Here is a 144179-nt window from a genome sequence, read left to right on the forward strand (position 1 = left end):
AGAATCGTATGTTAAGGCTAGGAGTTTAAAGCCATGCTAAGCGCTAACAGAAGCATGCTAACGCGCTCACAACGGCAATGCTAACATTCAGATGCATATACAGCAACAGTGTTTGCTGGATGAAAGCTCTGAGGGTCATCAAAGGTCAAGTAATTGATCCAAAAATCAACATGATTCATCCTCTGGGCACCGCGTCAACGTCCCTACAAACAATCATGTTAAGAAATTTCTCTCTCTACCAAAATGGCGGAATAAGGGACATCGCAGTACTGCTAGCCGGCGAGCAAAATAACCATAAATCAACTCTTGATTCAGCTTAAAAGCATGTTTTATTATTACTTGTTTTAAACAGCGTTAGTATAGTAGCAAGACATACACATTACACAGTATAGGTACGATTAGAAGACATAGCACCAGCATCAATCATTGATGTCTTTAGCACAGGCTACATACATACTGTGGGTACGTATGATTCTTAAAAATATCTTTGGATAAAGCATGACTGCACACAGTTTCTTTATTCACTACCAATCATTCCCAATATAGCACACTGTTTACAATTCAAGTATGAATATTAAGAAATACACTATATATCATAAGTTATCTTAACGGTTATTACAAAAAAGGATTACATTTCTACAACATGTGTGGCACATAGTGCATCAAGTATTCTTTAAATTTCTGATACAGACCTCATAGAACAATTGACCATCACAAAAACAAATGATGGCCAAAGGTTTTCTAGCTGCTCATTGACTTATTTCTGTCATTTCTTAATCAGCCGGTCTAAAGATCAAAAAGGGGCGGCATTGTCTGAGAAAAGAAAAAATGATACTATATTCTAACTTTGGTTAAAGCTTAACATCGGAGTACAAGCATGTTAGGTCGATAGCTGTGGTGGTCATTGTTAAAGCCATTTCTAATGAGTTGATTACTACCGGAGGACAAACGTCCTCATGCAGTGGTTCATCTGAACCACCCTACAACCTTGAAGCCATTTTTTTTCAGCTACACTAATAAGAGGACCGTTACATGCATTATAGGCCAGTGTCACATTTGCTGAAATGTCAAAATCTCAAGGTGAGAAGCAATTCCAGTAGTTCAACAGCACCATTCAGAAGATTGACACTTAACGTTAGTGGTTCAACACTACATGTAGTAGTAGACTAATACTTTTTTTTTTTTTTGCAAAGCAGACAAAAAGGCTTCTCTGTTGGTAGTAGTCATTGTACCGTAAAACATTGAACATATCTACAGTCATTACAGAATAAATATGGTCAACATAAATATATCACAACACATATCTCAGTAGAGTATGGGTGTTTGTAAGAGGTAGGGGTTGCAGGCACCTACAGTAGGCCCGATGGAGGATACCGTGTCCCGGCGTAACAGATTTGTTTTTGTGGCTTCACTAAAGAAAAACTATCCAAAGATAACAGAATCCTCTTAGTTTGAAAAAGCCAAAGAAGACTTTTATACTCACTACTACACCAGCAAATATTTCAGCTATTTACTCCTCACGTCGCTCGGGTTTAGTCTGTCTCTATGTGTCCGTAATAATAACCGCAGTAGTGTTGTGAAATACCCGACGACTGACTTTAGAACTACACAACAATAAAAAGTAAAAGCATCTGTAGTTGTTCTAAAGGCTTCTCGCGCCCTCCTAAGGTTTGACCTCGTAAGGCAGGTCGTATCAGTAGTTAGTTGCAAGCTTACTCTCTCTTCAAGTCTGGCGCCTCAAAGATAAAGATTCACATTTATCGTAAACACTGAGCGATATCTTTCCATCTGACTCCCGACAAAAAAATCAGGATGTACCAACATGTCAAACTAAACTTCTGTAAGGCCAAGACGGTCAGCAGTGTAGCTCCTTTAGAGGTTTTCATATTAAAATAATACATCCATCCCTTGGATACTATTTCTATGTGAGTTTGTAGCACTTCTTCTTACCACAGGATTAAAATGATTAATACAAACAAACAGTATATTAATCGCTATACTTTCTTATTGATTGCGAGATCATTCTTGAAAAAAAGTAATTTATCTTTCATAGAATGAGCTTCACTTTCTCCAGGTAACGCATTGCCTTCCCAGTGTCTTGAACTATCCCTTTGTATAATGCTAAAAATAACGCACAACAGTGTTAAGATAAAACATCGCAGGTTCCAACGCACGGACCTGTTTGATAGTGATTGCAACGCAGTTGACATGCAGATGCAGCTGGCTCTTCTTCAGAGTCCGCAGTTAGGATGAAGGTCCAGAAAGGGGCCTTGTAGCGCTGCACAGAACTGTGAATAGTCTCTTGAATGCTTTAGCTGCCATTTGGGAAGTGGGTATGTTACAGTGGGAAGATTACTGCTAAATGCTCCTCCGCCACACTTACACGTGGCAACGGGGTCCAACTAATCCCTGCTACTGCGTGTTTCTGCGCCAGTCTTCAGCGTGGTTTCCGGGTTGGGTCCTTGCGTGGCCCTCAGTGGACTTGGAGGAGTAGGCCGTTGTTAGCCTGGGGAATGCACTTCCCACAGAAACCCCCACAGCGGCCGTAGATTCTTGTTCCGTCCTACAGACAAATGCAAATTAGAGGGGAAAGAATGGGCAAAGGGCAAAAGATCATATGGAATAATCAGACGGTGACACAACGTCCACTTTCAGCAGAGCAGCATCTCACAACATGAAGAACAATTACAACAAGGTGTGTATTGCATAATCCATTTCTTAGGAGTTAACTAGTCAACTCTTACCTCAGATCTGTGAACTTTGATGGACACGTAGTTGCCTTGTGAAGTCCATTTGGTTTCCTCGGCCACTTTCAGACCAGTGCCAATCAGATTGATGCTGAACTGGCCCTGAAAACACACATCAAAGTTCTTCTTCTTAACAGGGAAGAGGAAGCTTATTGATGTTTGCAGAACAAGGTATGAACTGCAGAAGAACACACAACTATGTGGGGACCCCACACAAGTTATTGTGTTTTCCCCCCACAGTTAGGGAATAATTGCAGGAAACATTTGGTAAAGAAGTTCCTTCTTTATCTTCTTGGCCACTAACAGACACATGTGATAAAACGGACACACGGAACATTTCTATGAGGTTATCATGTATTTCACCAACCTGGGGACACTTGGCTGCACTGTAACAATCTCCCGCCGTACCAAAGGGCACAGGTCGACCGAGAAGAGTCTGGGAAAACTGCAGGTCTGTGACTGGTAAACAGCAAAGATACAAATCTGGAGTCACAATGTGCAACAGTAAGTAAACAGAGAGGTTGCTCTAAGTAAACAGCCACAGAGAGCATCAGCAGCTGCAGTTTACGCACATCGCTCTCATTGCAGGGTTGATGTTACTTCGCTGTCACACCGCCAGATGTTTCTCTCTTTGTGAGAAATCACTCTACAATAAACAGTTCTTCTTAGGAGATTTTCAATATTTAAATGTTGTAATCCATCTCCCTAAAAACTCCCCAAGAAGATCTATATAAATTTGAACAATTTGACATTGGATCTGATTATCATTAAATTCAACACAAACTTAATTTAATTTAATGTCAAATGTCTGCTTTACCTTTGAAATCAGGGGACTCAATCTGAACCTTGTTTCCCCAACTCTCCTGTTCATTACCATAGTCACACATGACCAGTGCCGGTTCCTGCCCCCCCCCCCCCTTCACGTTGGCCTGTATGCAATGATAAAAAGTTCACCAGAGGCTTCCCTTCACCTTGAACTCATTATCCACACCACCCCCACCCCTCCACAGCTCGCTTCAAGCTGCCTGAAATCCAAATGAGTACCATACAGGCGCTGGGAACATGTGCTGTCAACCCCCCCCCACCCCCCCACCCCACCCACACACACACACACACACACACACACACACACACACACTGTTGTACGGCCTGAATGTGAGGCTATATTCTCGTGTCAGTCTGACATTGACGCGACTGCGTAGAATGTGGGTTTGTGCGCTTGCGTCTCCAGTTCTTCTTGTGTGCCCTCGACAAAGAAGGAGTGTGCGAGGCCGCGTCCCATATCGTCCGTCCGTGCGTCTGAGCATCGGTTTGACTTCAGCAGAGAGCGAGAGCGAGCGCGAGCGCACAAACTGCACTCGCACGCGGTGCTATTAAGCACCAGAGGACGAGGCGTCTGAGGGTTGAAACCACACTGATGCGAGTGTGATTGCAGTAGACGGAGTAAGGCAATCCCACTGTAATTACTCACTCATTATCCTCAGGGAGCTTAGGTCCACACGGACTTTGTGGAAGAGTGTGTATCCAGCCGCTGAGTAGTCGTTCCTGCAGTCGCAGTCCTGCCTTCGGCTGCCGTTGAACGGACATTCAAAGGGGTTCAGCAGCCTGTGTTTAAACGACAAGAAGCATCGGGGTTTATTGAAGGAAAACGCTGTCTCTATGTACATCGCTGCATTATACACACCTGTTGCCATACACCTCAGAGTAGTTGTCCGTCTGCCCGCTGCGTAAGGTCACATACTCCTTGGGGAAATCAGTCTGCATCTCAGCACAGTAAATCTGAAGCCAAACACATCGAGACAATGAAGGAGAGGCTGTGGGGGAAACGGAAAGGTCGCCCCATGGGGGGGGGTGGAGGGTCATGTCTTGACAGAACAGGCACACCTGTAGTATCCGGGACTTCACTTTCAGATGGTATTCCCCATCTATCTTCACCCCGAGCCTCATCTGGACGTCTCGACATGAAGCGAACAACTGGCCTGTTTGAAGAAATATGAAGGGAGGGAGGAGAGCGTTCATCTCAACTCTAAGGAAACCACAAACCTCACTTTGTCCCAAAAAAAGGTAAACAAGTCTGCAAGACTGCACAAGGTGATACATTAAACACCTCCATATCAGAAGCGACCCCCTTGCTCTCGAGCTTCTGTACCCGTCTCATTGTCTGTATTGCCTCGTGCTGTGGAGCTCATATCGAGCTGATTAGCATTAATACTTGACCGCAGAACTGGCTGTCACCCGAGCATATCATTTTAATTTCGGCTGTGCATGACTTGGCAGAAGCCAAGTCGGGAATGAACAGCCCAGTGCGCAAGTACTGAAAAATCTGAAGTGTGGGGGGGGGCAAATGTACAACCTTTGGCCTGCTGCCGGCTTTTGCGGAGCTTGCATGTTCACAATGAAGGCTGCTCCAGCCACAACACGCACCTCCCCAGAGGCTTTTGATAGACTCGCCATTTCACAATAAGTTGTAAACTGTCTGTTCAATGTTCCACTACGCAATCACTCCGGGAAGCTTCAAGGGGAAGTTGCTGCTCGGCAAAAATGTGTTAAAACAAAGCAAAATGTCGAGTTTCTGTAGACACGATTAGATATGGTGTTGGCTGCCATGTGCCGCACAGTCCATTTAAGAGCATCGGCCCGCAAACTCCCGGCTGCCAGCAAGCACGACGTGGATCAGATGGTAGACATTTAGAGTTATGTACTTAACAGCCAAGAAGAAAACAAGGCGAGGAGGTGGGGGTTGGGGGGGGGGGGGGGGGGGAGAAGTGGGGGGGATGACTTTCACTCACACTCTGTGTCCTGACACGCAGCTTGGGACTCGGGCCTTCCTGAAGGACGGCAGTGTTTGGACGGTTGGCCTTTGGGGGTCACACACTCCACCCTGCGCTCCATCACTCCGGCCCCGCAGGTCTGTGAACACTGGTATGCAGAGACAAAGCTTTCGATCCCACAGCAACAAAACCAACTTTCAAATGAGCCGCAGCCGCGGATAACATCACAACGCACAAGTCATCAAAATGTTGTGTGGAAATGGTTGACTCGCTTTAAAAAGCACTTTCTGTTTTCACCTTGCTCCAAGGCCCAACCTTCCAGTAGGTTGTGTGCGGGCAGTCCCTGAGGAGGCACGGCCTGGAGCCCGGGGGCTGGGGCTCGGGGCAGCGGGTGCTGGAAGACGCGGCGGCGGCGGCGTACGGGCGGCGGGCCTGAGAGGAGGGCATCACGGAGCAGGAGGCTGCACGCTGCTGGTATCCCACCCCACAGCTGGCAGAGCACTGAGCCACACGCAGACACCAGGACAATGACAGACAACAAAGACGGGCATCGGTACATGTTTGCACAGAGCGGTGCTGTCAAATACAACGACGCATCAGCGACATCAATATGATACTTTTGAGAATCTATTGTTTCATTGCTTTCTTTCCTTTAATGAGCCAAAGTCTGTTGAAATATAGACTGTCTCCTTTTAATGTTTGAATCCAATATGTCAACTTTTGCCTCCCCTAATCTAGTCAGGTTTTATTAATCATGCATCCTATGGAATACATTTTCCTTTCCTATAAAGTAACGTTTGCGTTTGGCTCAGATTCACAGCAACTAAGTAGCTCAGTCTTTATTACTTCTCTACCTGAGACCATTGCCCTGTGGTCCACGTGTGGTGGCAGGGAGCTCCTTGGCAGGGCTGGTGGGATGGCGGCTGGGACGAGGGCTCACAATAATCAACCTGGACGGGTGTGATTCCTGGGCCCATGCAGCCCACCTTCCTGCTTCTTCTGCCTTCTCCACATGTCGCGTTGCACTAAAAGGACAATGTAGCACGGGAAGAAATCAGTAGGAGGGAAGGAGAGTCAGCAGAGGGGGGGCAGTGTTGTACTTTCCGCACCACCTTCGACTCCTCGGGACTCCTGCACGCCTCTTGAGCTCTCCAAATAAGACACGTCCCATAACGGAGAAGTTTACACAAGACCAGAATGGTCAATGGAGCACAATCCCAAACATGTGCGCTGGTTGAAAATGTTTCCATAAAACACAAAACGTTAAGCTGGTCTCCCTCGGGCGCAGTAAGGGTTTATTAGGAGCATTTTAAAGTAATGATATGGCCCAGAACCTTAAAGTTTATTTATGTAAAAAGGCGGGGCCCAACGGTGACAGAAATAAGGCTGCGAGGGCTCGAGGTAACACACACACAGGAATCTGAACACTGCAAACATTCTGCAGCAGAAGGACACAGCTCCATGTCCCTACATGGTGCCCCGAGTCAGGGACAAAGAGCGGGACATTAGAGAAGGATGAGCAAGGAAGAAAGCACACAGCTGGCGTGACAGAGAACAGCGATACTCAGCAGGACAAAAGGGAAGATGGGATGATTTGCCGACTGATGGCTATCAGCAAGGCCCTCAGGGTTGACGTGGGGGAGGGGGGGGGGCGGGGGTGTACCTGCAGGTCGTCCATTTAACGGTGCAGAGACAGGGAGAGAGAGCGGAGATCTCAGCCAGTAAAAACCTTAATGAGATGGTTAAACATCTGTCCGTGGGGGACTGTTAAAGAGGCAGAGAGCGAGAAGTCGGTACTCACTTCTTCCCATTCACCGGCAACCCAAGAGTAGTGTGTGCATTCTGCAGTTTGGCAAGGCCGGACAGCGGCGAGACGCAGGTGGGCTCCACAGAGGTCCTCCCGAACCTGTCCGGTGCCTTTTAGTCTGCAGTAAACACGTCGGTTCTGAACTCCCACTCCACAGGTAACAGAACACTAATCGAACAGAAACACACACACACACACACACACACACACACACATAAAGGCTTAGTTCACAGTGAACATATGCCACTGCTGCTGTGAGTTATGTCTGCACTAATGGTTAACCACCATACTGGAACCACAACATTTTTAATGCAATTCTCTGTTTGGTCTGCAGTGTCTTAATAAATCCAAAGGCCAGTTTGTGGCTTCTTTGTGCGACGCATATCTGGGGTCACGCGGAGGCCTCTCCCAAACGTCTCTTTGATGTGCTTTGAGAAGCATACCTGCATACTAAGGAAGCTCTTTGTGCGGCTCGAGCTGATCGGCCTGATTTCTGAAGTCTCCTGCAGACCTCAAAGAACGGTGCCAGCCAGGCCTCAGCCATTACACAGAGTCAGGAGAAATCAACGCGTTATTCAGCAATCATCAGATCTCTCCAAAACCTCCAGATGTTTTTATCTTGTTCAGTTCCAGCTGCAGGTGTGTGGTTGAAAACGAAGGGTCAAGGACTTGAGATGGGAATGAGAGCAAAAAGCACAAGCGGAAATCTGACCAAAAATGTTTTTCTTTATCTCACAAAGCATGACAACAGTTTACTGTGAAACCTGATTCTTTACTCCTGCAAAAAACGTAGAGTCCTTCTATCGGGTGGCTGTATTTCATGTTTAGAGACTTATGATTTCAAAATGGTGCCGATTGCATCCCAGCAGACTATTTTATTAGGTGGTAAGACACTTACTTTTTAAAACAATTCATTTGTATTGTATTAGTGATGCTCACAGCATTTGAAAACACTGAAACAAACTACTTCACACTGAAGAAATATCTTTATATTTGATCTATTTGAAAATACAAACTATATCCCATTCAGCTCTATTGTAATAGGGTGGAGGCAGATGTTTCAGCCCCTCTAACATGTCCATTACACCCCCAGATAGAGGTGACTATGTAGCTGTAATAACTAACAGTGGGCACTGAGGTTTTAAAGTTGTCACATAAATGGATATTAAAATATAAAACATGTCTTTATGCCTCAGTTGAAGATTTCATGGTGGCTGGTGGTATGCGGGGGAAGATGATTGCTTCCAGACACCACAGAGAGAGACAGAGAGGGAGAGAGAGAGGGAGGGAGGGAGGGGAGGAAGAAACACTCAAAGAGTGCTAGGAGTTACGTGGAAGATGGGCCCTTCGGGGATTCAGTATTTAGCAGGGAGCAGATTTTTAAACAAGAGATGGAACATTTTTTAAAGATTTTTTGGAATAAAAAAAATAAAAAAAAACATTGTTCAGTCAACGGGCAACAGTAAATAGTCTGTGGTACAATATCAAAGGTTTCACATCTTAAAGTAGCTACAAACAATTCATTTTTTGCCTCTCTTTATACTTTTTCTACGACTTTATTTGGTCAACTCTGTAGTACATTCGATTTGACCGAGATTAATAGTCAGATAGCGGCCACATGACGGCTCTCACTGCCATGCAAATGGGGCTATGGCATGTGTATTATTGCAATATATCACATGACTTGTATGTGTTAGGGGTCCCTAATAGTTTGTATTTATTGTGTGTATGCTTGTCAGAGATAAGATGCATTTGTCTCTAAATATTTTACCATCCGGAGGAATCTTTATGGGACTTTAAGCCCAAACTGGGTTGCATGTTTCTTATTTTTTGTTGGTGAGTGTGTGGTTCGCTTCAAGTTGACAGTGAGCTCACTCGTCAGCGTACAATGGTACCGAGACCTGCTGTGCTTCGCCACATGTGTCACTCTTAACATCATCTGCGTCAGCTGCTACTTTGGATCTCCATGTTTCTGTGTTTCAATAACACATTATTTTGAGCTGCGGTGTGATTATCACGACCTGGAATGTAACCTGCATAAAGTAGCCTTTGTATGTGTCATGCAATGCTTTTGGAACAGTTCGTGGTCTGATGAGAGGTTGCAATTACATTACGGGTCATCTAGCTGACACTTGATCCAAAGCGACTTACATTTAGGGGTGAGGGTGTCTTGCTCAGGGACACTCTGACATGGGACATGGAGCAGACGGGGCTCAAACCTCCAACCTTGCGATTCCCGCAAGTGCAGAAAGTGCAACAATTTTGCAAAGCTAGCCTGCAGTGTTCAGCTCACACTAGAAAAGACACGTTACTCTTGACCCTAAATAACCGGAGTGGGGATTGCTGTGTGTACATGTCCTACATCTGCAGCCTTGGACAACCCTTCTGCTGTGCCGGCGCTTGGGTGTCAGCTGCTAGCTACTGCTGGTTCGGTCCCCGAGAGGGAGCCGGGGCTGACGGAGAGAAGAGCAAACATACCTCCGTCCATCTGTTGGCCTTCCAGCTCGGGCATCCTCGAGCCCGACAGGACTTCTGCGTCCGCGGCCGAGGAAGATGACCGCAGTGTTCCTCCGCTATTTGGCTTTGGTTCTGATACACACAGGCTATCTGCCGCTGCTTGGTGCCTCGACCGCAACTCACTGAACACTGGAGAGGGAAGGAGAGAGAAGGGGGGTGTTGAGTGGAAAGGAGAGGCTCCCAGAACGAGGCTGTCATTCTCAGAATGGTTGCAAGAAGGTATTAAAAACTGCACGAATAAAAAGGAAATGGATTTCACCCAAAGCCTTTGTCAATCGCTCACACAGACACAAAATAAGGACGATCATGTGGTACGCATAACCCAGAGAGACGACGACAACGAATAAAAGCCCTCAGATTGTAGATGGTAATATTCTGGAGTATTCGGTCCTCATGAGGCCAGACGGCAAGTAGGATGCCGGCCATTTCTGCTGGAGCGGCCCCATTCAAAGCAGCTCTCAAAGTGAGGTGCTGGAATCGGATCGTCGAAGACGAGGAGAGTTGCATTTTGTCTTTTCCAGTCCAGATAATAAACATAATATTGCATTGTCCTCTAATTATGATATCAGAATGTTGTATAACACCAAACACACACACACACACACGCTGTTTCTATGAGTATCCATTTGAACCCCTCAAACAAAGCAACCGGCCTTTGCTTTGCTTGAGTGTAGTGGTTGACACTGCACGCACACACACGCATCATGCACATTGCAAATTACAGAGACATTTTAAAGACGGGGTCGGCTCAGCTGACGGAGAACATCAAAGCCGAGTGACTGTCCGCGTGCATTGTGGGATTCACACAGAACTCCACCTCAGACAAGAGCAGAGACCGACAAACATGCCAGAGGGTGGCCAAGCACAGGGCTGGCCCCTCCTCACGGCTGTAAAAAACCAGGAGGGGGGGGGGGGGGGGGGGAAGGAGAAAAAAAAGGGAGGAAGAAAGAAAATCGCAGCCATACGGGCTGTGCTCCCCCAGCTGAACTCTATTCCTGACGCTGGGAGAAAAGACGCCGTGTGGCGACGTGCTCCTCCCTCCAACCCCGCCAACCTCATCTGTCAGCCATTAGTTAATCAGGGCCGGTAACGCGCGGCACGGAGGGCTGGCACAGCTCGTGGGACCAGAGGACAGCTTCGCCTCTGAGACCTGAGGGACCTCTGCCTCCGGATCCACGGCTGGGCCGCTTCACTCAGCGGCACCCACTCAGGTAAGAGCATTCCACTCATCGGTCCCGCTCCGCCGCTACGAGTGGGACCGCTCACCATCCAGCCGCTTCGCTGTCTTTACAAACAAATGGTGTCGCCTGTGTTAGGAGACTTTAAAATGGATTGTTTGCATGTGTGTTTGTGCATGTGCTCTGAACTATGTGCAGGTTGAAATGTTGTGTTGGTGCTCTGAAAACGTCGCTGAGGCATGAGAGTGAATATATGGGATTCTCCCTTTAACATGAGAAGAATCAATGAAACTCTCTCCCTGTGATCTGACCGCCCACGCTGTCCCAGTAAAGTTCGATCTGTTATAATCCGGTGAGGTTCATCTAGAAGGAGTGGGGATTACTGTAAAATGGGAGGAATCGTCCGCTTTTGTGAAATGACTTTCTTCCAAGCAGAGCAGGAATTATGCAGAGGAAGTTTTAATTGATATTTAAAGCTAATGAACAAGCAGCTCCAAATGATTCTACGCTTCGTTGCTCAAAGAGGATCACGTAATTAAGTGCTAAAGCAGAGCCTGCTAATTCATGCTTGGGGGAGTTTTTAACACAACGAAAGGTGCTTACATACTCACACATGTCTTCCAGATTACTTCTAACTGAGTGATATGAGATACCTTTCTTTTGAGCAGAAATGGCGTCAACTTCGAGATGACCCCAGCCAAAGCATGTCTGTGAGCAGGTAAGCCAATAGGACACATGGAAGCTGTTAGGGATCCAAGAGGAACCTGACCAGAGCTTACATATCTGTCACTCAGCCAACGTGGCTTTCAAAGCAGTTTATACTGCGCAATACCTCACACAGAGAAGGTAAATTCCCCAAGAGCCAACAGAGATCAGCACTGCCTTGCGTGTGTAAATGTCGAGCAGCAGACTCTGACTGGGCTTTCTTTCGCCGATTAAAGGCGAATTGAGTTTGGAAAACAAGGTCCGGCCGTAGAGACGATACAAATTGTATGATGGAACACATTTTTTTGTTTGTTTGTTTTTTTGTATTCCCGAAACTTGTCTTAAAATGTGGGAGCCAATCACATTGCGGCACGCTCGCAATGCAACACCACGGTAATACCAGGCGTACGGTTACCATAGTTACGCACGCTCTTCAAAGGAGATCGGCGTGGACCCGGAGCAAGAACCAACTTGCCAGAGTAGACTGAAGGGAGTGCAGAATTATACCCGGAGCTACACGTTGTCAGCGGTGTGAGGAACAGTCATACTCTAAACTACGCTTTTTCTATTCCGATTGTTATTCCATCAGAAGTACGCATAATCACGCTGGGAGCCAGCAGCCATCGGTGTGAACTGTATTGCCTTGGGAGACATTGCCATGTTTGTGGCGTTTGTTTTAGCTTAATCAGTATCACAATGTCCTTCGGCGCAAAGATTAAAGCACAAATCCGAGAGAGAAGGAGACCAGAGATGTAGGGTCACAGAGACCTCAGGCTGCTTTTCTGTCTGTGCTCTTGTTTTGCAGGGAGGTCTCAAAGAGTCCAAACAACACATGTTGTCAACATGGGAACAGCCGGTAAGAGCGGCGTCACGGGGCACAGGAATGTCAAGAGTCATAGATCTTTTATCCATCCGGCCTCGTTTGAAACCACGCACAGGAGCACTGTGACATTTTTTGAATCCAACCCATGTCACGTTTAGCTTTGCTAACTTCCGCGTGACCAACCTGACGGCGTGCGACGAACCATAGAACCCAGAAAATGGCCGGAGATATTCTACAGGCACTAACGTACAAATTCAGTTCAGACAAGTTTAGCAGTTGATGTCAACTGCTAAATGGAAATAGTTCCCAGACTCCATCAGTGCGGTTCTTGTATTTTGTCACGCTTTTAAGAGTTAAATAAACAATTGGTTGAGTAAGCATATACAGTTTCTCCAACGCAGTTTCCTCTTTAAGTCAACACCACTCGAGAAAGATACACCAAGAAACTATAAGTCAAAATGAAACGACAAAGTTTTTCCGCCAGTCTAAACATTTCACAGAGTACTTTTTCCATCACTATGTAGTCGGCCTGCTCATATGTGCACTCTACTGCACATGGAATGATGAATACATTGGAATAAAGCTAATTCTTGAGGACAGAACTTTAAAAATATAGGAGACCAATTAGAGAGTTAAAATAGTTACAATTGATGTTGAGCATTTAACTCTAGGTCTCTCTTCCCACTAAAGAAAGAATAAAAACATAAAGAACGCTGCATGAAGAGGAGAATATCCCAGTTATGAAGACAGAAGAAATCCACACCTGGTGTTACCACATATCCACTATTAAAACACGAATTGTTTGCCAACTCATTAGTCTGATTTGAGTCAAGTCCGTGGGTTTTACCATTGGACAAAAAACACCCAAAACAGCATTTTTTCCTGGCGTGCCCTGGCTGGTCAACACATTTCCAGAACAATGGCGAAGGATTTAGATCCGAACAGCAGAAATAAACATGAGGTTTTGGTTTCATTCGTCTCAGTAAACCCAGATAAATATTGCAGCGATGCGTGAGGCAAAGTAGAGCCAGTCCTTGACAGCTTATGTCATTTTAACAAAGTACTAAAACGTCAATATGAACGTGTACTTAATAATAACTGCTATACTGTACATAGAGCTGGACCAATGAGTTATTACATTACTGTGGCAAACAGTTTAATAGAGTAAAACTTCCAGGCAAAAATAGCCAATATGGTTCACTTTGTAAAATATTTCTTTGGCTAAGTCGGGCTTTGAACAGCTGATAAAGAAACTAGGGACATTTATTACTATTTTCAATACCTTACAGTTCAAAAAATGAAAGCACTCGGGAATAATAATAATGACGGGCAGATGCTTAATAAATAAAAAATGGTCGCTAGCTGCAGCCCTAGAAATACACAATGCGTGAACGGTGGATTTTCCCTCTGAATGAAAATATCTTCAGTGAATAGTGCATCAAAGACGACCTGACAGGTAGCTAACGTGCATAGAAAGTACAGCACACACAGTCCGACAGTAAGGTACACATACAGCTAAATGTCTGACTCCTAGAGTGTAGTCAAAACAGCACAAAATCAGCCCTCTGTTACTGGGCGGGTGGGCTCCAACATCCAAGCTATCGCCGTCCCCCCAATCAGAAGGGAAAAAGCTCTTGGATATGGATGCCAAAACAAAACAGAAAAATAACTCAATTTCAGCTTGATAGCATCGACAGGCCCAAACAGGACCAGGCCCCGTCAAGTCTGACGCGTTAACCTCATGGGAGAAGAATTTGCATTTAAGTGGAGTCTAAGAAGTGACTCCAAGAGGCCCTAAACCACTTTAGAATCCTTGACAGAGGAGTTGAGGAAAAGCAGGCGCACTCTACCTGTGTCAAAGTGAGGCCGTGTTCCCTATCATTCAATGAGCCTGAGCTAAACCCCACTAAATGTTTCCACACTTTCACAACTTGTCTCGTCTCATTGCATCTCACCACATCTGCTCACACCTTGGATTACCTAAAAATATAGCCTGACCTTTACTGGATGGACTCCTCTGTTAATCTACTCCAATGCACAACCACGTTAAGTTAACGTTAAGTTAAGTCAAGCTTCCAGATGGGACTTGACTTTGACAGCGCCAAAATCCTGGTTTTCTGCTGGCAAACCAAATTACAGCAGGTAATATACTCAACTTATCGTCATGTTTTTCAACTGCTGGACCCATAAAAGCAGTCCAAATATTAAGATAATTCAGATTACATCTTGAAAGCATTTGGTTCCAGCCTCCATAGTCTTAATGGTTTGCAAATATCTGTAGGCCATAGTGCTTGACTTTTAACCAGCAAATCATCAACTAAACTATTTTGCTTTCTCTCAAAGGCCAAATTGAAACAATAGCTCCCTCGACTCAGATTTAAATCAAAGCCATAACAAGCGCTGCGCTCTGGAGGACCGCAGGGGGCCCTTCAGCCACCGCTTCAATTGATCCCACTCGACTGGCATATGCACATGATCAGAAACACAAGAGCATGTCATGGCCAACTGACCCCACGGATGACAGGTTTGCAGAGAGTTCTTGCCCGCTGCCCTCGGGCCAAAGTATGTCAACGGTGTGCATGTGGATTTAATTTAAAGCAGCATTATTAGGTCACAGACGCTCAGCTGCACGGGGAAGCAACTCGTGACAGGAAATGCTATGTTTTCGTTTGCAACAAAAAGGCATAAATGGCTGAAATTGTGCCCTGGTTGCCAATTTACCACACACAGTCTTATTGTAGCCGATTGCACACGTTGGACATGGCTTTAAAGGCACGTCATTAGTTTGTGGAATTTACATTTCGGATTGTTTAGGCTTAACTCTGTCTGAAACTATACACTGCTGCAATAAATGTGATAATTGTTGTGTGTCTTTTCTTCTTTATACGTGACAAATGTGTTTTGAAAATGAATACAGCTTTTACAATCATTCAGTCATTTTAAAGACGTCACTTTAAGACAATTAGAAACAATTGGAGTTCCAGGACGAAAAATGGCAGCGGAATATTTTCGAGGGATTAACTAAAGTAAATTGAACACATACGTTTTTGGACATTATTGTCCTTACTCTTGATGACTAAAGGTTATTAAGAAGCAATACACATCTTTGAGTAGTGCAAGACACAAGTTTATAATTGAAGATGGTAGTTTACCATAATTATCCAAGTCATTTTCTTATTAACAAGTATTTGGGTTTATTTCCACTAATGTAAAAATGAAATAAAATGCAGAGGCTCGGCTGAAGCGCTTCACAAGTAATTAGCATTTTGTGATAGTCAACCACTTTCCCAATAGATAATTAACAGTATACATTTATATAATAGAATATAAAGCTGAGAGTTTCTTTTAAGCATTGCAAAATAGTTTGAGGGTAAAAGAGACCATTACATAAGGTAAGCAATCTAAAGCCATGACAGATATTTGGAAAAAGTTAAGCAAGAGCTTCCAGAGAATTTGAACGCCCTCTGGCCTGTGAAAGACCACCAAGTCCTAAACAGGACCATCTATTAATAGAATAGAGGCTTTTTGCACTATAAGACATACATGTGTAAAGTTCCTTTTAGAAGGGTTTTTATTCTCTGACTTAGTTTCATCGATGTCGGCTTTGTGCAGAGTTATATGGAGCAATAATCTGACGTCGTCTCTTTTGAGTTGCTCAGTCTATGTAAAAAGTATAAGTGAAAAGTGAATTGCAATTATTTGAATAAACTGCTCGGTATTACTACTCACATATGTGCGTTACTTCAAAGAATGACCTGAGGGAAATACATGACTGAAATCAGCAGTTCTCTAAATACTGGCTTTCCAAAGCTTGCTTTTGGTCTCCTCAACTAAATAAACCTTGCCATGCATGCATTAATACCAATTATTGTAGAAGTAAAAGTAATACCATGCAGGTCTCCTGCCAAATACATTACAGAGCGCTCGATTACTGCAATGATGAACAGATGTGCCACCCAGCGCCAAAGTTTGATTTGGGCCGTGTTCTGTTCTCTCCAGGGACACAACAAAATAAAATGTTAAAGTGCATAAAAGGAAAAGGCTTAGAAGCGTGCTTACACTACATTCCGCAGAGGTATGAGAAGTACTACAGATACAACAAAACGTGAGTGTAACTCAGTCCCCAAAGACTGCATTATTATAGGAGGGTTAAAGCAAAAGGGGGTAAACTAAATGAAGTGAGTTGGGGGTCAAATAGCAGAACACCTTATAATGACCTTCAAGTCAAGTTGTTTATAGTAACTCAGATACGCACTATAAACTGAAAAAAAAATATATTGCATACCCATGGTTTAAAAGAGAGTATTAGTACTATAAAAACATACCTGCTGTCAACTGTTCCACTGTGAAGATAATAAAATATATTTGAATTGTTACACTTTTGTAGTGAATTGTCTTATTTGGTTTACCCATCTTGTTCCCTAGAGGGACGTCTGGAGGATTTACATGTGCTCAGAAGCTCGTGTCACTCAGGTGACACTTGGGAATTGTGTCAAGGGGGACGAGCGCATGTAATTGGGAGAGAATCCGGTCGTTTCTCAAAATAAAAAAGACCGGTACCGGTCCGCATCCCTGTGGTTGGGGACCTCTGCTTTAGACTACAGAGCTACAACTAACGTTAAAGGCACAGACCTGCGTCTGGTTATTGCTAGAAAATTATCGCATTTAGAAACAACACAAGTTCACAGTTATGTTTCTTTAATAATCTTTACATTGAGAAAAAGCTAATTCAACATGTTTATGTAGTTTTGCATGTGAATGAAATAAATAATATGAAGAACAACAACCAAAATATGAAAAATAAAGTAGAATTGCCGATTTAAGTTCGGCAATTCTGCACCACAGGTTTAAAGGTGTGAAGGAGTGAAACTGCCTTGGCTGAGGAGTCTTGGTTGCAGTGGAAGTCTTGGTTGAGAAGGATACACAGTGACAGAAGAAAAGGTAACAAAGAAGGAGACTGCACACATCCTAACTGCAGACATGAATACAGAGCCAGCTGCAACACTTCACCGAAAATATATGTCATGATAATGTCATGTTGCTTCAACTAAAATCAAATTCAGGGCGCTAACTTGTTATATTTGGAAGAGCCTCGACACTTCCTCAGGCTTTATACGGCGAGGTACCGCGGCCCCTGCATTGAGGGAGATTTGGTTAATACCTGACTGAACAGTTGTTACCGTGTACTGGAGCATGGAAACAAAACTGGCCCTAAATCCTGAAAAGGTGTGTTGCTCAATATGCACGTTGCTAATCAGGTCACATGACTGCAGACAGTGGCGGAAATGACCCCACGGTTATTTCTCTTTGCCGGGTGTGAAAAGCCCCAAGCAGCAAAGTAACATGTGTGTATAATGACAAATAATTCAAGCAAAGTGTCGCATCAATCCAAACTGTAACAAAACATTAAAGCTGCGAAAATGAATAATCTATTGTAAACGAATAAATTAGTTTCATTAAAAAAAATCCTTCTGAAATGCAAAAACTGGCCAAAGTGAAAAGAAACAGCAAGAAATGATTCAAAATGATAAAAGGAGGTATCCATGTTCTTTAGTTGCTTTGATGGACAATGAGCTTAAAAATAACAGCTCAATGATCACTCCCTGTACTCCCTGTATTGTACTACTGTATATTCAATGAGCTGCAGTGACACTGCCTACCATTAACAGAATCAAATCATCAAATCCTTCCTAGTCTGGACATATGGTACAACCCTATTTTCATAATACTAATAATGTTCCACTATAATACATTGGATAAAGTTTAATAGCATCTTATCATGAGTAATAGCAAAATGACTATACATGAAGCGTACGTAGAAGTTGAAGTTGTCTTGTTCACTGGACTGACTTCCTTTCACGGATAAGATATTAGGACTTTATTTTGGCAAACCGCTGTTTTTGTGACATATGACAAACAGTTTTTATGCCTGTTTATGTTATGTGATAAACGCATCATATATTATAAAATATACTTTATTAGTACTAGAAAAATGATTTCCTATTATGGTTATTTTTTAACCAATTTAGGAATCGTAAATTACATTTTTGGGATATTGTATTTTTAAGATTAATTTTCTTTTTAAAGTTTATTTGCTTTTCTGATAATGAAGAACCTTTTTAAATGATTTAAACTGACAAAGATGAAGGAGAGAAGAAGCCATTCTAAATTGCATTTCAACTTGAGTAAAAAAGAAAATGATCAGAAATACAAAAGAAAATATTTTCCTCTGTACAAACTGTATTTACTCATAGAGATATACGAGAGGTCTGACCAAGAGCACCAGCAAAATATTAAATACAATACTCAGTAATTCAATAAAATCATACTGTACAAAGATACACATACAAAATACACCGACAGTCATTTGTTGCCGTTCCATAAAGGTCATAATAACTCTTATACACAAATATACACTTGTGTACTTCGGATACAAGGACAAGACAGCAAAAACAACAAAGAACATTTACTCCACGCCTCATGAATGAAATAAATATGTTCTAGAGTTACGCCTATACAAATATATGGCATTGTTGGACAACACTGTCCCGATCTGTAGGTCTTATTTTGGAGCCTCGGATCAAAATGGCATCCGTGTGTTTTTAATGTTCCCCTGAGTGGAGCAGCATTGTGTTTTTTCATGATTCTAATCAGCACCATGCCACTGCAGGGCCCGTTTGGGTTCACCACCAGTGCCTCTCGATACTCTTTAGGCTAAAAACACACTTGGATCACACGTGACTGACGTCATTCTCAGCACACACCAAATCTACTCACAGTGACGCCCCCCAGAGAGGAAAACGGGGTTAGGACTATCGTACCGGCTTCCATGGTCGGCGCAGCCAGGAGGCGGAGCCTGGGCAGGGCTGCAGGTTGCATTGCTCCATGTCGGGCGGCTTGTCCAGGATGTCGCAGTTGTAGTTGTTTAGCATCTGACCGTTGGGCCTCTGACAAACCACCAGGCGAGTCCTCCTTCCGCCACCGCAGGTCTGCGTGCACTGAGAGGTGGCAAAGCAAAAAGATGCATTTATTATATAATACAATAACAATATGATGATGTTTCCTGTTTCAGTTCAGACTTTATAACAAAAGACAGAGGAGACCGAACAGAAGATGAGGATGAAACTCAAAACCTGTGTCGCGTTCACAATGAGTGAGTGGAAGACTACGACGTGTCTCAGACTGTCCAGAAATACAAGCTCACCTCTCCCCAGACACCGAAGTTCCACACGGGACAAGGTCCCGAGTCGCAACCTTTGGACTCGTCAGGTTTGACCCTCTCATCGCAGTAGCTGTTGCTGCGTCCATCGGCATCCTGACACACCACCACTCGCCTCTGGAAACCTCCCGCACAGGTACTGGAACACTGCAGAGCACACAGACAGATCAGTGGGGGGGGGGGGACACATGCACACAGAGAGGTACGGCACACACCCAATGCATTAAAGGCCTATCATGAGTCCAGTGTCAATTATTATTTCTTATCCGTGTTAAAACGTTTACACTCAAGCTTCTTTTACTGAATACTGGTCATCATTTGTGTGTTTCTGGTCAACATGGATGTGTAAAATAACACAAAAAGACAATTCATTTGGAAACAATCCATCCCTAATAAAGAACTCATCTTTCATCCAACATAATACAGCCAGGTCAAGGATTTCACATTTCACAAATATGCCGATTTAAGTAGCAAAGATCAAAATTGAACTGTTGAAAAGATGGAAAACCTCGGCCTGCATCCAATAAAGATGACACATGGGAGCACATTCAATGCTCTCTGCCGCGTGTGGGGGAGGACAGCGCAGAGTGAGCCTGAACAGCATGACTTCAAGTCAAGTTCATCACGTGAGACTAAACAGGTCACTGGGACGAAAGCCTCTGCTGCTCTGCGCGTAGAGAACACTGCATCATTTTTTTATGGCTGTCAGAAAATGTCAAATCTATCTCCGAACATTTTAAGAGTAAAATGTTCAGGTAGTTTGATGGATGTACTAGACATCTAATAGCTAAAACAAAAAATGTTAATATTAAACCAATATTAAGTGCAACTTTTTATCAACTATCCTCTAACATGGAGCAGATTTTCTCTTGGATACAACACGCTTTGCTCATTTTTTAACAGGATCAGGCACAAAATCCGGCTGAAAAAGGGAATTACATATAATTGTGAAAGAGATTTAACCAACTAAAATGGATTAACTAAGTGATTTCTAGTAAGAACTACATTGACTCATGCACTACAATTTGGAATTTCATTTCAAAACCAGTCTGCTTCGGGACACCACCTGGTACATACGTGAATGTCTTTCATTCACATTCACTTCTCCGTCTCATGAAACCTAAATCGCGTGTGACGATAAAGAATATTTATCCGTTAAAGATTTCGAACAACGAATTCTACCGCCCAAATGATTGTCCCTTTTCCCTAAAGACCATGTGCCGGACGTACTGCGCCCCAGGGTCCCGTCCTCCACTGGTTGTCTGCCGAAGGCACATTCCAGCTGCTGTGGCCAGGATGGCGTCCGGGGTCCTGCGGGTACCCGTAGGGCTGGTCATTGATGCGCTGACGGTGGTGGACGGAGGGGCAGGGTGCGGCCGTGCACTCTTGCTCCGTCACGGTCTGCTCCTCCGGGTCACAGAAGGACCGGTCCACGGGCTGGTGGTAGTTGGAGCAGACCACCTGCCTCGTGGTCCTTCCAACGCCACAAGTCACCGAGCACTGGGGGGACAACGGAGAACCACGGTGGTACCGATTACGGTGTGTACTGATGTTCGATGACAACGTAACTGGAGTGACACGTTCACGAATCAAATCTTGACCTGGTCACTTTTGACCATTGAACGTCTCCGGAGTGGAAAACATCTGCATTGATTGGACACACTGTTTTTTTTAACTTACAGGAGACCACTCCCCGGCACGCCATTGGCCGCAGGGGCTGAAGCAGGCCGAGGACTCCGGGGGCCGGGGCAGGTGGGTGCAGTGCGACTCGTCAGCGACTCCTCCCCGGGCATCTCGGCAGCTGACGTAACGCTCCCGCTTCCCTTTTCCACAGGACACGGAGCACTGCAGGACACGGAGATCACACGGAGCCCACATCAATACTTGTCTTGTGTTTCTCTACTATGCGGTTCCTAAATTAATTTAACGTCTACTTTTAGTGTTCGACGGAGACGAAGAGTTGAGTTGAGTTTTTTTTTTTTTACAAACGGCAACCCACATTGGTAATGGCTTGTCTTACTCTGGAACAGATAACCCCTCATTTTGGGGGATTCTTTACCTTGTGTCACAAATAAAGACATTTATGGGACTCCCTGATCCCATTGGGGACATCACAGAAAACATCTGTGAGGGGGTGAATACCGAATGCAATCAAATGGCTCCAGCAGGCATGTTTGTACCCCTCTCATATCAATCTAGAGGATCGCTGTTCCGCTGCTCGGGGGGGAATTGCATGGATGTGTGTGTGTGCGCGCACGTGGAGTGTGTGCGATCTGTGTGTGCACGTGTGTCTGCGAGACCACACTGGCGCTGGCCTCTTTGACATGTGAGCTCACGCCGACTTACGGATTGACAGACGAGGTTCAGTCTCAGAAACCGAAGACTCGTGTTTACATGAAATCTGGTTTTCATCTGCGACGGGTAACAATGCAAAGTATCAGAGAGACAGAGGGGCCTCTCAGCCCAGACAGTGGAGCCTGTGTGTGTAGGTGTATGTGTGTGTGTGTGTGCAGATGCAGCAGGGGGGTAGAGGAGACAATGCCAAAGAGGATCATGGTCCTGTACAGTAGGTGCTATCAGAAAGAAAAAGTTGAACTTGTCAATCTGGTGCATGTAGCAGAGGCAACGCTATTGGAGTGTGTTTTCCTTAAATTACGCACACACAGACATAAGAACAAACGTTTTCTGGTATTCTCATTTTTCCCTCTTCGAGTGTTAAAGTCGGATTCCAAAGCCCAGTGGACCATTTCTCTCAAGCTACACGCAGAAAGAACAAGACAGAACAGGAATGTCTTTGCCACAGACTCTGTTAGGCCCGAATAAAACCAATTTGTTTCCCTACCGCAGTCCAGGAGCCGTATCTCCACTGGGTCAGGATCCGAGCAAAGTTATCAGGGCGAGCTGTGCTGTGAACCGGAGAGGCCCAGGGACACGGCTGCGTCTCGCAGTCCTACAACAAAAAACACGCAAATACAGTCAGATGATGCATCGCTACATTTTAACTAAAGGGAGTAAATACACAATAAAGAAATATTTCATTCCTTCCCTGGATATCTCCAGTTAAAGAATAAAAACAAAGTGAAAGTTGAATTTCTTAGTTTGTAGAGCTATCTGGAGCATGTGGGCTCTTCAGTTCAATATCTTTAATGTCTTTGCCTGCAGACAAAATGACAAATAAAAGTGACACTTTAATTGTTTGAGTCGTGAGCAACAGTTTGTTTTACCTGCGTGTCTCTGGGCCGCGCTGCAGCATTGCACTCTCTGTCGTCTACTGTGGCCCCGTATTCCCCCGACACGCACCTAACCGCTCTCATCTGGTAGCCATGGCCGCAGGTCACTGCACACTGAAAGACACACACACACACACATATAAAGCTATGTCAGGGTTCATTTCCTAGGCAGGGCCTCATTCAGGTCAGCATAGTCTTGGTAAGACACGCGCACACACACACACACACACACACACACTCATATGCATTAATGGGCACATCCGTCCCCGTACACGTCCTCGCAATCGACCCTTTAACTCACTCACTCACATCCAGGTACAACATGGGAGCAGAGGAAGTGCCCCACGGTGGGTTTATTTGAGCAGCACATTATAATTACACAGGCATTAACAACCTGATATATTCCAGCTCTGTAAATATCCCCATCTGCCTTCATACAAACAGGGAGGGGGGAGGCGGGAAGGGGGGGGGGGGGGGGGGGCATTAGACGTATAAGACGTCTATCAACTAGACTAGACGTGGCCATTCATACACGTTTTACTCAATTTGTTCTTTACCCTAACAGAGGTGATTCCATACAGACATATTTGGAAACTTTGATTGAAGATTGAATGCATAGGAAGGTGTGTGTGTGTGTGTGTGTGTGTGTGTGTGTGTGTGTGTGTGTGTGTGTGTGTGCGCATTGTGTGTCAGATTTAGTCTTTAGGACGTGAGGGGAAAAACGAAAGCGCCATGGAAGCTGGAGTCAGAGCACGTTCCTTCGTAACTTGCCGATGTATAAGGTTACACACACACACACACACACACACGTACTTGAAATATACACCGTCAATGATAGGTAACATATTTTCTCTCCGTGGCAGCACACACACACACACACACATTCAGAGTAACGGATTCGAGTCAGGATTGGAGACAGCTGCCTGTGAGGCCCCTCTCCTCAGGCACTCTGCATCCAGCCTCTTCGCCCCAGTGTGTGGACATCTGATCCCTGTGTGTGTGTGTGTGTGTGTGTGTGTGTGTGTGTCGGCGGGACTCACCCCTCCCCAGACGCCGACCTGCCAGGACGCACAGTCGGGCAGCTCGCAGCCGCCCACAGAAGCAGGTTTGCTGGATGGGTCGCAGAGGTGCTCGCCTAGCTCTTCCTGCCCGGCTCCTATGCTGCAGGACACTTGTCTGTGTCTCGTCCCCTTCCCACAAGTCACCGGGCACTGCGGGGCATCGGATGACGGTGGAAAAAGGTAGAGGAGGAGTCATTAATATCACAGCACGCATTAGTGCGGGACATTCCACTTTTATGAGGACATATGAGGTTTGTTAATCTACCTAAAATACCTTTAACAACCTTTAAATCGGTGATATAAAAGGGATCATTGTACGCTGTACGATACAGAATATTGCCGCCGATCCGTGCCGGATGTTTTGTCGTGAGTTCCCCACCTCGCTCCACTCGCTCTCCGTCCACTCGGGGCACGGCTGCTCACTGCAGGTTTCAGTGACCAGCCTCTGGTATTCGCCGCACTCTCGGTCCACCAGCCGCCTGCCCCGGTTGTTCATACAGTAAGACTCGCGGCTACGGCTCCCGCGTCCGCAGGTCTTAGAGCACTGTGTACGAGAACACAAGCTCAGCCCACTTAATCATGCGTTGGTCTAGCAGATGTTGCCGATTTGCCACCGCTCTGCACGGGCCGGCGTATTAGCGACGACTCTTCCCCTGCGTGTACCTGTGACCAGGCGCTGTACTGCCAGCTCGTGAGCAGACAGTCCCCATGGCACGGCTCCCTGGTCTGAGGCTTGGCGGCGTCTCCGCAGGTGCTGGCCTCCACCCGGTCGCTCTGTCTCTTCCTCAGGCTGTACTTCATGCACTGAACGTCCAAGCTGCGGTAACCGGGGCCACACTTGGCAGAACATTCGCTCTTCCCGGCGACGTGCCACCTGCGCCGGAGGAGGTGCAGGGAACAGGTTGTGAACAGGGAGTTGTTTCGTGTGCGGTTTTTTTTTTGTGCATTAATGCGCACCTGACTTCACAGTCCGGGTTGCAGGGCTCGGCAACAGCAACGGGACGAGGTAGATGTTCACAGCGTTGGTCAGACACCTCGAGGTGATCGCTCCTACGCACACATACAGCCGTTCGTCTTCGCTCACCTGCACACACGCAGGGTTGGAGTCCGATACCATGTTGCATCAGCTTTACAAATACATCTCCTTACTGGATCCCACTGCTCCCACTGACACGCTGGGAGCCTGACCGGCTTGCTTTTAAGGGAGATATGTGAGGGGCTTAGTCGGGTTGAGGGCCGGGCGAAGGGGGAGTTTTATGGGATTTATGGAAGAATGAATGAAAATCCATCTTTTGTTTACATCATGAGTGTGTGTAACATTGTATCAGAGACATATTGTACTGCCGTTTCCAAATTGTCAAGTAACGTTGGGCCTAAAAGTACATAGAATAAGTACTCAAGTGTCTAACGGAGCATCTTTGTGCAATTATTAACCTTTATTAAGATCCACTAGGGCCAAAGACAAGCAATCTTATTCCTTTACCCTGACAGATGCGGTTGCAATCGAGCCAGGAGCCTGAGGGCTCCCACACAAACTGCTCCGCGTGCTCCTCGATGGGTATGTTGAAGGAGTAACGGACATCTGGGTTGTGGAGGTTTCCCACACACAAGACCTGCAGGAACAATGGTGGGAAAGGCAAGGTCAAAAGACTTAACATGGCAGTCCTTATTTTGTCTAAGTCGACAAAGAGATATGACGCTTCTAGGCCGAGCCCCAGCTTAGTATTTTGGGAGGTTAGAAGACAGTAAACTGTTATCAGGCAGAGGTGTAGAGATGAAGTGGGAGGAGAAATACAGGATTTGGCTGTTAAAAAACCTGCAGCACGAGCTCGTCCTGGATGCGGTCCGTGCAGTTTATGCGCTCCACTGGTGTGTCCGAGCCGCTGTAGTCAATGACGGTTCCTTTGAAGGTGATTTCCCTTTTGAACATGGCCACCACAAAGTTCCCATTCAGGACCGAGTTGGACTGGTTGTCAGATAACGCTGCAAGAAGAAATGGACACAAACCATAAAAAACGCAGAGCTCTCGATGTAAACGAAGGAATGTTTGCTTTTTGGCAGATTGGGGAATGTTTATGAGATGTGGCACTTATTATTTCAGCGTATGAACGAAGTAAACTGCCCTTGAGCTACTAGACTATTGTTTTGCAAAGCCAGTGTTTCAGGCGAGGTACGTTGAAACCTTGGCGGCACTAAATTGCAGTTATTTGGAGTTACTTTACTTAAGTACTCTTAATGAGTGACATTGTGAGGCAAACAACACACTGACTGCAAATACCTAGTACATACAAATACACACTCTACGTTGGCAAACTACCACATGAATCCTGAATGAACACTGACCACCATCTCTCTCTCTCTTGAACATCTGAACCTCTCTGAACGAGCATGCTGAAACAATGTATGCGATTAAACGCAAATTGTTGGATGCCAGCTTATTTTCATTTTCCATGAGACCACTGTGGGGTCGGTGGGGTTTGGAAATGATCTAAAGACTTTGGTTGTCATCACAGACTTTTCGGTTAATCCTCGCTGCGACTAGTCGTAGAGGAACCTATTGTATTTTAAGGATTTATTGTGATTATTATTATTTTCTCTAAGGAATCTCGCCATTTTGGGGGCTCTATCATCCAATCGGCTAAAAGTTGGTAAATTTGCCCTGCGTATCCGGATTGGTGAAAAATATGTTGGGGGTCTCGCATTTGGGTATAAAGAAAGGTCTCTATAGCGCCCCCTTTAGGACCACAGTCGGACATTTTTTTTACCTTGGGCTCTAAAAATTGCATTTTGCCAGAAGAAATATTAAACTATGCGCGTGCATATTTAAAAAAAAAAAACACCAATCGCCATGAATATTGAAGTTGTTTTAACTCGACCATACTTCATCTAATCTGCTCCATATTTCTCACACAGCTTGACCTCCCTATCCTGTAGACATCCATATGATCATTTTCAACCTTAGTCATAGCGCCACCTGGTGGCAACAGGAAGTTACATGTTTTTTGTTCTATTCCCTGCTCAGATCCCTCTCAAATGCTGTCAGAAAAGCCCTAAGACCTTCATAATGTTAAAGATGAAGTCTGCAAAGCGGCATCCCCCATCCCATCCTTTTGGTTAACGATGACTGACTCCAGCCAGCCCCCCCGACATGCAGCGTAGCGAGGACCCGTCCATCGCTGCTTGCAGCTTTCATTTTGTCTTGTAATACTGTGCTTTACACCCAACGCGAGTCTTCATGCACCAAGTAGGTTTCTACTAAAGCAGACTTTAGTAGAAACAAAAGACAAGATTTATTATATAAAACGTTATAGAGATGAATATCAGAGGGAAATCAGCTGAGCATTGAGTGGCTTCCCAAAAGTGTCCACAGTTTCAACAGGAGAGAGATCCACAGTCAAGGAGCTTCACAATCTCGCTTTTTTAAATCATGAGTGCGGTGGTCTTCTTAAAAAACGTGTCTTCTTACTGCACGCGCCCGGCTGAGGAGGATACCGACCACGTGCAGCACAGGAACCACTCGCGCATCGTGTGCTTGTGGCACTCGGCAGCAGAGCGAGTGAAGCTTTTCACAGCGGCATGGCAACGAGTTCCTGCCAGATGTGTTTTCTGACAATTTGACTTGAAACATCTTGAACCTGACTTGAACCATGAGAAAATGGGCGCCCACCCCGACAACATTGGCAAAACTCCCTTTCTCTGTTTTTTTTCCCCCCTCTCTGTCTACCTCCCTCTTTCACGTGCAAGCACATACGCAGACAGAAACACACACTCACACACACACACACACACACACACTCTGAGCCCGTTGGGTCCATCTGACCCTACACCCCTATATCCACTTTCATGCGGCCTGGGCTCCACATGCCTCTAATTAGCACCTATTGCTGCCTCATTTATCTTTCTCGGGGGCTGACACTCCATTTGCTTTCCCAACCAACACGCTTCGCCATGACCAGATGGACCAACGCCGCTCCTCCTTTCCACCATATACACTCGGAACAAATGACAGTTTTCTTTGCCTTATGAAAACAGTTTTGCCCTCCTTCACTAACAGCCTGCCTCTACAGCTCCGGGTCACTCGGTCTGGGGGGGGGGGGGGGGGGTTCATGGTCATGCCGGCGGATAAGGGCATTGACCTATGAGATAAGAACCCAAGAACCCAATTCTCCCAAGAAAAACCTGGAATTCGCTAGCGTTGAAGCTTAAAAGCGCGCTGTTACGCTGACACAGACACACAAACAGCCACACTCACCGAGGTAGTTGTCGTCCTCCGGCTTCCCAGAGTAGCTGACCTGTTTGATGTCGATGTTGGTGGCTCCGGCTGGGATCCGCACCACTGTGTTGTAACCTAAAGAGGAAAAGTAGGGAAGTTAAACAAATTGTATTGAGCTTCAAAAGGGAACCGAGTAGACACAATAAGAGCAGCGAGTGGTCCCCCCCCCCCCTCACCCCTCCCATTGATATCCATAACATAACTATGCTACAGCAAAACTCAGTCACCAGGGATTTAAATGTCACACTTGGAAAAACACACAAGAAAGTTCTACTCCTCTCGAATAACTCGTTTTAGTCTCTGGGGCCCGAAGGTGGAAGGATATGTAATCATTCCCCGGACTTACCTTTGGCCTGTAATTACTACACTGGCCATACGCAACGTACAGGGACAGTATTTGAAAGCCGTGGCATGAAAATAAAAATGCAAATGTTGAGCGTGAACCGGGGGCTGAGTATGAAATACGGTATGTAATCTTTTTTAGATTTTTAACATCATTCAACATTGGGAAAATTCAGCCTTTTTCATTTAGAAAATAACGATTTCGCAAGGAAAAAATACATTTGGGTTCAAAGTAAGTGCACGTATCCCAATTCCAACGATACCAGTTCTTCTCGTCCGAAAAGGTCATATACATTCTGCTCAATATAATAACTTCAAACTAAATAAAAAATGTAACTTTTTAAGGTTAAAATGTATGCAGCTGGCAGATGAGACACAACTTAATGGAAATGTTTACTTTTCAAAAACTATTTAATGATTAGAAAAAATATTAGTATGGATTACAGGGGGAGAAAGTTTCATGCATAATGTACTGTACTCATTATGAGCAGCTGTTTCTTATATCCGTGGTAAAAATGATAAAATGATAATATGAGATGACATAACACACGTTAGATAGAGTTGAAGACAGTCAATTTCTGCTTGGTTCTCTTAATATAAAATATATATATATATATAAATATATATATATATATATATATATATATAAATATATATATATACTGTATATCTGAATTTGTCCGTCTAACTGCTTACTGCTGCCTTTAAAGAAGAGACCAAACTGGATGGAGGAGAGAAACGCCGTCGGTTGGTGTGATATGATAGTTAGCCTGACACCTTGAGCCACTCGGGGGCAGCACTTGGTTTACATATCTACCTCTCATCAGCCGTGTAAATCTTCTCTCACACACACATACTGACGCAGTCACCGCACACTCACTCGTCACGTAAACCATGACTGAGAAACGTTTCCATTTGAGGCCACGCTGTAGCTCACGCAGCTCACTGTTTTGCGTGTCATGTCAAACACTGGGGACAGGATACGCTCATTAAAAAAAAGAAATGAACGATGTATAAACTTCAGAAACACGCGCCGCTCCTCGAGGAAACACGAGACACGCGAGGCCTCTGAGATGCCACAGCTTCACGAGCGACCGGACGCACAATCCTCTGCCACAGAACACAAAGCACAACCATGCTGAGCTTCACCTCAAATATGCTGCCCTCTGTCACTAGCCAGAGAGATCATGTGTTAAGGGCCTGCGGTGGGGGGGGGGGGGCTTAGACCAAGTTGTCCGACAATATTGACTGGATTGATGACAAACATCTGCTTGCTTTGCATTTATTATTTGCAACCAGTATTTATGTGTATTATAATGGGGAAAGGACAGGACGGCAAAAGACCAAATGAACAAAATGTACAAAGTCGGTGTCAATTCAAAGGTCAACGTCCACAAACTTTACTCATGAAGATGTGACTTGATTTAGAATCCGCAAATAACGCTGTGGTTTGAAGTGAATAGAGAGACAAAGAAAAAGACATTAAGCAAGACGAGGACCAAAGGGTGAAAGACAGAAAGACGAGCCTCGACCCAGGAGCAGAGGAATATGCTGCCTGGGCTCCAGTTCTCTTTCTTAAGGTCGAGCCAAATGAACAGGGCCGAGCCCAGTGCCGGGTTCGCTTCAATCCAATCCTCAAAGCCGGTTCCCCCAACGGATAACAGAGTGCAGACAGAAAGCAGATGGATAGAGACGCTCCAGCCCGGTGCCAAACTAATGCGGAGTACACATGATGGATGCCACACCCAGGGCCTTTATGCTAATGCAAAAGTTGTTTCGCTGCCCAGACCTGAAAAAGCTTTGGATGCAATCAAGCCGTTGGCCCTCACAGAGGCCCCCGCATTATGCAGGTCAAATCAAAGGGGTGTTGTCAGGGTTGCGTCGGAAGAGCTGGGAGGGTGACAGCGCCGCGTTAATCAGTTTTCAAAAGCCTTGCGGAACATTTGTGTGTCTGCAGTTCTTCCGATTCTGGCAGGAGCTCGAATCGTTTCTGAAAATCAAGCTTAATGTGTTTAAACATAAGCAGAGATGACATCAGAACCCTGACGTGCGAAAGTCTTTCCCAGCCCCTCTGTGTTTCCTGCGTATCGGAGAGTCGCTCTCCAGAAGCTGCTGACATACAGTGTGTTTAATGGAGAAAGGTCAGCTGTTAGTTTACCGCCGTGGTAATCCGAGCTGCGTGACTCACCGTACTGAGCATCGTTGAAGGTCCCCGAGAGGGTTTTGCACGACGAGTTGTCCCCGCCGCACACGCCGCACTTGTCGTTCCTGGCCTTGGAGTTGAGAACGTGATCGCAGCCGGCTTGCTGCAGAAGCACAGAGGAAGGTGAGATGATTTGTGATTTGACATAAAGCGACCTTTAAATCGTGATGACGTGAACATGTGAACATGTCGTGACAGCATGAGAACAAAGTGCAGAGGAACAGCGTGTGTTTGTGTGTGTGTACGTAGGTTGATTATACCCTGCAGAGGCCTTGAACACAGATGTCATAAGTATCTGTTCCACATGGCGTGCCGTCGGTGACGCGGTCCTTCAGCTGATAGTACGCCATGGTGCCAGCGACCCGGCAGAAGAGCTTACAGCGATCCTTCATCAGTACTGCATGGAGAGAGAAGACAAACTGTGGAAAAAGTTGGACTATAGCTAATGATATTAGTAGGATACAAATCCCGGACCATAATGAGATGAAATACCTCGGGATTACTTACACGTGTTGCTGAATCAACATTTTTGATCCTACATTGTTTTCATATGACATTTGCTATAATTGCCAAACTCGTAGCCATTGTTTGGGAGAATCACCGTGTGTGACAGCTCACCGGCTCTGGGGGCTTGGCCTGTTTGCTTGTGTAGCATCAATCAATCAATAAATGAGTCCCATGCAGTCATTTAGACATGGTGGTCTTTGCCAGATGGTAATCTCTTGTAGCTGAGCAAGCCATCGTGGAAAATAATGGGATTCTGTCGGGGGAGGGTAACGCTCATATGGAAGGACTAAGACGAAGAACGCACACACCCAAAGATGCACTCTAACGTCCACTTTTTCCGTCTCCTTCTCCTGTATTGAAGCTTATGTTTCAAAGCAGTAGCTACATAGATTTCTCATGCATTGGCCTCCCCCCCCCCCACACACACACACAGTGCGGCGTGCAACCTTTTAGTTAAATGCACCAAACAGGCCGCTGTAAATAGTATCTGCCTTTAATGTTGCACGTCGGTGTACTCACTGCCGCTGTACTTGGGCACCCAGCGGACGGTGGGAGGCAGACCGTTGATGTTGAAGTGCTTGCCGTCGAAGTGAGAGCACTGCTCTTCGCGGAAGTCCTTCTGTCCTCGCGGACACGGCTCAGTGTTGCAAGAGCGGAACTTCATCCTGCGACCGACGCAGAACTTCCCACCGTTTCTGGGCCTGGAGCAAGGCGAGACTGATCACGGGAGCACTGCACTTATTTCACACTTAGAACCCACACAGGGAACATTTAAATTCTCATTTAAGAAAGAAAGTTCTCTGTGACGGTCGTAGTTGACATGCAGGTTTACAACTCTTAGTTAGACAAGACCTCTCTCTCTTTTACGGTTTCTCTTCCTGGTCCAGAATCGGACACATATTAACAATCTATGATGGCTTGGATTGTCATAAAAAGCCCGATCCTTTCTTACATAGGCTTGTTGCAGTCTCTGGCGGTGCTGCGGGTTCCTCCACCACAGGACCTGGAACAAACGCTGTAAGGCCCCCAGGGACCCCACTCCCCGTGGACCGGCTGCAGGTCGAACTCCTTGTTCACGCACATCCCGTGTTTGCAGTACTGTAAGTGAACAGACGCAAACAAAAATGACCACAGCTGCTTCAGGCCCGAAGACAAACACAGACTGCAGCGGCAGCGGAGGCCCAGCTGGGAGCGGCGCTCAACGGTTCCTTCCTAATCCTCTGTTTAGACCTCAGGCTATATTCTTGAAAGAAATCCTAATTCAGCTATTGTTTACCCTCAAGTGAGGCGTCCAACTCCTCCAGCTGTCCAAAGAGAAATTGGAGAAGGAAGGAGCGGTCGGGATACAGACAAAAATAGACAGGAAATGTACAGTATGAGAGAACGTCCAACTGATGTGTACAGTATGAGAGAACCCTCCAACTGAAGTGCACACCTTCATGTCAGCCAAATCTATCTTTTATTTGGGGGTATTTCTTTTAAACATCATCTGATGATCTGATGGGTGCAGGTACACTATCTTCCACATGGGCTCTCTGCTCTGAAAAATTGAAATTCTATCAACAGAAAAAAGTTAAGACCATTCGCTGTGCCAGTTGTTCTGTTAGGCTCGGCGCGTAAAGACAGAATGACATGACATATTTCCTACGGTAGAGTAGACCCACTTTGACATAGAAAATAAGAAAATAAGGAGCGTACCCTCTAACCAACCTTTGCTAAGTGCTAACACTGCTTTGATAAGCAAAGCATGGCAGGCCCATTTCCCATTGCGTGTAACCAAATCCCCGTCTCATTGGCTGAGATATCGGAGGGTCCTGTTCACTGAAAGAATGCAGGACAAGACGCCGTCTGTCTGGGTACGTGGCACCATGATAAGGAAACTCTAGAGTTGTGATAACGAGAGGAACAAAGTTCATTACTGGCTTAGAATCAGGAACTCGGGCTGACTGTCTCCTCGTATACAAAGGAGGACGCTTCTTGGGGACGCCTGCGTCTCCCTGTGTCCCCTCACAGACTGTACACACGTTGTTACTTCAATTGATAGTTCAGTCCGGATGAGAAAGGCAACTATGATTCAAACTGGCCATACGGCCGCTGCACTACAACATGTTCAATGCGCTCCCTCCAGATGACACCTGAGAACAGAAACGCGTGAGATCGGCTTCAGTGGATTTGAATAATTACGCTAATAAACTAAGTTCTTCTTCTTTAACACGAATACACAACTCGCAGCCGTTAGCTTCAGTGAACACCTGCAAAAGAGTAAAGTCGTGCAGACGAGTACGTGTAAAAACACGGAGGATTCTGCCCCCCCTGCCTCTGCCGGTCTAGTCTGCAAGTGCGCTTTACACACTTGCAGATGGTGTGTGAAGTCTGTGCGCAATGACAGACAGGCGTTAACAGCTTGGGGGTTTGGACTGTGGCGACCTGGCTTGAGATTCTTCCGGTCCTGTTCCACTGTAAATGCAAAATCAGGGCGCTGATCATTTTGCCTCAGAAAGCACTTCAAATAAAAGTGACTGAAAGGAATGTGAGAAAACATCCACGTTACAAACAGGCAAACAGGTGCGTGTCCTCGTTGGTTGAGTAACCTCCTCCGGGGCAACAGAGCTAAATAATCAGGGCTCATGCAATCGTCGAAAGAACGCAGATTTTCTCTCCCCTCGTAGCTCTCGGACCCCCCCCCCCAACTCACTTTCTGTCAACCGGGACCCGGGCCTCTCTAATAGACCTCAGCCACCCATCCCCCCTTATCCCCAAACGGTAAGGGACCACCACAGTGCACCCAGCCGGCAGAGAGCGAGGAGCCGTCCAACACAAGGCCGACCAAAGCCTGTGTAAGCCACTGAGGCATTCCACCCCCCCCCCCCCCGCTGGCACCCTGTGTTTACAACCGTTTTGTTTGGCTTGAAAAGGTGAAAAGAAGAAAGAAGCAAAAAGGGGAGTGGAAGGGGGGGGGTGGGGGGGGGGACATCTGTGTGAGATGATGTATGTGTGCGAACGTGAGCATGCACATGACGGTGTGTGTGTGTGTGTGCCTGTGAATGTGCATTAAGTGTGAGAGTGATTGCTGTCTGAAGGCATCTGGGGGCCACGCTCAGTTCCAATTAGCCTCTCTTTCCGAAGTGCATAAACAGCCCCTTGGAGAATGTCGGGGTGAAAGGCAAAGCTCACGCAAGGCGTGAGGACACTGGCAGACTCTCTCCCAGGAGGTTGTGGTGAGACATTTAAAGGCCTCATGAGAGAAGCCTTGTCCGGCTGGGACTAGCACATGTTTGAAATCGGGGATTTCACAAAGACACGTGCTGACTTAGCGACTTCTGCGTGTCTCACCTCGGCCGGCCGGGCCACAGAGAGAAGTCCCCGACAGCGGGAACATTATCTAAGCACAGCAGCATCTGCTCCGCGCTCCTAAACTGGCTGGTTTGGAGGTTAGTGCCCTGTAATTGCCTCATTTCTGAACACAAGCCGTACATCATGGAAGGAATGAGAAGGCAGAGGGCTGATTTGAAAAGGCCTCCGCTCTCTCATTTTAACACGGCCATTTACAACAGGCTTCACCTCTTGGTGTTGCGGTGTCTCTCTCGTGGCTCCGGTTCACAGGTCACTTTGTAGGGGGGGGGGGGGGGGGGGGGTTTGGGTTGTGTCTGTGTTAGTCCACTCGACTATGCTTAATTAAGACGGACTGCGGAAAAAAAAAAAAAAAAACCTGAGACATCGGAGGTCACCTGTGGCGCAACATGGACCACCGCCGTTGAATTTCAATTTCAAAGTCATGACGCACTGTAACTAATGGAGTAACTTGACCTGGAGGCCAGAGGCGGCAGAGACGCATGAAGCTTGTGAAGTCAGTCGTTCAGGATCCTTTGTGTTGCTCACAATAAGTCAATCGGCATCTGTTATAATAGACTGGATTTATATAGGCTCATTTTTCAGCCAGGAGGAAAACGGACAAGAGGGAAATAAAGATGAGCGAGAGAGACAGCCTGATGCAACCGTGACCCCAAACAGCCTCTTCTTGCTATAATTTGTTCCTTCTTCCCCCTCCCACCATTCCATTCACGCGCACAACCAACAGCGGCGTAAAACAGACAATATCGCTCTACTAGACTCAGTCTCATTCTATATTATTTTGACATTTACAGTGGATCAAATCATTCCACAGCGTTCATCCAGCTCGGTTCCTCAACAGAGATTGTTTTGTTTTTAAAGCGAGCAAAACAAGCTGTAAACACAGCACCAAAATATAATACAATAAATATTACAAAATACAAAAAATGACTTAAGAAAAGACTAGATGTGTCCAATATTTATTAATATAAGTATTTAACCTTCTGCCAATTTGCAATGAATAAACCTTGCGTACAATATTTGGATTTCAATAACTATGTGTACATTTTGGACACCACACTATAGTTGTATGAATATTTCTTGTTTCAGCGATGAGAGCTTCACTCGCTGGCTGCTGGACTCATCAAACCACAATCCTCTTTTTAGCTCAACATCCACATCGATGTCCGCGATGACGGCAGGTCAACGTGACCACGTCCTGCAAAGACGCAGAGATTCGCAGCACCGATTCCAGTGTCGCACAATCCCAAACTCCAGCACAGAAACACACACACACACACACACACACACACACACACACACACACCCCGTCCCCGCATCATAAGACGGGTCTGTTAGGCTGCCAGGGAGTTCCAGCCATAACTCGCCGCCTGCGCCAACAAACTCCATTCTGCCCTGGCGTCACTTTGCAGGACCTCACTATCTCGCTCTAATTGGGTGAAACCAGAGCAGGTCGTCACTCTACTCACCAGGAATGCTTTGGAAATCAAAAGCAACTTCCCATTTGTTCACTTACACCAACCACTCAATTAAGCCCCCCCACTAAGAGAATCTGGAAAGCTTTTGGGGGTTTTACACAAGAAGAAATTGAATTAAATCTAAAACACTTGAGTATGTTGTTTGTCGTTTTGCAACCAATTCCCTCTGAATAGTCAGCGGGGAGCTTTGAGCCGCGGCCACATTCAAACGGACAATCAAATGGACACACGTGAGAACAATAAGAACTATGGTAACAAAACACTTCATTCAAGCTCTGCCGGCGGGTTTTTTTCTCTCCCTCCGCCACCCACTGAGCAGCGAGGTGGTGAGAGGCAGCGCGGGGACCTTCTCATGGCGGGGACGTGGATACGGGGCCAAGCGGCCCCCGGCTTTGGCTTGACAGGCACTTATTGACCACGCTGGCTGGCCCCTAATCTACACACACACAAACACACACACTCCCGCGGACAAAATCACACCGACGCAACTGACAACTCACAGCGAATGTGCACAATTCTGCAGAAATACAAATGCAACACAACACAGACAACTACTACTACACATGCATGTATGCACACACAAACAGCAAACACACAAAGACACACAGACGCAGGATCCGTTTGAAGAGTGAGAGGGACCAAAAGGGGGGGGCGGGTGGGTAAGGAAGAAAGAGAGGATGGAGGGGAAGGGAGGGTGGTGGCGGTATTTATAGACAACAAGTGATGGGACGCCCTCGTTAGCGCACGGCCCACTGAGCCAGATGACAGATGCACCGCCGAGGGCCATGTGACCGCATTACTCACTCCGGCGCCCTGTGAGAGGGCTTGTTGAGCCACAGGGAGGGAAGCGGGGAGGAGAGAGAGCAGGAGGGAGGCACAGGCAGAGAAGGGATCGCGGAGGGGGGAGAAAACTGCCCATGAACCCTGCAGGGCCCGTTCTCAGCTAAGCTGTATACAAACAAATTGAGAGGACGTGCCTCTGTCCCACTGCGGCGCGCGGCGGGCGGCGCAGCCACGACGGGTGACAGCTTCTTCACGAGAGATGGCGTTTTCCCGTGTAATCGATAGTAAGATCAGACCCTCGGCGTTCTAGGACAATACCCGCTGCTAGATTCCCCCCTAGAGACCCTGCATGGTAATCCTCCAGATCTGACACACCTCCAAACACACACTCCGCCCTCGGGGATCCTCCAGATCACCTCAGAGCCAGAAGCTCGTGCCCAAGACCCTGTGAAGCCTATTACACCTGATCCTCATGACTTCTTTGAAGAAGGACCGAGTAAGGAGGAAATGCAAGAACGCGAGAGCCGCATTGTTCGTTCTTTGTATCTGTTGGTGCCAAGAGGCACAAAGAACGAACAACGCGTCGCTGATGCAAGAGAGTCGGCAGAGTCATGTGGGTTTGTAGATTATCAGAGGTACGCTCACATACTCACACACGCAGACACCCCATAACAAAGTACCACATAAGGGAGCTCTGGCATGGGCAGCTGAGAGTCGGCGCGGGGTCTCAATCTCTTTCAACTCGCACTACTTCAAACAGGCCCCTGCATGAGGATAAAACGGGGCCCTGAGCAGTAGAAACAAAGGCGGGGCCTCCCCTCGGACACACAAAGAAAAACAGTTTGCGCTCTTAGAAAAATACAAAAGTCCTTAAAGGGTCTCATTTGATTTGTGTTGATTTTACGCCGATAGGGACATCCAGGTCGGCTTGTTGGTTGGTGATGAGATGGAGTAACAGAAGAAGTCGGAGGTTGGACGTTGATTTGGGTTGGGGTTCTATTTGCTACAATCATGTACTCCAGAGGATGATTCCTGTATTCTTTCAATTTAATTAGATGTTCAATGAAGGTTTTAATGGCAGGATAACGTGTAATCTAAATGTGCTTAACGCGTAAAAACAATGTGTTGGTGCAGCTTTTGCTTAACTACATTTTTAGACTTTTCAAACATTTGAAACATGTGACTGCTTTTAACTGGATGTAAAGGCCTCTCTGGACCTGCAAAGGACCAAATCAATGTTTACAGGGCTCCAATAACGCCAAGGCATCTATTCCAATCCAGCTAAGTCAGCTCAAATTGGGTTAAGGGTTTGCAGCTTATTAAAGCAAAGCACTCAGTGTGATTAAACCAACACCAAGTGTTCCTCCCACGCACGGGCTGAGAGCAGCGTGGGCGCTGCGATCCCAGGGCCATTATGTTTCAGGCTGGATGTTGTAGTTGGATTAAGATGTTAGCTATCCCCCGTTAACCTCCTCTCACTGGACAGGACTTAACATGGTGAGGAAGGAGATGGAGCCAGATGAAAGGAAATGCGGGATACAAGACTTGCGTGGGCCCACATCGCTAAGGACTCCTGTCGGGCAGAAGGTTAAGGAGAGTAGAGAACCCTTCCTTTTTTCTTCTCCTTCTCTCATGCATGCTCCAAATGCTAAACACCAGCGCAACAGATTCTCATCCCCCTGTACGCCCTCCTCACTCTCCTCCTCCCTCCTGCACTACAGAATCACTGATGTGAGCTCTTTTGTGGGAGCGCTGGCTGGCCTCAGCCTGGGCTCCGTTACGGCCTGACCACTGACCCACTCACTCGCCTTTTTAAGAGGTTTTAGGGTCATGGGTTCACAACAAGGTGACTCAACTGTGAACGGCGGGAGGCACCCTCTTTCAAAGGACCCATGTCTTCACCTTTCCCTCTTTCTTGCTGCCCCGTCTCTCTCTCTCTCTCTCTCTCTCTCTCTTTCCTTTCTTTTTTCTCTCTTTCTCTTTCCGCCCCCTCCCCTGCAGACTGTCTTTCCATGTATCCTCACTGGCTGACCCGCCGTCTCAGCTCTAATTAGCATAGCATCCCAGAGCGAGGAGAACATGAAGGCTAATGGGGGTTGGGGCCCCGTAACAACACGGAGGGTTAAGCTTCAAGTTTCTAACTAGGGCCATCACCTGACCGCATTTACATGGGTTCCTGCAACCGCAATTCAAGCAGGAAAGTAATGCATTATAAACTATTCCTCGGTGTGCTGGAGGAAGGGAACTAGAGAGTAATGGCGTGAGAATTCAAAGCAGCCCTGCATGGAAGGCATAATTCCTTTTTCAGGACGTGAAGAAAACATTTAAGTGAGAGTCAAGGAGACTTTGGAGTTGCTTCCAAAAACGTACGTATAGGAAATGGAACACCTACAATGTGTTGATTAAGCAACATACATCCACATGTGGACCGACTTACCATTCCATGTCCACAGTCAGTCCCATCAGCCAGTGGCATATGCTGTGTGCGACATCCTTTATGGTCCCCCTCTGCGCTGGTACACCACAGCCTCTTGCACTGTTTCTGTGAGGGCCGAACATATGTTTTAGCAATTTATCTTTATGCTTGAATAAGAGTGAGAAAATGCATTCCATACATTCACAGATTACATTTATTACATGACATTTTATTTTAAGATTGAAAGAACCTAGTTTCAGATCTGTCAGCCGTTATGGACAACTGCTCTGATCACATGTCATGTATCTCTGAGTAGACAACAACTACTGGTTTTGTGTTGTTTTGCTCGCTTTGATAACAAGCCAGCGTACCATGTAAGGGCATATTTGGGAACCGGGTCCAAACATCAGCTCACACTGTCTGTTGGCATTGTAGGTCTGCCCCGGGAGGAGGGTGGGCAGCTCGTACGTCCTGCCTCCGGGCTCATCGAGGAGGCACTCTCCATAGCCAGTGCTAAAACACAAAAGCATGTTTATGTGGACAGCTGATAATGTACACGCACACACGTGCACGAGGCAAACATCGTGGTACATCCTTCAGGCCAACCCAGTGTTTTCTGACCCCAGAAAGCGTCAACACGTGTCGCCTCTTTCACAAGAGCAAAGTAAACATTTCTCCGTCTTTGTCGGCGATCACCCTCAGACGTTTTTACCCTGTGGGTGGTCTGTAAAGTCGCCCAACCCGGAGGCTGATATCACTTCCCCCGTCACTGGCCTGTTAGTAAATGCTGTCACTGTGAAACTTGAGTGAGGCGCCACAGACTCCGTAAAACTGCATTGTGATAAAGACCGAAAAGGTTCCGCGCGGTGACCACGTTTCTATCCGTAAGCATCGATCTGTGCCGAACGAGGACAAAAAACAAGAATTTGGAAGCCCACAGCAGCTGATTGAGTTACATACATGTGGGGCCAGCGGCGGCATTGCAGCGTAATGACAGACTGCGGTGCGCCACGCCCTGAGCCACGGCACAGGAGACAAGGAGAGCACAGCTGGGCCGAGCGTACGCAACAACGCGCACAAAAATCACCGCTTGTGAAAAAGGCACAAGTCAAAGATGTTGGCAGAGCGAGCCGGGGCTCAAAGGATCTCTTGTTTACTCTTGAGAAAGGAAATTGTCCGATGAGACATGTATAGATGTGTAATTACACAACATGTCTGCACCGCTCTGACAAATTTTAATCCGGGATCCAGCTTCTAAAACACCTGCTGCATACAACGCCAGCTGATAGGACTGGCCAATAATTACGCAGGATTACCCCCAGTTACAGTCACTTGTTTCTCTCCCCTTTTATTTTCCAGCCGTGAGTCAGAAACTGCAGCAAACAGCGTCGTGGGGGGGGGGGGGGGGGGGGGTGGGGGGCGCTGCATGAGAAGGATAAAACCACAGTGGAGTGAATGGAAACTATGAAGCAGCCTGTCAAGGACTCAGACTGTCAGACGTTCCCATATTACAGCATCTTTCAGCAGGTGGTCATCTGTCTAATCACGGAATGATTATGAGGACCGGGTGAGACAGACAGACAGAAGGACACGGGGTCAAAGCGGTCACTTTTTCAATGAAACGTCTACTTTCAATAAAGCAAGAGGAGATTCCACGCCTATCAGTCATTGCGGACGCTGGAGTTTATTTAAGATCATTTACAGTTTGTTGTAAGAAACTAGTTTCCGTGGTTTCCCTTTGCAAACAGTGCAAGGCGCATCCTCGTGTTTCAGATGGAGAGGAAATGACACAGAGCATCACTATAGAGTGCTTGTCTCTGACAGAGTGCACCCATTATAGTACAGGGAGCTGTAGGAAAAGATACTCTAATGAATGAGGTTTAGTTCAATACCAAAATTAATCTCCATCTAGATTTTATTCCTTCCGGAATTTTCCATTTTTAGATGCAGTTCTTTTTCTTTTGTAAAATGTTGAAAGAAAATATACACACTCAGGTGTTTTATTTCACTTCAACATAATCTACGATAATATTAAGAATATAAGTATAATATAATCTATAATTTACTACTGATATGTGTAGATTTATCGTACATTTACTAAAAGTTATAATTGGATAATGCCTCGTTTCCATATTTAGACATAACATTTAACAACTTACATCCAAAAACATGATGGGCTTGAACTGGGGACGTGTAATGGGATTACCTCGGTGTCTACCTAGAGACATTAATTACCTTGAAATCTCCACTTACGGAAAATAAGTCTGTATTGCTAAGGACTTAATTGAGGGTTTTGTTGGTGTAGTCCTCCTATGATTTATATAACATTTTATTCACGAAAACATGCCATTATATTTTGATGGTATATTACAATTTATATAATAATAATAATAACATTAGCTCTGTCAAAACCTGCATTTTCAAACATGTAATTTAATTGCATTAATGTATCTATTAGTTATTTGTTTTTACCTGTGATGAACTCCTGAACATAACGACTCAGTAAGTAGTTAAAATGACATCACATTGAAGTTCTTGCGAGTTGCTAGAGCAGTTAGGCTAATTCTTGAGGTGTGCCATGGAAAATAATAGACTACTGATTATGTGGTTTCAACAGCCAGCCGACACAACAATTAGTGGGTGCTAAGATTTGCATTTGGGTTCTGTATTTGGATTCTTGGGCTCACATCAAACGGCTGCGTGACATCGAGGGGATGAGTGGCTGCCTCATGCAGAAGCTGACGCGTAATAACGCTGCGCAACAGCAGGATGCTGTTCATCGGCGCCCGGCAGCCGGAGTTCGGTGCACGTTATTAAGGAAACAGTGGGACGAGGAGGAGGAGGGGGAGGAGGAGGGGGATCCTTTGGAACAGGGACGTTGGAGAGGTGGCGAGGCGTTCTTTTTTTCCGAACTGGTAGCAGAGTGTGGGTGCCGGTTGGATTTGCTCTTCGGGGACAATGGGCAGTCAAAACACTGATGTACTTGACCAGGGCGGCCCACTGAGCGGGAGCAGCGCCGCGGCAGCGCTACTTCAACCCAATGCTCCTCAATGTCGGCTTGGGACGGATTTCAAAAGCACTTGGACGAAGCTCTCACGGGCGTTTCCCACCGCACTTGAAAGGCTCTCTTCGTACTCAAATCCCACACGGTTAACAAACGTTAGAGTTCATATTAACAATCACACTCGATCCCGTTTTGTGTGCAGTATTGCGCCGCACATAAAACAACACACCCATTGACCGGAGGAAATAATAAAGAGCTTCATCTTCACTGAACGTTCCAGCCACTCGATGTCGCTTGCTGGAAACTATGCGAAACGCCACCTTAAAAGCCCATAGGAGGCGTGGCCTAACGCTGCATCTGGTCAACAAGGCCTTCCTTTGTGGAGGCCTCCACAATTAACGGAGGAAAGGAGGCAAAGATTGAGGGGTCATGTCCTGGGAAGATATAATTAGAAGTGACATTTCCCCATCTTAAAGGGAAGCCTTTCACCGGGGTCAGTGAGCACAGAACCACCGAATGAGCCGCCGCCCCGCGTTACGGAAAGCCGGCCGGTGACTATCACCTTACCGTTTGCCTAAGACAGCCGGGGGGGCTGCGAGAGATCCATCGCTCGGGTCAGCCGATGGAAGACCCCCGGATTCAAACAGGAAATACTCCTTCGGCACCAGGCAATAACAAGCCCACACAGTTTACATTGCACTGACCTGTCTACACAGCACCGAGAGAGACGCTGCAGCCGTTTGTTTAACCGGCCACGTCACAACAAGTGAAAGTTAATGGAGAATGAGAAATGTGGTAGTGAGAATGTGAGATTGGAGGAGAAAGCCTTTTCAATTTGCCTCGACGATGAATCCGGGTTCAAGCCGAGGAGAGCTGGTACCTACTCTAGAAACTCGGTGATGTACTTGCGGCTGCACTTGGACCACGACCAGGGGTTGGTGTCATAGTTGAGGGTGGGAGCCATAACATGATACTGGTGCTTCAGGCCCGCCTCCCGGCACTTTGGGTTGTCATCGTGAGGCATGTTGAACCTGGTGTGGAGCAGGAACGGGGGAGGGGGGGGTACAGGGAACACACACAAAGTGATTATCAGATGCTTAATGGAACAGCTGTAACAAAGAGGATAAATGTCACAGGATTTACATTCAGGCCTGTTGGGCCGCCGCGCACACACACACACACGCACACACGCACACCAGCTTTATCCGTCAGCTCCACCATCTTGGCGAGGATGCGAGTGAGAACTCCTTCAGCTCACTGAGAGGTCAAAGGTCTCACATTCTCAAAGAGCTTACCTCTTTAAGGCCACCCCTCTTCCTCACTGAGGCAGTGTTGTATTTTTTTTTTTGACATGCAGCTCAGCACTGTGTAATAAGTCTGCTTTGTTTGTGTGCATAGGGTTAAGGTTGGGGTTAGGGACAACAGATAAATGAAGTACACAGCACGGCATCAGTCTCATAAAGCAACCTGATCATGTCCAGAATAGTCCTGCAGATTTTTCAGCCATGAATACATGCATATGTACACACACAGGAAGCCATGCAGCTGTATGATGTCTGAGATGTGTATAACAGGATACGGGCCTGTCTGTGGCTCTGGGCTGTCGCCGAAGGGGGTCAATCAATACCGCCGCACAAACAAGACCTAGCAATTCTGGCATGCGGCCCACCCTACAGGGGCCGAGGGCCCGAAGGCAAACAACCAGGGAATAATTAAGCCTGTGGCACAGTAATGAGCTGTGCATGTACAAACCGAGCTGATGCTGACACCATCAAATCAGGCTCAAATAGCATTTGCACCGTTAACTACAAATTATTATTCTTATTATTATTACGAAAGGGATTTGTGACACGGGACTCTCTCGAGGCCTTACGATGACTTTCCTGAGAATTATCTGAAGGGCAAACATTTGCTCACAGTCTTGAAATCCTGAGACGAGTTCCTTTTCGAGTAATTAGGCAGTAAATCATGATGTTTCTTGCAACCTCAAGGTACAGACCAATAGAGGAGTCAATTCCAGTTTCCAAGCAGCCAGACGAAAATTTGATAAATTAGGAGCTCCCAACAAAACAAGCTGCTTTGTTTTTCTGTACATGTCATCCTTCAGGCCATGCTGTCATGCAACTAGATTTAAAAAGACATGCTCCTTTGCTGAAATGCCCACGGATAACTGCGGGGGCGAGACATGAGATGGAGCAAACAGCGCAGTCTGCAGAACAGCAATCATCGGCACTTTAGGGGAGACAGGACTCAGTGACACAAGTGGGGGAAATGAATTGCTTTCAGACGATGACACGTTTTAGCTCACCCATGTGTGGTGCGGTGCAAAGCAAACCGTCTTTGACGTTCTCAGTAATCTCATCCTGTAGGTTATGTGGGATCGGGATAATGCAGAGGTTTTTATGGGCTTTCATTTGTCCTGAGGTGTTGAAGATGAAAGCCGATAGACTTCTAATGTGATATAACAATGTCAAGAATTGACACACATATACATATGCATCTATATATTATATATATACATTGGCGAGTTCCGCCTTTGAACGCCTATCCAATGAAAGTCCCAGTAATGGCTATTAGCAATCACACGTCTTTGCAGTCATCTGAGAAAGGCCTCCTACCCGTTGGTCTAAAGCTGTCTTTAATGTGCCACGCTCTTGAAAGGGCTCGCACTCCCTGACACTGGCTTTCCCAAAGCACTAAACACTGCGGAGAGCTCACGCCCTGTGAACGCAGCGATTGCGCACGCCAACAGGCTGCCTTAAGTCGAGCGTAGGGGTCGGCTGCTCGGGTCCGATCGCTCCACTGGAAGAATGTGTGTGAGACATATGAGACAGAGGAGGATATTTTTAACGTTATAGGGAATAAAATGCATTCTTCGCCAATGGCTCATGGGACAGGAACACAGCACATCGGAAAGGAAATCAAACAGAATCTCAACGTCATACCCAGCAAGGGAGCTGGGCGGGATGAAAGACAAATAGTCGTACTTAGGAGCCCCGATGTACACTTGTGCGTGGATGTGTTAGCTCGGGGTGAAAACACTCTCTGGCACACATGCGTACTGTGATAACGCACAAGAGACATATGACGCCACTGTCACATCTCCCGGGTGTTTTATCAGCCTCTACGGCTGATACGAGGAAACAAGCGTGCTGCTGAATGCTAAACAGAACATTGCGCCTTGCCCTGTCTGATAAAGTTCTATGTGCCACTTTCAGTGGTGATTTGTTTTGTACCAATCCACACCGAATTTCATCCGAGGTGTCGTTCATGCAAAACAAAAGCTCTGACACACTAAGGGTTAACTTCTTGAGCTGTATAGTAAGGTATTAAAGGCTGGCATGTTATTAAAAGTCAAGTTTTCACTTCATTATATTTTGCACCTGTGACTGCTGCGCCCTGTGTCGCTTGATAAGAGGTCTTTTGTTTGTCAAAGCTGGCTGCGGGGGGAGTTCGTGTGTGTGTGTGTGTGTGTGTGTGTTGGGTGCTGTGCTGTAACTTACACATGGCCCAGCTCATGAGCGATGGTGAAGGAGGCACTGATTCCATTTTCCTCGCTGATGGAGCAGCTCCGGTACGGGTCGCACATGGTCCCCAGCTCTGCAAGGCCTGCAGGGCCACGTGGACACATGGAAACGTGAACGCTTACAGAATAAAAAAAAATCCTGCTGCTGCTTGATTAAACCATCAGAACTTCTGCTCCGTAAGAGAGATTAGCACCCGGTACACACTTCCTCCATCGTCCCGCTCTCACTATAATGTTATCAGCTGACTACTGCAGTATATGAGCTGTGCTTGCCGGTGTGACAAGTCGATTGAAAAGGACTCACGTTTGTAGAAGAGAAATGCAAAAGTTTACCTAACGTGTCACATTTGTCTTTTGCACGGCAGATGTCCTCCCTGGAACAAATACAAACACAACACTTTCAGCCGTTTTTTTCAAATTGCCGTTCAAAGTGGGATCGGCGATGACCGCGTACCTGGTGATGAGGAGTGCCGTGTCGTGGTGAGAGGGATGGCTGTCGTCCTGGAAGTTTTGGCTTTGCTGCCAGACACAGAAGTTGTGGAGCGTCGTGGCGGCATTGAAGCTCACAGTGGGTCCTTCCTGTTTTTGGCGAAACCCCACGGCGGATGTGACCAAAAGGACGGGTGCACATGTTGAGATGCGGCGGGCGTGAGCGCACCTTAGAATCTCAGGTAACTCAACGCCTCTCTAGATCATATGTGTGTCAACTAACTTTTATTTACTTCATTGGTAACATGGCCAAAGATCAGGAGGCACCGGCGGCGATCCAAACAACTTCAGTGCCCTTGAATTTAGCTATTTAAGAATCGGTTACAGTTACTGAACAAACCGCAGTGTCCAGCAACCTCTCATCTGCAGGTGGCCCGCCGGCTCACTATAGTATCGTTTGTGCTCCATGGAGACCTCTCTTGAGACTCGGCGACTGACAAGGCAGGCAGTGTCCTTTCAAACGAGCCCGGCAGAGAAAAGGCCAGGCGGGGGGGGACACCTGCGCTGACGTCAGCCATATTGATACAGGTAGCGCTCAAGACGCTGCGCTCACCTGTTCATTGTGGACGATGACCAGCTTGACAATCATGATGTTGATGAGGTTTCCCACGCTAGGGTCCTTGTACACTGCTGCTACCTGTAACAAAGACAAAACACACAGACAAAAAAATGCAAACCTCCACAGACCGGATCCAAGAGCACCGATAGGGATGGCATTCAATTAATATGTGGAATGAGGATTTACACATCGCTTTTTTACGTTGAGCATCGTTGGGTTTATTCACGTCAACAGGGTAGTAAAATCAATTAGGATTCCAGAACAGACCATGGCAGAGATAGAATAAACTTAAATCTGGACCCGGCAACAAATGTGAAACCTTAGCTGGAGCTCAGAGCCGCTCTGTGAGGACAGCAAAACATTTCCTCTGTAGCTTCGCTGGCTCTTCTCGTGCCACCCCGCCCCGGGCGGCCGGCAGTCTCCTGAGGCCTCCTGGCACAAACTCGTTAGCCACCATAAACATTTAGCCTGTCTTAGTGCAGGCCTGTCCAGAGTGGGCCAAGGGGGTCTGCCTCTGGAAGCTTTAACGCCAGCCGTTAAGTTGTTCTGTGTCATTTCATGGGTCTGCAGCCTCTACTGGACCATCACTACAGTATCTCACGCCGCCGATTATCTAAAAACAAGCTGTAGAGGTACAAGTAATGTCAGGCATTACCATACCATCAAGTATAACAGCAGTTATATTATAAGGACTACTAAAACCTCACTTAAATCGACCACATTGGATCAAACTGTGGTTGAGAAAGTTGACTTAGAGAGATTTAGACAGAAGACTAACAAATTGTAGCACTTAAATTGTACTTATAACGCCACTCATCTATAGCAAATTGTAAATTGTCTTATTCTTGTTTCTTGCTCTTCGGAGTTTGTACCCTAAGGTTGAATGCACTTACTGTAAGTCGCTTTGGATAAAAGCGTCAGCTAAATGACACGTAATGTAATGTAATAAAGTGCGTCCACACCACTGGTCTGCAGACATGAGCGTAGCTGAATGAACTTTTTGACTTCAGACCTGCACCAAAAACTGGGCCAGCACATTCAACACGGACTGTACCCTTACAACCTTAACACGCCACTGACAATCATTACCGTGTAGTATGTTAATGAGTGTTTTGTCCGGTCTGTCGGTCTGTCATACTAGAGCGAGACACACATTTCAGTGCAATTGATAACCTATCCAGCCTTTACACTTCTATTCTAATATATGCAGAGACACTCGGGCCCAGCGTTACTGACTTGATTACCAGGCAGCTCTCCCAGTCATATATATATATATATATATATGTATATAAAGAGGTCAAGGTGCTGAGTCTGGATTTTACCAATTAACTCTCTAACGCTGTAGTTGAAGCGGCAGCGTGCGAGGGTCACATCAGGGTTCACGGTCAACATGTCAAACAGTAACATCTAAGGCTAGAACAACATGGACACGTTCCACTTTTTTCCACCAAATTTGAAAAGAAAATATGTCTTGCCATGTTACGCCATGAAGACATTTTGGGCAACTACTCCAATAGAAAGAAAAATGTCTTGTGCACGATGAATAAACAGAAAAACAAACACTGTTGTGTCAGGATGGCACAGCAGTGTGCCATAATACACATGATAATACAGGGGGATAAAATCCAGCGTTGTGATTGGTTGAGAGCATTGTGCCTAACACCCCCGAACTCTCGTACCTTACTGCTTAATTAATCGACATCCACCTACAACAACGACGTATCCCCAAACTCACACCAATCATCTATAATCCCAAATGTTAAAAATAACTAAATATTTTTTAGAAACATTGTTTTACTTACTACTGACATGATTGTTAGGATGTAGTGCTCTAGGTTGCGTCCGTGGTGCCGCGCCATTTTGGCATCGGCTGTCACCATCAGTTCCACGTAGCGAGGGTAGGAGAGGAAGCGCTTGCGTCGGCGCGGCGCTTCGGTGGAGTTGTCGTCGCGGATGTGTCCGTCGGCTGCGACGGATCGGAGAGCGTCCAGCTCCTCTCCCATGCTCCACCTGCTCTGCAGAGCAGCCGGCCTCTTGGACCTCTCTGTTTCAAGAGAGAGAAAAATGAGACGCGACGTTATGATCAAAAGCGCGAATTGGACTATGAGAGACTGAGGTGCTTCCAACGCTGGACGCCCCCCTGCTGTATGTTGTGAAGGCCTTCCAGGAGATCGCGTGGAACATGGCTGAAAGCCGAGGGTTTAGCTTAGCTGAATTCCGATGACATAACAGAAGCAGGCTGGACTTCTTTGGCCAAAAAAACTCACCATAAATGAAATCATTCCAGTGCTCTGGAAAGCGTTTGCAGCGAGAGACACAAGGTCAGTGGTGAGCTTTGAGAACACGGGTATCCCGGGTCGGGCAGCGTGCACGCCCTCTGTCTGCGTGTAGGCCACACCAAAAGGAAAAACTAAACTCTACCGACTCACGTAGGGACTGACCCACCTTTCTGACCTGTGACACATTATCATCTGGCAATAACCAATATGAAATAATCCCCTTACAAAGCGTCGCAGTGAACAACACTGGCCTCACCTGAGAAAACAAACGGGACATCAGCAATATTCTGTGGATACACAACGGGCATTTCTCTCAGCTGAGCTGCACGTGTTGAACTGGCCATGAGCGATAGATTCCTGCACCATGACAGAGTGAAGTTGGGAGACAGAGGAAGAGACGCACAAAGCGTTAAAAGCATTTTTTATTGAGAAGAGCCAGGGAACTATAGAGAGAAGCTCCAAATTGACTCAATAACAAAGCAATAAAATTGGGTCATTTTGTTTGGCGCAAATAGCAGCTTTATATTCTCTTGCTGACCAGCGAATCGTCCCATGCTGGAAAAATTAGCCATGTGTGTTTTCTTTCTTCTTTCTGTCAGCATATTTGGAACATATTTCAACCGCAATCGATAATGTACTCCCACTGGAAGGATTTCAATAACAATTTTGTGTCGTAACAGGCATCTCGGGAACGGGCATTTGCACACAGGCTGTTGCGCTGTTCAGATTTGCAGCAAAGCCATATGTGTGTAAAAAAGACTACTTGCAGCTGCTATCTCCACGCAGGGGCCGAAGGATTTAAGCGAAGTGATGGGTAAAGGTAAAGGAGAGTAAATCCTGCATTGCTGCAATGTTTGTCCAAAATGGCTGGGCAGATTTATTTTTTTCCCATCATATATGGGACATATGGAAACTTTTATGTTACATATTAAATATGTACGTGGCCCAAATCAACACTGTTATGTCGACGGTCCTGGCGCTCCGCAGGGTTTTCTGTTGCTTATAAGGAAACGTGCATACTTATGATAATCAACCACTTTGAGAAAGGAATGAAACATCAAATGACATTTAGTAAAAATCAATGACTCTCAGTCATTTTGTGAATGTCAGTGTTCACGAACCGAGCATAGTTCTGAGTCCGTCATCCTAAACCACCTCCTCAACTTTGGGAAACCCGGTCAAAGTGAAGACTTCTATTGTGTTCCGTGTACTCGATCTTTCCAGGCGGTAACACAGGGGGACATTGTGTCCAACTGAGCGCACCCAGATCCTCCGAGTGATGCCCCCAGCGGGCACGCGAGGCGGAGCGTGACTCCCTGGCACAAAGGCGCAGGGCTCTTGCTGCCGTGAGGCCCGAGCCCACGTCAGCGCCAGCATCCAAGTCGGCGCCAAGACTGTCAGCACACGCGGCCCGGGCCGCTGGGCCAGGACGGAGCTTTGTGTTTTCCAGGAAAAAAAAATCTCTCCTGGGCCAAACCTGTTATAATAGCCTTTGAATCAGTGCAGATTAGCCATACGCAACTTTTCCCAAATCGCCTTAGGTTCAAATCCTCTCGCTGGGTAGTGAGCTGCTACTTACACCACGAGAAGACAGGGGGGGACTGCCCTGACCTGCCGGACACAAAGAGACACCACGTCTCCCTCAGGGCATCGCGCCCCCAGTCCCCACCCACATGTTTGTATTTGATTACCGAACATCAAAACGTGAGATGTTCGATTTATTTTTTACGCAGCAAAAGGCCCACAAACGGGAGCTCATTAAACAGAGCTGCAGCCGTTCTTAATAACAGACAACAATGAAAAAAAATCTGAGATGAGTCGAAGCAGTTTTCAGCTGAACAAGAACAACGCCACGCTCACTTTTCTGCTCTACTTGAGTTGTAAACTTTGTAAACGCTTTGAATCACACAGATAATCACATGCAAATTACATCATTGACAATGTTTATCGCTCTATCTATCTAATAACATGTTTCGTTGGTACGCAGGTACCACACACATGTGGACTGAACAGTTGAACATACTAGGAGATTCCTGCCTGTTTACTCCCATTCATAAACATTCAATAGAGTACGGAAGCATTTTAACGGTTGTATTTGCACTTAGAGTTTGAGCCCATTCGGTTAAATCCAGCCTGTCCTAAAGGATCCCATTGAGATCTCCATCCAGATCAAAGACTTGCTCTTTGACTCTCCTTCAGCTCCCTGTCAAAAATATCAATGCCAAGAACCCGACAATGGGGAGCACACATTTCATTGTCGAACTAATTAACATTCTTATACGACGGCCCGCTGGGAGTTAAAGCGCCCTTTACCCCGGGTGCCAATTAAATGTACAGTATAGCTTACATTGAGTATTGGCACTACGCTGGTTCTATACCAGGTCAGACAATACGGTTACTGACAGACACAAAGGGGGGGCCGGGGGGGGACGAAACATGTTGAAACTCCTGTAGACTGAAGCACAATTAAGAGCAATTCCGTGGCGAGACAGAGAGAAGCGAAGGCAGTTAATTGTTGTTGCCTAAGAAGGCTTTTAAAGTGAAGTGGCGTGACTTTTGACCTCACCGGGAGACGGCGGGCTTTGCACACTAACAGTTTTCTCTCAGAGTCCAGTTGTTATTTTCAGTTCAGAGACATGCTTAAGGTTGTGAGCTGAAGAATGTGTTTGGAGTAGCAGGCCTCCTCTGAGGAGACAAAACACTACTTATGGATGAGGAACCCCAATGATGGGCAGGGGCCTGGACTCTTTCTATTTAGCACGCTCAAACTGAGGCGAGAATCACGGCCGATGGATGACAGAGAGATCGGGGGTCTACCAACTTCCAGCTTTGAGAACTGCCGTTTCAAACACAGTACAAACATACAAACAAACAGGGCTGGAGGTTTACCTCCTAAGTAACATCATCATTTATTTTTAAAGGACACTAGATGTGATTTCAGAGTACCTTGATCTTGATTCTGCTTTGGGATGAGTTCGTGGCTCACCGTGTAACGTTAAGGCGAGACCTTAACCACAGCACCGTAGACCTAACAATTAACATAGCACCTGACTTTGGCGTCTAACGAGAACACAAAGAGGGGCACTTAGGGAATACTTCTTTTCTTACGTTTGGCCGTCACTCATGTCAGTAATGATAGCATTGCACCCATTGACTCCCGGGAACAGGGTTACTCAGCCAGACGAGTGAACTTGGCATGAACGTGTACGCTACCGAAGAAGGAGTTGACATCGCTGCAAAAACAAGCCTCCAGATCGAGTATCAAGTCCCAAGATTGTGAATAGAGTTTCAGAGAAAAGAGTAAACCATCTATGACCAATCGCCGCGTTTCTCCAACGCAGTCCGTGTCATTTCATATGCACAATACCCTGAAACTAAAAGTTTGGCTTTGACAAAAACAAGGCATGTCTGTGGTTTTCAGTGACTTCTGGCTTCTCGGATGATAAACAGCGAGAGACGGGCGGCGGGCCAGCGCTGCTCCTCCCCCGTCCACCTCGGTGGGAAGCTGTCGCTCATCCGTCGCCCCCTCTCACCTCTGGACGTCCCCCATGCCACCGGGGCAGTCAGTCACTGTCACTCAAGTTGCTCACACCATCCCAATCCCCCCCCCCCCCCCCCCGCCTCGTCTTTTAAGAATGGCCAGACAGTGGACAGCTGCAGAAAATAGCCTCAGCTGGAATCTGTCACAGGAACTCCGGAGACAACAAAACGCATTGGGTTCAATGGGTTTGGAGGCCTCTGGCCAGGCAGACACATGGCCCCTATTAATGGTAGAGACTGTCTGGAGTTGTCCAGCCATGTGCAGAGTCTGTGTTATCTTAAAATATGATGCTATTATCATCGTGCAATGTAATGACATTTGAAATGGGACAAAGGATCATGCCTGAAGACAAAACTTGGACATTACTCAAAAATAACACACACGTCAGCTCAAGATGCCCAATCAGCGTCTGCCAAAACTCATTTCTCAGCTCGTTTGACAACTAGGAGTAACGTTATCAACTCAGCGTTGCAAAACTGTTTCAACTTCCACTCCAAAGGACCATCAAAAGACAGAAAATCTGATTTTTGTTTCCATGCAGGCCAAGAGAAAAGCAGTGGGTGACAAAGCTACTGTAGAGGAACAGGTGTGGAAGAAGAAACGCAGGCAGTGGGAGTTGAGGAAAGGGCCGGGGCCTCTGCCAAGCTCTGCAGCAAAATCGTACATTTATCGCTGAAACACACAAGGAAAGAAAGCTTCTTCCTCCATATCTCTGGGCTGCTGTCCTCCCAGTACTCAGTGGGTCGCTTCGTCCAAAAGCAGATAAAATGCACCCCTGACACACATGCAAACCTTTTCTTTTATTCATGAAAGCAACGGTCACATCCTGGAATGGGGGGAGTGCAGTGTGTCCAGAGGGCATGGGGGGGGGGCACAAAGCAAGCCTAAGCCTTCTGGAGCCATTTGACATTCAGATGCTCGGCCCCATCTAAAGCCGGACCCTAAAGGGGCGAGGGTTTGTCTGGATGCTCGGCAGCCGTGCACCACTCCCCTGACCCCTGCCGAGCAAACAGCAGCTCAACGCACACATAGCTGCCAGCGAGGCGCAGCAAAGTCCAGTAACCGTGCACCTCCACGAGGAAAAAAAAAAACCCCTCAAGGTCACATCCACCCGTCCAGTGAGTGACTCCAAACAAAGAGGGAAGTGAGGTCACAATCAACAAGTGCCTCCATTCACATACATGAAAGCGCAAAGGGAGAGCGGGCAGCGATTCAAGTCGGCTAGTTCAAACAGCAGGCGGTGGAGGGGGGGGGGCATTTTCCATGTAAATGAACCCATTGACCAAAAACCTGATGCTGCCATTTGAACTACCATGTATACACAGTGGGCACCGAGGTGGGGGGGGGGGGATCCTATACAACGATTGTGTTGAGGGTCAGGGGGGCACGGATGCCGTGTGTGCCAAGTATCGCCGCATCAAAGCCAATCACTCTGCTGTCGCAGCTGGCCCCCAGTCAGCCATTAAGGAACCGGGACACCGGGACACTGGGACACTGGTGTTTGGGTTTAGAGCTGGCAGCGTCGGCCGTCGAGCTGTCTGTACTCAATTCACTATCTCTAATTCAGACAAAATATGACACCCCGCGACTTTAGACACGCAGCCAACAGAGAGAGAGAGATACCTCGCTCTCTTGCTTGTCTTCAAATGGGTTTTGGAGAGCAAAGGGAAAGAGACGTGGGAAGAATCTGCCCCTATCTGTGGCCACCCTCATCCCCCGTGGCTATCTATATCGAAGGACGACGCAGGGACTCTCATGCGAGCTCGGAGACAGATACCCCGTAGAACGTGTCACTAAAGGTCGGAGGCGTGTTGTGATTTGAGCCCAGTGAGCTTCTTCCCCGGGGGGCTTTTAAAAGCCAGAAACAGGCACAACAAGGCACTCTGTAGACTTTAAAACATGAATACCCACCCACCCGACAGCTATCTCGTACAAGACCAATTCCAAACAGCAGGGATGCCACCCAGGTTGGCTAACACGGACGGAAGGGAGGCCGATACAGTTGCTAGAAACGTCCGTCAGCTGGATTCAAACTACATGCTGATGTTGTCCAGGTCCTTTGATTTGCTCTCACGTTTCCTTCGAGACGTTGCACTTAAATCCTATATTACACGAATGAATGAGCGCACGCAAGTCGCAGTGATGACTGCTGGGATAACAGAACCACATTTTCCTTTACGGTGACACTTTGAAAGCTCTTATCGTTGCACTTCTGCTTCCGACACTTCACAGGCAGTGACGGCACATGTACCGAAAAGTCAAGTATTTGTACGTGTCAGAGATGACAAGCGCGGGGGATGGGGGCGGGGGGTTAGCAAAACAAAAAGTTCCTAGTTTTCAAATGCATGTGGAAACACGGCCTTCTCCTCCTTTCAACGCGAGGTGTGAAGGGACAAACTGTGGAAAGTCGTGTTGCCTCAAGAGACACACAAGTCCCGGTCGTTGTCCTGCCGCTGTCTGCAGCGCGTTGAGGCGGAATCATGATCCACAATCTGTTTACTAACGGGATGCTTGATAATGCACGGCTTGTTTCGTCATCGCCTTGTTCACCAAGGTGTTTTCGTTCGCATCCAGAAAGACGGACGAGGAATAATAATCAACACAGCGGCTAAATAGACGAAACAATGTCTTTACGGAGGGGAAATCGCTGCCTGGAAGGCAGATTAGCAGGCATTGTCTAACATTCGGCACATCCATGTGTTTGCATGCTTCAGAAATGCAAGGCCCATAAAGCGTCAAACCTCTTCAAAGCCTCAACCCTGCCAAACTCCTCAGCACTCAAACTTCAAGTGCCAATTTTGATTTAAGGCTGGAGTCCCCTTCACGGGAACATAAAGTGGAGAAGGAGAGAGAGGAAGAGAAAAAGAGAGCGGCCATAAGATGACTGACCCTGACAAAGAGTGCTTTTACAGCTCCTCAAAAAGAGGAGATACTGGGAAAGGAATTCACCCTCCCGGTAACACCACAAGCCCTGCAGTCTGTCATCTACGTGATGAGATAGAGGCTTTCTTAACTTGCTGTAATTGCTTTGCGTGGTTATACTGAAGACAGAAATGCACTATACTGAAATAAAAACGCATCTTCCTTTTTTGACCCCTGAGTTGACACCTTCACCTTAAACCAATCATTCGTAAAAAAACATTTCCTGTAATCTACAGAAAGGTACAAAATCCTGTTTCAAAGGCAGTTAAACACCTCCACTTGTTTGTTCGTAGCTTCTGAAGTCTTCTTTCTCTCTCAGCAATTGGCCGCTGGGTAGGAGGCCCATACTTGGACACTGATTTATTCTGACGCATAAAATAAGGAGCAGAAAAAAACTGTATAGACATGATGCAGATTGGAGACAAGAGAAAGGAAGAGCCACCGAGAAGATACCGGAGCCCCCAGAGTTGAGTGTGTGCTACATTTGACCTCAAACTCATTTGACATGAACACAATTTAAAGTCCAAAGCCAAGAGGCAATGTTCCAAATCAAAGACCAGGAGCGTCCACTACGAGTGTTTTGCAAGCAGAGCAACACGTGCCAAGCCAGTGTTTACATCCCGCCGGCTAGTAGCAGCGTGTACTGCACTCCTTCTCATAAAAGGACAGGACAGGCCTGTTAGTATTGGCTTAGCACGGCCTTCAAAGAGCACATTTATCACCGCATCTGGAGAGGGGCCTATCTGATAAAGCTGAGGAGCCGGAGCCTGGGACACCTCACAGTACTACCCCGGGCCCAACTGGATCTTTTAATCCTGCTGCTTTTTGTTTACCTGCAGCCCTTTGATCTGGCTCCACAGGTGTCTGCTCCATGTATGCATCATCCTCTCCACTATGTCCAACTGCACACAAAATACCCCTTCCGAGATCCCCGCTTCACGGTTGAGGTTCTGCATTGAAAAGTCGGGATGCGTCTCATTTACGATTCAGTAGATATGAAACGGATAACTGGCAGAGACATTAACTCCCTGGATGACGAATGTGGATTTCTTTTTAAGACATTCAGTCGGGGTCATTCACCGCGCCTCCACTCTGGGTTCTAAAGGGAGAGTGTATTTAAAAAAGGGCCCAGAGGGCTCGAGAGACCCTCTGGGTTTCTCAGCCTCTGTTTACCACACACAGACTGGGAGAGTGAAAGGGCCGAAGCATATTAAGCTGCTATTGACCTCGCCCATCGAGTTCTTTAACCCACCGCCACACACAATAAGCCACCGCCAGGCGACAATGGCTGGGTTCAGACAACAAGCAAATCAAGTGGGCTGCACATAACAAGATTTATTGCATCGCACCACAAAGGCCGCCCATGGAGTTTCCCGCGAAGGCAACTCGAAAGGCCTTCCGTCGTGGTGAGCGCCAAACCCGGGCAGCAAGCAGGAGAAACTCATAGCAAATGCAAGCTGAAATGTGATGATTTCTTCCCTCAGAGCTGCTCCAGCAGAACTTGAGTGGAAACACAATGCTGGAGCGCATTTTTAATAACCCTCCTTAATCAAAGCTGGAACCTCCTGGGTAATTGGCGAGCCAAAGATCGTGACTGGGCGTGTTTATTCCTCCGGCTCATTAAAGTGAACGCAGGTCATCACCAGGTGAAGTAAGTGTCTGCGGGTGAAAGTCAGACAGCGTTTAGCGGCGGTGTGGTTTGCCAGTGGTCTGTCGTCTGTTACCTGGGGCAGCACAGGGCTCCGTGTGGTTGTCGGGATGCGAGACGTTCCTCTTCCTCTCGTGCCGATAGACCAGATGAGGTTTGTTGTGCTCTTCGTCATATTCCTCCCCTGCAGCGTTTAAAAGAGGCTCCAAGAAGTATTCACCGTGTTGAGTTGTAAATGTTCCAATCTAGAGCAGAAAAAAAAGGGATGTCATTGACGGCTTTGGGATGAAATATCGTGTGTAGGTTTCACTTACAGATCAGGGCCTCGTTTCATTCAGAGGTTGTGGTTTTATTGCTGTTCCGCTGTGTATAATTTCCATGCTCGTATTTTCAAAAGGTGCGCTTGACTCACAAAAGGTCAGAAACTATGAGAGCAACCTTTCAGAAGTTCATCAACGCAAAAGTAAAGCCATCATGGTTCAGCAAATCAATTGACACCTTTATGCTCGGGCTATTAAGAATGCTTGTCCTCACTGTGAAAATCAGTACCTGATACTGAGTGACATCATCGCACACGGACAGAGCTGCTGACAGAGGAATGCTAATATTGATTTGGCAGCTCAGTCCCTCGCAAAGCTTCTTAGCTCACTCCACCATGAGACACAATGGTGTTAGTATGGTAATTTCATGCGCACACTTAAACAGGATATTGGAGACTGGAATGTTATCTTTAAGGCAGCGCCATTCCATAACCGTCCCTGTGAGTGATGGACGTCTCACAATGGAAAAACACATCGGATATGGAAAACATGTACCAACCGTGTGTGTACCTTTCAAAGGCTGACGGATTAGCTGGCACCTATGCGCTTCCTCGAAGGCGCTACGGGGCCTGAGTGTGACCTGTGCTCGGTGCTGCAGTGTGCTGAGCTTGTGAAAACAAGACACGGGATGGAAACAACCTCACCCGTTGCCTCGATGTTTCTTAAACAGTCCGACTTCCCTGCGATATTATTATTCCTTCAGTTCTGAGCCGCGTCGATAAGCTGCTTCTGCGACGCATGAATCAAACTACGCATCGACGGAATCCAGCTCGGCCGTGCGTTAATGGGAATGGCGGCAAAAGGTAAGTACTTTGTCATTGAATAACATGGAATGTTGCATATCAATGGTACAAAGTAGCATTTGCAGTATTCTGAATGTAACAAGATGTTTACCTGTATCTCGGGTTAGGGTTAGGGTTAGGGTTATCCCTCAGTGGGCTTAACATTAATTAGACAATCAGCAGCCCCTCTAAAGTTCTCCTGTGGTGTTAATGGGAGGCTGAACAGACAAATGCTCTGTTTGGTCAATAAAGGCCGCAGAGTTTGCGGGTTTCCCAGCATTAGCTCAGCAACAAATCTGGCCAAAGGTCTGGACAGAAACAATGGTTGCTGTTCAGTAGCGGGTGCTGAACTGGACCTTACCACTGAGCTGACTCCTATTTGAAGTGAGGTCACCGCCGCGGCACGGACGAAATGATGTTGGCACACATCTGTTGGTAACAGATCCCACAGAGACCCTTTCAGACGCCGCGGGTGCTGACTCAACCAAAATGGACGAACAGTAGCATTTACTCCGGACGGGCTGACTCAACACAAACCTCTAATACGGGAGTGAACTGCGAGGGTGAGTTCCTTCGGGGGCATTTCCCACGGTGTGAGCGGCCCTTAAGTTCTTCGCGATCTTCGTTGGCAAGTTCTCTCCTCCTCACAGCATTTCTCCCCGTTTCTGCCCATCACAGCTTACTTTGAAAAGGCCAAAAGCCCCCTCAACCAGGCCTCCCTCTGAGACCCCCCCCCCCCGGGGACCGCTTTGAGCAACTCTGGACAAAAGGGGAACCTGCTTTTTCTAGAATGCCCCCTTTGTTTTTAGGGCATACTTATTCCTTAATGACCTCATCCCAAACAAATGTACACGGCCATCAAGCCCCAGCGATCAGATACGGACACATTTATGACCCTATAGCCTCGGGTGCTGTCTCCATTGTCCTGTCGTTCTCAATGAGTGATGAAGCGGATAAGCAACAAAGATTTGCTTGAAAAAGGATGCAAACATGTTTGGATAAGCGAGTCATACATCAAAGTTGGGCAGAGGGGCAATTAAAGTATTATTACCCTGACTGTTCCAGCCATCCTCGTGCCTTGAATTGTTCTACAAACATGAAAAAACACTTTATCTGGTTGTGCGGTCTCCGTTGTACGAGGGGGTTAACCCCACTGCAACACTTTTATTCTGCCAAGTGTTAACAGGAGTACAATCGCTGCATTGAGTATGACTTAGATCAACGGGCTATCCTGGTACTGTGCACGGGGCAACTATCTAAAATAAGGATTATGTCACTGATAGGGGTTGTGACAGGGAGGGTGACTACAAGATCGGTGTTGCCAGTCCAGCCAAACCCCCCCTAACCACGCAGAGTCCACGGCAGGATCCGGCTGAGGTCAACCCCCTGCCCCTGGACCGGTAACCTTACGTGACCCACGAAGGCATCCCCTTCGACACCAACTCAACGACTCCAAATGGGATAATGGGGCTGTAAAGTCATTACGACAAAACAACTCTATTACAGCCCCGTGAGATCGAAAAGATGCGACCCACGTGTGTGGGGTTTGATTTGATTCTACCCGTAAATCAATGACTCCTGTAGCTCCGACAAGTGAAACAAAACTATGTCAAAATTCCAACTACAAGTTCCAGAAAACATGCGACATGTTCAATTAGCTCACACAATATCCGACCAACAGGCTGTAATACAAAAGGCTTTTAAACTTAAACTTTAAAAATGAGAAAAGCGCTTAGTCAGCACATTTGCAAAGCCCATGTTTTGCGTTTCCGAATTTCGACAATCAATTACCAATAGTTTTATTATGTTTCTTGCAGAAGCAAATAGGTGGTTGAGGAAGTAAAAGCAACACCAAACCTCTATTTGGAGCAAAATCCTGTTTAAATTATAGCGCCCCATATCTCAGAGCAAGCGACACAGCAGGGTCATTCACGTGTGTCATGCTCAAGGGCGCCTCGGTAGAGTGGAAAACCATCGGGACCAGTGCTCGACCCTGCTGCACGCACACACACACACACGCACGCACACACAACACACACACGGCACTGTTTCCCTTCAGCAGCATCACGCACAGCTGAGCCACCTACTCGTCGGTGACATGTGTTCTATCACACTTGCTCCAGTTACACACGCACTTCACTTTTTGCTGCGGGGTTCGGGGGGGGGGAGTGGGGGGCTCATACTCACGAGGCCAGTGCACAGGCTGAAGACGGCCGGGTACGCGCCCTCGCCGTTGACTTGTCCGCGGAAGAAGCAGTGGCGCATATCGCTCCGGTGGTCACCGAGGTGCGGGTCCGCGGCCGCGCCGCCGCTGCGTTCCGCTCCCAAATGGGTGACCGTGTAAGACGGGGCGATGAAGCCGGACTCCGCGGTCAGATTGAGGTGAAAGCGGTCCCCGAACGCGTCGATCCGGTAGTGAACCCGTAGACCCGACAGGTCCTCATTCAAACTTCTGCGTCTCCTCCTGTAGTGCAACTTGTGGGGGAACGACTCCCCGAAGTCATTCACGCGGACCGGGGTGATGATTTCATACGATGACAGCTGCTTGATGAAGCTTTCTGCAAAACCAGCAGAGAGACAGAGAAGTGGGGGCATCAGCGCCAACGCAGCTTGTGCACCGTGCATCATTCTCAGCCACCACAGATTACTCCTAAAACACCTCCAAAGCCCCCAAACTCCACCGCGTCCCACCGAACCAACCAACACACGTTACCTTGTTTCGGATGCAATGGGTGCTGCAAAGTGTCCCGCACGAGCGCTGACATATGACACATTAGTCCGACCAGCCAGATTGCAAACTGCATGATTTCCTCCGCGAAGACCCCCCCCCCCCACCACCCCACCACCCCCCCCCCGGCTGTCTCCAAGGTAAGTACCCTCTGCCTCTCCGGAGCGGCTACCCCCCAGCCCCCCCTTTCCCCCACCCCCCACCCTCCCTACCCCTCCACCACCACCACCCCCTCTGCTTTTCCCCCCGGCTTGTCAGCAGCAGCAGGTCGTGGGATCCGCGGAGGCTTTCTGCAGCGCGAGTGTTGCAAAGTGCACTGGCCTCATCGCATTTGCTACACGTGCACCCACTGTTACATCCGCTCACTATTTATGACACGTTCACCCCCCCCCACCCCACCCCCCCCGACGGAGAACAAAGTGCTGCCTGGTGTCAAACGCAGCCTACACTGCACGCACGGATCGGTGCCAAGTCAGCTTTCGCTCGGCCATCCTCCTGAACACCCCGTGCACCCGCGCTCTCTCTCTCTCTCTCTCTCTCTCTCTCTCTCTCTCTCTCTCTCTCTCTCTCTCTCTCTCGAACCGCGAAGCACCGCCCCTTCAGGCTGGCGAGCCAATGGGGAGTGCGCCTCGACCCCCACACATGGGGCCAGCCGGACCGCTGCAATGTTGACAGAATCCTGGAAATGAAACGGACCGGTCATTGGCTCGAGTTCCAGGTTTTCAGTCCTATTTGTGGAGTATTATTACACACTATCCAAGCAGGGAGGTTGTTTTGAATACTGCTTATTGCTGAATATCGCTTTTTATAGCTAATATTATAAAAACGTCATAAAGGAAACGTTAACTGGAGGGTTGATGAATTGAATTGCACAAGTGAATCTATTAAACTGTTTAGAAGCTTCTCACATCAGCATCTCTTCTGACTGCCTCAATACCACTAATATAAAGGTGTGATGTGTCAGTAGTGTTAATATAATGCATAATGACCATGTCAATTTAGCCAATTAACTTTTGGGTTTAAGTTTCAACTGTGTCGTACATTAATATAGTGTTTTATCTACTATGATCGATGTTGTTAGAACTGTGAGCGACACACAAAACCATTAAGTGCACCGTGAGCCGTCGATTGGCCGCGATGTGGTCAGCTTCTCGTTAATCATTTGGGAACGCAACCCTTCCACGAAGTTGATGGACATGTGAAAGGGGACATGTTTTTCATGTCCTTTGAAGACTAATGTCACAGCATTGTGAGTAATTAGACCCGGCGGGTTCACCGGAAGCACTTCTGGATCCGGTAAGCTCTTTCTTTGACACAGAACATCAAGTCTCCTGGTCATGGCTATTACTTTTTAACAGTCTCTCTCTCATCTGTTTCCTGCCCCTTTTATTTCCCCCTTTATGTTTTCTCTCTGAGCTGAAATAATAGTCAGTTTCACAAACACTGGGCCGCCACATCAACTTCATTGTGCTTTTGCTAAACATTACATATGACCGTGTCATCACTGCACATACGCTAGAGTGACAGTTAAAATATATGAGACTAACCTTAAAACAGAGTGACGTTGTACCATTCTATCACATTGGAGAGATAAATTCAGGTCGGGATGTCCTCATTGTTACCCATTCAGGGTCCTATCTAAATGTGTCAACATCTGCCATAAAAAAAAAGAACGCAATCAGTGAGCAGCACTGACAGACATCTGGAAACGGTTCAAACTTTCTTTTAAAACTGTGAGATTCCCACGTTCCACTTTCCTCTAGTCTCAAACTTAACGGACAGACGAGTCATTTCAAATGTTCAGTGTTGAACCTGCATCTGTATTTCAGGGCTCCAGAGAGGAAGTTCTGCATTCGGTCTCCAGTCCTCCGGTGAGGGTATCCTCTCCACTTACACTGTCGCTGTTCTTTTATCATTAAGCCATTGTTGAATTTCAGAAACATAAAGCAGTTAAGACAAAAAGGCAGCAATATTCTGTATGTAGCATATACAATACATCTTTCTGTGGATCTTTCTATGATAATGATCACAACCTTTAATGAAAGAGATCCAAGTCTGAGAAGTTTATAGTTAAACCTTTTTGGGGTTGAAAATAATAATAAGCCCCAGATGTGCGGTCAGACTGTAACAAGCACCTATTGGATCTCGCTCTGCATGGCACGCAGGTGCCATGGCCTCCAGCTATCACTTTAAATTAATTTCACTCAGCCAGCCACCAACTGTCTTTTATCACCTACGTTCATTTTTGAAGTTATCCATGTGACTGCTCTCGATTGCTGACTTAGGGGTTAGTGTAGCTACCCAGATACTCATTAATTCTCCACAGATGGCAAAGTTAATGCACTAAACTTCCCCAATTTCTGCCAGATGTACAGCCGGGCCTCTCCGCTTGAGTCACTATCTGCTTCGGGCCATTTCACACCGTGAAGTCCTTGAATTTGGAGCGTGATTGTAGATCAGTGAGTCCCCTTATAGGGATTAACCGCTGTGAAGAGCACCAATATCAACGAGTCACCAGTGAGGCTTTCACTGCTTCAGCCTTTAGTTGTGCATACATTGATGCCATTGCGTTACGGATCAAATTGTTTTAATAAAAAAAGGCTGATTGGGGGACTGGTTAGTTTTCACATTTAAAACATCCCTCAAATGCCTGAAACCTGCAATGATGTCATCTGGACTCTTCCCTGCTCGTTCCGCGGCCACCGTTGAGCCTACGGGGTCAAGAGAAAGGGAAGGTTGAGGTTTGGTGAATGGGGGTCAAACCTTAATGTTCTTTCCCAGTGAAGCAAGCAATTGATGTACAACGACAATAGGGTTTAAAGAGTGCATTCGGAAGACAACTCAAAGAAAACAAAGAAGGGGCCAAAGGCTTGTGATCATGCATCAATAGAAATCATGCCAAGTACGGCACTTTTTATTTGATGGCGTTTAAGGGTCACGGTCCTGACCACAAAACATTTCAGGATAGTTCAAGTCTTATCCTTCGTTAATACTGTTGGAATCTGTGTAATTTCCAATATGCACAACATTGCTCTTTGCAATTTGTGTGAGGGAGATACATGGAGGAACTGAACTTAAGATAATGTCATTACACTGAGAAAGTTCCCATTGCAAAGTCAACACCAGAGGTTCCCGCCACATATGTTCAGAGCTCTCCATGAATCACTGCACGAAGCCCCACTCAGTTATTCCTACTGTACGCTCTAACTGAAGGCAGCAGTGGAAGCCTGCGACTAACATGTCAGGGGATTTATCATATAAGCCCCCCCCCCCATTCTACTTTACCCCAAACCGTAGCGACGTGCAGGCCCTAAAGCACACTCCCTCTCGTGGTTCACTGGGTTTGAACTTCCCAGTCATAACAGCGATCTATACCAAGGGCCTCGCCTTCAGCAGCGACTCCTCCGCTTGGCTTTCATCGCCGCATATCCGCATGTGCAAGAGGCGACCTCTGCAGAGGTCGTAAACATGAACGCAGAGAGCGGTCCCTCGCAGGAGCATGACCCGATCGCAGCACAGCGTCGCAGGTGACAACGCAGGCGGCATTTCACGGTAGGTGCCGTGTGGAAACAAACTTGTATTAAACTCTTCCCGCGGTTGTATAATCTGCACGGCGCAGTGACTTTTAATCTTCGGAGGGAAGTGACGAAAATCATTGGGGTGTAAAAAAGCAGGTTACTGTGTCACCGAAGGAGTTATCATAACATACTGACCCCCCCTGCCCTCCCCTCTCCTTTCTATCCCATCTCTGCTCCCGCCCTCCCCCTTCTCTGACCGTTCAGGTGCTTCTCATGGTGCAGTGATCAAGGAGCCCGGCCACCTGAGACTTGTGTTGGCTTGCACAGCAGATTAAGAAAAATAGGCTTCCGCCCCCCCGTCGCCGCAACGAGGCTTCATAAGCCGCTGAATTCCTAGTGCCCTTTAAACACAGTGGTCCGTCAACCTCTTTCCTGCTCCCATTGAGTGAGGCATTGTGGGCCTCAGCCCTGCAGACAGCCGTAAAACAATGCGAAAGCAGCGCTCTCTCACCACTCCGCCGAGTACGGTCTCATTGATGAATCACCGTATTGTGGCAAAACAACCAAAAGAGGTTGACAGAAAACAAAAAGATTCCTGTTTGCCAGAAGAAACAAAACAACGAGGGTGTTAATTGTACATCGCGATGACTGTAGCATATAATTGATGTGGTGTTGATGCTGTCGCAAATGGAGCTCTTGTATTTTGACATCGTCTTTTCATGGCGGGCTTAGTGCTTATTATTGTAATGCTGATGTCATTACATCACAAGCAAATGCCTGATGAGTGACCTGAGTAGTGAGGCTGGTACGATTATCACGTGCACTACATAGGACAAAGAATTACATACATACATACATACAACAAGAGAGGAACAAAAGGATGAATAAACGATTATTTCATATCGTGGTAAAAATGACCATACTTCTATACAAATTCTGTAAAAATTACAGTATATATTTATAAAAACATTTATATATACACAAACATTTACGTCTGTATAATATATAGATATTTTCCAAGAATGCATTGTAAACCCTCAGTAATGCACTGTACACAGGTTGAGAATACAGTATTATACAGTGAAAATAGCCTTTTACATTACAGTTATACGAACGCAAGAAACAGTAGTAAGAGAAAGTTCATTGGTCACATGATTGTATCAATTACTCTAAAACAGGGGGGGCACATATTACATTTTAGTAATAAGTGAGATCATTAGCAGGGAGGCAGAGGTGTAAAAAACCCAAATAAGACATCACACTCATAAATGCAGCGTCTCACAGACGGGATCTATCCACCTCCACTCCCGACGCCTCGTGGCTTCTCTCTCGGCGATTAGATTTTACACAGAAGTGTATTACCTTTCTGCAGTTGTCTGCAGACAACTGTGCATCTATCCTCACGATAGAAATAGTGGGTGCTGACATTTCTCGCACATTCTTCCCCACCGAGTGTTTTCATCGTGGAATTCCTAAGTTAATACAGTTGATGAAAGCCGACGGATAGACCTCCTCTATATCAAATCAATCAGCTTTCCAATTTCACTTGTCCAGTTTACAGGACCAAAAATTTCTGATGACAAACCCTCCAAATACGTTGAACGCAACTTAACCGATTGCAATGATCGTGATTTTACTCAAAGCACAAACAGGAAGCCAAATGGTGACCAGGTCGCTTTGCAGGCTGCTGCCTTTCCCCCTGGTCACGTAGTGGTGGACTAATCTGGCGGCACTGATAAGCGGCACAGGCCAAGCCAGAGACAGCTGCCCAGTATTTGGGATATTAACAGCTGTGTGCTTTAAGCGAGCAGTGACTCATGTGATTTAATGACAGTCCAGTAGGGGGTCCTTGGATCTTTCTGCGGGTCCACTTATAGTTTATTATACACATAGGATTCTGGAGATGGAGCCATGCATGTGAGGTCATAGGCAGAGAAGCCCCTGGTGTGAGCACTTGTGTTCAATTTGGTTTATAAAAAATCTTTATGGCCAGTGTTGAGTTTTACTGGATAACCCATGACTATTTTATTTCTGTACACAGCAAATACAGATGTGTGACAAGAGACATCCCTCCTCTCTTAGCTTAGCCATAATTAGCTTCTTTTTTTCTGACTCTTGTGCTGAAGTTACTTTTCACGTCTCCTGTTTGGTAGCTTTGGAGGTCGGATGTAAACGTGTCCTGGTTTAGGACTGTGCGAGTTGTTGTCGCTTGGGAATATCCACTATTTTCTTTGTTTTTTCTGTTTTACTATAACATTTGTGGCTAATTTTTTGCCCCATACATTGTGCTGCTGTAAATCCTGTAAATGTCCCGCTGACGTAAACTAGTCTGTTTGATGGTAAGAGCTACTAATTCCTTATTGTATGATGGCTATATGCTAAATCTTTATTGTAAATGTGTCTATATGGTCAGTTTGTAAGGCCACATTTTCTTTTATGTTTCTATAGTTTTACAAAAAAAAGGAAAGAAAGTTTAGCAGTAAAAGCCCACCGCCCTAGAGCGGATTCTTGGGTCTTTATTTCATAAATAAATATATATTATTAAATATCTGCTACGCTTTCCTGCACAAAGCGAGAGAAGTATATGGGCTTTGGCATCAACTATGGCGAGACAGCACTTGACAAGTGATATCTTTTTGGATCGAAATCAAGCTTTGCCTTCATCTCCAAGTGACCAGACACATTATGTAATTTCATCATTGATATGAACCTGTTTGTAAGGAAGAGGAGAAGTGATAAGATCATCGGAGTCTCCAAACGCAGTAGGCTGGACAACTGCTGCACTATTTGTGACCAGCAACCAAAAATAACAGTGAGGTCCCAAAGGGGAGAAAAATAGATAACACCCCCCAATGAGAGTTTGGCGGGAGGGTTCACTTCCATCACAGATGCCTAGAAAAAGACAAGCTTGACAGGAGAAAATGTGGGATTGCATTCTGGGTTATGTCAGGGTGTGAGGTTGGAAGGCAGGACTCAAACGCAGACTTGCGGCAAACAAAAGACTTTAATAGTCACAAGGATCAAAAAACACCGGAACTGGGGGCAAACGCACACAGGCAAGAGACTACGACGATCCAAGACGAAAGACAATGACGCGACAAGTGACACAAGAGACACATGGCTTAAATACACAAGGGAGGTGCAGGTGATTGGACACAGGTGGAAACTATTAGACGAACACAGGGGATGACGAGACTAGGCAGGAAGTGAAGTTACCCGGGGACACGAGTGGCAGAAAACTACAAAATAAGACAGGAAGTGAACCACACCGTGACAGTACCCCCCCCTTAAGGGCCGAATTCCAGACGGCCAACACTAGAGCGAACAAGGGGTGGGTGGGGAGGGAAACCAGAGACGTTGGTCGGACCACCCTGGAAACTCTGGGGGTCGGCCCGGCGGGCGGCCAGACGAGCGGGGAGCCTCTGGGGGTCGGCCCGGCGGGCGGTCAACAATCCGGCTCCGGAGCGGCGACTGCAGGGCACGGAACGTCTCTAGAATGGCAGACTCGGAGACACGGGAAACGTCTGGGGTAGTCGTCGTCGGCAGCTCGGGGACACGGGAAACGTCCGGGGTAGTAGTCGTCGTCGGCAGCTCGGGGACACGGGAAACGTCCGGGGTAGTAGTCGTCGTCGGCAGCTCGGGGACACGGGAAACGTCCGGGGTAGTAGTCGTCGTCGGCAGCTCGGGGACACGGGAAACGTCCGGGGTAGTAGTCGTCGTCGGCAGCTCGGGGACACGGGAAACGTCCGGGGTTGTAGTCGTCGTCGGCAGCTCGGGGACACGGGAAACGTCCGGGGTTGTAGTCGTCGTCGGCAGCTCGGGGACACGGAACACCTCCGTAGTGAGGTCCAGCTCGGGGACACGGAACACCTCCGTAGTGAGGTCCAGCTCGGGGACACGGAACACCTCCGTAGTGAGGTCCAGCTCGGGGACACGGAACACCTCCGTAGTGAGGTCCAGCTCGGGGACACGGAACACCTCCGTAGTGAGGTCCAGCTCGGGGACACGGAACACCTCCGTAGTGAGGTCCAGCTCGGGGACACGGAACACCTCCGCAGTCTGCTCCAGCTCGGGGACACGGAACACCTCCGCAGTCTGCTCCAGCTCGGGGACACGGAACACCTCCGCAGTCTGCTCCAGCTCGGGGACACGGAACACCTCCGCAGTCTGCTCCAGCTCGGGGACACGGAACACCTCCGCAGTCTGCTCCAGCTCGGGGACACGGAACACCTCCGCAGTCTGCTCCAGCTCGGGGACACGGAACACCTCCGCAGTCTGCTCCAGCTCGGGGACACGGAACACCTCCGCAGTCTGCTCCAGCTCGGGGACACGGAACACCTCCGCAGTCTGCTCCAGCTCGGGGACACGGAACACCTCCGCAGTCTGCTCCAGCTCGGGGACACGGAACACCTCCGCAGTCTGCTCCAGCTCGGGGACACGGAACACCTCCGCAGTCTGCTCCAGCTCGGGGACACGGAACACCTCCGCAGTCTGCTCCAGCTCGGGGACACGGAACACCTCCGCAGTCTGCTCCAGCTCGGGGACACGGAACACCTCCGCAGTCTGCTCCAGCTCGGGGACACGGAACACCTCCGCAGTCTGCTCCAGCTCGGGGACACGGAACACCTCCGCAGTCTGCTCCAGCTCGGGGACACGGAACACCTCCGCAGTCTGCTCCAGCTCGGGGACACGGAACACCTCCGCAGTCTGCTCCAGCTCGGGGACACGGAACACCTCCGCAGTCTGCTCCAGCTCGGGGACACGGAACACCTCCGCAGTCTGCTCCAGCTCGGGGACATGGAACAACTCCGCAGTCTGCGGCGGCTCAGCCCCCCCCATAACCCACCCCGTAGCCCCCCCCTCAAGGGCCGGATCCCAGACGGCCCTCAAATCACCAACGGGAGGGTGGGAGAGGACCATGGGATGGGAGGGAGGGAGCCTGAGTCTCGGAGCGGGGACTGGGGGCGTCGGGGGCATGGAGCGTGGGGCCGGTACTGGTCGGGTCGGGGGCATGGAGCGTGGGGCCGGTACTGGTCGGGGGCATGGAGCGTGGGGCCGGTACTGGTCGGGTCGGGGGCATGGAGCGTGGGGCCGGTACTGGTCGGGTCGGGGGCATGGAGCGTGGGGCCGGTACTGGTCGGGTCGGGGGCATGGAGCGTGGGGCCGGTACTGGTCGGGTCGGGGGCATGGAGCGTGGGGCCGGTACTGGTCGGGTCGGGGGCATGGAGCGTGGGGCCGGTACTGGTCGGGTCGGGGGCATGGAGCGTGGGGCCGGAACTGGTCGGGTCGGGGGCATGGAGCGTGGGGCCGGAACTGGTCGGGTCGGGGGCATGGAGCGTGGGGCCGGAACTGGTCGGGTCGGGGGCATGGAGCGTGGGGCCGGAACTGGTCGGGTCGGGGGCATGGAGCGTGGGGCCGGGGGCATGGGTGAGAGTCGGGGCGGCCCAGCGGGAACGGGAGATCGCTGCGGCGGCCCAGCGGGAACGGGAGATCGCTGCGGCGGCCCAGCGGGAACGGGAGATCGCTGCGGCGGCCCAGCGGGAACGGGAGATCGCTGCGGCGGCCCAGCGGGAACGGGAGATCGCTGCGGCGGCCCAGCGGGAACGGGAGATCGCTGCGGCGGCCCAGCGGGAACGGGAGATCGCTTCTTCCGCTTGCTCCTCTTAGGGTTAAGGAGGTCCCGGAGCTCGAGGCAGGCGAGCTGATAGCTCCTGGGACCAAAAACACAGTTTGTTTTCCGCTGCCAGAAGGGACTCCTTACGTCCAGGTAGTCCGGACCGTAGTCTGGCAGCGGGTCTGCTGAGCCCTTCTTTGGTCGCGTCATTCTGTCAGGGTGTGAGGTTGGAAGGCAGGACTCAAACGCAGACTTGCGGCAAACAAAAGACTTTAATAGTCACAAGGATCAAAAAACACCGGAACTGGGGGCAAACGCACACAGGCAAGAGACTACGACGATCCAAGACGAAAGACAATGACGCGACAAGTGACACAAGAGACACATGGCTTAAATACACAAGGGAGGTGCAGGTGATTGGACACAGGTGGAAACTATTAGACGAACACAGGGGATGACGAGACTAGGCAGGAAGTGAAGTTACCCGGGGACACGAGTGGCAGAAAACTACAAAATAAGACAGGAAGTGAACCACACCGTGACAGGTTACTCCACTTACAGTACGTTACACATAGTTTTCAAGACACAAATGAAATTAAACTCCTACATTAAACTGGATTTTATAATTGACAATCATTTTTCAACTGCAAGACCAGAAATCCGGGCTTCTCCCATGACTGGTGAGATGTACGGCTGACATACTGTGCAGGGAAAGACCAAAAATCCACCTGGACAAAAGCAGAACGATTCTTTTATTGATTCACATCTCACTACTATCACAGATGGCTGATTGTGGTCACAATGTATAATCTAATATCTATGTGTCTATACTTTCTCTCTTCCAGGTCCTCCTCTACCCAGAGTGCTCTCCCCCCGTGCGTGGTTACAGGAAGGCCTGCGGTCTGTGTGAGCGTCGCTCGGGGGAATCCGGTGCCACTAATCAGCTGGCTTTGGGCCGCTTTCCCACTTCTCAGTCAGCAGCTGCGGCAGAATCCTGAGTGCTCACAGCTCCATCGCTGTGCTTGCTGCCGAGTATAAGAACAGCCAAAGCAGCGGCAGCGATGGACTGAGATTGAACTTCTGCTCAGGAACTACACGGAGAACTGTGAGTGGTCCTTGTGCAAATGTATTTCTCTCTTTATTGCCATTGTGCAGGACGTATCCCTTTAGAACACTTGTCTTTATATTTCTTTGACTTACACACAGAAGCGACTGTACGTATAATCATCATCCGAGGCCCCCAGTTGAGCACTGCGCATGGCAGATGTGGTGTCGTTCTGTGTAAAGCAGGGCTCATCCTTTTACACGCCCACTGAGCTCACTGCTATTCTACGCGCTCATGAACAGCTTTTCGCCTCATTTCATTCCCTTACAGCAGGATTAGGGCCGTGTAGCACAAAGGCCTTTGGCGCACACACACGCACAATGTACTTTATGTCTAAGAATGCATCTTACAACCATATTCTGTGTGTTTAACTCAAAGCCCTGAAGCATTAGAATAACATTTTGATAAATACACATTGCCTTTATTGTTAGATGACAAGTATCTATACAACAAAGAGACAAACACGACACCACCTGCTGGAAACTACTCTTTCAAAGGACGTTTTAGTGTGCCAAGGTGTCTCTTGATAAAGTCCTGGATCTCCCAGACTGAGAGATGGCGGCTACCAGAAGACCCATAGAACTTTCAGCCACTGATAACTCGGCCTCAGAGATACTAGGACTTCTATAATTAGTGTTCTCGGGAGGTTCCTCGATAAGGAACTTTGAGATTTCACACAGCACGCTATGGGTCACTTTGTTCAAGTCCCACTGGTGTCGTGTGAGTAATAGTAGCAGTAGTGGTGTGCTTGTATCTGTGACGGAGCCGGAGAGAAAGACACACAACAGAATCCAGTGGATGAAAAGAGAGCAATTGTGTTTCCATGAGCGTCTGTCATGCATGTGTTCATAGTGTGTTAATGGCATCACGGTTTGTGCACTTGAGTGTGCAAACGAAGCTCTTTGCACAACCATAGTGCATAATTCAAACTTTTAACACACACACACACACACAAATCAAACTGTGCACAGGGTATCATGCACGCATTTGAAAACATCCGTCTAACTGCAATCACAAAATCACAATGAAGATATATTCGTTTTTAGCTCAAAGTGTGATGCAATGGTGTAAAATTGCACTTCTCTGGTTGCTGTGTCCTCATTTGGGAAGTTTTCTTGGGGTTCTGTGGCATTTGTGTTAATGCCCTTGTGTTTGTATTGTTTCTGTTCTGTTCAAGACCCCGATGCCGTCATGTCATTGGTTTATTTTTCTAGAAAGCCGATAAATAAATGACTGGTACTAAAGCACTTTTAGTTATGGTCTGTTATTCTTACACCTCTTGACCACAGATAAGTTAGTGGAGGTCTGTGTTACGGTCACATCCCGAGGCATTCAAAAGGCTGTGACGGCCTTTATTGGGGATGATGATACTGCCGTGTTTTAAGTCATTGAACAAAACGTTTAAAATCTCTAACTCATGGTAACTTCACATCTAAATTCAGACCTCTAAACAAAAAAAGGGAAGGACCCAATTCAACGCGACAGCCTCAAGGCTTATTACAACAATGCAAGTCAAGTTTCTACTTTGAATCAGGAACAGCGAACATACATGCTGCCAACGGGAAATCAGCTGTCCACTTTGACCTTATCTTGAGATATATGTAGACAACCAGTCTCTGTAGCCGATTTAATCATTTTATCGGCATGGGTTTGTCTGTGTGTGTGCATGTTTGTTTCTGTGCGTGCTGTACCCGTGCAATACAGATTTGGGTGATAGAGATTTGGTGCAGCAAAGACGGCTCTGACGCAAGATTAGCGTTTGAGGGAACAATCTTATACACACCTTCAAAGGAACTGCTATCCACAAATCTAATCTTGGTTCCGCAAGTCTCTACCAAGTCGTGTTGGAGTTGAATTGTATCCAGTAGTCCAAAGATTTGATAACATTTTTGATTTGGCAAAAAAAAACAAAAAAAATCTGTGAATATGAAACTTGTGAAATTGTACAAGAGCGAGTGGATGAAGTTTGAACAAGAACCACTTTTACTTTTCCAGATGACAAACACTCAATCCATAACAGACACTGGCCATTGAACATTGGTGAAGAAATACATTTAATGATGATCCATCACTCATAAGAACCTCCAATACCGTGCATGAGCTATAACCTCTGGCAGGTTCATGACATTGGAGACTCACAACAAAAGGTCCACCGCCTCCTTCCACCCACTTCCAGCCAAAAGGGGGGGAAGTCATGCCTGTTTCGAATCCCAAACTGCGTAAATCCTGTGGCATGACTCCATGAAGCAGTGCTGGGTAAAGAGGACAGTGTTTTGGGGATTAGCCCCAGACCAGGTGGTCTTCATTTAACCCCTTACCCCCACGAGGGGGCTTGGAGCTGCTGTAAGACCTCGGCACATGGTTTATCGCAGCTTCCACCCGGTTTTGATCTTCCATCCATCTACCTCGACTCGGTTTGTGTTTTTGTATATGTTTCAGAGGTTTCCACTTGGCCCACAAAACAGAGTTGAATCTTTATTAGGCTTGATAGGGTCAATGATGGACTGCATGTCTTCTGCCTCTGCTTTGCAGTAGTGGTATCATTACTACTGCAAAATTAGAACGATTGATGTAGAAGAGCAAAGCAGACGTAGATAGGACTTTTCGTTGTCACGTGAACTGACATGATTGTGTCTTTTTTCAAAACGTCTTCATCTTTGGTTCTTTTTAGAACATGAGTGTAAAAATAAGACAAATTAGAAATTAAGGAGAAGTCAAGCTATGAAAAGATTACGGCAACAATAAAGATAAACTGAACTGCAGGTCAAAGTTTTTCAAATATGTCCTCCACTATACATCTTTCTCAGCTCCTTCAATGGGCGTTCGGGGTATTGTCCCTCTGCTAGTTGGAGTTTGAAGTTGTGTAAACAGGACTAAATGGCAGGGAAGTGCTAAAGATCTGAGAGAAACTCTGATCAAAGGTACCTTTACATGCAGCCGGTGTCAGCCCTGTATATGTGTGTGTGTGTGTGTGTGTGTCCCACGAGATGACAGGCATAGATCTCTCTGGTGTGGTTCCTTCAGAGGCCCTGTTGCATTTTGACAGCCTCTGTTTGCACAACACCTCACACGGACTCCTCTCGCTGGACCGAGGCCTCCTTATTCCTCCATGGAATAAGTGTAAAAAAAAAGCTGACATTTTAAAGAAACACTAGAAACACATCAATGGGGACGGTGAATGGACAAATTACTCTGCTTCACCTAACTGGACAAGTGGTATGTGAGTGATGGACATATTCCCAGGTAAAAGCTTTGTGAGTTAAAGACACCTTTATCCTTGACACCTCTTGAGCAAACAAAGAAAGGGAGAGAGAAGAAAGAGGAAGGGTGAAAGAGAGGAAGGCTGAGGGGGTTGAGTTCAAGACAGCTTGCCTTCTCAGCGAGAGCCTTTGAAAATCCCTTTGACAAAAAGAAACGGGGCAAAGTAAATGTCTGTCCAGGAAGTCCCAACTCTGGAGCGTTTTTGCAGATTATTGTTCGAGGTGACATTGCATGAGAGCTCTTTTTTTGGCTGGGATGCTTCCATGCAGTCCAATCCCGTGGTAGAAGGACCACCCATTAGCCTTGCCTGAAGAAATGCCCATTCAGTCTATTCACAGACCTGCCTGTCTCTCTGGGCTTTTTCCTAACCGGGATTGTGGCTTGGGTGTGGGGAGGGTGGAAGGGTTCCTAAAAGCAGGGATCTGGGGAATGGAGTCTGGTTGCCGTGGGCTGCCGAGCGGACTGGACCAAGCCAATTCCGAGGGGGGGGGGTCTCCTGCAGCGGGAGAGCAGAGCTTCGATTCGCCACTCAGCTCCACGTTTGTGTCCCAGAACAATCAAACAGCTAAAACCTCAGGGGCCAGGCTTGGTGAGAGGAAGGGTTAGCTGTAGGGTGGGAGCATGTTGTGCATGGTGGTGACAGTGACATTGACAATGATGGGGGGGGGGCAATGTGGCAGCAAGCAGCTGTGTGGGAGGTGACAGTGTGGTGAGGAGAGAGGTTGAGTCTCGAGAGCCTCTGCCTGGACTCAAGCGTTGGAGTCATTTGTAGCCAGCATTCATTTGCGTTAAGAACGGGGTAAGCGTGGAACGTTTGTAGTGAAGTTTGCAAATTGTTTTAAGCATTGTTCTTCAAATCTTTATTCAACTTATTATATTTCTTCAGTGGAACATTTCAACTCCTTCACACTTTCAGCTATTAAAACCGTTAAAAACAAACATTCAGCTTCTTTAGAGCTCTCCGGCTATGACTTTTCAGCTTTCTAGCTCCTATAATGTAACATATATAAACCTAATTAGTAGTTTTTCAAATCCTCTTAAACTTTCAAATCAGTCTGCTTTGCAATCTTTCAGCTACAGACACCAAACTTTAACATTTTGACAAAATTAACAGAACAACTGTTTTATTTTCAAAAAAAAAGCTTGTTGATATCTGTTTTACTTTTTCCATAATCACTGATTATGTTTGATTAGTTTTTTGTCTCTCTCGGCCCTCTGATCAGCTCGTTAATGATCGCAGATGCGCCGTTACCGTGGTAACTCAGACGCACTGCAGTCTCTCTCTGTCTGTGCCTCACAGTTGTTCCGTATTAGCTGACACTGCAGTCTGACAGCACCTGGTCTGAACAGTAGTCTCTTTTTATTGACTCGTTTGAAGAGTTTAGTCTCAGCCTTCAGTTTATTCTGACTCTTGTGCGTAGAATATCACCGGGTCACACTACTATGACAAAAAGTACTAGTATACATGCTGCTATTGCTACTACAACTACCACTCATTTTATTACACATACTATTATGACTAATAGTATCATGTCTGTATTTTCAGCAATTTTTTAAAATGAATTTAAATGAATTTCAATGCATTTTCTGTAGGACATGCATTGTCTAGTTGTATATGTCCTCTCCTTGGTTATTAGGCAATTAGAAGGGAATGTTTGCATCTCACTCATTGTCAATGTCGGTCATATAAGTGCTGTGGGGTTGAATGGCAGCCTTGGCAGAGCCCTCATGTCTGCAGCAGGTAGATCAGGCCCACCTGAATTCAGACTCAGCGTCTGCTTCATATTGTTGCTCCCAGCATCTGACAATGTGGCTCACATTAGAGTAAAACTGCACAGCGGTGGCATGGGAAATTGATTCAGATAGTGTGCATTGAAGGGAATGAACTAATTACGTAGCAGTTTATCAGTTGCTGACGCACAAACAGACTGACCATATTATTGGGTGTCCTAAAATAAAGAACATCCGCTGACATATTAGAGAGTTTTAATAGCGGCCACAGGGCTGAATGACCTTCCAGGTTTGTGTTACGGCCTTTGCAGCTGAGAGCGAAATGGGTCGAGCAAATTTAAACTCACTTTGGTGATGATGATATGCGGCAATTATCAGCTGTTTAAATGCAATGATGGCAGAAAAAAGCTTTCTAAGGATGCGGACAGAATCTTTACATAAATGATAAAGATTTCATCAGGTCTAACCAACAAGAAGCATCCAACTCCTGCAGACAGGGCTAACGGTTACCTTGAGATTAGACATGTTGTAACACGTAACATGGAGAGTGGCACCGTGAACGCTACATGCTAACACAGCAGAAATATGTCGCTTTAAAATAGCCCGTCTCATCCCAGAAGAGTCTTAACAACACAGAACACCTCCCTTCTCCTCGTGCTGGACGGGGCCCAGGGAAGGAGCCCCCAGAATGCTTCGAACTCCCCCGCGCCATTCAACGACACTCTGGTTCATATTTTTGTGGAGGTCCATTGACTTTCTCCTTTTCAGTCTCCCTTTAATCCCTGGGTCTGTGTCCTCAGTGGCTCTCCACAGAGGGGCTATTATTCAGGGCCTTATTACTGCGCCCCTCGCGGCTTATCTCCTTCCTGGTGACAGTCTTTTCAAGCCTCTCCCTAATGACCTGGGGAAGCTCACATGCTCAACTTCCCAGGGCTACGGGGGCCCGCTGATGTCAGAGGGGGTGGCCCCCACGTAGCGTCTCCTGGTCCTGCCAAAAAAAAAAAAAGCGCGAGGCACGGTAAGGTCGTGCAACTGAAGCGCATTCACAGCTGCCATGCTTCTGCCACCTCCTTCTCCTCGTGCAGGTGACGAAGCCAAGCCCAGGGTGCTGCAGGACTCCTCCGAGAAACCAGCGTTCAGAGGAACTCGGCCAGCTCCAATGAATTAGAGGCTCAGTTTCTCAAGAGGTGTTCTTCGGGCCAACACGGTACCGTTGTCATTTAGTTTGCCAGTTCGATAGAATGAAATCTGAGCTTGTGCCGCACCAGGGAAATGTCGTAGGTGTAAAGCATGCTAACTTTAAGTCAAGTGAGTGCAGTTTCATTAATTAAAAGCCCCCAACGTCTTGTTGATATTCCAAAGCGGTCTGCTGGCACTTGCTGTAATGCATTCGGTTTTCTAAGCCCCGGTTAAAAGTCTGCCATAGCAAACCATTTGTCTTTGTCAAGGCAAGTGAGGGATAGAATGACATTGGAGTGGATGCTTTTCCTTTTAGTTACATGGAATTTATTGTCCCGGTAAGTCACAAGAATGGACCCCCAGACAGGGACCTCTGCGTCTATTCAATCCTACTAGATGGCCTCCTACTTTCTTTAACTTTGCATTACAAATATCATGCATGGAGGCTACTGAAGCACAGAAAAATCCTGCTGTCTGCAGCCCAGCCTGCTCATTCACATGTGCTTTTAAATGACATGAAGACTGAATTACTGAGGAGGAATGCGCTCTCCTTTAGGTGCTTGTCAGTGGACACCGTGTCCTACTGGTGGACCTTCTAATTAACACCCCCATCTCCCTGCGTAACCCTGTGGTGTCTTTGGACAGGTTGGAAAGGGACATGTCTGTCCATTCTACTTTCATCACAGATTGGATTACATTTTGGTGGATCAGTGCAGGCGCACTGCTGTCGGCTGTGTACAGAGATCCCGGTAAATGTGACACAGGTGTCTTCCCGCCTCTTCACACGGCATGCGGGCCCGTCGCCCCGAGGCCCCCGAGGAAACAACAGCTCTTAGTTATTGTGTCTCTTTGCATCATAAACTACTTAGGACGTCCAGAAAACATGTTAAGGAGGTCCAATTAAGAAAGTAATGACTTTAGAGAGGCTATTCAGAGCACACAAGCTGGAGCCATGCAGGGCAGCGCCCCGGAGGAGGTGAATGTTTTGCTACGCCTGCCCTCGCCTCCCTTTGCTCTCTCTCTCTCTCTACGTCCACATCTGGTCCATTTTTACAGCAAAAAAAAGGAAGTTAGTTGATTGTGGTATTTCAGCACTATTTCTGGGGCTTCTTTTAAACACCCATGACCATTACAGCCTGAATTCCTGTTTACTTATAACGGATATATGTGCACACTTTAACTCTTTCTGGGGGCGCCAACCCTCGGCCTCCGAGTCAAGTGGTGCACATATTCTTAGTGATGTTCTTTTTACAAACCGTCTGACTTCACTTGTTCCCCGACTTCAATGCATCAATGTTGCTACACCTCAGGTACTTTGGTACACTACTCCCGGAAATGACCTAAATCAGACCTATGATGCAGGTCACCTCCAAAATATCCGCCTACAAATGATCTCTTCATCTGCTGAAAGGTTCCTGCCGGCATCTAGAAAAGCTTCTTGGAGCGGAGCTGCTGATCGCTGATGCCCTTTAACCCTTTGCTTTGTTGTTCGTTTATGGTTTCAGCCGCGCCTACGCCTTCTTCTAATTACCGAAGCACTCATCCCTTATCTCTCATGAATACACTTCAAGACTAAATGTTGTTTATTTTGTTACTCCGTATCGTTCCTCAGCTTTCTACTTACTCTTGGTGAGATGAGGGCCTCCTCAGCACATAGCTTGGTTATCAATGAAAGTTAGATGTTTTATTGTGTGGTCTTCATTCAGACGAGTCAGCACAACATCCTCAGATCAGACAATTGTTCTGTATTTTGGGAGGCACTTAACTCCTCGTGGATCCTGACTTGGTGGAGCTAAAAAAGAGCCAGGGACTGTGTTACTGCAGGGTAACAACTGGCAACAAGGCAAAGGAGGCTGTTTTAATAATGGAAAGTGTTTTGACATCCAGGTTTAAGTAATTATTGGATTTAGATAAGAGGGGAATTCCATCCGATGGGAAGTAAAACCAACAAAACAGAAGATTGCAAATGATTCTACCAAAAGCAGCTCGGGGCTCGCATTACGTCATGGATGTAATCACACATGGAACAATGGAAAAATGCATGTTGGTACAGTACTGTAGAGGCTCGAAACCTCCCTCGGGGTCAACATCAGGGCAGGAGGATTTTATTGCACAGGATAAACGTATGTAGCAGTAGTTTGATACATTTATTTTATTCAATTAAGAACTTTGAGCCTAAACTAAAAAGTAAGCAATGTGAAGAAACCAATGTAAGTGAATGACTCTAAAGCCATGAAATGCCCCTTTTCTGACACCAAAACCAACTGTGACTCAACTTGTTCCACATCCTCTGCGTCTGTGTGTTCTCTAATTAGAAACGTTACAACAAAATGTAACATGTAATCATGGCCTGAAAGGCACTTGTCTTTTTTTCCAGATGCAAGTGGGGACAAATACAAATTCTTATCATGGTAAACTCTGGGTTTGAACAAGCAGAACTGCAGCATGTGTTACGTTCAACAGAAAAAACCTAGATGTAGCAAATAGATAAATCTCCAAGCTGCTGATATAAGACTGTCTGCAGTGTGTTCGGATGTGCATGTACTCATTATTTTGGCCAGTATTGTTTCTCATTGAGGGGGTAACCGGTGGTAGGGGTCTCCCTCCCTCAGCAATTACAACTATTTTGGAGAAGTACTCCTGAAAAAAACATGTCTGTTTAATGTTTGACTTGCGCCGGAGCTTCTTGTAGTTTTTTTCCACACAAATACTTTGTCTCGTCTTGAGGAATTCACCTGCCATGACATGGTGTTAACTTTCCCAACAGGTGACAAGTTATTCTGTTTCTTGACCAAGGGACTATTTTGCAACATTGTTGTACAGCTACATTTACCTGATATTGGGCAATAATAATATTAAGTCAAATGCAATAATATTATTTGAGTACATTGTGCTGAGATTGCCTGCCTTTCACTTATAGTTTTACTATCGGAAACCAAATACAAATTTAAGTCAACCCCAGTTGCTGATCCATTCTTTTCTTCTCCTCTATATACGACACACTCTTCCAGTCCTGGTCAGAGGGCAACAAAGTGCACTTCCTGCCCTTTGACCCGGTCTAACAGGACATGGGAGGTAATCTCTTCAGACTGGTACACACATGTGATGACGAATGGCCACCTTCCATCACATCGAGAAATCTTTTGACATGTGTCTCAAACAATTGGTCTCCCTTATGCCCGAGGTCCTGTCCGGTGTTTATGGCGAGAACAATTTCCGGTGAGCATTAGCAGGTTTAGGGATGCGCATCAATCACTTAAAATGTTCGGTTTGAGCCTGTTGCTGTATACTTGACGGCCCTGAACAGTATTATTTAGTCTTTATATTTCAAGTTTTATAGGCAGGTCACAATCAATCGTGCCGTTGGCCCAGCAGGTCTACTTGAAAAAAGTTATCTGGAGGCCGATCAGCCTCTCCCTCCCTCTCCTACTCCTCTTTAGGCGGTAATGGACGCCGAGGTAAGTAGGTGACTGGTGCTCTACAGAGTGCAAATAGTGTTATTCAGCCTCTTGCAGACTTGGCGGCACGTGTCCGATAGCATCTGTACTCCATCTGTAATCAATGACAGACAAGGTGTGGCTACGACAAGGGCTACGGTGTGTGCACATGTGTGTATCTTGATGGATGTGGGGCATGTAGGGGGGCCTGCTGGACAAACGTTTAACGCGGTCGGTCAGGTATGGAAGTGGCACGGAATTAACATTAGTTCCCCTATACTTTGGGTTGTTTGTGAATGGGGGCGTTGACGCAATCTAATGTCTGCAAATAACTGCGAAACGTCCTACATTAACTCTGCTTTAAGGAGCGTTCAGTGCGTTTATCTACATCATTACTTTTCTATAATAGTTTGTAGATATTGTACTTATTCCATTGCGTATATAAATCCCCAGAAAAAAAACTTTGTTTTTTAACAATAACATAAATTAAAGGACATTTGGCTGCAATTCAAATTTTATATGAAAAGAAAAAAACAGATTGAGGGGGAAATTGCAACACAAAACTTTGAATTCATACATACAGACAAGTTGTCTTGAAGAAAATGAGAGATTATTTGTTGCCTCCATGCAGCTCACAACGTTGACATCTTGACACTGTTACTTTTCCCAGTGACCTCGACCTTCCAACACCCAACTGTGATCATTTCATTCATACTCCAATCAGATTGGACGTACGGTGCAGACAGACAACCGGAACACTTCATCACACTGCTGTCGCTGGCGAAGGGGATTAAGGAAAATACAAGATCGGAATCTGATTTCTGACAATTGTTCTTACTGTACAAAATGAACAATATAACACCTATTGACTCTACCCTCATACATCCTAAATATATAATCCGTGCAGTATTAGTATGCGCCCCAATAACCCAAATGATCTCCCTCAGCGAGTCTCATAGCGATAATCCCAAAGCTGTAATCTGTAGGATCGTTTCCCAACAGTGTGACGGTCTGTACTTGCAGCTTGTTCCGTGGACTGTGACAGACTGACACTCGTCTCCAGTAAAGCCTTCTGCCTTGGCTTTTCATCTACTCTTCAATTACACCATGTAGCAATCATCTCCACATCCCAAACATGGTGATTGAAGTTAAAAGGATACCAACACACTCGGCTGTGTCAGGCAGACGCGTTTCAGAAAGCTGAATTTTAAGGGAGATAACACAACTTTGTCATTTTTGATCCTTTAAACTATAATTGTAGATATTTACTTTTCCGGTTCATTTCCATGCCCCGCAGAAGAAGCTGCATACGGTTGCAGTGCAGAGACAAAATGGTGTTTTGGATTCTGACGGCAGCCTCAGATTTACAGCCAAGTGCTCGGAAAAGGGGCCCCTGTTCCGAACGTGCACGAGCCCTGCGTTACGTGACAGGTGGGGAAGCATGAGCGACTTGAAATCTGTTGAAAAATGTTCCACCTCTTACACCGGGAAACACTGGGGGGGGGGGTTAACATAGAGAATCACATGCAACACGTGACAGGATTAGAAAGTGTGTAGGTATTGAGTGAGGATTAGGAAATGTTTGACTCTGCCATTATTGCTAGTGTTTAACTTTAACTTTAAAGGACACTTTTTTTTACACTCAATACACAGGGCGACCAACAGCAACAGTGGTGGCAGAGCTAACTGCGTTTACAGGAAGGTGGGCACCACTGTCGTTGGTCCGGAGCGAAAGGTAGACATTACATTACGCCAAAGGCCCAAAGAAACGTGGCTTCTTTTGACATGGTTGTCAATGGCTCCTAAAGAAGTTCTGAGGACTGACAAGTACACCCTAAATTCAGAATGTTGGAAACTTTATTCTGCTTCTGCAGTTTCAGTTAAGAACAAGAATAGACCCTTAACGTGCTGGTGGTGGGAAGCTGCCTCAACAAAAGAGGCATTTATTTCCATACCGCTCACGTCACCATCCCATCCACCATTGTTGTGCCGTTTAATCCAAAAACTAAGTCTGTGCTCAATCCTCCACATCATCCACAGCCCCCTTTTATTCTCACTTACAGTCCACTAAACATTGCCACCAACAGTTTTCATTATGGATACAGGATAAATCCGTGGGATTAAGATCATTCAGCATTTTAAGAGTTTACCAAGACTTTTCGGGCGTTAAGTGTAATCAATTTACAAGAAAAAACGGCTTTAGTTTTGAAGATTAGGAAGGAAAAAATGGCATGATAAACACTCACAATCGTTAATATAGTGAAAGGAAACTAACTAACTGTGGAGTGATTATGAGACTTATGATTGGACCACAAAGAGCGGTTTGACTACAGTACAATTATTTTCTTTTGTATACCCGTTATTTATTACGGATAATGGATTAAGCAAGTTTTAACAGAGAATGTTGTTGAAGGAAATTATACAGTGTGGGTCTAATTCAATTGATTCACTGATTAAGAATAAAGCTAAAAAGATTAGGACCCCTAGAAATAATTATCATTTCTACACGCGCATGCTCTAACCAATTGACACGGACTCCGCACCAAACTGATATTTCTGTCATGTTTAAATGAATTCTTTAAAAGTATTCCCACCTGCATTTGTGTGATCTATTATTTCAACTAGCAAACAAAAAGTTAGTGTTTGGCCATGTGGCAGTCCCTTTATTTCTCTCCTTTACTCTTTCACTGGCGTGGACCCTTAACCTCATCCATCAACGTGTCCTAACAGGTCTCCAAGGAAAAGTGAGGAACAAATAAGGTGTAGCGTTGTTTTATAGCTTAAAGAATAAACCACCTGTGGCGGCCTTTTGTCGTCGCTCGGGAGCTGAGAATATTCTCAAGACCTCAAAGCTGCGGTCTAGACCTGCTTTGAAGTCTCAGAGGAGCTCATTGTGAGAGACCACTCCAATCCGCCTTGGCTTGTTTATCCAACTAAAGACCGGCATTTTAAAGAGTATTATACAATGACAATACGAGGGGAAAACCAAGAAAAGAGAGATCAGAAAACCTTCAACAAATTAGGAACTTGTAACCCATTACGAAAAAAACGCTTTTGTGTGCAGAGGCTCCAACAGATTAGTGCAGCGGCCCACCTGGGGTTGGAACCCTCTCCACATCTTTAGACGTCTCAAAGAAAGCTCCTCTCCAGTGTTTAGGGAATTCTCATGAAAACTGAAAAGGGGGAGAAACCAACTGAGATGTCACCGACTTGACCCTTGACCCCTGGCTGGCCGTGATTCGGCCACAGTCAAAGCCTGTGAAAATCCTCTCAGAATCAAAACGATAATTCAACAAGCCTGTTTGTTTTTCGTCCACTCGGGTTCCAAGTTGGTCATTAATGTCGGGGGGGGGGGGGGTCTGGGGCCCACACGCATCTTCCTATTGAAATCTGGATGCCAACAACGGAGGCTCAACGACAACTTAAATAGTTCATTTAAATCAATAAGGAATTTGACACTAATCTTCTCAAATGTGGTTTTCACTGAACTGGGATGCTACAAAAAGAGAAAATTGGAGTTCACAGAAGTATACAATTGATTAATAGGGAAAGGTTACTCAAATTTGGTATTCAAGTACAGTACCTGAGTTACCGTATTAAGTTCAGCGTTCAGATCAACCCACTGACTGTGCCATCATGGACTGACGTGACCACACTAAATGCAAACCAGACAAACTGACTCCACATTTACTATGACAAGCAAAAGAAATGATCGCCTAAAAGCCTAACAGCCTAAAAGCAAGACCACTTGATAAATAGTAACCTTAGTGAGGCAGGTTCACCAGAAGAAATGGAGGTCAGGGCCTTGGCATTAAACATCGCCTCATCCATCATCAGAGCCCTTCGTCTCAGTGAACCGGCCGGCCTTTGATTTTTTTTTTTTTATCATGCGACGGGTGAATGTGTCCTTATGCAGGACGGCCTCCAAGTCGCCGCCATTGAAATGTTTATTTCAAACTTGCATAGCCTTTTCATGACAACACGCGCCATCCAGGAGCAGCGTGGCTTTGAGGAACTTGGAGTCAGAATGAGGCTTTGTTTGTCCATTTTGATCCACACTGGTTTACGGCACACGTACACACGACCACACGCTCCTCCAGCCTGGACTCTGGCTGTGGATTTGCTGTTTTTTTTTATCAGATCCAGCCTCTTTCTTCTCTAAAGACCAGTTAGAGTGAATGTTCATTTTGGATTCTTTTTCCCATCACCTCTGTAAAACACAATAACTACATCTTGCCTGTGTCCATGTGTCTGGCCCTGTTACATTCAGGCGCTTACGTGCGTGTCTTTGCATCGCACGACTCGTGGCTTTCGGCCAGATGTCCCAGAATACACCACGACTAACAAGAAGCCTTGAAGCCGTGGAGATGCCAGGGGAGGCTTCTTTTTGTTTTTTCCCCTTCATGCTGGTACGCTCGGCTGGACAGATCATTTTGGGATTGTGGCCAGAGATTTTTTGAGAGAATATGAGAGGGCAACCTCCTGCAATCAGGCAGTGTCGGTGACCACTCGAGTGCATCGCAACCGCGGGCTGCCACTCAGAACGCCGCCAGATCGGCCTCCTGATGAGCCGTTGGCGTATGTGCGAGTTTCAGGCCATAAGAAAAGAACCGGACGAGCGAACATCTGCCGCTGCAGAGAAACCGACTGAAGACAAATGACAAGTTGCTGAGCTCAAGCCTTTTCAAACACAACAAATGGCTTTAACTCTGACTTTGGTCACATTGCCTCACATTGTGTGAACCCCGGTCAATCACATTGGTTTCGGAAGAATGTTGCCATTCCTTTCTTTTTATGTGATTTATGTTTGGTCCACATGCAGTTTTCAGCAAGTCTAAGCATATGTTGTGTGTTGATCACAATGGTCAATTAGAAGAAGGGGCAAGCCACTACTGCCCCCTACGTGTGACACGAGTGACTACACTCTTTTAATTGGAACAAAAGCGGCTGACTAAACGTTCAACAGTGCGGTCTGGCTCTTATTGAAGTGTAAACGCAGCTGTGAATGCTCTGATGTAGTGATAAAACTCATCCAAAACAAAATCTAATAAAGTGCGCTAGACTCCCGGGGGGTTCCCCTCAAAAAAGTGTGTCTCACAAGTGTTCCAGTTTGGGAGGGAGACGGTCCACCAGTGGCAGGGTGCTAGAAGCCTCGTGGGGCGCTGGGCCTATCACACATACATTCAGGCTCCTCTATTGGGCCCTCCGGCTGTGCCCGGACCCCCCGTTGGCTCTTCTCTGTCTGCCCGGGCGAGTCCTCCCATTCATTTGGCTCATTCGAATTCCGACGTGAGAGACCTCCGATGAGCCGGGTGAACCGTCACACTGCACGACAAGACTGCTAATTAATGGCAGCCACTGTACACGTTGACTCGCGAACGCGATGAATCTGTCGCTTTTCGTCTAATGAGTTGGGGAGCGCCTGTCCAAAGTCGGTAATTACTCAGTGAGATTCATCACAGGGTGTCTTATTCTAGGTGTTAAGCTGTTAATTACTTAGTCCGGAGAGCAGTACTAGTGGAGATTTAATATATACATCCTTCCAAAATGCTGCAAAATAAAATGCAGGCGGAATTGTATGATGAAACACCATTTATAGGGTTTAATATTAAATCTGCATTTATATTAATGTTCTTCTCTGATTTCATACACAACACAGTGTGTTAATTAAATAAGATTTGTCACACCCAGCAACAATGTTTGAATTACCTTCTTAGTTCCAACTCCTTGACTGTGTGCAAACTAAATACTTAAGCAGCGTCTTTTTGGGGGATCTGGGTCATACCTTTAAAAAGTGTAAGGACACGAGGCTCAAACCTGGCCCGTCTCTCGTCTCTGTCCTCGTTTACCCTGCTTTCCTGGACATCACATGACTTCCTCTGATCACTTCCTCCACCTGCAGAGTTTCTCCCCGGTGATTTAAGCCACTCTGGCATTTCTCCTGCCTCTGCTCTTGTTCCTAAACCGTGGGGGGGCTCCCTCTCTCACTTTCTCCTGCAACCATTCCTCCCTCCTTCCCATCTTTCCTCAGATCCTCGCGCCCTCCTTCTTTCCTCCTCTCTCATATTGTTTGACCCCCCCCCTCCATCTCCCAGCTCACCACAGGAGGAGCCCAGACTTTGGCCTTGCTCCCCATCTCTGCGTGTGAACTGTGTGGAGTTGGGATGCTGCCACTGAGGTCAGAGGAGGCACGCAGGAGATTATTAGGCACTTCAAAGAATCTCCTCTGCACAGGTGTGAGGGCAATCCCACACAAAGTGATGCAATGGCGCTAACACACACTCTCACACACACATACAGCATTAATCTGAGTGCTCAGTGGCTTGTGGTCACATGTCGTCTCCTTTGAAGGGGATAGCTTTACATTACAAGATGTTACACCCAACTGCTCCCCCCCCCCCCTCCTCTGTCTGTCTGTTGTGTTCACACCCCAATGCAGTGCGCACACATTGCACACACACACACACTTTTTTGTGAGGCCTTTTGCTTGCGATAAACATCAGGAGTAAAGACAACACACACTGTTGGCGGCCACGACCGCAGCGATGGCTCTCATTACAAAATCACTTCATTTCAGTTTGTTTGCACCTGTGGAGGAGTCTTCATCTGACGTAATTCAGGCCACGTGCATGCACGTATAACCGGAATGTATAAAAAGGGGGGGAAGAGAAAAAACAGTCATGCACTTTGCCTAAAAACATAATAAACAGGCCCGTCAGGCGCGTGAAGGTGGACCCTCCGGTTAGATCTCCTGGCTGTTTGCCTGAGGATAAAAGGAAGTAATGCTCAGCTATGAAAAACATTATAAAAGTCGCCCGTCCGATTTGACACAAAAGCCAATGTGACATTAAAAAAGATTAGTTTTGCGTGTATTAGCCATATGCTTTTGGTCAGTGTTTGAATCGGTATTATTAAAATACGGTGGGTTTACGTGTAGCTTCACATCATTTCTCAGTTTTATTTCATGTGGTCTCACACGCACAGTTTGTAAATATGACATTCTTCACACACACACTTCACAACTCATTCCCCCTCCCATCCAGTATCAGCCGAGCCTCTAGTCCACGTGGAATGGATCATAATTCAACAAACACCACGTGAATAGCAACAAGTGCCATGAACAGCTGAACGATTGCTGCTGCACAATAAGAGGAAATGTTCTCAATGCACTTTAAGCCAAATGATTTCATTCGTTTGCAAATTTATAGATGGTGTTTGGCACGAGTTGGGTTTGATTAGGTCTTTTATTCCCCGCAGTCCAAAAGGCCTTTCTGCTGGTAATTAGTTTGGTGTCCTTTGCCAAGCATGGTCTGTGGTTTTGGTTTAACTAAGTGACCTACTCAGGAAGTAAATACACAGTGTTGCACATGAACCGTTGCTTCTAATCAGCCAGTAAAACCACTCATAAATCCACACACACACACGGGTACAACAGGTCCGGTACTGCCAACATAAGGCAGTATCAAAGCGGAATCGGCTGTGGATCCAAATGACATCTTAAGTGAAAGGACTGACACAAATGTTCTTAGGTGTTTGTGTAGTAAGATTCTTTAAATCAGTTTCTTTTTAATGTTTTAAATGTCCACTTGCCTTTCCAAATGTTTAAATTACCCCCCGTAATATTCAGGCACATTTTGTTGCCAATCCTTAATCCATTTAAAACAATTTACAGGAGTGGTGGACCAAATATAGTATGAGCCCCCCTCTGGATGTGTTAAATGTTTTTATTTTAAATAAATGCTGACACTTTTCACATTATTCCATTTGGCATAACAACTTAAAACATGAATAGGTAAAATAAGTTAAATTCAACCTCAAACCGGTAGAAGAAGTACCTGCTATTGACCACCAGAGGGCGCTGTCACGCCTCGAGCACATCGGAAGACACAGAATCTGTCTGTGTATCGGTTTCATGTTGTTATATTGAATATATTATTATACATTCACACCGTGTGCGCGTAATGCTGACGTCGCGGTTCGGCGTGCACGTTTTTCTACCGTGGACGCGCGTGGTTCCGCGTGTCGGGGGCGGAGACCAAAGCGACGGCGCCGCTGTTACGTTTGGGGAAGTTGCTCAATATGGGAAATGCACAAGTTGCAGAGTCTGCGGGCGACACGTCCGTTCTGCCTTCACGGGTCCTCGGCGGATAAACAAGACGCGTAACGGCGCTGTGAGATGTGCGCCAAGTCAGCTTGAGTCCGCGTCTTTCCTTTCCGCCCCAAAATGAATAACTCGGTCACTTCCGCTTCTTACATCCGCAACCTTAGTTACAGTTTACGTCGCAGGTTGTCCGACTTTTTGGACCCTCAAGACAGGTGGATGGAAGTTCTCACCTCGATACGGAAGCCGAGTGGGGAGCCGAGGTACTCTCAGCTGCACGTTAGGTAAGGGTAAAGGTCACGTGAATCCAGCCAGGGCTTGTTTAAGCTTAGTTTAGCTGGAGCATCTATGTGTATGTATATATCTATATAATCTGTCATACATTCATCTGCTGTATTCTTCCAGGAGGTTTGAGGGCCTCGCCGCTCAGGGTAAAAGCCCCACGGTGGAGCTGCTGGTGGACTGGGGCACCACTAACAGCACAGTGGGGGAACTGGTCTGCATCCTGAAGAGTTGCAAGTTGTTGGCTGCTGCTAGTCTGCTGCTCCCTGGTAGGGTGTTTGAAAAAGGACAATATGGAAATGCTCATCCCCATAACAGCAGACATCATTTTTGTCATTTTAGTTAAGCTGGATACTTTAAGTGAATACGTACAGAAATGATCTTATTATCCATTCATTGATTCCATTTTTATTCCATTTATTTGAAAATAATTTCACCAGGTTTGGCTTCTTATGGCAGGTAGGGACAAAAACTACAATAACAAGGACCTTTTAGTAACAATGTATTGGAAGACTATCATGAAAATGTAATGGGAAAACATACATGCTGATACTGAATATAAGGGGGAACTGATCAAAAAACCAAAAGGGGTTATATTCACTGAACATGTAGACAGAAAGGCCTCCTGCAATACGTTACTTCTTGATATTTATGTTGACTATATGATGATGAATAAATGTCCATCTCACTAAGTGGTCACAACCACTTTACTGTATGGAGACCGCTCTTATCAACGAACATAAGTCTTTCCTTCTGCCCACACGCAGAGCAAGGGGCCGTCTCACAGGAGACACAGGAGACACAAAGGGCGTCTCCAGCTGTGGACACAAAGAGCAGGCTCCCCACCAGACTACTGGAGGAGACGAAGACGAGGGCCCCACCTGAAGTCTCCGTTCTGCCATCACACATTCCTCAGGAGCTCAGCGGGCCGAGCCGCGCAGGTGTTGATCTCTGTCATTCAAACTCACTCCCGCCATATTTTAAGAGGATGTTTATGATGTATGTTTACACGATCAGAAAGAGGCCAGTAAGAACATACATGTTGTATTCATGTTATGGTGGTAATATGTAGATGAGAGGAGGTTGTGACGCATATGGCCTTATTAATCACACTTTTTTTACCTTGGTTTTTAATACCATATGTGCAAGTTTGGACTTTTACTGAAATATACTCCCTTTGTGTAAGGTAATACACATTGTACACAATAGTAAAAGGATAGTATGGTAGCATAGTTATAATACATAACGTTATATATGACGTCATAACTGTACGTGGTGGAATCAGGAAACAACAAGTCAAACTAAATCCGACAACTACAAACATCATAAAATACTCAACAATAATAATAAAACAGATAAGTATAAAACAATTTGCGAGCACTTAGAGCAAACGTTTACTTCCAAACAAGTAGTGGAGGACAAAACATTTTCACATGTCAATACCATTTTAAAAAGGTTTACATTGTAGTTCAGTGAGGTATAAATAAACGGAAATACACAACAATACTAAAGTACGTGTTTTACTTTTCGTCACAATGATGAAGGCTGATTCATCTGCTTAACAACATCTTCATCGTCTCCTCAGCGGCAACATTGTAAACGATGCTGCTGCTGCTGCTTTGAAAACAAACAGATTTGAGGGAATTGACCAGCAGGTGGCGCCACTGAGTCCGTAAACCACAGCAGGCCATTGGATGCCTGTTTTCCGCGTGTCTCTAAGCAGGCTTCTCCAGTTTCTTGTACAATGAGCTGATGGAGATCACTGGCAACTTCGACGACCGTCCCATATCAGACGGCGGCAGCCGGCTGGGGGAGGGAGGTTTTGGCACCGTGTACAAAGGGCTCCTTCATGACCGACCCGTTGCAGTGAAAAAGCTCAATCCAGTAAGTGAAAATATCCTTAAACCCGTCTCAATACTTTGTTAATTAAACAAATCACAACGTGAAATATGATCTCATTTAGATGGACGACATCTCCCTGGACGAGCTGCAAGTGCAGTTCAACCAAGAGATCCAGGCGCTGAGAGTGTACGTGTTGTGCTCCGTCCCTGGTAATCGGGTTGGGTTTGAGCGATTCACAGCCGCCTCGTAACCATTACGTTTTATCAGCAATCAAAGTAATGGTAGAGTGCTGAAAAGCTTTACAACAGCACTTGGAAAGACAGTCTGTATCAAGCCCGGGACGAGCAAATGCCCTCGGTTTTTAACGCGCAGCATTTACAATGACTAATTGCACACCAGCACATGAGGATATTTCCAAAATGCGATCGTTTATTCCACAGGTTGAAACATGAAAACTTGGTTGACATGGTTGGGTTTTCCTGCGATGGACAGCACCCATGCTTGGTGTACGCCCTTATGGTCAACGGCTCTCTGCTGGACCGACTGGCTTGCCTGGTGAGCGCGACACCACAGACTCCCGCTTCTAGTACTTGTGCACTCCCGCAGGTCATTTCAGAACATTCCTTTTGTCCTCTTCAGGAAGGAAGTCCCCCGCTGTCCTGGCGACAGAGATCGCTGATTGCTGAAGGGACAGCGAGAGGCCTGGAGTATCTGCACGGCAACCATCATGTTCACAGGGATGTTAAAAGGTACGTGAAAGACCAAAAGACGCATCTGGCTTTCGTCTTTTGTGGGAAAAGGTTGCAATCGACATGCAATCGCCCACAGTATTTATCTCCTGTGTTGCTCCACGATCGTGACATTAAACGTGACACCTCGCCCTTTCACATGATCTTTTCTTGAGGGAATACGTGTATTTGAACTCACCCACAATGCCTTTCTTCCCCCCCGATCAGCGCGAACATCTTGTTAGATGAAAACCTTGTGGCGAAGATCTCCGACTTCGGGCTGACGAGAGCGTCGGCCAAGCGGACGTCGACCACCATGATGACGGAGAGGATTGTGGGTACCCGTGCATACATGGCCCCCGAGGCGCTCCGAGGAGAGATCACCCCAAGGTCGGACGTCTTCAGCTTCGGAGTGGTAGGCTTTCCACTGACGCGCGCACAAACGCACGCACGGACACTCAGGGGGCCGGTTTTGTGTCAGGAAAAGCAGAAACTGCAACCGGCATGGAAATCCGAGACTAGCGGTCTACTCAGGTTTGTCCAAACTACTGACGTGCACAATTGCACGACCTGAACGTGAAAACGCAGCTTTTTCTTATGCATCGTCCGTCCTTTTGTTATTTTTTTTTTAATTCCACAGCTGCACTGTAGTATTTGCTGTACATATCGCATGAAATGAAGCATTTCTGGGCTCAGCAGCGTATGAAGGTGCCTGACCTTCCGGATCATGCAGTATATCCAGCTTGTGTGTCTTACTGGGGCAGCTGTGGAAACACTACGGTGCCTGTGGGGAGGTAACAAAGGTTTCCTGTTGTCCGGAGCCGTGACATTGACCCAGCCTCTCCGCCGTCCACAGGTGTTGTTAGAAATATTGTCTGGACAGCGGCCAGCCGATGAAGAGCGGGAGCCGCAGTTCTTGGTGAGCAGCACACAAGAGGCTTTTCACCGCGTGTCCGTCAAGCTGCCGTTTACATTCCCAGTTTAATTAAGGGAAGGGAACATTATCAGATCGTTAAAGACTGCAGCCAGTTCCATCTGTTCCGTCAACTGCCTTCAGTCACCTGTGTCGCCATTTAACCCCCCCCCCCTCACTGTCCCAGATGGAAATGAGGCACGATATAGACGATGAAGACGAGGAGCTGACTTTTGAGGACTTCCTGGACAAAAAGATGAGCGACTGGGAGCCGAGCCAGGTAGAGAGCGTCTACTCTTTGGCCGGCAGCTGCCTCCACGACAGGAAGAACAGACGGCCGGTCATCGAGCAGGTGGATACTCAGATATTATTATTAAACCTCTGCAACACTTTCTGTGTGGCACCTTGAGGGGAAAAGAGGAATTTCAGACAGAGTCCCAAATAATCCAGTGAAGACCAGAACCACCAGCGTCTTTACTAAAGATGAGATCTTATGAACACAAATATGAAGTTGCCTTTTTCTAAAAGGTTCAGTATTCCATAGCAGAGCATACTACTCGATTAGGAGTAGATTAAGTTTCGAACTGTGATTTCGTAATGAGGGATCAACTTAAAGCAAACACAAAATCACGTTCTATCATTTTGTTTAAGTATTTATTTAACAAATATCATTTAGGCTGTGCCATGATCTTGTTGCAAGAATGTTTTTGCTATCATTTGGTAGAGGGCAGAGGTCTTATTTGATATTATACTTATACTTTTCTGTATCTGATGCACTGATACTGACTGAAGTGTGTTGTGTGCGTTAACAGGTCCTGATGGAGCTTAAAGGAGTTGTCAAAAGCATCTCGCTGAACTCTTAACGCACAGGACTGAAGCACCGTCCACCATCCTTCATATTACCGTTTTCTTTTGACTGACCAAGAAGTATGTTTGCATTGATATTGCTTCAACTAGGATCCTTTTTTTGGGGGGGGGGTGTTACATTTCGTGATGCCATTGTGAAGCCGGTTTAAAAAAAACTGCATACAATTTTGTTACGTATTTATTGCCAAAGAATAAAATGAATGAAGCAGAAAGTGTGATTTAAATATTTTATTTTTCTTCTTTTAAAAGAGATTTGTAAGAAAACAAATAAGACTAAACATGATTTTTTTTAGAATGAGACAATATGAATATGGAGGAAATGATGTTCCCTTAGTAGTTTTCCTAATATTAATCAGTAGACATGGTGACATTTTGATCAAGGTACCTTGAGTATTCCCTTTCCTATCCGCTTGCTCACTTGTCCTTTTGTATGGGAACGAGCTGAGTCTGAAGTACTAATGTAATATTTTTGGAAGCCCGTTCTTCCTCACAGGCAAACAGAACAGACCTGTTTCATAATCATCACACAGCTACAGTATGTACATATACAGCACTTGCATAGAAAAATAAGTTTCCTCAGCAGATGATTTTTTTTTTTCTTCATGTAAACCACAGTTATATCAAAAAAGAAGTCAATTTTCCAATATAAAATGTACTGTTAAAATGAATCAATAGACGCGAGTGGAGGATTACAGCTTTTCTGCTTTGAAGCACCGCGTTGAGAAAACAGCAGGAGACAAATGTTCAACATGTTACACACAAACATTAATTGACAGACTTAAGGAATGCACGTTAAGTATTTGAGCGCGTGAACGCAAAAATTGGGGATTTTATCATATTGGCGCAAGTTCACATTAGTCACTCTGAAACCTTTTAAAGTCTCAGAGCTGGCAACAACGTCGAACCCTTAAGCTCAACTCTGTTTGGGACTCTTTCGTTCTTGTGACTGCTAACATACAGACGCAGGCTTCCATTTGGCAAGCTACAAATGGAGTTTCTGAAGTGTGTCATTGCTCAGTTGTCCTTGGCGTGCATAGTTGGCTCTCTGGGGAACTTTGTGGCAATTTTAAGTGGTCATCTTATTCTTTTAAGCAAGCGTGTCAAATACGACCCCCCCCCCCCCCCCCCCCCCTCCTCCTCTCCCCTCCCCACCCACAATCGCAGGAATGCTCCACTGTGGAACGTGCCAGGGGTGGAGGCGGCGCTCGGTCGGTTTAATCTTCCTCTGCCGGTGGTTGGGTGATGCGGCGGCCCCCCCTCTTCCCGGGGCCTTTGGGCTTGGCGAAGGCCTGCTTGTGTGCATGCTGCTTGGGATGCACCTCCTCGTACAGGAAGTCGCTGGTCAAATCATCCCCATTGTCGATCTCCAACTGCAGACATACATGACAATCAACTGAAACTTACTTTGCCATAAAAAGGCAAATATCAGACATGAACATTGTATTACGTATCAGATGTTTGTCTGCTGTACTTCGCTTACTGGATTGGATCTTTTTGCGCATGCAGTGTTTCCTCTACCATTATATCACGAGCGCATAGGTCCGTGTATGCAAACAGAGCAGAAGGCCACTTTAACTTGAAAATGAAATGAGCTGGAAATAGTTGATCAGGTGACTAATTGTTGCAGCTCGAGATCAAACCATGCTCATACACTCATGACTTAAATAAGTGTTTGATTCCTGATAAATAACACCTCATTTTTATCCCTAAACTTTAACTTTGATATTTTCTGAGGGCTTAAAAGTCTGCCAACAAAACGGATTTGTATGGTGTCGAGTTGCATCCTGATGACTTTCTCACCTTTTTCTCAATCTCAATCTGGAGAGTATTCTCCACCATGTCGACCAGGGGATTTTTGCAGCTGGAGTACAGCATCCTCTCTCGGATGCTACAGTTGTACCCGGGCATAGAATAAATGAATACTGCAAAGGGACAAAAGAAAAGATTAGGAGGAGCGGACACTGAGGGTATTAAATTGCTATAAAACAACACGGTGTGATGAGACTCCCACTCCCAGAATCTTTTCACCTGTGGACTGCAAGTAGTCGCCTTCGTGGGAATGTTTGTAGAGGAAGAAGTGGTAACGTGGAGATTCTTTAGGGATTCTCATTGGCAGGTCTTTCACCTCTGTTGGCTCAGTGTTGCACAGCCGAATCAGTTCCTGTTGAGCATCCACTTCCTGTTCACAAAGCAAATGAGAAGAGGCTGGTAGCGTGCACTTGTAACCAGGAAGTCCCCGCATTCGATTACATTGGACTGGACAAACTGGGTGTGCGCAGGGACTAAAACATTAAATAACATCCCCCATTGATCTCTGCTGTCTGAGTTAAACATTTACTTGACAGCTGCTATTGAGCCAAGCCCTCTCTGGATAAACAAAAAAAAAAAAAAGCTTTTAGGATAACAGACAAAAAGGGAAACGAGACAAAGCAGCTACAGTGGCACAATAATTCCTTTGTACGGGTCTCATCTTGTGACATCAACGAGAGCAACAAAGGCTTTTTGGGCAAAATAAGTACCTCATTGTGTTGGTCAGATAACCACTGACCGAAAACATTTATTCTCTCCCCAAGCAACGCGCAATGAAAGACACAATGATTGATCCGCCAAAGGTCACCTACTCAGTAACGATTTGCTCCAAAAGGACTCACCAGTTGAACGTAATTGATTCTTTTGTCCCTAAAGCGCTCGAGCGCTGCGATTGCGTCCTTGTGAACGGGGAAGGCCACTCCCTGCAGAGTCTGCTGCTTGGTGTCCACGCTGATGTCCGTCTGCACCTGAACACACCACAGGACACGGGGCACTTTAACCTCACATCGCTGACACATTCCTGAGGATCCTCGGGAGCAACGAACATGCTCGGGATTTATTTACACACACACACACACACACACACACACAGCGTTATGTCATCACTCAGCTCATGTGTGATTGTCAGGTTTCCATGGTACTGACTACTTGTGAAATACAATCAAAATTCTTAATTTGAGTCATCAGAGTGTGAAACGGTGTACGAGCGCAACAAGTAGCTTGAATGCTGGAGCACGAGGATCACATGAGGCGCTGGTGTCCGCGGTGACGAGCCGCCACAGAAAAGTAGAAATGTGGGGGGGGATTACACTGATGTATTGCATCTATTTTTAGTGCCCTCTTTCACACTAAATGAAATGCCGTGCAAACATGATTGAGCGTCCGATGTAGCTACCTCGCAAACCAAAAGGGATTGCAGTCCTTTTATCCATCTGCTCAGTAAAAGTCAGCCAGTCTCCAAGGCAATGATGAATATTCCAAAGCTTCTTTCTCATCTCGGCGGTACAGATTAATGATATATTATCTTCTTTCAACAGCTGGACAAGTGGGACGAGCACAAGCCTCACTTCTTATTCGCTCTGCTGCTGCTTTTTATTCACCACACTTAAGAGCACAAACCCAAAGCACTTCCATATAAGGGAAGACAGAGCGGGCTTGTTTGTCGGCAGCAGGCTTGCAGAGCAGCAATTACTAAAGGTAGTTTCCCAAAGACAAAGTCCGGTTTGCTTGTGATTCATTTATCAGGATCAGGAAACATTTATTGCCAAAATATGGGAGCAGTTTTACAAAGCCTGAAAAGTGAATACTTCAAAAGCCGTTTCCCCCCCCCCCCCTTTCTGTGTGGTGGATTCCGTCTGGGCTTCGGCCCGGAAGCGCTTTGCATCATCAGCAGCACGCGATGGATATCATGTTACGGCATTTCTTTATCTCATCACTGGACACAACCAAGGCAAAGCACAATGGCACAGCTCGCCTTTGCTTTACGCACAATCACTGCATCATTTGCATATAGCTCTCACAACATGGAAATAATAGCTCTTCTTTAACCACTTCAGAATTCAGAAGCATGACTGTAAACCAGGATTGTTATGGCGCCGTCTGAGCCCAATGGAGTCATACCTGCACACATGCGGCTGTTGTAATGCATCAGCATCTTTGCGCTGTGTCGATACTGCCGGGAAAGCATGCGCACACTAGCAGCACTCCTGCCCTTGTGCTGTACACAGGGGTGCGTTGCTGCCCTTCATTGATACTCTAAACGGTTTCTGACGGGATTTAGATCTCACAGACAAGGTATGTGGTTAAGAAGAAGGCTGCAGGGAGCAGAGGGAAGCTATTTTTAAGCGTCGAACCCAATGGTCACGCGGTGTCGAGCTGGAACAAAGAAGCTGAGCCACGCCCATCTCGGAATAGACTGGAGCCACCCAAGAGAAGTGTGTGAATGGAAAAGGCAGAGGGACTAAATGCAGTCGAAATGTCTCGTTCGGTGTTCATGTGTTGGGAGTGTGTTTGCACCTCGCTTAGCTTCATCTTTCTCAGTTCCTCCTCTGCTGCAGTGAGAGGCAGGGGAGCAGCCTGCGAGGCCAGATATTTCCTGTATCCCACGAGAGTCATTTCATCCTGGAAGAAAAGATTACAATCACACATCACACAGCAACGTGGACACATTAATGCAAAATCTCACCCGGGCGGAAGGTTTGGGGCTGAAGCCTGAGGCCAGAAAAGCACTTTCTACAATCCTTCATGCGTTGCCGCTGTAACACCAACCTTTGAGGTACCGAAAATCTCGTCCTTAATGTGCCCCCCTCCAAACTCTTTCTTCACCGTGGCTCTGGTCGCAGCATATAACATTTTATGTCGCACCTGTGGGAAATAAAACTAAATGTTGGCGAATGGTTTGGATTTTGAAAAGTTTAAATGGTAGGTATCCACTATGTTGATTAGTCACCGCGTTAGTCACGCGCAACGTGTTTACATCTTCGCTGCCGCCTTGCTACGTTTCATGGCATGAAACACGACATGAAGATCCAAAGGCTGAAAGGACCTGCTTATAAACACGCTGTTCTGTAACATTACTTCTAGTGGAAAAGCACTGTGAAACAAGGCCAATGATCAGCAGGCCCGGTTTGTGAATTTCGCAAGTTCCAGGCGAGCCTCAACCTGACGCACAATGCTCTGAGCAGGAGGGCAGGAATGTTCTGCACCGTTAGGGCTTCTCGAAAGAGGATTCAAACTTCCTGCATGGCGCTTTGTTTTGGCCCAGAGCGGTCAGATGTAGCACCGCTCCAGAAACATTCCGGTTTCTCGTGGCCATTTTGAACCGCGGCAAAACGGTCCCAAAAGTGGCTCATCAAGTTTCAATGGAACCAAATTACAAAGAGAACTCGATAAACAAACATTTGCCAGTAAAGACCCCAGCGAGCTACGCTTACATCACACAAAAACCCCAGAGAGGGTCAATTTTAAGTCGCGATTGGAGGTTCAGACAAAGTACCGTGTTATTTAGAAAAGAACATAATCCCTACCAGTGTTTAGATTTCAAGAGGTCTGTTAGAAAATAATGAAAGCAGCCAGTTTTCACCAGCGTACACAGGACGGCTGCCTTCATGCGGTAACCCCACCCAGAAGGGGGCAAACGCTGTAAAGCATGGAAAGCTACTCATTACAGGCGGTCTGGGCGGGCTTCTCTTACAGCGGAGACGTCCGGCGACCAGGCCAGGAAGATCCACTCATAGCCCTGGTTGTTGGAGGAGTCCAGCCGGTAGAGGATGTAGCAGGGCATGTCGTCCTGCAGGAGGGGCAGCACCAAGGAATCATACTCGGCGTCCCACTTCTTCGATGCTTTCCTGGTAGTGTCCATCGTCAGCTGCTCTGGAAAGCAGATGTGTGCGAGGAAAAAGGTCAGCAGTGCCGGGGATGTGTTGACATTCTAATGTCGGCCTCGAAAGTAGTTTGGGAAGACACGAAAGGTTGAGGGAGGGAGGGGGGGGGTTGCAGAAGAAGCTGTAAGCAAATGTCAGAACTCGGGGCGACTGCTTACCACCATCGATGACCATCTTTAAGACTCGATATTGGTCGCCGCTCCGGGCACCGGCGAAGATGTCCTTCACATCGTTACCCGCTGCGAGAAAAGAGCAGAGAGATGCCGTCAGTCTCCGACCATTTCAAACTAACATGGGCACTTTCAGGGCCGGAAAGCAAGGTCCACCACAAAGACCATAGAATCATCTTTTTAGCTAGCTCATTGACATGTTTACTTCTATTGTCCCGTTTCTATGATTTTAAACGGTTATTTATTTCCATAGTCCTTTAACAGTAAAATTATACTGCACTCGCAGCAAAATGATCAAGTCACATTAAGAATACATCTCTGCAAGCAACATGAGGAATCAGGAATCAAGAAGGATGTATTGCCAGAACATGTCAGACATACAAGGAATTTGACTTGGCGGTGGGTGCGTAACAGCAGACAGTAATAAAATAAAAAAGAATGCTATGTGTTAGTGGTGTGTGTGTGTGTATATATATATATATATATATATATATATATATATAACACATGAGGAAGGAACCATTTCCTTTAACACCAGAACGGATACAAGCTCAAGTGCTTAAATTTATAATACATGAAACATTAGAAGCAGTTTTAGCCACAGAAGCAATGTCTCTGGATTAATTTCTACATGTATATTCTAGTCAACTACAGACAGGTGTGAGCAGTGTGACTCCTACATCATATCAGCCTTTGCCCTTATGTAACATTCACAATAATGCTTTCAGAAGATTCTGACGTCTGCTTTAATAAAACAAATAAATCACAAGATAAGCACACCTGATTATACCCAATACAATTTATGATAATGTGTACAAGAACATCTAACTGGTTACGTTGAGTGTAGTATGAGGTTGAATGTAAGGGCTAATCGTGCATAATCTGCCCGTCTGTCATTAACTCGTAATGTGTCACGCCGTTAAACCTCAAAACAAAGAGTCACGCCCCACCGGAGCCGGTGTCACCGGTGATGTTCATATGCATGGAACTATACGACAGTACAGTTCGTTCAGACGAAGGCGTCACCCATCCTCCTAGAAGGCGAAACTAGCTAACGTTACGACATTCCACGCTACTGTCACTGACGTGGAACAAACACGAAACAGCCGTGATTCAAGAGCCCCAGAAACGAGTGGCTAAACACTCGGGGATTAAACCTCACTGTCCTCAAAGTGCCCAAATAGGGCACCGGTGATTACACGCGCACACACACACGGTAGCTCAAAGCTAGCTAGGAGCGGCTAGCTAACTTGACGCTAGCCTCTCGTTGCAGGTACTTGCAGCTCGCCCGGGAATCACGCGCGTCGCGCGCGCACAACGACGGACACACAAACAAAGACAGAAGCAGCACAACGCATAGAGACGCAGACAGTGGAAGCAGAGGACCGCGTGTACCTTGAATACCCGTTTGGTGTGACATTGTGTCTCTTCGTCGGATAAAGGGCTGATGCAGCTGTTCGGTAGAGACCAGGGAAGAGAAGCAGGAAGTGGACTACACTGACGTCACCCGCCCCAAGTCGGACGTCATCGACAGCCAAAATCACATGACACAGTCAAACTGTTTCTTTACTTTTTATTCTATGAATATACAGTCGGCATTTCTGGATAATAACGTGTTTAGTTTAAAACATTAGTTCAAAATGTAACAGAAAAAAAGATCATGAGAATATCTATCTAAAGTATGAAAATAAGAATATATACTCAGTATGCAGCAGAATGACACATAATGATTCTTATTTGATTTATATACATAAATGCAAGCAGCATTTTTTATTGGTCGAAGAGGGGCCCCTGGTAAAGAGGGTCCAAATACCAAATAATTCATAAAGCTTTGGGTAGTTTGATCTAGGTGAATGTATCATACATCATAAGCCGATCATTTGTTTTGGATGCAAAGTCTGGATTTGCAAAATAAGTTCAATATTCACATTAAATCTATTGGAGTAGACGTTGTAATGGATACTAATACTCAAACAAAGTACCTCAAAATGGCACTAAAGTACAACTATTTCACTCAATATACTCAGTGACATCCCACTACTGAAATATAACAATAGCACCTACCGACTGTGCGAAGCATTCAAACGCCCTTTGACCTCGGGGACACAAAGAGCCTCTGTTTTGTGTGCTGCGAATGGTTGTAATTAATTGTATTCATGCCCGATTAGTTTAAGAGTGTGCTTATTACATTATCCAAAAGGGTGGTCCTGCCTTATTGGACCTACGCACCACTTTGTCCCAAATACTAGGCATTAATACAGTCTATATATTATATATACCGTTAGGTCCCATGTGTGACAGCGGGGAGATTTCCACCTCACATCTCATTTGGCGTACGTGAAACATCTGTTAAGCCACCGGGCTTTCTGTCTCTGTCTGCGTGTCCCTCCTTCTCTCCTAGTCCACGTCAATAAATACATTTAAAAAAAATGATTTTATGGCTTGATTTGATAGCATCATCCCATACCCAGGGGGAATATCAGCTCTTTGGGTCAGAACAACACACAGAGCAATACCGGAAACAATGTCAACCCATCTTCAAAATACAGCCGTGAATTGTGTCATTTAAAAAGGAACGATATGGTCCAGTGCTGCAAACGCTAAAATTGGCTTTTAAGCCTCATCATTTCATAATTGTACGCAATGAGTTGTAATACATTTAGAACAAAGGCTAGACATACCCTAGATAAAATATGTTAGACAAAATAGTCCCTCACTTTCAAAAAACGTGTCGGTTCATTTTTATTCTGAAAGGTATTAGCGGAAGTGGCAAGGGACCACCGGCTCTGACTCGACGCTCGTGCACAATGTCTGTCGGCGACATCGCGGCGCCCAGATGCTACGCTCGCTGAGTGGACCCGGCCATCTCCATCCGCTCCACAGCAGCAGCGGCTTAACGGCCCGGGAAACCGCACCGTTCGTCGGGGACCCGCCGAGGAAGCGCCGCCCGGCTGAGCGAGCCAGCCCCGGCGCGTGGACGGTCCAGCACAATGGCAGGGGATTTGGGGGCACCTGTGTTGTATATCAACAACAGGTCGCGTGGATAATCCCTCCACGACCCTAACCCGTGTCATGTCATCGTTTTGGGACAATCACAGCGTCGCTGTCGGCTTCATGTGACCGGAGAGAACCGAGCGGTACCGGTGGGCTGCTCGTCCCTTGCGCTGGCGACCGAAGAACCCCCAAAACTGGCGTGGAGCAGGTGCGTTCGTGACGGGGTTTTGATTTAACCGCACGTGCACGTGGCGGGGCTCGCGCACGATTTTCGTGGCCGTCCCAGATGTCGCCGCGTGCATCGACATTAAAGTAGTGTAATCGGATCATTTAAGCCAAGCTTGTGTTATCTTCGAGGTATGTGTGTGTGTGTGTGGTCGGCGATGTGACATCTGGCGACGTCCCCTCTGACATTAGAGGTGTGTGTGTGTGTGCGCGTGTGCGCGCGCGGTCACAGACTTATGCTCTTATCACTGTTGTCTGTTCAGGGATTGGCAGATCTGGACCGGGTGGTTGGGCCGTTTAGTGCTTTTCCTGTAGCACTTAAAGCCTGTTGGTATTGGGTCAGTCCAAATGTAATTTGTATGGTTTATGGAGGAAAAGCCAGAGGATGTAATATGAGCAGCTGGACGATAAGGATTCTCTGTGCCAGCACACACACCCCTGTTGATGATCAACTGTTTGCAATGTTCTCCTCTGGTTTTCCTGGGTGTCCTTTGGGTGCACGTTGGGGACTCTCCGGGTCAGAAGGCGCTCGCCTCAAACTGGGAGCGGCTCTCCTTTTTAATGGTTCCAATGGACGGAGGAGATTCTGATTGATTCCACCTCCTGTAAGTGAAATCGCTCCCTCAGCTCGACCCAAGGTGGCACGAAATGACGGGACAAACATGATGCCAGGGAAATCTAATCCCCCCCATGGGGGGTTTTCACTCTGGCAGCTCTATTTCTGAAGTCCTCGCATCATCCCCAATTCCCCACCGTGGGGTATTTTTAGGAAACCGTGTCAAAGGAGAAGTTCAATCGAGTCCCAGTGGGAAACAACGGGGGAGTTCTGAGTGGACTCCTCCTGCTCTGAAGTCTCCGAGGGGCGGGCGGCTTCTGGAAGTTACTCAAGCGGTGCCGCTTCTTGGCAGCAAAAGCGCCGGGCCAAATACTGCCACGTAAAGAATCTTTTAATATTTGAGCGCAGCCCGGATCAGCCGGTGCTGAGAGGATAAGCCGGCGCTTTGCAGCTCAGGGCGCCGCGATTCTACCTGAGCCGGGTGTGACACTCGCACCGCGGCCCGTTTGACTGACTGATGTGGAGTCTCTCCAACTGTCAACTTCTTCCTTGAAGTTTACAGTTCTAGTTTTTCTTCTTTGTTTGCTGTTTCGCGGCCAGACGCATCGAGACGCCCCGGCGTGTTTTGTGTGATGAGTGTCGATGTGGGGGGGGGGAAATCTCCAACGTAGGACGCATTATTGACACTGGTGCTGATCTAGAGCTGTCTGAGTTTAGCATAATCCCACTCTGCACAAAACCTCAGTTATAGTCCTCCCTCTAATCTCCGACCGAGGGGTGTTTTCACTCCAATCTGCCCTGCTGATTCGAGTGTAATGCAATGTGACTGAAAGGAGCTCTCTCTCTCTCTCCCCCCCCCCCCCCCTCTCCCCCCACTCTCTCCCTCTCTCTGACTCCCAGGTGCAGTGTGGCCGAGGGGCTCAGCAGGATGGAAATAGATGCCCGCTTTCGCTACTATTTCCAGCACCCGTGGTCGCGCCTCATCGTGGCCTACCTCGTCACCTTCTTCAACTTCCTCATCTTCGCCGAGGACCCCATCTCCCACAGTCAGACGGAGGCCCACATGATCGTGGTGGGCAACTGCTTCTCCTTCCTGTTCAACAAGTACCCGGGCCTCGGATGGAACGTCCTGAAAGTAGTATGCTGGATACTCGCCATAATCACCGGCATGCTAGCCGGGAAGTTTATATTCCACCGCCAGCTCTTTGGTAAGTCATGCGCACATTAATGCAGGGGAATGTGCACAGTAAGGGCTCTGCCGATGGAGGGGATCTTCCTCTGGGGTTGTTTTTGTTGTGGCCGTTCACCAGTGAAAAGCACTTTCCACTCATGTTTCATTGTTTTGGGCCAAAAGAAAATGCAATTTGAGAGAAATCTCGCCTCTGCATCTTCTGCTTCTCCACCCGGCTTCTCACGTACCGACATCCGCGTCAAACAAACAGACAGTTAACAGACTTAAAAGAAATGTCACTCTCTGGCTATTTATTTTCATTGTCCGATTACAGGATTGTTTCATTTTTCGCCATAAATGTCAGAAATGGGGAAATATCTCATTTTTTAAGCCCAGCCTGTCATTTAATTGTTTGTTTGATTATTTACTAATGTTCTATCCTATTAGAAAAGCAGAAACTGGTGCAGTGTTATTCTTGCTCACATGATTGGAAATGACTCAATTGATTAATCTACTAATTGGTTCAGCTCCAGGTTCTATTGGATAATGTGTAATGTACTAACCCCTGTAGTGTACATGGGAGCTTTATGTCATCTCTTGCTGCGTAATAGATTTATTTTCTATTTAATTTTTTCTAATGTACATATGTACAATTAATGTATCACGCATATTTGAATGCAGAAAAAGATTTAAGTCTCATTTTTTTCTTTGTTTTATGGACTGTTTGTTTCGAATCATTGGTTCTTTACCTTTTTGGGCCTGTAACCCCCCCACCCCCTCCCCCCCGATGTGGGCCGCAGTCAACAGCAACAAAGACGGGACGTTTAGACACGATAAACAACTTCCAAGCAATTATAAAGAAATGTGATATTTTTGTATTCACAACCACTCAACAGATTGGTTTGATATTTTGTCACAATGGGGAGAAAGAATTGATGTAACCAGTACAAATAAAAAATAATTTGACAAAATAGATAACAATCTGTTCTGCAGACCCGGATGCATCATCTTTTTCACGCACCACATCCCTTGTTCCACGTCAACCCCCACTGCCCTGCAGATGTTATGATATTAGCTGCTAAGTGACCTCGGAGACATCAGCCACTCGAGGCAAGTTTCCAGCTGTTACGCAGCTCCCTCTGGAGCGGCCAAATGCACGATGCTTAATACTTACTATCACATATGCGGTGGTGCTCCCCCGCAGCTGCAAACCGGCTCCCATGTTCCCTTTTTAATGACGGTGTTTAGGCAACATCCGTCGCCTCCGTGGGCCGCGTCGTTTTCGAAGTCCCGCCCCCTCGATGCCTCGCCTCCTCCCTTTCGACCTCCCGCCGTCTCTCTCGCCTCGACTCACAACGCCGGCCTTTCTGTAATACCAGCCGTAAGATCTCAAGTTGCAATTGTTTCATTGAAATAGTGTTTCCCTCTTATAGATCCGCTGGGTCCGGATGGTCCTTATTTATTACAATAGAACGCCTTTGTTTGGACACACTATTTGATGGCACGTACAAATTATGTTATTTGGAATAAAATTCTGAAATGAAAAATGATTTATGAAGCTAGAAGCAGTGGGGCGGGGCGTCGGGGGGGGGGCTAGATGACTGGGCCCCTCGGGGATCTATGGTGGGAGAAATGTTCATCGAGAATGCTCCTTCAGAAGAAAGTAGTTTGGGTGAAAACTTTTCTTTTACTGGAGAGACAACTTAAGAGACATAGATGAATAATTTAAAAAAACACCCGAAATGAATTCATCTTTGCAATTTCAGTGACCTGCACTTTCAAAGATAATTTGCATTTCTATTTATCATTTAGATGTCACACTTTAGTAAAGGTACTTTTTTCAGTCAATAGCTTCTGCTATACACTACTCCGCCATTAATTAGCACTTTGTCATTGGCGTGACTCATGATAGTAAAGCAGGGGCTTAATCACATGACCTGTAGTAGCGCCCGGTGCAGTTTGTGTATCTGGATTACGGTCAGACCACTTATGTTGGCTTGAGGGGACGGAGAAAGTGCTGCTCCTCCTGCAGGTACAACTAACCCCTCAACAAGCCTCCAAACCGATGGGGTGTGTGTGTGTGTGTGTGTGTGTGTGTGTGTGTGTGTGTGTGTGTGTGTGTGTGTGTGTGTGTGTGTGTGTGTGTGTGTGTGTGTGTGTGTGTGTGTGTGTGTGTGTGTGTGTGTGTGTGAGATTGGTGAGAGGTCGGATGTGCCCCGACACAACATTTCAGTAAAGCAGTTATGTAATCACAACCCAGGTACTGCGTAAGAGCCCACTTTAGAAACCATCATCATGTATTATAGATCTGTCTCCGAGGCCCACATGGGCCCATCGTGGTGCCCTGCAGATCTTTATCCACTGTCGCTTCTGCATTCTGATCTGTAGACATGTAAAATGTTTATAAATGGCATCAGAAAAACAGTCGATTTCAAACTGCTTTAAAAAAAATATATATATATATATATATATATATATATAATTATCAGCTTGTAGAATTGCAGTCATTTTCCTGCTCATTGTGTCTGCGGCGAACTGCTGAACTCTGGAGACAGACATTGTTTTTGAAAACTGACACATCGCCTGCATCATTTATCAACGGCCTAGAAAACTCGTCACTGGGAATTGCACCCCCCCTCCTCCCTTTAGCATTTTTTCCACATTGTTTTTTTTTTTGTGTTACCGTATTGGGCACAATATGCTTTCCCAAGCAAACTTGAATCCAGCTGTTGCATAACAGCTGTAATCCTTAAATTCAGTTGTGCTTTGCACTCCGGTTTTCAGTCTCTGTCGGAGAAAAAGCACAATAAACTCTTGAGGTGGAATAGTTTGCGATAGATCGTGTGCTTTAAGTGCATTCGAGGTTGAAGGAGTCGCCCGCGCTGTTCCATCCAGCCGCTCCAGGCTTTGTGGTCTCTGATGAAGTGGGCCGGAGCCGGGGACTCCTGGTCCTTCAGAGGGAGACTCGCTGTCGTTCCACGTTTGTATTAAGTCTTCGCTCGTGGAGTTTGTGAGCTGTTCATTTCCGTTTGAATGGGGGTTCGTTTGCGTTCCGTCATGGACTCCGTCAGTACACTTCTTTCAATTTCAAGATGTAGAATTTTCTGGCAAGACGTTTGTGTGGAAGCGCAGTATAAACACTATTAGATTTTACCACAAGGGAATCGTATTCTTTACAAAACCAGTAAAAAAAAATGTCACTGCGTTTGGCTTCCCACAACCTAAAGATGAGTAACTGTTAATTAAGTGCCAATTAAATGTGAGGCTGTGAGTGAAGGAAAGAATCCGCTGCTCGCTCCACTCGGACTCGAGCACTAGAAGATAGAAATGGATTTGGGAGAAGTCGATAGGAGTTGGCAGATGTCAATCTGTTGCATAGTCTATTGGAAGTGACAGCGAAGGATGCTTGAACCTTAACTGACAACAGCCATGAGATCGCCAAAATAAGAGCGCTACAGGTCAAATGATGTGCAGTTGGAAGATATGAAATCCATTGACATTGAAAACCTACACATTTCAAGGCTTATCATCCTACAAACACACATTTTCTTTCCAGAGTAAATATGAGGTCAAAGGTAAAACCAGTCTGCCTTTAGACTTTCGCACCTCTAGAAAATGTATCATGATGTGTATGCACAGAATCTTATTTTAAGAGCAGACACTGCTCTATTAATATTTCGAAATGATCAACCAGCTCGCCAATGAAACAGATTCGTGGTGTTATGAGATGCATCCTATTTTTAACAAGTGTCTCATACATAAGAGGTTTCTCTTTCTGCAGTGAGGCAGCACCAACGCCTACTTAGCTGGGGAAGTGAAACTGCTTCTCATCTCTTTTCTCACGCCGCCTCCGTCCTTTGGTGAATATATTATGCTAATGTGTTTCTCTCCGAGGCCTTGCGGCTCCTCAAAGGTAAATTTTAAAGGGTAATTCTGAGTCATGATTCAGGATCGGACCCTCCTCTGCATCTCATTACAGACACTTCGATTCAATCAAACGCCGAGCGCTCCGCTTCTACTCTCATCCGAGGCTCCGTCTCAGGGAAAGGGCACCGGTGACGTGAGGATAGACCAAGGAGGCCGGTAGCTCCGCGGAGCGCCGCGTCCGTGTGCGACACGAGTGACATATGAGAGACGTGTCATTGGCTGCTCTGCTTTTTTTGGAAGGCCTCGCCTCCCCTTTGCCTGATCTTGATGAGCGTAGCCTGCAGGGGGCCATCTGGGTTCTGTCAGATGCTGTTACTGTTCCACGCCAGGGCTGAGATGGCCGCCGCACTGTGTGGCTGCAGGTCAAAGTTGAGTGCGTGTCTGTTGGAACCGTGGATGGGGATGGGGGTGGGGGGTGGGGGGTGGGGGGGGGGGTTGCTGCAGGCTTCGTGTGCTCGCTGCTGTTGAGAGTGAATTAATGTCAGTCTATTCACACTGCTGCGGAAATAATTAGTATTTTAATTTGTCTTCAGGAAATTATACGAGGATTATGATAATGGGAAACATTTGCTAGTTACAGCCTGTTTTCTGCTTTAAAGGATAGCAAATTGATTTTAAGGGGGGAAAATAGTTCATATATGTAACCCTGGGCTTTCTCCTGTCATTCAGAGATGAAAACATTAAGATAAACAATGTAGTCATTACATCACTAAGATTTGGAACCAACCAATGAACCAAATGAAATAACAATATTGAATATCATTTCAGTAATACATCATTCTGAGGATGAAACACTCCCTTTTTTTTAAAACATCTTTGTCCGTTTTTGAGTTCACACAAATATAACTTTTTCCACACATCATGTTTTATATTTTCAACTGTTTCAATGTATCAATAGTTTCAGACCCATTTTAAGTTCCAGTATTTAGAGGTATATTCTTGATTCGTATATTCCAAACAGCAATGTGACCCGGCCCGATCTATACAGCTGATCTGCAGTTCTAATTATAACCGTCATGACTATTATTAGTGACGGTGCACTGCAGTGTCCCTGCAGCTCTCGTTTCTGCTGTCTTACTGTGAGGCTGCTGTCTCTCGGATGAGCATGTCTTTGGAGATTGTCTGTTCCGTTTCATTATTGTCTCCAAATCCCGTTCCAAGCGGGTCATCCAACCCAACATTGGACATGACATAAGGCTAGCTGCTCACATGAACCGTTTGTATTAGCAGCAGTGTGTCAAATGAAAAGGAACGTAACTACAGAGCTGCGGTCTATACGTTCTGAGTGTTTAGGTTTACTCCTAAAACCTCTGCAGTGAGATTCAATTACAAAAAAAACTACATTCACCCCCAAAATATGTAACATGTCATAAACCGTCAGGATGCATTTTGGTTGTCACAATGCTGTACTTGCCATGGACTTATTTTCCATGTGCTTGCACTAAAGGCTGAAACACAAAGGCGTTTGCTCAGCACACACAGAGAGGCGACGATGACGGGAGCCACCGGACAAAAGACTCCAGCCAAAAGGAAATTGCCTGTTGACCAAAAGGGTACGACTCCCTTTTGGGCCGGAGCCAAGCCGCCGAATGGCTGAATGAACCAATGAATCCAGTCCTCTTCCAGGAACGGCTGCTCTGGTACAGTGGCACAGTAACTGTCCCTCTCTGGGGGGAGGGGGGGTTGTCATGGCCGTTCCCTCCCCGCCCTGTGATGCCGGGGCCCAGTATGTTGCACGCTGTTGTGTGTGTGTGTGTGTGTGTGTGTGTGTGTGTGTGTGAGGAGGATGTTCATCAAGGGTCCCTAAGGAGGCCAGGATTGTTGTTGTGACGCCTCAGACCAGAAACGGCACACAGAGATGATGCGTACTGAAACCTAGAATAGATGAAAGCAGCCGCTGGGAAACGGGACGGGACGGGACGGGGGGTGGGGGGGGGGTCTGCACTTATAATACAAAAGCAGCGATTTGGGATCGAAAGGTTGGTCCAAATATGAGCCGTGCTTTGGTCTTTCAAGGCGCAAAGAGTTAATCCCACCGCCGAAACCGGTGGGGAACAGGGCGATGGATTCGTTCACCTGGGGTCTCTTGATACAGGTGCAGGTGGGGGAAAATGAAAGGAAAGAATTAGGCGCTTGTAGTTTTTACTTGTGTGGAAGCTTCTGGGATCATTTATTCCAATCGCCTCTTTAATTTGTTTACAGATTGTTCACAAATTAAAGGGGCGATCACAGAGTGAACTTGTTTGTGGAAATGAAATGATTCCTCCATTAATCAACACACAAGGAGAGCTGGCAAGAAATGCCAGCTTCTAAAATAAGAGGGTTTGATATTTTTTCTATTCCATAGATTATCTTTTCTTTCTTTTCGACGTTTATGTGACCTTGGGATGAAATTCTTGACAACATCATTTGTTTCTGAAAATGATCTGTACGTGTCTTTTGACTATACGGATCAATCAGACCTTGGCTGATGACTTCTGATGTAACGCCCCTATGAGGATGAGAACACTTCATGCCATCAAATCTAGTGCATTTCAAAAAAGGTATTAAATGTCTTTTAGAATGCAAAACCTGACATGAGGTTTAATCCTGATTCCATCTGAATCTGAATCAGCCACATTAGTTTATCTTGAGTCACCCAACCACCCCGACCCTCCTGCTGGCCCTGCAGCACAGCCTCCTGCATCGGCCTCTTCTCAAGGCCAGCAGCCTCCTGTGGAACTGCTCACTCGCCAGAATGTAGAGCACCGGGTCCAGGCAGCTGCTCACGCTGCACAGCGCCTCCAGGAAGTAGTAGGAGGCGTAGACGCCGCCGCTGTTGGCTGCGGTGACTTGGTCGTTGATCCTCAAGAACACCAGGGTGACGATCATGACGTGGTACGGCACAAAGGAGACCACAAAGACCAGTATGGCGGCGGTGATGAGCCGCAGGGGCTTCCCCGCCGCCCGCCGGGCTCCTGTCAGCCCCCGGCCCCCCGGGGGGCGCCTCAGGACTCCCACCATCTTCAGGTAAAAGGCCAGCATGACGGCGAACGGCAGCAGGAAGCCCACCGTCGTCCTGACGAGGGTGACGGTCTGGACGTAGACGAAAGGGCCCTGGATGTGGTCCCTGCAGGCGCCGACTTCCGCCGACGTCCGGCTGGCGCCGAAGGCCACGAACAAGTCCGGCACGGAGCCCAGGAGCACGGCGAGCCACGCGCAGGCCGAGCACAGCTTGGCCTTCCCCACGTCCCACCAGCGCAGGGAGCTGATCGGGTGCACCGTGCCGACGTAGCGGTCGAAGCTGATCAGCGTGAGGAAGAGGATGCTGCCGTATATGTTGACGTTGAAGGAGATCTTCTTGAACTGGCAGAAGACGTGCACGTCTTTGAGGCTGGGCCTCTGGAAGGTGAAGTAGAGGCTGAAGGGGAGGGTGAGAATCCAGGCGGAGTCGGACAGCGCCAGGTTCAGCAGGAAAAGGTTGCTGGTGCTCCAGGTTCTCCGGAAGCAGGTGTAGTTGATCATGGCCGCCACGTTTCCCAGGATGCCCACGGGGAGGGCGAAGGAGAACAGAACCAGCAGGATGTAGCAGTACCACTGACCGCTCTGGAATTGGCTGCAGAACACCGTGGACTGGTTGAGGAACTCCAGAAGCACCTCTGGGGGTTCAAGGACAGGGTGCAAATGGATTACTGTTGTTGTTCATACATTTACGCGCTTCGACTAGTTTCAGCATTGCTCTCTGGGGGGCTCGTGAGAGGCAGATCTGACCCACTTGACTCATATGAGTGTTTGCCCTGTAACCAATCATAGGGGTGCAATTTATTGTTGTTGTTTTTATTCAACCATAAACATAATGTTCCGACCATTAATGACTTCTCATAATAACATAAATGTTTCAGAAAACTCTGGCTTTCACCCTAACCCTTTGGGGAATGTTGTTTTTACCTAATACAGAATTGTCCCCCCCGATTTGCTGACAAAGTTGAAAAAAAGCACAAGGTCACGCTCCACAAACAATGGCTCCTGCGCTTGGCATAAGTCTTTGTTCCCCCCTCTGACCCCTCTGACCCCCACCTTTCAGACTACATTCAGTTTTCATGGACTGCACAGTCATCTGTTGTCTAGAAAGCTGACGCGTTTAAAAATAGGCCCCTTCAATACCCCAGAACCCAAACGCCAAAGTGTTCTTTCATTTTAAACGGTCATAACTACGGCGATAGTTTAGAGCATACGGGTGTCCACAAGTGCCAGGTCGTTTATACTTTAAGTTTGGCACTGCACCGTCCTGACGGATTAAAACAAAACTTAAACGCCAATATGATGAATTCTGTAAAAGCAAGCCATGTGCATCTCTGGCATTATACCACTGAGTTTCCTTAAGTTCTATAAAACACAAGGGGTCCTTCTGTTCTTTATGGTATGCTCTTTTTTCATATACATGTCTCTTCTTCTTTTGTTTTTCACGATTTGATTAACTCCCAGAATAGTCTGTGTCTCGCCCTGTTTTATTGGCTGTAGAACGCGTCGCACACTCTCACCGGGCTCCTTTTGATTAACCGTGGCTGTCGCCATAGTCTCACAGCGTCACCGGCGAGCGCCTGGCTGTCTGCTTCAAACCCTGAAACCGGGGCCCTTTTCATCTATTGCCAGTATGTCTGATGATTCACCCGGGCACAAGTCAACAACTAACCCTCTGCCCATTTCAACCCAGATCCGCAAAGAAAAAGGCCCATTTGTCACTTCCCATTTTGTATCCGCTATTTACGTTTAAACACAAGTTGTCAGGAAATTGAAGGAAAAAAAAATCAACATGACTATAATATTTTTTTTTTTGTTCATTATTGCGTCAGCATCTTTTTTCATGGAGAACGTTGTTAGTGAGCGGGTTACCTCCTTTCGCCGCGTCAGAACTGTTGCTGTTGAAAAGCGGCTTCATGATGAACGGAGAGACGCTGATCACCTCTCAGGTCGCCTTCCCTCCTCCAGCTGTGTGCGTCTCACCTGTCAGGAGCTGTTACTGCACTCTCCTCCCTGTGAGACGTGTGTGTGTGTGTAATACAGGAAATCACTGTTAAAACATCTGAGAGGCATTGGGTAATTGCTTGTCTGTGTGCACCAGTGCAGCTGCTCTCTGCTAGTCGTACAGTTACTGAGTGACTGATGTGGACTCGAGTGGCAATCCTAAAAACGCTCTTATGTACTTAAGAGTTACTGAGATTTAAACATGCACTCAGTTGCTTTTTGGGGTTTTAGGTTCAGCTTAAACTGATACAGCTGTCCTGCAGGGTGGAGGGGCCTTTCTGTTTTTTAGACAACCTTTGTTGATATAAATAGGTAGGACAAATTAATAGAAACACCTTTCGATGTAGTGCGATACAGTTCAACACAAAACGATCCCTAATAATCATTTAATTGAATCAACATCTCTCTGAAACTAAAACTAAAAAGTGACCATTATAACCTTCGCTTGAGTTGGATTTGTGCATTAATAGTTGGAGTGAATGTATTAAAGGCACTTTAGCTTCACTGGGTTTGTAGCTGCGTATTTAGTGTAATCTTAGGATTTTCTTGGCAGGCTGCTTGGGGTCGATACAATGTCGACTAATGACACACTTCCACTGTCACGTATCCGGACCAATTGGCGCAGTCTTTGACAGCTGGATTTTTAATGTTTGTTTTTTTAATTCATAGGTTAATTAATTGTTATTTTGAAGGTATTGTAAAAGTCAGCATTGTATTCAGTCTGTTCATTCGTATCAACAGAAGTGGGACACATTTACATCATTGCAAACAATTCCCAACAAATGACTTTGTTTTTTCCACAAATGTTAATAATCGGGACAACTCGCTCTCAGTTCAGACACAGATGTGGCATCAAATGGTGGAGGAATGAGATCGTAGCATGTAGAGATGCCGGTGCTCGTCTGCACACCCGCCGCTCCGCTCTCTGGCGTGTGTCCCTTTATCGCCACTAGATGGAGACACAGCGGCGTGTTTGAGCTTCACTCGGAGACCTGAAGCAGTTCTGATCTCATCCCAGAGCACTATAAATAGCTTTAAAGGAATGATTCTGTTAATACCGCACTCATATGAGTAATACAGTAGCTGTGTGTGTGTGTGTCTGTGTGTGAGCGTGAAAGTAAGAAAGAAACAAAACCTGTGTCCCTCACATTTTGTGTTTTGGTGCCTGTGATTGTGTGCGGGTGCCTTGCCGATGTGTTGTTGTTGTTTGTTGTTTGTCGGGCTGAGCCTAGCAGCGGGCAGGGCTCATGAATCACACCTCGCCGGCCTCCTCCCCTGTCGGGAGGTGCGGTGACTCATGCGCCTTGGTCTTGAATCACCCCCCCTAGTTAAATCTCGCCGGCGTTGGCCGTGAGAGGGCGGCTGTGCTCGCTGCCGCGGCGTGCTGCTTTAAAAGTCAGATCTGACGATACACGCTGCGCTCCTACACCCGAGCCAGGGCTCATCGGCACTTGAGGCAATTAAGTTTACCCATGCAAAGAAATGCAATTATGCATCTGTGATGGGCCCTGAAATACTACACAGCAAGACGTATGGCGTGGCCGCACACCAACACCCTGCTTTGGCTAAAACGCCAGTTAACTAGTGTTTTTAAGACAATACGTCGTTTAACATTCTCCTCTGTTAAGCTCACAATCAGTACGTAAACCAAAAGTTAAAACTATCACTGCGAGATGCAAAAGCCTAGTCTGCATAATATATCTGGACTTCCAGCGGGAGGTCCGTTCGTTATCTCCATAGAGACATCAACATCTGTGTTTTAATGCGAGCAGCGCCGGGAAAAAACAAACAACTAACAGTCAGCAAGCTGAGATTGAACAGCATGTAAAACTATCGGGGACTGAACCAGCCAGGCTGTAATGGGAAAATAAATGGAGCTGTGTGTGTGTGTGTGTGTGTGTGTGTGTCCTCTGAGGAGCTGCAACTCAAAGGGATGCTGACTGAGCAGGAGGAGAGAAAAACAAAGAGTTGTTCCTGGGAAGATGGCACCAGATCACAGCACAGGCCTCAAAGCGCGAGTGTGGGCGCGCCTGTGAGAGCGATGTGAGAAGCGCTTGAGATAGCGATGTATGGCCGAGCTTCTTCGTGGAGGATTTCTCCATTGACAGACTGGTAACCTTGAAGCAGCTGATGGGGTTCACTCTATGAGGACTGTTTATATTTAGCACTTTTGGCCTGTTTCTATGATTCGTTTTTTATTCCTGCACAGATTTTCTCTGGTGTCTTTCTTCTTCAGCACCAGCAGACAAACTAGCGACCAAAAGGTCAGTTGCATAACTTCTGGCTGACCTTCAGGAATCTCCCAGGGTCAAAAGAATTCATTCTGGAGATGTAGAATCCCGTTTGTTTTTAAGCTTGGCCCACACAAAAACATCTAAACATTTGGATGTATCTCCCTCTGCAGCTCAACGTTAACCTTAAAAAAGAAAAGTGTGTTTAGATTGTATCTAATGCATTGGCAGGTGTGAGCGATGACGCTGGTAACAAACACCCTAAATGTACAAAGAGGATTGCTTCTGTTACCACAGCAGTGTGTGGGCGGGACATCAAGGACTTTTACATTATGCAATGACATTATGCACCCCTGATTGCATCACACGTGTTATTATTCAGATTTGTACTTTACTTATGTAACCCTTTTTCATAATGCCGCCCTGACCACAAAAACATGTCCCTATTTACAGAAATAAATTCTGTGTGTCACCGAAATGCGGATTAGTCACTATGTGTATAGTTTAGTTTGCCACGGAGGCAAACAAGTGAAAAATCACATGTACAAAGAATGTTTTCATAAGCAGTGCTGAGCGCTGCCAGAGGACAAGCGGGTGTGATTATCATTTCTGAGCAGAGGCCCGAATATATGAAACAATGTCACGCTCTGCCAAAGAGATAATTCTCAATAATGTGATTGCAAAACGGGATTATGTTAAAAAAAAAAAAAAAAAAAACACCCCAGGTCACAATTGTTGCAATAATTCCTCCAATCATCCAGAACTCGCATCACGCGACTCAACCCGCCAACGTCATGTCCAGCAGATGCACCCAATGATGTGCACGTGAAATATTTTCGGTTAATTTGGGGCTGACGGTGGAAAAGCTGCAGTTTGAAATGAGACAATTCCTCATGTGACGGCTCCAAGTGGTCTTTAATCTTAATTTCAGGGATAAAAAGGGCACATGTCCGACTGAGCAGGACGCTATTGATCCGTGTGACTAATTCATTTTGCTTTCATCTTCATTCATTCATCATTTCTGCGGCCGTACATGTTTGAACCCCCCCCCACCCCAACCCCCCCACCACTGACAGCGGTGTCCTTGTCATGCCTCCTTTTCAGGTCGATACCTGCGGCTGAAAGTGTTCCGCGAGGATCACGGCTCCTGGATGACCATGTTCTTCAGCGCCATCCTCTTCCTCTTCATCTTCTCACACATCTACAACCTTTTCCTGCTGATGGCTGGGAGCATGGAGTAAGCCATTCGATCTCTCTCTCCCCCCCTCCCTCGGCCCCTTTTTCCCTCATTCGCTGCTTCCCATTTATAAGAGCCACTGTGCACTCCCCTTTGGGCGGGGGTGATTGATCTGCACGTCTGGCCTGAACACAGAGGTAACGGCAGTATGATTAATCAGGCCAGACTTTAAATCACAGGTAGGCGGGGGCAGGAGGAGGGCGGTTAATCCTGAAAGATCAACCTTCGGCACCTGCACTTATTCTCCCATGATCTTGACTGATTTCCTTTGTTTGTTTTTTTCTATCTGTACTACATAAAACCCAGGTGTCTCTCTTAGTCCAGTGCCTTGGTTGTCTTACCCCCCGCCCCCCCCCCCCCCCACACCCACCCACCCATCACGCCACTGACGGGAATCCGTTCATGCATTTGCAACGTGTCCGGCCGCAGGTGGGGCAACATGCCCTTGAAGCCGGACACGAGGGGATTTACCATTTCGTGTGTTCGGGGGCTGTAAAGAACTGTGTGGCAGGTGTCTAGTTCGGCACAGGCTTGTCAACGGGGGGGGGGGGGGGGGGGGGGGGCGGCGCGTTGGTACAGCGGTGCTTTCCCACATTAACAACAACACGTCAGCGGCGCAGGCAGACGGAGGCCGTTAGCTCGCAGGCGGCGTCGTCGTCATCTGTCACTCCGGGCCAGCGCGGCGACAGCGGCATCCATCTTGTGGCCTTCTCTCCGCTCGGCCCGAGCAAGAGGAGGCGAGCGGCGGGGCAGAAGGCCGCCGGTCCGCCGGGAGAAGAATGCCGCTTGCTCAGGAGAAAGTTCCATTTGCAGTGGCAGTGAGTTGCGTCTGTCGCCAAGGAGGCTCCTCTTCACGGCGCCTATCGTTTTATCTGTCGGCGCATCTCAGTGTCTCGCTGTTCTGCTAATATTAAGGGAAAAAGAATAAGTCACTCAGGCAGATTGATGGGCGAGAGCTAAATGATTTAGAATAGGATGTATAATTCATCGCCATCTAACACGGGCCAGTCACTCTGCCCGTGTTAGCCGCATCACTTGTCCAGATGTGAAAAGCAGGAGCCACAACGACCCATTAAACCAATCAAAGTGGCTGACGCGACACGTTTCCCCCGCGGCGGCCGGTCGTCCCTCCCCACGAAGACAGATGGTGCTGTTGTAAAGCGGCTGAGCCTCCCACCCCCCGTCCCGCTCGACGACCCGGGCCCCCGCCACGAAGCATTAGCGTTCGCAGACCGATGATGCAGTCTGTACTTAAGTCGTGTGATCCATGGCCAAACCCTTCACTCCTCCAGACTTCTTTTTCAGCCACAACACAGAAGGGAAGTACAATGTCCCTTTGTGACTGCAGCCCCCCCCCAACCCCCGATTCCTTCCTCTGGGGGAGTGAATGCTGTATTCACACCAAGCCGCCGTGAGGCGTTATTGCCGCCGAGGCTTTTTAAAGGGTAGCCGCCTTCTGGCGCACACACACCAACGGCATGTGGTGCACGTCTCGCGTCCTTTACTGGGACGTCCCTGTGTGGGATGAGGGTGCGTGTGTGAGTCTGTGTGTGTGGCGAGGTCGGGGGGGTCAGCATCTGTTCCCCTGCACCGCCTGCGCCCTCCGCTCATTACTATGCTCTAAGTTTCTGTGACCTTTCGGTCCGCCTTGAGCTCGGTTTAATTTAAACCAGCGGACTGCAGCTCTGCAGGCGATCGCACGTCTTTACGGACATTTCTTCACGTAAAATGGATTCTGCAAAGCTGTTGTCTCTCAACGCCGCGTAATCCTGCGCACGTCCAACAGTGCCAATATTTAAACAGCCCCCCCTGGGTCAACCCGCCATCGACCTGTTACCTGGCTGCTATCCTTCGCGGTGGGGGCGGGGCCTATTGTGTCACCCTGGGGGGCTGTAAGCCTCACTTGTTACCAAAACCCCTCACATCTGGGCTATTTGCATTTTAATGTAACTGTCAGATTAGGGGGGGGGGGGGGGGCGTTTGTGTGAAACCAGGGGAGCGTGGCCGCCCCGGGACTTTGACGGACTTCATGAATGTTTTTGCGGCGCCCGCCATCTTCCGCCGCCATTACCAGCCGGAATCCGCCTCTAATTGGATGGTGTTATTTAATTAAGCCTGCCCCATGCGCGGTGTACACATTAATCACGACTAATTTAGAGAAAGGGGCCGGTTAAAGCGCGTGAAGGTGGAGGAAAGGAGCGAGGGGGGGTTTGTTGGGATCTAACGTGGCGCTAGAGTGGGTCAGTGAGGCTTAAAAATGACTCGTGCCGTTTGTTAGGAGAGAGCGAGCGTGATGGGGTAGGACGCGGGGAAGCTTGCAGCTGGTGGATATCGCGGCGCATTTGACATTTGACTACAGCGACGCCCTGAGTGGGATTAGAGCGCGTCGTATGAGGGCATTGGTTTACTTTGCTTACCATGATCCTTTGTGTGCCCGAGCGCCTGCTAGTCCCCCCCCTCTGTCTGTTTGCTTGTCTGGGACTAAGCTGGGGTAATTCTATGGACAAGTAGATCTAAAAGGCTGAATAAATAGCGCGTCGTGGTTTGTGGATGCCTCCTGTTGCACGCAAACACAATTGTCTCTGCAACAACGGGTTCTGTGATCCGGCTTTGACTTAATGCAGGAAAGTATGACAAACACGCAGTCTCTGTTATTTCGTCTTACTGGGAGACTTTTCTAGGAAATATACCCGGAATGATCTGGTTCATCCCACTCAATTGTAAAACAAAATCACATTTTTCTCAGTGAAAGGAAATTGAAGGTCAGTAGCAGAAGAACAAATGTTTAATTTGGTCAAAAAGATGTAATAAAAAAAAAATGAACCTTTTATTAAATAAATAGAAATTGGTCAATTAAAAATGAAAAAGTAATCATTAGCTGCAGCCGTAAATGGAATAATTCTTTGGGATTTCTATGTTGTGATTGCAGATTCCATTTACTCTACGTGGTCACAAACCGCCTTCATGATGACGAAGACTTGATGTAGAAACCTGTAGCTGTATGTGAAACGCAGGAAACGTCTCGCGGCGTCGATTCATTGATCTTTCCCTTTCCTCCGTCACTCGTTCACACAACCCACATCTACTTTGCAAGCACATCTGCGCTCTTTCACACTGCAACACATGCACGTTACATTGGTGCGTGAACATGACTCATTACTTATTTAACGAGTGTTTAGTAGGTGTAAAGTTCTCTTCTCGCCTCTCAGAACACCACTGAATCAGAGCTCGATGGGGAAGTCGGTCATTTCCTCTCTTTTTATTCTGCTGCTGTTTTCTGGGACGGGGGGGGGGGGAGCATCAGCTGGTCCTCCTCATACCTCGGTGTCACATGCAGCGCGGCGGCTGTGTGCGTCCACTGGGAGTACGTATACGGCGTGTATTTTATTATAGATGAATGTGAAGGTGGGGAGGAGTGCAGAAACAGGACAGAAGGCTCATGTGATCCCGTGTGCGTGTGATACTCTACATTTCGTTTTCGCCAGCGCTATTAGTACCTGATAATATCGCTTCCAGTATCTCAAAGCTTCACATTTTCCTACCATTTGATTAAAACGCTCAAAAAGTCATTTGAATTCAGAACACATTGGGTTTTCCGGTGGTGACGGGTGAATTTCATATTTCATATTTCAAGTAGCTTTTCCTTCCCATGATCACGTTGAGATTAGACGCTGACAGGAAACCTAGTTCATGTCAGTTAGACGCCCGTTCGTGTTCCAATTTACACGATTCTGATATCATCCAGTTGTCTGATCACCTTCGCCGTCAGTGCAGCGTCTTTGATGCTTTTCTTTGATTCTTCCTTTGAATCTTCTGACTTTCTGAGACTTTTATTTCTGCATGTAGATGTTGCATTGGTAATTATATTCGTCTTGTCTTTAACCGTTCATTGGGCTAATGTTACCCAATTAACTTATGTGTGTGAAGCCAAATATTTGAGTAACTCAGGGGACTGACGCCCGTTACCCGTTTCCTATTGCTAACCAATTTTAATTCATAATAATAACGACAACTCTTCCCTTACCAGTGGTTATTATTTCATCCATGGTAAAGGAGCCCTAACATGAACTAAGCACCAATATTAACCAAAACCATGATGTTTCCAGACATCGAAAATAGAAAATATTTCGTAACTTTAAATAGCAAAAGAAAGTCCGTCACTTTGGCGCTTGACAGACGTTACTGCCGAATCGATGTTTAGGCACAGGGAGTCTTCTCTGCTAACCCAAAGCTGATGAGAGCACCTGAGACGGGGCGGTCCGGGACGTCGCCGGGTGGCATTCACTCCTATTCCTGAGTCAAGGGAATGATGAGGACCAAAGGACTCCACCTCCAGCCAGCACGCCAGCTCAGTCCGCGCTGGCTGATGAACTGAGATGGAAGCACCGAGTTGCCTTGAGATAGTGATAACTATAGTGAACAGGGTGCGTATTGACAGCTTTATGCGCTCAGGTAACTGACGCTGCTCAGTGCTGTACTGTAAATACGGCGCTGTTGTGCGCGGGGAGGGACGGGCGATGCATTTCAATAAGGAGCCAGCCAAGGACGCAATTTAATGTTGTAAATGAGTCGAGCCTTTACAGGGCAGAAGGGGTCCCTTAGTGGCCACGGCCACTAAATCAGTGACTGCCTGACGGAGCAAACAAGATAAAAGAATTCTGCAGGAAGGCCTATACATCCAACCAAATAATTAAAATCAGAGGATTGATGACTCTTGAGTTGGAAAAGTTCCCACACGCTGCGGTTTTATAAGCTGAATTTCCATGAGGTTCCATGAGCCCACAGTACTTTACAGGATCGCTGATTTATGACGTTTAATGCTTCCAGTGTATAAAGCCCAATCCGATGGCAAACGACTTATAGAGACATCCTGACGTCTCAGATATGATTCATATCATTTTAAGTTTTATAAGCGGCGGAAAAATGTGTCAATAATGAATTACTTACCAAAAACTTGGATTGACAGTTATCTCAATTGGCCGAGTAAACATTTTAGCCAACCATCAAGTAAAGACGGCAAAACGCGTTCCGTGTCAAATGTTATATTAGTCAAATTGTTTGGGGTTTGGGACTGTGTGTCGTAACAAGCTATATATAATGTGTCTGACATTCTCCTTTGGATGGATAAAGCAATGAGATTTTTAGTTGCATCCCTGAGTTGAATATCTTCCTTTTGGCTTTGGACCGATGGTCCGTTACAATGAGTGTATTGTTGCACCTTATTAAAAAACTACACATTAAAACAAATAGCAGCGTGCTCCAATACAATAAAACTGAATTACCACCCAGTCTATCAAAACCTAATATCAAACGAAAACATCTAATGCACAATTAAAGAAAAGACAATATAATATAATACCCAGTAGGAGATTCATGTGACTGCAGTGAATACAGATGGACTAATTATTATACAAACATGTGCAGTATCAGCAGCGCAGACCATGAAAAGAGTCCGTCTGTCATTCCCAGATTTACTGCTGAGAACGCAAGGACATGCAGAGCGAGCTCTTGAGGTCTTCAGATACATTTCTTAGTATTTTGTTGTGCACACTGTACACTCTGTGGCTACATTATTAACCGTTCGAGCTGAAGAGCATCTCCACCTTTGTGTGCGCTTTTTCACCCAAATGACGCACAAGAGAATTGCCAGGGGATCCGACTGCGGAGCGGCAGGTGTTTTTGCTCTTGATTTGAGGACGAAAGGTTCTCGGAAAAGCTGCAAGCCTCCGAACGCCAGGACTCGCCCCTGGTCTCAATAAGATACACAGGAGATGTTACAGCAGCAGCCACGGATGCTAACCAAGCGGTCTCAGAACCGCGGCACGGCTCCTTGGCACTTGAGATAATAGAAGCCTGCAGATGACCACTTCAGCGCAACAGTTAAAGTGGTTTTCTTCACTGGTTGGTGTCACAGAGGGGAAACATCCAAACTCGTAACTCGTACCCTGTGCAGCGCAAAATTTGTAATTTCTTCCCTGTGATGGAACGGGACTTTGAAAGACGTTGAAATGCCCTTCGATATTTTGCCCGAACAAGTGTGGGAGACCTGATAACATTCCACAGGGGGTCGCAGGCGGCTGAGCCGGCCTGGCTGGCGCCGCCGCCAATGCCACTGGCTCCGCGATTAAGCCACGGGGGCCATTTTGATTATTCATGGTGCCACTGTACCGACGCTCCGCTACACGGAATCCTCTCATTAGGTCACCCGCCTCCTAAATGCCATTAAATCTTTAGGCAGCATGAATAAGTCAGGGAGTTGTGCTTCCGATCCCGCGGTGCGAATAGTCCCCAAACTAAAACCGTCTCTCTCGGTACCGGGGGGTCATGTGAGAAGGGCAGGGGTCGCCGACGACGGCGGGGTTTTTGTATTTATTTTTTTATTTAAAGCCACGCGTGCAGTGCCAGAAAGCATTTCCAGAAGTATCGATCAGTATTTGGCCGGCGATGGGCTCCGGGGGGGGGGGGGCTGGAGCGCTGGAGCGCTGCCAGCCCCCTGCATGTTGGACTTAATGCAGATATAAATCGCCATTCCAATCAAGGCTGTTCTCTTTGCGGGCTCAAGCCGAGCAATACATCAAGTGCACGCTTCCGTCAATACATTTCTGTCAAATCTGTTCAATTCATGCTGCATTGACAACGAGTGATTTATAATATTTCCTTCCAAGGAAGAGTATTTTGCACGCGATTTGCAGTGAATGCGTGGACATTTTGGGTCACTGGTTTGCCACAATCCATCAGCATTGTTTTGTGTTGCCTTTTGTAGCATTTGTTGTGCTTCTCAGGTCTAGACTCATACGTAATGTGAAAAGGCATGAGCAATTAACACTGAACAGCTACTGGAGCTGCTGCGTTAGCTCGTAGCTTGGAGGCGTTACCCAGGCGACTCATTTAGAGAGTCAGTCGGCTAAAGGAGAGGAAACGGGAGCGTTGGTGGAGCGAGGACGTGAGGCGCACACCAGCAGGTTGCAGGTGAGCCTCCCTGGAGCCCCCTGTGCAGGGGGAAACATTTGTATTGGTGTCTGCTGGCGGGCCAGGAAATGACCGGGTGAAAACCAAAGACGAATGGAGCCATTGACTTCAAATGCGACCCTTTGAAAGCACAGCCGGAGCCCCATCCATCGCCATCTATTATATTCATGAGTGTGACCCATGGGGGGGGGGGGGGGGGTGATGGGTGCCCACCTGCTCCACTCAGCCTCTGAGACACTCGCTGCCGGGAAGATCAAACAGGTCTCCCCTCCCCCCGGCGCAGGTCCCGCATAGCAGGCGACTGACCCACTTTGCCTCCCTCCCCGCGCTATTACCTGGAGAAAATAGAGGGACGCGCTGTGTGTGTGTGTGTGTGTGTGAGAACTAAAGCTTCTCTTCTTCCCTTACTTTTCCGCGATGACTGCGTGCGTAGGACTCTGTCCTTTCCCATCAGACTGCGTCTCTAATGGCATGTCTTAACCTAGTCCGCGGTCCGCTTCTCTTCGGGACGTCCGTGTCGATTCGGAATCAAGCAGACGCGAGACAAATTTGCCAAACAAATGGATCATTTGCCGAACACCACCGGACCAAATGGAAGCGCATGAATTCCATTGCCCCGGTGTAAATAGTTTACAATCCTCGGGGCGGAGCCATCGCTCATTGCTTTCACAGGGTCGGATTGATATTGATCGACTCTGACAGCTAATATCACGATGCTTAGCGGCAGTGAGCATTTTCTCTTCGTCCCGCGCCGACTCTCCCTCCATCTGCGTCCTGCGGGTTCCCGCCTCCTTTTACTACTCCTGCCCTTGTGTCCTCGCAGGCCCCACATGGTGACGGACAGCATGGGCATCCGGAACGAGAGCTTTATGAAGATTGCTGCAGTGGGAACGTGGATGGGAGACTTTGTCACCGCCTGGATGGTGAGGTTCCAGAAACATTCTATACCTCTGCAGTTATGAAAGGAAATATTACATCTTGCATTATTAAAAGTGCAGATATGAAATGATCGCTTTGGCGCCATGTTTGTTTATGTGGAAATATTCAAGGTATTCATGGTTCCCGTAACACTAATCTTAATTTCTTTGGGGATTCCCTAAATTATCATCCAGTTTCAACATTTTCAATCGAGTTTATTTTATTAACTATTTTCAATAATCACATTATTTTCAATAATCACATTGCAAAATTGCAAAGCATTAGCATGCTGCACCAACATGCTAAGCAGAGGCCGACGTTCGCAAATGGGAATTCTGGGCGAATTGAAACCACCTCCACGAAACCGGGACGGCGTTCCTCTAATTACGAGGTCAGGTGTATTCTCTGAACCGCTACCAAACCCTTAGAGTAAGATGCGATTGATCGAAGGCGGGTCAGAGGAGACAATGAACGCACAGTGTTGCAGGAGGAAACCGTCCTCTGTTCATTCGTCAACGTAAAGAGGAGAGAAGAGAAGAGAAGAGGAGAGGAGAGCTGCAGCGGGAGCGGATTACCTGTGGCGGGGGGGGGCGGGGCTCTCTGGCACACGCTGACGGGTTGACAAGCTCCCTCAGCGGTCACATTAGTATTCCAGAGTACATACTGCAGAGGAAGAGAGACAGGCGAAGGGAGGAGGAGGGGACGGGCGAAAGGGAAATGTAGAAGTCTGGTCAGAAGGGAGACGAGAGGAAGCAGCAAGTGAGAAGGTGAATTAGGGAGACAGAGATGTGTGTGTGTGTGTGTGTTAGGGAGAAAGTTGGGCCAAGTCAAAGTGCTGATTCCAGAAATCATCCACGAGGCTTTTTAACGTTCGATTAATTCAACGCAGCACTTTGAAGATGACCTCCGTGTCTCCTCCACCTGGCAGATTTACGGAGTGTCTCCGCGAGATGAGCGAGCGGGAATTGTCCGTTTTTCACAATGCTGCAACGGCAGAAACATCTCTGATTGGAGTCCCGTCTTCCGCTTGAGCTACGGCAACTGCAGCGAGGCGCTTTACTGCCGCGCTGACCTCGCTCCTGCAGCGGCGCGGCTCAGAGTATAATGGGGGGATTATTATACTCATGTTCAAAGTGCTCTCTGATAAACTCTGTATTCACTTAAAAGGTATTATTGGTAAGGACGTTAAGATGAATAATGTGAAAACGTTCACAGCGACTGATGAATGTGGGGAGAGAGACGGACACAAGCTCCACATGAGTAATAATTAAACAAGTCAATATTTATTGAAGGTTATTACAGACTCATTAGTGTTTAATCAGAGATGAAGTGTTATTCACTATCAATTAATATCCTAACATAAATGACCATGTAATCACGTCTTGTTTGTATCCACAACTTGAAGAATTGTTCCTCATTTAGGATAATGTTGTAATTAAAACTGTTTATGATTCAAATTGGTATTGGTGACCAGATGAATGTGTTCCACTCGGTAAACAGATGTGCTTCTCTCGGTGATTTTAACATGAGCTGCTGACCAAAAGTACCTGGACAACAATGTGTGTCTCTAATCGTAAGACGTGGATTACTGGTCCGTCCTCCCAGATCAGATCCCAGTTCCCCCCGACGGCGGGAGCTCAGTGCAGCTCCTTCACACTACACTTGGAAAAGCTTTTATTGTGCAGAAGTAAATCGGAAAGCGCCTCAACAAAGCATTGATTGCACTAATATCATGTATGATGTAGCTTTAAGGAGAGATATCAAGGGAAATATGCAATTTTGACTTTTTTTTTTTTTTAGCTGGGATCCAGATCCGTTCAAATGGGAAACAAAGGTAAAGTTCCCTTTCTCCACCTCCGTTCTTCATTAATAATTTAGTAAATGTTTCCTTCCTGCAGGTGACCGATATGATGCTTCAGGATCAGCACTACCCGGACTGGGGCAAAGCAGCCAGAAGGTTCTGGAAGCAAGGCAACAACAGGATTGTTCTCTTCTGGTACGTCGATAAACTCTGACACCACACTTCTAATAAAACCAAATCGTCACAGTGTGTGTGTGTGTGTGTGTGTGTGGGGGGGGGGGGTATATATATATATATATATATATATATATATATATATATATATATATATATATTACTTTTCTTGGATCTTGAGAAGTTAGTTTTGCTTGTTTGTTTTAATAACACTACACATTTGACACAGTAATACAAATCAGTAAACATCACGTCTTTAAGACCTTTTTTTTAATCCATTTTGCCTACGTACTAAAATGCCATAGGCTCTGTTGTGTGTGTGTGTGTGTGTGTGTGTGTGTGTGTGTGTGTGTGTGTGTGTGTGTGTGCACATATGTGTGGGTCACGTGGTCTCCTCAGCCCGTTGCAGGGTTGTGCGCAGTCAATAGCCGTGTTAATCTTCCCTCCCTCAGTGTCAGCACCTTTAATTAGAAGAACAGGGCGATAATCGATGAACACAGCGAGGTCACGGGGCCCCGCCTCTTTACTTCTCCCGCCACAAGCTGTGACCCTTTAAATAACTGCTCAACAAATGCTGCACACCACGTCCGATATGGCCATTAGGACACGCTCCCCGTTGTGATGAACCACGCCAGTGGTGGCGTTCATTCACCAAAAGCTGTCAGTCAAACACGGTCGTCTGAGGGTCAACGGGAGAAGCGAAGGACGCGGTGGGAACTGTTTGAAATGTACACGCAGAGGTCGAGACTTGGGCGTCTCGAGCTTCACACCCCTGTTTGCCCGCCATGTTTAACATCCCCCCCCCCGCCCCCGCTATTTAGAATGCAAGCAGTCGAATTGTTCTGACTTTGTCTTCGTTTCATTGACGGATGACCCGACTCCCGCCGTCCCAATCGATGCCCCAGTTCCGTGAGCTTTTCGTTTGAAATTCACAGCTTGAAATATGATTGATAAATGGTCCGCTGGATACATCTTGTCAGTATGCGCTGAATGGTATGAATGGAATCCCCTTCTGGAGTAATACCACACTAAAATGCATCTCCCTGCCAGCTGAAATGGGATACGAGGCGGCGTTCGCTCTCCGCAGTGCAGCCGGCGAACGCGTGTCGGGAGAGCGCACGCCAGCGAACGGCAATCACTGCGTGACATTGGGACACAATGCGCAGTGGAGAATGACACCCGCCTCCCGGACGGCTCAGGCATTTCCCAGTCAGCAGCCGACGCAGAAACCTCCCGAACACTGCGTTCGCAGCATGCAGGCCAATGGAGTCGTTTGGCTCCTGTTAAATATGGAACTATATGGAACTAAAGCAGAAAGGTTTCGCTTTGCTTCCTCCAAACAGACCACTTTCTTTTATGCTCATTTATCTTTATCTGCTGCCATTTTTCAAACGCAGGTAAAATTGTTGTTCAATAACATAAAAAAACAAATCAAATGAACCTGCTGTATCTTTTCTTGTATTCGACGTGGGTGAGGAAGCGGAGCTGTTTGTCTTCCTGACATACATCACATCGCGTCGTTTTCAAACCCTCAACTTGTATTTAAGCGTTTTTCTAGGTTTTGTACTTTTTAATATGTGTCACTCATTGATTCATTTCTTCTCTTTTGTCTCTCCCTCGTTCCTTCCTTCGCTCATCTCCGCTCCTCATCTCACCCCCTTCTCCTTTCCCCCCTCTCCTCTCTCCTCTTCCTTTGCTCCCTTCTCCCATCTCTCCTCCTGCCTCGTCCATCACCGATTCCCCTGCTCCCTTCCCCCTCTCCTCTCCTCTCTCCTCTTCCTTTGCTCCCATCTCTCCTCCTGCCTCGTCCTTACCGATTCCCCTGCTCCCTTCCCCCTCTCCTCTCCTCTCTCCTCTTCCTTTGCTCCCTTCTCCTATCTCTCCTCCTGCTCCCTTCTCCCTCTCCTGTCCTTGCAGGACCGTGCTCATCTCTCTGACGTCGGTAGTGGTGCTGGTCATCAGCACCGACTGGATCAGCTGGGACAACCTGAACCGAGGCTTCCTGCCCAGCGACGAGATCTCCAGGGCCTTCCTGGCCTCTTTCATCTTGGTCTTCGACCTTCTCATTGTCATGCAGGTACACTTCTCCCGTGAGGCTAATTAAAAAATTTTTTAAAAAAATGGGCGCTTGGAGGTTTCCTGGCTTACCATCTTGCCAGTTCCAATCCCTCCAATTCATCAATTGTGCACTGCGGCACAGAGCAGGGTGTTTGATCAGTTGGCATGCTCGTGCACGTACACACACACACACACACACACACACACACACGCGTAGATAAATACTAACTGTTGTTTACTCTTTTACATCCCCTCTCCCTCCGTCCATCCATCTCTGTTTCCCCGACCTCAGACACTTTCCTCCCCTACTCCCCTGTGAGCCAAGTTTATTTTCTTTAATGATGACTCACAAGATTGGAGTTTTTCCTCTTTCCACCTGTTCCCCCCCCCCACCCGATGTCCTTGCTCCCCCAGGAGGGTGTACATCAATAAAGCCCGTGTCAGTGGCTCATGAATATGCAAATGTGTCTGTACAAAAAAACAAACCCATACCTGTTTTCAAGAGAAGAGAGTGAGAGAAGGTCTTTTTTTATTTTTTTTATTTTTTTTTATTTTGCACCTTCAGCCGGGAGCCGGAGCCAATCACGTAGGCGGCTTGACTGAGAGCCTAATTCAACACGGCCTCTCCAGATACTTACTGAGCATGTTTCACAAGGTCTGGTTGGGGGGTATTAGAGGACACGTCTCCTAAATAGACATTTCTACCCTGTGGATGGTGGTTATTACCAAGAAACCGCATAGGAGAACATCTTCCAGTGTAACGAATACACAACTCTAAACTAGAAGGGATTTCTTTTATTTATTGGAACAATTCCTGCCTCTGGCTGCCCCGGCCAAATAACTTCTCACTGTGGTGTTTTTCCTCATTAATTTCCCCTCTGATTGTGATCATGCGGATACGGAAAAACATGCTGGTGTCTTGTTGCTGAGGCTTTTTTTTCCGGCCTTTTTTGACCCAATGGACACGTTCTCTCTCCGTTTGACTCCCCGAGACATCTGGACCCTGGATATGCTTGCGCGGGTTGGTTTTCGTCACAGTGGACATGAGTCGAGTTAGCCTGCGCTGCTACGCGGACCAAACACTGGCGGTCATCGCTACATTCCACCACTAGAGTATCGGACAAAAATAGCCCCTCCCTCCACCTCATTTTGGCGCCATCGTGGCGCACAGGGCGCCGTGGTTAATCTCTCACCTCCTTGAGAAAAGATGGTTATTGTTGTTCTCAAACTAATTAATATCCCAATTATTGACCTGTGTGGATTTGCCTCCAGGCAGGGTTTTACTATTTCGATAGTTTTGTGTATAATTGAAGAGTTTGTTCCTGTCAGAGACATGTGTGCTTCGCATATGTAAATACACACTTACAAATGTGGATTACATGTTGATGCACCCTTCTGGTATACGTTTCCTTTGCATGTTTTGTCAATGGCTTAATATCTAGTGGAGGGAGGTGCATGGCTGGTAGTGCTATAGCCACAGTTACTGCAGCTATGGAAGAGGAGAGGACTTCATTAATATCCAGGGCGCCATCGCCAAGCTGCTCTGCAGCTCATAGATGGTGGCTGGGGAGACTGTGGATCACATGAGGATACAGCGACCTTTGTCCAAATAACAGGAAGCGAAGGGAAACGGAGCTAATCAAAGCTGTTCTATGTGTTTTCTTTTCTGTAATAGAAATGATAAAAGCTCATTTGCAAGATGATTAAGAAAGCTTGTTAGAAAGAAACATTTAATATTCTTTTTGTGTGTTTTTTGATTAGTTACACAGTTTAAAGTCACTAAATACAATTACACATGTTAGGTTAGATTTTTGAGCATATATAAAAAAAAACACATGTATTGCTCTTTAGCAGCTTAGTCTCTATAAGCTGAATCCTAATGCTTCTCACAACTGTGGCATTTACATTTTTAATTGAAGGAAATAGTTTTACAAAGCCATTTACGCCACAAAGAGCACTATTTTGGAAAAGTCTGTACTTACATTCTTTCCTTTCTTACCACATCCTAACGGAATCCTTTCTACAGCTCAGCATTCTTTCACACACCTTCAAATATTGGTGGTTGTTAGAGAAATGGACAGAAATAAATAGCCTTCACTGAACATAGATTTTGAAAAAAAGAAATGCTCCCAAAAGGTTCTCAGCCTCTCACGTGTATTTCAGACTTCAGAGACTTCAGCTCAGGTAATATGAGAAAGTTCACCCAGTAAAGGCCGATACACGGCTGACATGCCATGTATTTTGTGTTTTTTTTACAGCTGAGGCTACATTACGCATCACAGTCAACATACATTTATATGCCAGTGTGTGTGTGTGTGTGTGTGTGTGTGTGTTTCAGGACTGGGAGTTCCCTCACTTCATGGGTGACCTGGATATGAATCTACCAGGAATGTCAACGACGCACGTCAAGGTCAAGCTTCCTGTCTGCAAGAGCATCTTCAAAGAGGAGTACCACATTCACATCACAGGTACCGTGCTACAAACGGACAACGGCATCGACTGAAATCAATTAACCTCCATTTCCATAAACTGATTAAATAGAAGAAAAAAAAAAGAAATCAAAAGATCTACTTTGACCTATTTTTCAGTTGTATTGTGTACAACAAAAAAGTTTCCCCTGCTCTACTTTTCCATTTTCCTCCTTGGGGGAAACACTTTGATGGTTAAACCACAGCAACCATTTATAATACATGTGTAGCTGATGTGACACACAGGTGGCTCCGCCTCGCGTGTCGGCCCGCCGAGCGAGACTCATCTCTCATCTCTGTGGCTTAATGTTCTCGGCTGGCGAGGGCATTTTCCCAGTTCCTCCATTTTGTTCCGCTGCGTGCACACGCCGACCCACGACCATAAAGAGAAGGCAAAAGCAATGTTCCTGTGCTAAATGTTGAGCTGATTCGGGGAGGTTGTTAACCCTAATGCATCGCGTACCCATTAGGCATCATGGAAATGGCTGCGGTGCGACGTGATTGGTTTAACTAAAAGCTTATTAACGGCACATCTCAGAGGGAAAGGAAGGCGAGACATCTGCCTGCTATCAGTCAACCTGGGGGAGATGGCTGCCTCGTTAGAAGATACTGTTAAGGAAGGAGCACCTGCAGATGGATCTGCGTCTCAATGCGGGAGCTGTATGCATTCATTATAAAGGAAGGTGACAGCATCTACCCGTCTGACTCTGCCCTCCATCTTGTCGGGAGGAGGCTGTACGCTGTGCATCCATCTGCCCCTCTGTTGAATTATCCGTAGCGTGCGCGTTGGTTCTTTGTCTGGCCTCGTTGGTCATCTAACAGCAGTCACTGGTCTCGTTCCAGGCAAGTGGTTCAACTACGGGATCATCTTCCTCGTGCTGATTCTGGACCTCAACATGTGGAAGAACCAGATCTTCTACCAGCCCTACGAGTACGGCCAGTACGTCGGGCCCGGGGAGAAGATCTTCACGGTGGAAGAGCCGGAGACGCTCGTCTTCTTCAACCGAAGCACTCTCACGTACGCGTGGCGCTCCACCAACATCAACCCGGACAGCAACTTGACCTATGTGGAGCGCGACATGTTCCTCCACAGCCGCTACACTGGATCCAGCCTGGACGTCAAGTGCCTGGCCTTCATCCCCAGCCTGGCGGCGTTCGTCCTCTTCGGCTTTTTCATTTGGCTGTTTGGCCGATTTCAGGACAGCGAGACCTTCCCGGAAAACCAAGACAAGACGTACGAGAGGATAAAGAGGAAGTCGCCGTCGGAGTACAGCAAGGAGATGGGCGTGACGCCGGAGGAGCTGCACATGACCATGAGCGACAGCCTGAAGAGGGCGGGAGCGCCCATGCTGCTGTCGGTGGACGGCCCGCACTTTGGAGCGACGCCCTCCACGCACTCCACCATCTCCATGGAAACCCAAGAGACGCATCCGAGCATCGTGATCGACAGCGCCGAGCGGGAGGAGCCGGCCGTGTCCTTTGAGGTCCACGAGCTCTCTCCGTGACCTTTTTGACCTCCTGAAGCTTTGGACTACATAAGTGTGGGCAGGTCGAAAGCGGGAGGTCACGGTAGCTTTTAAAAGGTCACTTTTCTTTGGATTACACCAAAGCTGCAAGAGAAGTCGGCCATAAATGCTTGTGAGATTGAGGAGAAGGGCAAAGTGATGTGATGAGATTACAGTCGCATTTGTTTGAGTATATTTTTGTAAAACACTCTTTTTAAGAAAGCCTCTAACGCGGCACAAGTTCTTATAACAAACACTTTTAAAAACAGAATGCAAACTTGTAATCGACACGGTGCTTGATCGGATTTTGCATTTTCATAATCCAATTTTGTCACGGGAAACTATTTTGGTGCCTATATCAGAAGAGTGTTTCTACAGTCTTAACACTGCAGTCAAGTGGATTTTATTGTATCACTGCTACACTTGTGCCTTGATATGTCATATCTTCAGACACCGTCGAAACATCCAGTATATTATATTATAAGCCACCAAACGGAAGATGTCCTCTTTACATTCTACTACATCAAAGTCTTTTATCAGCTTTCATGTCACGCAGACAATCGTTCCCACATTTGATCTTCAGACTTTCTCAGTTTCATTTATTCTCTCGTGACGTCACACTCCATCAGTGCTCCTGAGGCTGCAGCACCTGGGCTGAATACCAGCAGAGGTGCTTTTGCTTTTGGTATAAACGGGCCATTGAAGTGCAGGGAGGCTTCTGCTCCAAAGCTCAGGGCTTCTTCATGTCTGGATACATCCAAAAAGTTTTAGAAATAGTTTTTCAGGCACGGTGAATGCATTAAAGTATTTATTTTATTACATTACAGGTTGTTATTTAAAACATGATCCTCGTTCCCCGTTATCCTGATGCTTCAACTCAAACCTGCTGCATTTGTATTTACATTGGATTTTACAAGTCTTGCGTATACGTATAATATTTGGAGCTTTACGTCCATAATAGTGCAAATACCAACTTCACTACATGTTTGTCACATATCACTAAGTACTTCTACTGCATAGAAATTGGACCAACTATACCAAATACTACATTATTTTGAATAAATACTGCTGCATACGATGTAATGCAAATTTAATGGAGGTATATTCATGAATAACAGAGTGGAATGATATTAAGTGTTCTCACTCTGCACTATAATGGACTGTAATGTACAATAGTTTTTTAGGAAAATGGTTTTTCAAAAAAAGTATCAAAGGGAAGAAGAGAAGTATTTGTACCCTGGGGGGTACCACCAGAATATTTACACACTTCTGCTGCATTTAATTAAAATGAGTGAATACATTTGACAAGAAGGCCATTTTTAATAAATGTCTGCGGATTTAATATATATATATTACATTTGCTGACATTTATTATAAGTAAAAATAACAATGGTTAGAAGATCAACATTTGTCCTGCTTTAACATTTACAGTTTTCATTTCAGCATTGCGTTTCAGAATTGAGCTTTAAGATATGTTGTCTGTTGTACGTGTTAACTGTAATGATTCAGCAGCATTCAGCCATTCTCCGCTCCGGGGGGCATTTTGTTTCATCGGCCAACATATTTTTAAATTGTCTATAAAGACACCATTTACACGTTCCCCTCATTGTTCAGTTAATAATGAAGACATTTCTAACCATTTTAAAATATTTAAGAAGTGCTTTCATACATGTAAAGCTGTAAAACTTGTTCTGGTGGTACAGTCTGGACTCGTGTGTGTGTGTGTGTGTGTGTGTGTGTGTGTGTGTGTGTGTGTGTGTGTGTGTGTGTGTGTGTGTGTGTGTGTGTGAGATTGTGTCCGTAAAGGATGTTTTATACTTAATAGTGCATGTTGAGTGTGCGATTGTGTGTGCGCGGCGATGTACTGCTACCCTTGTTCGTGACAAAGGCCATTCTGTGAAGAGGTCACTTTATTGGCGTAATTGTTTCTTTGATCCTCCTTCTATACGTCACAGGTCTACGAGGAAATACGGTTTTGGGGTCTCACCAAAGGGCAGAACCTCTGTGGACTTGAGGAGGGTCTTTTGTGTTTCTAACGTAATGTGTTGCAGTTTAAAGTGAGCTTTTCCTCTTTCGTTGTTCAAACTGTTTTTATTCCATCAGTTCCTGGGTGTTTGTGCTTTTTTTTTCGCACAGGAAATCTCGGTGTACGGTGTTTGCTCAGCGTGCTGTATGTCTTTTAAACCTTGTGTTACCAATAAATCTATACATCTTTTTGTAATCTCCGTATTCTTGTGGCCACTTTGATTTTCAAAAATGATCAGAACAAAGTTGTCGACTCATTTAGCAATGAAAGTTCTACTTTACAGTTTTTTGTAAGATCTGGAAGTTGTTGCCAAGCAACAGGGCAGGTCAAGCTTCTTGCAGCTGCTGACCTAATTATTATGGGCGATGTGAGAAATAATGACACTATCTTCACAAGGACACTTGAATATGTTCAGCCTGCATACACATGTGTTTGTTACAGGACACGTACTCGTGTAAGTGAGTTCTAGATTGGGTTGGACAGCATTCGTTTGAGGCTGGTTGGGAAATCTCCAAGGCGCTGTTGAAAGATGCTACGGTTGTCAGGTTACTACAGAAAACCGCTTTAATTGTTATTTCTAAGGAACTTGAAAGACTTTAATATGTTGGCCACTCTAAAAGCATGCAGTTGATCTGACCGTCAGTATTTCAGCAAAAATGAAACCCTCGTAAAGAAGTTCACGTTCCCTAAAGTACAAATGTTAATGTTGTTGATCCCTAGATTTCTACTCTCGCGCCACTGGAGGTTGACATTTCTAATTTTCTCTTTAATGAGGCATAACGAATCAATAAGCTCGGTTTAGCTTCTTGAAAGTTTGTTGACTGCCTTTGCATGAATTAGTTAACTTTAATCACTGTCAATTTCAAATTCAAGGTTAATTTATTGTCAATGTACAGCACAGAGTTGCACAACGACATGTGGATGTCGCCCCTTTGTGTTACACAAGAAAAGGATTTTATTCCTGTGCTTCAAATATGGGCCAAAATGAATAGAAACAATTATGTTTAATAGATTAGTATTCATAGTATAGTCATGAAAAGAAAGGATAGACTTTATGGTCATTGGTCAACATACCATACTATCATTTTGGTTTATCGGAAGGTCATGAAAAGTATAGTATGTATATACATATATATACATATCATCAGCGGGCTGTGAATATGTCATACATGTAATCACACAGCATGTCGTAAGTCATGGAAGCAAAATGGGATAAAAAGAACTTTGTGTCCACTTAGTTTGTGTGTGTGCTCCACATTCCCAGGCCCACTGGCCTGGATTCAGCTCCCACTTTTTACTCTTTGCTGTCATCTCAGAAATCTATTTTTAGCCCAGTTTTCTTATTTTATCATTGCCATGTCCTAAATAGGTCATGTTATAGCGAGCTATGAACAATGGTATTCCATAGTATCTTTGAAAGAAATGACATGAAAGGTCGCAGTATAAAAGGTCATGAGAAGTCATTGTAGTAGAATATGAAGTATGCAACTCAAAGGAAAAGTCACAGATTGTATGTACCAAAAGCATCTGATAGCATTGTTAGTTAAAAAAGGTTTTTAAAAAGCACATAAATGTTTAATGTTATTAAAAATGTCATGGTACGTCATAAACCTTTTAAACCTCCTAGCATAGTCCTTCATAAAAATGTTATACTACAGCTTGCTAAAAAAAAAAGCATTAATAAAACGTTGAAAATGGAAACCATTGAGCAGAAATGCTATAAAATTCCATAAAAAGATTAAATGCCATAAAACATGAAATATATTTCATTGTCAGAGATTATCATTGTGAGGCTTCCTCCGAGTCCGCTGTCGGCTTGAGAGATGAGATATTGATTTTTGGTGGAGCGTTCAATAATTGAGAGAACACATTGGAAACAATTTCCATTGATGTTTGTGGGTGTTGAGGCCCTGAGCCCGCGTTGTGTTAACGGCGTATTGAGGACCTCCTCCATGAATGCATTTCTCTTTTGGGAGCATTTGTGATTGATTGCATTTGGCTTTCAAACCCAACGAGCTTCTTTTCACCCGTCTTTGGATCTTTCCGAAGGCCCTTTTTGTGACATTTCGGGTTACTCTCAAATAACACGTCTTCTAGTACAAAATCAAAAAAGGACACAACAAATAGTTTTGAAAAACTAAACCGCTCAACAGCGAAATACAACCAGAAAAGTCCCCCAGAGGAGGCGAGCCACAGCTACAGGTCAGTCGTAATCTCCTCCACTGTCTTTGAGCTATCGTCCAATTAGATCAGTGTATCATGTCCTGGCGTGTGCCCATCACTCTGTGCTGACAGCTCCGTCACTCTGCGAAATGCATCATTCGAGCCAGTCGCAGCCGGCGAGCAGCTTTCCCCCTCCGTCCCTTCACTGACCTCGAGACGGTTTCCGTCCCCAGTGGCCACCAGGGAGACAGAATTCTTCTCTCATTTCTTCTGCAGGATTTCTGATCCCTCACAGAGGAACACGTGGCTCGGATATATCTGGGGACTGAATCCCCAGACGTGAGTTGGTGATAATGATGTCTACCTTCATATGTTTTTCCACGGGGGGAAAAGGGGATTTCGCTTCATTGTAATCGTTCTTTTGTCACATCAAGAAAAGAATATAGTGATGACTGCTGCAGAGCGGCAATGCTTTGTAGCAGCCAGAGATAGAATCCACGGTTGAAACATCCAGTTACATTCGCTATCTGATCCTGATTCATTACACCTTTTTGTGTTGTACCTGTGGAATGGCCTCGGCCCACAAGGCACAGGATAAAAGAGGGGGTGTCGGACTCATAAAATGTGGAGGACTCACAGATTCAAGAGATCTGCTGCACCATTGCAAAAGAGCTGCAATAGTGTCAAACACATTATTTTGTGAGCATTTCATTTCATTCTCTTCCTTGGAAACCTTCTTATATTCTTATACATCTTCTTATATATATATGCATATATATTTCATTGTGAGCTTGGACGATGAAGGCAAACAAAAGAAAATGTAATTTAAAATATAAAATAAGATAATAATACACACTCACACATATTTATTGTTTATGTACTTCATACTAATGATCTGACAGAGGTTAATCGTGACTTTTCATAACTTCACATTCCTCCACTAATAAATAATTATACTGTAGATCTTTCTCTTTCCAAGTATGATGTGACTTAAGATAAGAGTTGGAGTGCACTGCCAGTTTGAGATTTACTAATTGGCACACGCTGATCATTCGTTTAGCAGATTCTTTTTTTTTTTTTATGTTGCTAAATGAAAAAGTCCTGGGTCAAGCTATTATTCATCCTGAAGGGCACATTAAAAGTTGTTGAAGTATTACACCAAATAACAAATGTATCAACCTCATGGAGGCCCAACGGGAAAAATCAGCGGATCAACAAAGTGCTGAGGATTCATCAGAACCACAGATGTCATCACGGTGAAATGGCAATAAATCCAGTAGTTTGGGGGGTATTTTAGTGTTGGAGCAAACCAAATCAGAGCCACGGAATACGAGGCACAACACAGGCTTTACATGTATTTGTCATTCTTTAAATTTGGAGAGGACGGATGAAAAGATTGTCCATATTTACAGATGCCATAAATGTAAGCAGAGAGAATCAGCGGCATCCTGCTTATTTTGCCTACAATCATAAAAACGAAGGCACTGTGCGGCTGCGGAGCTTTTGTACTTGTCTCCGTGTGTGTTTTTGTACAAAGAAATAAGTGACCGGCCTTATTATACTGGCTGACGCCCTGCGTGGTTTATGCACTCAAGTCAATCCAGTGACACATATGAATACGTCCATGTATTTTTGTATTTTTCCAATTGCGTGGCCATTGCAAGAGGCTTTTCTTTCTCGCTTTCTCCACAGAGATCTCTTTAACGACAAAGTGCATTTCACAGACCAATTAAAGCCATTTGAAGATCTCTGAAAACATAACATCTCGAAGCACTTTACCACTTTACCACTTTACCATTGCCTGCTAATCTATTTAAACTCTGTACTATTTGCCTGGCTTTGCCAGCCACAATCACAGTGATATATGTGCATAGTCATTAATGGCGAATATAGGACAGGCAGTAAAGTGGACTCCCTGTGGGTCCCGGCATCTGTTGCAGACGGCTCAGCGCCGCCACAGAAAATTGGACATTTAGGAGCCAGCTGGAGGACCAGTGGGCCCTGCTGTGCCACCGCTACTCAGGTGGTGGCACGGAGCCATTCCACCACCAGCTAGAAGCCGCTGGACCAAAGCAGGCCAGATGGTGCCCTCGCCAACCTACGAGCAGCCGCTGAAAACCGCCCACCTGCCCCCGTCCCCGGCCCCCCGTCCCCGGCCCCCGTCCCCGGCCCTATCATTCAACTCAGGGATGAATTTAGAGAGAGGTAGAAAGTTTTTCCGGGGGCGAGGGGGAGGGCGAGCAAAGAAGTCTTGCCTGAGAGTGTGTTGGAGTAATAGTAGTGGGCCCTGTTGCGTTGTGTGTTTGTTGATCTTCCAGGAGTCGGAGAATCAGTTGGAAGGAGAGAAGAGGCTCCGCGGGGAAATAAAGCCAGCTCAAGGCTGAACTCATTTGTCCGCGGCTATGTACGGATATATAATGATATCAGGAGCTATAAGTGCTCTTCTGCTACACAAGTACCCCTACCATCTCCAGAGGCCCGGGACAAAGTGGCTACGAGAGGAATAAGTGTGCTACAATGCTTCTTCTTGGTTTGTTCAACACAAGGGGCACAATTTACAACCAAAATTGGGTCACAACAACATTAGTATTGAATCTATGAAAGCCATGAATTTGATTGTACCTATTGAGTTTACATGAATCAATCGATCCAATGAGAAATCTTCAGTCTAGTATAAGATTACAGGTGGTACACAAACGGACTACTATAGGAATGCTTTATATATTGTTGTTTGTAGGGTCAATAACAAAAAATACGTGTTCAACTTTAATAAAGCTAGTGTTTTCATATTTATCATTTTATTTCCAGTATTTGATAAAAACTATTCAACACCAAAGAACCCAATATTTTTATATCCAGCCAATTAAATGAGTGCTGATATTCCAGTCAGTATCTTGTATCATTTTGGGGGATGATGGTTGGGGGGGGCTGTAAAACTGTAAATAAATGATTTCTGTTCATGGATATAAAAGGAGTGGACAAAATAATGTCAACATGAACATTATAATCTTCATAAAGGTGGGTGATGTACCCAATAAGCTGGCAAACGTATGTTGTCTTCAAACACAATGAATACACTCATACATGAGGCAAAGACCAGAATTAAATGTAAATGGAAATACTTTATTTCACTATTACACAATAACAAGCTTGAAAAGAAAAGAGAAATGGGACCAAACGCTACAAAGCACCACATAATATAGACGATCCATAAATGTGGCAACGGAACCTTAACTGCCTTTAACTGCCTACTCTATCTAAGGTATCATCGAGTATCACTGCGATTGTGGAAATCAGCTAAAATGTTTGGACATCAAGCACAGTCATGCCAGTAATAGTAATATCTTACAGACTTATGTAGCCATGATGCAGAGTGGGGGACAGCGATCCCTAAGGGGTCCCTGTCAAGTGGACGGAGAGGACAAAGTGGGTCTGTTTGGTATGGTATAGGTCTGCTTTTGGTATAAAGAGGGGTTAAGGGGCAGACGTGGGTCAGAGAGTATTTGCAAAAACACCGTTAACGCTGGACGTGCACGAGATTTCAGTTGGCTGGGGTTTACAAAGTGGAGCACACAATAAATCGGAAAAGTACCCGACGGTTAAATTTGTATAATTATCTGTATTTTAACAATGATGTTTTTGATAAATGATACTGGCTCGTAATCCCCACCCATCTGGTTTGGCAGGCAAAATCAAATCCTAAAAATGCAAACACTATGTGACCTACGCCTGTGAGGAGGACGGTGAGGAGACATAAGGGTGGTGTTACTCTGTTTTAACATGGAGAACACTGTACAGGTACCTTCAGATCCGCCTGGACTAAAGGCACATGGGGTCCACCGAGCAACAGATGTGTCCGTTCTGGAAGTGAGAGGAGAGAGAAGACAAAGAAGTGTGTGAATGCATCATTTTAACATACGAGTTATTCGCAGGTGCAGAATACAGATTCTGTTCGCTATTTAAGTCCTTAAACTACATGTGCTAAATCCCTGTTTTACAATAACTAATCCATATTGGAATTGGAATTCAATGGAAGTCTTTGGCATTTGTTTGACAGATAGTATACATTTAATGGCCGTCATCATTCTTAGAAGATGTAAACATCATTGTGATGCAGGCGGAGAGAAAATATTCCATCCTAGAAAAACTCTGGGGAGTCAGTCTTTGGGGATTAGTCCCAAAGCTGAGGCAAACAATTTATGCTCACAATTGATAACCAAGAGGATATTTTCCTGCATGGTTTATTTTTCTAGCGATTCTTCTGTGCCAGTAGTCTGAAAACCAAAACTTTTGGAAAGCAAATTTCTCCAGCTGATTTACTCGAACCAATTATGCAAGTTGGTTTTCTAGATCTCTGTGCATTGATCTCTACACATGTCATTCAGTCAGAGGCCGAAACATGATGGGCCGTTTCTGTCCAACGTTTCAGGTCAATTGGATTAAAGGAAGAGAAGAGATGGTCTATTCTTGGAGTACGAATATCCCTTTTTCTCTCGCCCTCACATGGAATGATGTGCGGTCTACAAAGCAGATTGACACTTACTCATTTAGTCCGTTTTCTTTTACTACTAAATGTGGTGACGTGGCTTCTGTCAGATTCAGACAGCTGAATCAACACCTACAGATATTTACCACCACGTTTAACATGCCTGTCCTGAGGTGTGAAAGATGCAGAATCTGCAGACTGCAGTGCACTCTGCCTTTTCCTGACCCAACACAGACGCTTCTCTGGAGTCTCGTCTGCCACCGACCTGTAATTGGCCGTATTGCGTCTTGCGGCGGGGCCGGCGCCTCACCTTGCACTGGCACAGGGTGCACTCTGTGCCGTGTTTGATCCAGGAGGAGCCGCTGAAGCGGGAGATGTTGTGCTCGTCCGTGCACGTCTTGGTGATGTCGTTGCGGATGGTGTCCGCCTGGCAGGGGTCGGTGACACAGCGGGCACAGCACTCGCCCTCGGGCACCACGGTAAACTCACAGTCCACGGGCGGGCACGGCAGAGGCCAGCAGTCCACCTGCCCCTGCTGTAGAGGCAGAGCGAGGCCGTTTAAAGCAAGTTTAAAATAATACAATTGCATTTTCCAGCCCCAAACAAGTTATTCATGCAAATGCACATATTTCTCCTGACGCTGTATATTTACCACCGGAGGGAGCGTCTCCACTTGATAATGAAAAAGAAAGTTGTTAAGGTACCGAGAAAATATAGATGAGCAGGACAATCTGTCAGCATTTTCTTTTTACAGAGACTCCGAGAAAATGCCTTTTCACTGACTTCTTCTCTCATCCTTGTTCCCGTTTTAAATCATTGCAAACTCTCAGGATGTAAAGCTTCAGTGGCTTCCCCATGCTGCCATTTCCTATTGGCCTGAGAAAGCAGGTTATATATATATATATATCTTTATACATCCAAAAGAGCGTACGCTGCATCATTATGCCTTGGCCCACTTGTGTTTCCACTGCTACTGAAAATGAAACATGGCCTCAGACTATATATGTTTAAGCACAGACGCAGACACAAAAGGCACACACGCATTAAGTTACAGCAGGCTCGATGTGTCCCACCGGGCATATTTAATATGGCTGAAAATTGTCTGGCTCAGCATTTTGGAAATGTTGTAGTAAATTAGGCTATAAAGGAAAGGCTCACACGGGGCTAATGCCCACTCCCAGGCTCTGTGTGCTGTGTAAACATTTGAATTGGGAAATCCCCCCGAGTGGCACTCTTTGCTGGTAACCAGGGGGGGGGTTGAATGTAGCCTCAGGTATCCGTCCCACGTTGGGAAAGGGACATGATCTTTTTCTCTGCACAGAATACTAGGCCGTGGAAACGAGATCAACCTAAAACTGAAGCCGTTATTTCACCACTTTGTGATATTATAGAAGGTTTTGCATTCAGTCGTCATCTGTTATTTAATCTCTCTGCTTCTGCTCGGACAGATGTTGTTACCAACAGCCCCCAGTAGATTAAAACTGGTGACATTTACATTTGGCCGGGAATCAGTGGGCATGTAATCAGGCTCTCTTTTATCCGCCCTGCCCTAAAGGGAATCCTACGGTGGAGGAGATTTGCTTCTTTGATCTACTGGTGACTTACCAAGACAGCAAATCACACGGCGCCCATGTGTGCCCCTTCTGCAAAGGCCACGTGCTTGATTTCAAATGATTGCATAGAAGGATTCACATCTTGGTCTCGGGAGAATAATTCTCGCCGTGTATTTTAGGACCCCCCCCCGCTGAGCCCGGACAGCCACGGCTCTGCTGAGTGTCGCAGCATTCAAGGTTCATTTCCAGTCGCTGTCACGCGTGCTGGGGCCGCGACAGCCGTCTCCCCCTCGCCCCCCTTTCAAGTGCTGCGCTTCGCACCGCGGCTGGGGCTCTTTTGCTTTGCCTGTATGTTCCTGCGGCCCCCCGCTGTTTACCCGCAGCACGCGTGTGCTGTTGAGACTGAGATTGTCAAATGTGCTTGTGTCCTTTTTGTGTCAACGCGTGGCGACAGTGTGCGCCGCCTCAGCGAGAGCGAAAGAGCCGAGCGAGCCCATTTCCAGCCGGCCCCCGGGCCTCCTCGCTGCCTCTCAGCTGAGCGCTGATTTTCCAGCTCGGGTGTACAATGGCTCGCTGTAAGGAATCTCGCCCCGGGGGTCCGGGCAGGCGGGGGGTGGGGGGGGGGACAGCATTAGAGTGGCGGGTGGAGCGGGGGCAGGCCCGGGCGGCGCGGGGTAAATGGCATTAGTGTTGCCTCTCAGACCATGAATCTGAGTGGAGCAAACTTCTATCCCTTAGTACGGCTTATCTTTAGCAGCAGTAAAAGGGGGGGGGGGGGGGGGGGGGAATGGGAGGAAAGAATGGAGTCGTAAAGTGGTCGTCTGAGATGACGATGGTTTGTGCGTCACTGAGCAGAAGGAGCGACACCAGTGTGGGTGTGTGGTGCTAGAACGTAAAGGATGACATTTGCATTTCCGTATCCGTAACGGCTAACAAAAAGGGAGGAATCGCAGGTAGAAGGATTTACGCTTCGTAAACCTGGGCAAAGGTCGACACCGCAGACGAACACAAACAGAACAACGCACGTGTCTCACGGCTGAAGATTTATACGAGGAACACAATG

At 46.6% G+C, this 144179-nt stretch overlaps 6 protein-coding genes and 1 long non-coding RNA gene across 11 annotated transcripts in view; 3 read left to right on the forward strand and 4 right to left on the reverse strand.

Moving 5' to 3' along the window:
- Positions 1-306: 306 nt before the first annotated feature.
- On the reverse strand, positions 307-61307 carry LOC120809340 (A disintegrin and metalloproteinase with thrombospondin motifs 20). Of its 2 annotated transcripts, none has more exons than XM_040163059.2 (39): positions 61195-61307; positions 60669-61039; positions 57456-57624; positions 48792-49033; positions 46984-47067; positions 46396-46520; positions 46275-46315; positions 45919-46024; positions 43300-43446; positions 39783-39924; positions 39433-39537; positions 32336-32481; positions 31903-32084; positions 31137-31273; positions 30862-30979; positions 28311-28406; positions 25875-26041; positions 25542-25671; positions 25016-25142; positions 24722-24932; positions 24438-24602; positions 24038-24208; positions 22992-23111; positions 22610-22717; positions 21448-21612; positions 20998-21267; positions 19753-19914; positions 19370-19546; positions 9804-9971; positions 7320-7493; positions 6373-6543; positions 5816-6019; positions 5537-5666; positions 4632-4726; positions 4432-4526; positions 4219-4352; positions 3115-3206; positions 2745-2849; positions 307-2563 (listed from the first exon to the last, which is right to left on the reverse strand). In XM_040163059.2, the coding sequence occupies exons 1-39, from the start codon at positions 61283-61285 to the stop codon at positions 2474-2476; spliced, it is 5733 nt and encodes a 1910-aa protein (XP_040018993.2). In that variant the 5' UTR covers positions 61286-61307; the 3' UTR covers positions 307-2473. The 2 variants fall into 2 exon arrangements, with proteins under 2 accessions (XP_040018993.2, XP_077939625.1); XM_078083499.1 differs by having other exon boundaries at positions 48799-49033; positions 61195-61286.
- On the forward strand, positions 10798-12930 carry LOC120809341 (uncharacterized). Its single transcript, XR_013451281.1, has 3 exons — positions 10798-11053; positions 11689-11738; positions 12531-12930. It is a non-coding gene; the product is annotated as an uncharacterized LOC120809341 (long non-coding RNA).
- Positions 61308-88924: 27617 nt separating the features above from the next.
- Positions 88925-93999, forward strand: irak4 (interleukin-1 receptor-associated kinase 4). The gene is made up of 11 exons (XM_040162888.2): positions 88925-89439; positions 89561-89706; positions 90205-90378; positions 91161-91321; positions 91401-91465; positions 91720-91834; positions 91919-92028; positions 92236-92422; positions 92864-92926; positions 93108-93272; positions 93733-93999. Exons 1-11 carry the CDS (start codon positions 89279-89281, stop codon positions 93781-93783), a joined length of 1398 nt encoding a protein of 465 aa, XP_040018822.1. The 5' UTR covers positions 88925-89278; the 3' UTR covers positions 93784-93999.
- A 1-nt stretch (position 94000) lies between these two features.
- twf1a (twinfilin actin-binding protein 1a) lies at positions 94001-101219 on the reverse strand. The gene is made up of 9 exons (XM_040162889.2): positions 101046-101219; positions 99639-99719; positions 99291-99469; positions 98366-98461; positions 98114-98218; positions 96439-96564; positions 95816-95966; positions 95588-95709; positions 94001-95157 (listed from the first exon to the last, which is right to left on the reverse strand). The coding sequence occupies exons 1-9, from the start codon at positions 101068-101070 to the stop codon at positions 95002-95004; spliced, it is 1041 nt and encodes a 346-aa protein (XP_040018823.2). The 5' UTR covers positions 101071-101219; the 3' UTR covers positions 94001-95001.
- A 1196-nt stretch (positions 101220-102415) lies between these two features.
- tmem117 (transmembrane protein 117) lies at positions 102416-135115 on the forward strand. 2 transcript variants are annotated; one of them, XM_078083501.1, is made up of 9 exons: positions 102416-102852; positions 104326-104633; positions 116863-116995; positions 124788-124887; positions 126781-126878; positions 128775-128934; positions 131254-131383; positions 132227-134630; positions 134680-135115. In XM_078083501.1, the coding sequence occupies exons 2-8, from the start codon at positions 104354-104356 to the stop codon at positions 132886-132888; spliced, it is 1563 nt and encodes a 520-aa protein (XP_077939627.1). In that variant the 5' UTR covers positions 102416-102852; positions 104326-104353; the 3' UTR covers positions 132889-134630; positions 134680-135115. The 2 variants fall into 2 exon arrangements, with proteins under 2 accessions (XP_077939627.1, XP_040019305.1); XM_040163371.2 differs by having other exon boundaries at positions 132227-134620.
- LOC144383751 (P2Y purinoceptor 1-like) lies at positions 111158-112403 on the reverse strand. Its single transcript, XM_078082918.1, has one exon. The coding sequence runs from the start codon at positions 112025-112027 to the stop codon at positions 111158-111160; it is 870 nt and encodes a 289-aa protein (XP_077939044.1). The 5' UTR covers positions 112028-112403.
- Positions 135116-140179: 5064 nt separating the features above from the next.
- Positions 140180-144179, reverse strand: part of nell2a (neural EGFL like 2a) — a 57720-nt gene continuing 53720 nt past the window's right edge. For all 3 annotated transcript variants that reach the window (XM_078083503.1, XM_078083502.1, XM_040162926.2), the window contains 2 exons: positions 141874-142098; positions 140180-140938 (listed from right to left, as the gene is read on the reverse strand). In XM_078083503.1, the coding sequence (XP_077939629.1) occupies positions 140897-140938; positions 141874-142098 (267 nt within the window). In that variant the 3' untranslated portion in view covers positions 140180-140896. The remainder of the gene's footprint in view (positions 140939-141873; positions 142099-144179) is intronic.

This window comes from Gasterosteus aculeatus, chromosome X, assembly GCF_964276395.1.
Source record: "Gasterosteus aculeatus chromosome X, fGasAcu3.hap1.1, whole genome shotgun sequence".
NCBI lineage: Eukaryota > Metazoa > Chordata > Actinopteri > Perciformes > Gasterosteidae > Gasterosteus > Gasterosteus aculeatus.

Coding starts and splice junctions, on each gene's coding strand:
- twf1a (XM_040162889.2), bottom strand. CDS start 101,070: ATGTCACACCAAACGGGTATTCAAG. Junction 98,462..99,290: donor GGTCGCCGGACGTCTCCGCT/GTAAGAGAAGCC, acceptor TATTTCCCACAG/GTGCGACATAAAATGTTATA. Junction 95,967..96,438: donor GAATCAATTACGTTCAACTG/GTGAGTCCTTTT, acceptor CTTTGTGAACAG/GAAGTGGATGCTCAACAGGA.
- irak4 (XM_040162888.2), top strand. CDS start 89,279: ATGAATAACTCGGTCACTTCCGCTTCTTACATCCGCAACCTTAGTTAC. Junction 90,379..91,160: donor CAGCGGGCCGAGCCGCGCAG/GTGTTGATCTCT, acceptor GTCTCTAAGCAG/GCTTCTCCAGTTTCTTGTAC. Junction 92,029..92,235: donor GTTCACAGGGATGTTAAAAG/GTACGTGAAAGA, acceptor CCCCCCGATCAG/CGCGAACATCTTGTTAGATG.
- LOC144383751 (XM_078082918.1), bottom strand. CDS start 112,027: ATGATCAACTACACCTGCTTCCGGAGAACCTGGAGCACCAGCAACCTT.
- LOC120809340 (XM_040163059.2), bottom strand. CDS start 61,285: ATGCAGTTTGCAATCTGGCTGGTCGGACTAATGTGTCATATGTCAGCG. Junction 31,274..31,902: donor GGTGCCCAAGTACAGCGGCA/GTGAGTACACCG, acceptor CTCTCCATGCAG/TACTGATGAAGGATCGCTGT. Junction 6,544..7,319: donor TTGCCGGTGAATGGGAAGAA/GTGAGTACCGAC, acceptor TTGTCCTTTTAG/TGCAACGCGACATGTGGAGA.
- tmem117 (XM_078083501.1), top strand. CDS start 104,354: ATGGAAATAGATGCCCGCTTTCGCTACTATTTCCAGCACCCGTGGTCG. Junction 126,879..128,774: donor AACAGGATTGTTCTCTTCTG/GTACGTCGATAA, acceptor CTGTCCTTGCAG/GACCGTGCTCATCTCTCTGA. Junction 131,384..132,226: donor GTACCACATTCACATCACAG/GTACCGTGCTAC, acceptor GTCTCGTTCCAG/GCAAGTGGTTCAACTACGGG.